The sequence below is a fragment of the Nannobrachium achirus genome, assembly GCF_963921795.1.
Source record: "Nannobrachium achirus genome assembly, chromosome: 10".
Classification (NCBI taxonomy): domain Eukaryota; kingdom Metazoa; phylum Chordata; class Actinopteri; order Myctophiformes; family Myctophidae; genus Nannobrachium; species Nannobrachium achirus.
Window position 1 is genome coordinate 36,751,936 of NC_137819.1, and position 123,886 is coordinate 36,875,821.

Consider the following 123,886-nt stretch of genomic DNA (forward strand, 5'->3'; position numbering starts at 1 on the left):
TGCTAAACTGGGACTGACTGGAACACTGGGGCAGTATATATAGTCAACAGGTAATGAGTGAAATGAGTTCAGGTGTGAGTGAGTGAGAGCAGGTGAGCGGGGGGTGGAGTCTGTCCATGATTGGCCAGGGGGGCAGGGCTGCTGTCCAATATGAACCTTTTGTACAGCCGCCCCAAATACGACAGTATTTTAATCTAAAAAAGGTCATATTGGCAAGTGTGAGTGGTACCGCCGCCCCATAGCGGCTGTGATACTTCAGGTTCTAGAGGGGGCTCTTGTGGCCTTGCTTGACTGTGGAGTGAGGACTGTGGAGCTGGAGGAGGAGACTCGGCTGCAGAAGGAGGAGGAGACTCGGCTGCAGAAGGAGGAGGAGACTCGGCTGCAGAAGGAGGAGGAGACTCGGCTGCAGAAGGAGGAGGAGACTCGGCTGCAGAAGGAGGAGGAGACTCGGCTGCAGAAGGAGGAGGAGACTCGGCTGCAGAAGGAGGAGGAGACTCGGCTGCAGAGGGAGGAGGAGACTCGGCTGCAGAGGGAGGAGGAGACTCGGCTGCAGAGGGAGGAGGAGACTCGGCTGCAGAGGGAGGAGGAGACTTGGCTGCAGAAGGAGGAGGAAACTTGGCTGCAGAAGGAGGAGGAGGAGGAGACTTGGCTGCAGAAGGAGGAGGAGGAGGAGACTTGGCTGCAGAGGGAGGAGGAGACTTGGCTGCAGAGGGAGGAGGAGACTTGGCTGCAGAAGGAGGAGGAGACTTGGCTGCAGAAGGAGGAGGAGACTTGGCTGCAGAAGGAGGAGGAGACTTGGCTGCAGAAGGAGGAGGAGACTTGGCTGCAGAAGGAGGAGGAGACTTGGCTGCAGAAGGAGGAGGAGACTTGGCTGCAGAAGGAGGAGGAGACTTCAGGAGGCCGTAGTGGTGGACATCATGCCTTCTGGGCTCCTCTCCAGCCATGGCGATGTTAAGATTCTCGGCGTCGAAGGACCATATATAAAAGGGAAGGTTGTTTGCTAGGTTTGGGGCTGGTTAGGAGTTTTAACATCACCACGGTTGCATCGGTAAGAATGCCAGTTGAAGAGGAGGTTTCCATTTTGTGTTATGGTTTATTTTCTATGAAACAATACAAAGAATACATCATTATTAATACAATTAAACAATAGAACCATTAATTAGCACTCAGGGGGGAAGGGCACTTGAGCACCAATACAACATTGAATATTATTTAGCAATAACCAAGTTACTTTACACATGCCCATCATCTCTGTATCAATAGGAACGGTAGGTTCTAACAATCACACAATCACAAATTACCAATAAAATACACAGGTAGTTCTAGCAATCACAATAACTAAATACACAGGCAACTCAGGAACTCACATCAATGACGCATAACAATGTCTAGGTGCCTCCAGGCCAGAGCTCTCAGGTAGGTGCTCTGCTTCCGCTTGCTAAACTGGGACTGACTGGAACACTGGGGCAGTATATATAGTCAACAGGTAATGAGTGAAATGAGTTCAGGTGTGAGTGAGTGAGAGCAGGTGAGCGGGGGGTGGAGTCTGTCCATGATTGGCCAGGGGGGCAGGGCTGCTGTCCAATATGAACCTTTTGTACACGAACTTTAAAGTTAGACAGTTCTATTCCTTGTACTCAATATTCATACGGTAATTAACTTTATGGAACACAACATGTAATTGGGTAGTGGGGGATTCTCTGCTCCAAGGTTTGGATGCCTGATTATAACCACAGACTAAATGCTGACTAAACACTCCCCAGACAAATGTGTTAATTTCTTGCATCTGGGGGACTGTAAAGTTGTTGTGAAGTGTTTTTGTGACACTGAGAGGTAAGATGAGGTCATGGTAAAAGCAGGGACTTTTGATAGCAGCTGCATTCTGTATAAAAACTGACCTCACTGATGCATAACCGGTCTGCTGTTCCCTGGAATCCACGTCACCACACTCGAGAGCAAAAACAAACGACCTGCCGATTCTGTGTGTGTGCTGACTCTGAGTGTGTATGTTTATTACACCCATTGTGTGTGTGTGTGTGTGTGTGTGTGTGTGTGTGTGTGTGTGTGTGTGTGTGTGTGTGTGTGTGTGTGTGTGTGCGTGTGGTGTTTACACATTCAGTGCTTTACTGCTTGCTCATCCTTTTTCTAAGGAAATAGCCTAGCCCTAGATTGAACAATTGCCAAAAGCCCAAGAAGCTTTACAGATCTCTCTCGCGCACACACGCAGGCGCGCGCGCCTGCACACACACACACACACACACACACACACACACACACACACACACACACACACACACACACACACACACACAGAGTATAGTCTAAAACCACAATGAGATAATTATGATTGCATCTGATCTGATTCACAACTGGGTGTCATGTGTCGCCTCTCCACCTCTCTCTAGTCTAATATTGTAATAAACTAGATTTGATGCAGAACACTCTGCAGTACACAAGATGCAGGTACTGTAGATATCCAGGAACAGACACGTAAAAAAAAAAAAAAAGAATATATATATATATATATATATATATATATATATATATATATATATATATATATATATATATATACACATATATATATACTAGTCTGTGCCTGACTAGTACTTTTCCATTCCTGAATTCAAACAGGTTGGCATCTCGTACTGTATCCTGTGACAATTGTACATCATCCCTCGCTCTCTCTGCCAGATGCCTTGTCTCTCGCAACCCAACACTCAGTCGAGGTGAGGAGATGATAAACTATTTTAAAATGACTGGGCAAAAATCTAGAGTAAAAGAGGCAGCTGTATCTGTATATAATATGTCTCTCTTAAACACACAGACACACACACACACACAGACACACACACACACACACACACACACACACACACACACACACACACACACACACACAGAGAGAAAGTACAGGCAGAGTTCAGATCCAGACATTTGAAGGTGGAGGTAGAGAATCAGGCTGAGGCTGAGAGCTTCTATAATTAGAGGACAGTTTGGGAGGCGCACTGCTGAGTTGTTGAATGTTTAATGTCAAGCCTGCAGGCACTACTGAGGCCAAGAGAAGCCCTCCCCGAACCCCCGACACCTACATCCATAGGGCTGTCATCACTGTGACATTTAGCATGACGATTAATTGTCACTCAAATATTTGCGATTAACGATTTAATTGTGTTTTTGTCGTTGGCAATTACAATTCTGTTTGGCTTTTAGGCTTTGAAGTTGCACGTGGCAGATATGACACATAACCTAAATATACAAAGAAAGGACTTACATATTTGACAACTTTACACTTTAAAAAGAACATTAAGGCTTAAGTATTATGAGCTTATAGATCTGCTATTTCCACTATTTTTAAAAATGTTTGAAAATCTATGAAATATATGTTTTTCAACATGGAAACGATAATGACGATTATGATAAAATAATTGTGATTATGTCAAATAATTGCGATTATACGATTATGTAATAATTGTGACAGGCCTATACATTTAACACACACACGCAGTCAAATGCAAACTATGACTGATGCTTGAACACATACTGCAGATGTGCAGAAACATGCATGAGAAGACAAGATGGAACCACACAGACTGGGCTGGTCTCTCATGGCGTCATCAAACTTTGCCAAGCTCAATGTGGATTTGATTCCTGTTGAAACTAATCTGTTACCGTATCTTCATTTGCAGTATCTTCAACATAAAAATGATCAATAAATGTCATAAATGTGGAGTAAAGTACAGTATATAGGCACATGGTTGAATGCACACACACACACACACACACACACACACACACACACACACACACACACACACACACACACACACACACACACCTGACTGAGAGACACTTGGGAAGGCTGTCAGGGGCCAAGTGATTGGTTAAACGTCTTATCCATACAAATAAACAGAGTTAATTACAGGCAGAGTCAAACCAAGAGTAGATGAATTGCACTCACATTTCAAAGAGGAAAGGGTTACAGTACAATACACGGACACAGACTGAGTAAGCCTATGCCTGACAATGGAGGGTTGAAATTCCCGGCTATTGTGTGTAAGGTGAATGCTGTATTGACATGGGAACACAAAGCTACTGTGGATGAGGTCATGGTATTGGTAACAGAAGCACATGTCAGAAGCAAGAGGAACTAAAGAGCTCATTTTCACAATGCTACATATCTGCTTTGGAGAACATTTCCTCCACATGATTTCATTTATAAAATATATGCATTACGATTCAGTTTAAGTGATTCATTTGTCAGCCATAGTGGGCTTACTGTATGTTCCACACCTATCCAAATTGTAAGGTACAGATTTTTCAAATAGTGTCCCTATCCAAGAACTGAATACTCCACTCATATAGGCTATAATGACTTTTTGCTGCTTTCAATGTCTCGCCAGTGCAGACCAACCTGGTCCATCCCACCTCAATACTATTTGACTGATTGATTACTTTATTAGAAGTTTGCATAGGAAAAGCACATGACAGTAAATCCAAGAAAGCACTAAGGCTTGTTTCCATTGGGGTGCTCTAACACTAGATTGATGTGTCTGACAATGTTACTACTACAGCAGGGAGAGAATGGAGGGAGTAAAGCTTTAGCAACAATAATTAGATACATTACTACTCCACAGGTGTAATGATGTCATTAATAATAGAACAAAACAACTCCCACAGAGGGTCAACCATTCACGTTTTGGTAGACTAAAACTCAAAATTTTACTTGAGCTAGGCTATTTGTTAAATCTTCAGACACTATCAGCCTACCCTACTTAGCCAGGTATTGTATCTATTTTTGAGTGGCGCTAACCGCCACTATATGGCTTTGTCTGTATCTATCTATGTATATCCCACACTTAGCTCATTGGCCAAGCTTCGCTGGACGCTTTCTGAAATTAACTCATACATAGCATTAGCAAATCAAATCAAAATAGCTTTAATGGCATGAGAAAACATACGTTTACATTGCCAAAGCATAGCACTGCTCATTTCACACTGGGTGTGATTTTTACTGTACTGTGTGGTGTACATTCTACAGCTATGCCAATAGCCATATACAATTACATGTGTGATCAATAGGCTCTATAGTTCATGAACAGGCGCAGCATGTAGTTATGGGTTATGTGAGCCCTATCTATGGTGGATCATTCTGTTTCAACTGTATATCATAATCGCCCATATACAGACCTACTAGCTGTAGCTAAATATTACAGCCATTGTTGTATGGTTCAGTAAATTGTCCAATGTCAACTGTCAAGTACCCTACTTCTCTTGTTTGGGTGACAATGCCATCATCCAGGACTCCAGGGCAGGTTCAATGGCATGATGATATTAATATCCCGGCCTCAATTCAACAATGCTCTCAGACCAAACACAAACATGAGGGAGTGGCGGGCAGCCAGGAACAACAGCTCAAAGAGGAAGGGTTTTATGTATGATCTAACTGTCTTAAAAGAGCTTGACACTAAGCAACAGATAGTGACGTCACGGAGACAATGCTGCTACCACATATTTATATGTAGGCCAGCCATATACATAGTCCAAGTCATGCAAGACTTCAGAAATTATAGCTTGTAGGCAAGAGCCACACTGTAATTGGTCTTCCTCTGTAAATGACATTCTGACAAAAGGACAAGGTCTATTGATTATTGTTAATAAAGCTGTTTTTAACTACTGGATACAACGGTTAATTATTTGGCAAAATGTCACACCTCTTTTGAGACGGCCCTTTCATATTTGGTCACAACAAGACATTTAAATAATTAAGAGTCTCGGAGGGGGAAAAAGATAGGTTGCATACCCAGTAGGCTATTTTAGCGGTTGACTGCTGTAGACGTCTCCGGTTTTAGGTGGGAACCAGGCGGCTTTCAGCACCGGGACTCCTCGCTACGAAGTCCAGGAGAAGGAGAGATGCGCAGTGGTCGTTTTGGGGCGGAATGGGTTCCTTCCTCTTCTCGTCTTGCTGCTGCTGTGGTCAAGTCTACAGTACAGGGCAGGCCTTGCGTTTAGTTTACACCTTCAAGAAGCGACAACAGGCAACAACACCACAGCATCTATGTCCTCGTGGCTCTGTTTGGTGATATGTTATTGTTGGGTTCAATGAATCGTTCCCTGCGCCCTGTCACCTCTCAGGACTCAGGAGCGGCGGACCAGTGAGTAGCCAGTAATAATCTGTGCTTCGCCGCTGCCGTCGCGAGGAAAGGAAAGCCCCGGCCAGTGACGTAGCAGCATAGAGAACATGGAAACCCCACCCCGGACCTCTAGGTTCATATTTGGAACCGCGCCACTCAGATGATCGCATTTACTGTAATAATTGTCTCCACCAGCCGAAGGCTGAGGGAGAGTATGTTTTCCCCTCCGTCCGTGTGTCCGTCCGTGCGTGCGTCCGTCCGTCCGTCCGTCCGTGCGTCCTCGCAGTTTGTGAGCGCCAAATCTCAGTCACCGTTGGCCCGGTCGCTGCCAAAGTGAGCACACACATTCCCTGGATGCCAATCTAGAACCTCTGCCCTAAATTTTTCAAATGGGCCTTTTCTAGCGCCAACTAGTGGCCAATGTTTGCTAAACACATTTCTGTGCACTACTCTTACAGATTTTGTCCAAAAATCCTACAAATCGGTAGGCAATATCTCGACAGTCATGTGATCGACACGGATCTGTCCGATTTTGCATATTCCATCCTGATTGGCTAAGATTGGCTTCCAAAGTTTGTGGGATTGAGCCGTTTTGAACAAAATGCCTCAAATCACAAACGCAAAGTGCAATTATCATGAAATCGCGCACACACGTTCCCACTAGGCCGAGGAAGAAATGCCACTTAATTTTTTTTTAATCAGCCTCATGGTGGCGCTATAACAGCCCGATTTGTGGTTTTACCTATAACTCCACCGATCAGTTTCAAACTTTGTAAGCGCACTCCCTAGAGGCTAAGGATAAACCTTTGCCCTGCATTTTTCACATCAGCCTTTTATAGCGCCACCTTTGGCCTGACTTATGTAAAACACATTTTTGGATATTACTCCTTGAGATTTTATCCAAAAATCATGCAAATCGGTACACAGTATCTCTATAGTCATGTGATCAAGTCCAATCCGTCTGATATTTCACATTCCATCCTGATTGGCTAATATTAGCTTCCAAAGTTTGCAGGATTGCTCCGTTTTTGAACAAAATGCCTCAAATCATCAACGCAGCTTGCGATTACCGTGACATTTGCCACACATATTCCCACTAGGTCAAGGAACAAATGCTACCTTTTTAACATTGTCCTGTTATAGCGCCACCAGCAGGTAGACTTTAGAAAAACACATTTTTGGAACACAATGCTTGAAATCATGCATGCAGCGTCCGACTGCCATGAAAGATCTAAGGTGAAGAACATATGCCACCCTTTTTACATTGGCCTATTATACAGTAGCACCACCAGGACGCACGGCCTGGTGGAGACCTGTGCTCGGAAGAGCACTGCTTCTAGTTCATCATGCATACGCCAAAAGTACCTCCCCATACATCCTAATTTTTGCATTTAAAAATAAATAAATAATAATAGACAGACAAACACACACACACACACACATATATAGTCTATAGTACATATACATATAGCCTATAACACACACACATACATATCTCAGTGGCATTTCATTTTCATTTAGTCATTATAGACAATGACAATGAGAGCAAACTGAAAGACCTTGCCCAAATATGGAGTTTATGTCATAGCCTAGGTGACTGACAAGATCATTGATTGCCACATTAAGTAGTCCCAGAAGCACAAGTGGAGCCATCTTTTAATAGAAGTCACTATAATAGCATGTTTTATTTTTAGTGATGACTGGTAGCTCTGCTAGCTCCACCTCACCTGATGTTATGTGGGGGGCAGTGGTGGAAAATAACTCGGAACATAAACAATTTTGAGGTGTCTGTACTTTACTGGAGTATTTCTAACTTTCCATAATTTTACTTCACCACTACATCCCAGAGGCAATATATTGTACTTTTACCCCACTACAATTATTTGAAAATGTACTAGTTAGCCTACTTTGTAGATTTTGATTATTACAAAACATACATTAAAGGGGAAAACCACCCATTTTCAATATTGAACCATGTCATTAATATACAGTAGAGGAGTTGTGTGGAAATAAAAAAAAGCTTCTGTGTTGCCTAGAACTGGAGGGTTGATTTAGGGGTTTGTATTGTAAAGTACACCGCGATGAGGTCATCTCAGTGCAGGCCTACTTTACAATAAAGTAAACTTTCTAGGAGATCTTAAAATGTGTGCTTTGATAGCCCCCTCCTTCTGGAGAAATCTTGCAGATTGGTGTACATTTAGCCATTTTCCCCATCTGTTGCTATGTACTTTTTCAAGAGTATCTCAAATGTATTTTAGCAATTTCTTTTTTTTGTTGCACAAATGTCAAGTATTACGTTATTTTCAATCAGTCATGAATGGAAAGGAATACTCTCTCCTTCCTCATGAAAGTTATTTACAGGGGTGCCCTGAGCCGATAAAGTTTGAGAACCTCTGCTTTAGTCCATCTCCCCTCAACAAAGGCAAATAAAGGTTGGTTATGTGATTATGTGATGAATGTGAACAGTACAACTCTCGTTGTGGAATGACACCCAGTGAGAGAAAATAGAAACAGCTTAAACGCAATGTGAAGATTGTAGAAAGCATCTTTTGAGCTTTATTATTTGGGAAAAGCAGGTTGTCATCAACAGTACATGGGATTCACTTTTTCCTGTCAGTGTAATAAAAGAAACATGATGGGCTGACATCAAGACCCACACGGCAGCAGAACAGAACAGGACATTTCCTATGATAAGTGCTATATTACAAGACATTCCGCTCCGCTTCTTTAATTCCCTCCAAACACCCAACCATCTCTCCATCTGTTCACCCATCACAATGTCTCGTCTCTCCGTAGTCAGGGTTGGAGATGCGCAGGACTCAACCAGCTGAGAAAGAGAGAAAAGAATGTGTAGGGTGAGAAAAAAGTTGTGTAAAAGGAATTCTTAAAACACCACCATTCAAATGTTTATATTGAATACCAATACAGTGCTAGCAGTACCATGTGTTGGACATGACTACTGTTCATCTTTTACCGCAAGTAGACATCCAGCCTTTCTTACCTCTGGAAAGGTTGTACAATCCAACAGTACTAGTTAGTTTGCAAAGAATTTACATGACTAGACCTACCATTTAAGGTAACATTCACATAGCTGTTTAACAGTTTCAAGTAAACAATGGCATACACATAAACCGTTTTATAAAATAAATAAAATTGAATCAAGGCATGATTAAGCAGCACATTGCTTTGTTAGGTAAATTCGGCATAAAATTGTCTCATCAAGTTAAATATAACAGTGAACACCACAGCAGGCTGGCAGAACATCTGCTTCTGTTTTTCTTCACAACAGCACTGAGAGCACAGGGAAATATTGTGTCAGCCATTCAAGGGAAAACTGCAGTTGACCGTCGGAATGCAAGGTGTTTCCAGATAAATGCAAGCAATAGGTGACTGGGGTGGGGGACAAGGCATATGGGAGGGAAACATAAGCGGAAGAGTAGGAAAAACAATCGTTAATCCTTATGGTTTTCTAAAAGGCATCCAGAGGCCAGATTGGATAGACTATTTCAAGTAAAGTTGATTATTTCAAGTAAAATCCAGCCTAAATCAACTCACGAATTGGTGAATACAGGCAATTAAGCCATGTTCAAATTAATAGAGGGAACCATAATCTGCCGTCAAGAGTGCAGGATCTCTCCTACAGTATGTCAGTGCACTTATACATGTACACAATAGAACATCAAATTGTATAATAGTGCAAGTGTTACACTAGTCAGATGACAAATTTAAGGGGTGGTGTTGCATTCATGAACCAAAAAGTATCTTAACAGTAGATGTGTGCTTAAATTATTGTACAGTACATTTCTACCAGTATATTCCTGAGTTGGTTTGCTATTCAGTAGCGAAGTGTGATGTCACTTCCGTGAAATGGCGTGAAATGTCGCCCTCTACGGGGTTCATGATGGTATTGTTTTGTATTCAAATCGCCATTGGGGAATTTGCGATCACCGCATATAAGAACTGTGTTAAAAATATAAACACACCATGCTCTCGGATTGACCCAAATGGATATGAAGCATCGACTAAGGTGGAAATGTACAGATTTACCCAAAGAGTAACACAATAAACGCTAGAAACGAGTTACAACAGGCTATATCAGATATGAATGAATATCATAAACTATGCAGAACCCCCCCGCTGACAGAAACGCGCACATGGTGTGTTTATATTTTTAACACAGTTCTTATATGCGGTGATCGCAAATTCCCCAATGGCGATTTGAATACAAAACAATACCAGCATGAACCCCCTAGAGGGCGACATTACGCACAAATGACGACATGGCTTCGTTTCTCTATTGTACTGAAATCTACACTCTTAAAACACTAGGTCAATGATTAATCTTTAAAAACATCTTTGAGAGTGCTGAGGTTCAGATAACTTGCATCTATCCCTCCTGGCCCTAGCCTAAACTCCATTGTTGGAACCTTTCCTCCTGTGACTGTCTCAATAAAAGTGTGCATGGCACTATCTTTAAAAAGTATCAATATCCTTATTTTTAAAGAAGCTAATGCGTAATCACTGTTAAGATAACAAGCCGCATCAGTTGCTTGACTTCAACATCTGCAGTCCATTCAACAAAGGTATATTCTATTGCTTTGCAGTGAAATACTAAAGTACTTAAATTAAACACAGCATTCCGTACAGCTCATCATAGTAAAGACAGATGTTAAACTAAAATCTCAATTTGTCAAGCATCAGTTAAATTGGCCAATTTAAGTTTAGTTGGGTATATTCATATAGTATAATATCCTACAATACATCATCCATTATAAACCCCTAGATAGTCCCCCCAGGAATCCGGAGAAAAAGTCTTGATTCCGCGGACATTAAAAAACAACCTAAAATGACCAGTTATCAAACTAAAAATTATATAGTTCTAATTATCAAGTAAAACCCTTCATGAAATAGCTACAGTTAATTGTAATTAGAGGTTAGAATAATCGAATATTCGAATAATCATTTTTGAGAATAAAAATATAATATTAAATCTATTCTTTTTTTTAATTGTTATTGTTTTTAATAATTACTTTCTGTTGCAAAGACTATATTGTCATCCAAACCATGCCCATAGTAACCACATTTTAGAGGATAGCCTACCTAAGTACTACCTAGTATGGGTGTAATATTTATTTATTCTCTTCTGCATTAGCATTATTGCCAGGACCATAGAGGCATAGAGAGGAACTATAGTTCAGGACACAGTTTCTGTCAGGAATGTGCGACCATCCAGCGTCAGTGCTAGCAGGAGGGAAGCTAAGCTATTCCCCCAGGCTCTGTATGAGGTGGCCACTGGCCAGACCATGTACAAATCATTTTATAATAGTAGTAATAACTACTCCCGCCGCTCTGCCGCCACTCGCGGCTGTTATTCCGCGGTCGTCCGAAAAGTCCGCGAATGGCAAAGAAATCCGCAGGTGGTCGCCAATTCCGCGATAAATTCCGTGATCGCGGATTCCTGGGGGGACTACCTAGAACAGGGGTCTTCAACAGGGGGACCAGGACCCCTAGGGGGTCCTCAGAGTTACTACAGGGGGGCCGCCAAATCTTTGTGTGATAGGATAATTCTAGATAATAATTTAGATTAACAACTTGAATCCTCGCATTCCCTATTCTGAGGAGAACTTTGGCCTAAAATAGCAGACCTACAAGCTCTCAACGAGGCGTTGAGAGCTTGTAGATCAGCTATTTTCAATCAACACAAATCCAACATTGACACAAATCCAACATCGACTGATGACAGTGCTGTCACTTTCAATCAGCAACACATTTATACAACATGTAGAGGGGGTCCCTGCTTCATCCGTCTCTCAGCTAAGGGGTCTTTGGCCTGAAAATGTTGAAGACCCCTGCCCTAGAAATTGATTTCCCTGTATTAGAGTTGGAGGAAATAATTTCACAATGCCAGCAATGCTCAGCAGGAAATACCAGGGACGGCCTCAACGGTAACCGGAACGCTCGCCCCAAAACACACTTTCCTCCACAGCAGGAGACCACTTGCTCCACTTGACGTGCAAGGCTTGCCCCCCAGTAAGGCAGAAACACTCTGCCCGCTTGGTGAGGACAGTCTACAGCCCCGAATATAAAGTTAGGAAGTAGTTAAGCAAAAAACCTTACAACATCAGAGGCGCCATCTGAAGCGGACTTGAGCCACAAAAAGGCACCGTCAAGCGAGCCATGAGGCGTGTGAGTTGCGAAGTCCGCTTCTATGAGAAACTTTCTCAAAATAATGTGTCATTATTATTTTGATAAAGTTTGATTACTTTGAGATGTATTCTTATTCTAGATATCATTTGAGTTTCTTTATTTCGAGACCAAGTCATTATTTCAAGAAATACTTTCTTCTGACCCTCTCTCCTCACACACATTTGTGCTAGTGTAAATGGACTTCCACACATACCAACTTGACTTTGTGATAATCACCTTTCTGGCACTCTTTGTAATGACTTTATCAAATAAACCGTTTGGCACTTAAGGGCTATGCATAGAGGCTTAAGGTGTACTGAACCTCTGAGTGCTTTGTCAGGCAAAAACATGACATCAGCACATTACTACTAGTGTGGGAACCTGGTCAATGCCAAAGTGAGGCAAGCAACTCAAGCTCAAGTCAGACCACTCAGTCTTTCAAACATTCTACAATCAAAAGTAATATACATAATATAATTACAATGCATTTATATCCATTAGGCATTAACATTAGCATTTATCAGTTTTAACCGGTACAGTCTCTAGTGTCCAGAAGGAGTCCACAGAGTCAACGTCACCCAGAGAGGAGCACTTGTCCAAGTGGAGGAGAGGAGGAGGCGGCAAGGATTTACACGGAGAAGAGGAAATATAGGAGAGTAGAACTATAAATAAATAAATAAAATAAAATACTCTAGGGTAAAAAAGGTCAAGGAGGCGAAGAATAATCAGTTTTGTTGTCCAGAAAGGGTTACAGGTGGGTGAAGAGTCCCAAGTGCATGAAAAGTAGAGAGCTGCGATTGATTTACATCTAGTAGTGCGCACAGAAAATAGCAAATCTACAAGCTCACAATGCATTATGAGCTTGAAGATCTGCTATTTTTGGGGCACACAACAAAGTATAATGTAAACCGGGCTTAGTGCCAAGTCAGTTTATGCACGAGTTAAGCAAACCAAATTCTTTATATCACCAGCATATGATGGAGAATTATCACCAGTACACAGTCAATATTACGAAAAGTGTATCCTTTTTTAAAGCCACATGCGATTTAAAGATTATTCCTGCTGCTGTGCTATAAACTAAGAAAAGCTACTGATTTGTTACTCAGTTTTGTTTTAGGCCGTCTCTTGATAACCTCTCTCCTTGATAGTTTCTTGGCTATGTTTTACCATGTTTGCATTGTTTATCAGCATGAAAGCAGCAACTTGTTAAAAACACTCAGACTACTAGCAAAATCACTTGCAGTGGTGTAGTCTCCAACTGTCTCACAGAAGTGATATGTGCACCTTTTCTGTATACTATATAGAGAACAGTCCAGCCGGTGTAACGTTTGCTTAACCCTAGCACATTCTCCAATCCTTGGCGAAAGAAAGATGGCAGAAAGAAGAACAATGAAGAAAAATAGTTGTGTTTGAGCTGAGGCGGAAGAAGAAGGGTCACCAGGTGAAGTGTTAACAATTCTGTTTTTTTGGGTTCGTTTTAGATGAACGAGACTTTGTCTTTACAGGCGGAGGCGCGGGCAGCAGCGCTGGTTGCGCTGGTCGCAGAGAAGGCGGCTACGATGGCGGCAAAGACAACGTTGGGTGTCTGGGCGGCGTCCACAGCTGTGTGCAGGCCCCGTTTGCTATAGTACTCCACCAGAGGCACCGTCTGCCGGTGGTATGCGTCCAGGCGCGACCGCAGTGTCGACTCATTGTCATCGCTGCGCCTCATCAGGGGTTCGCCCGTCACCTGGGAGAGCAGAGGACAAAGAGGGAGTTTAGCTTATCTTTTTTTTTTTGCATTTTTGTTGTCATTGTACTTTTGTTGTCAAAGTGACAAAGAGAGAGATAGAGACAGAGACACTGAGAAAGAGAGAGTGTACTGAAAAAGCTGTGGTGAAAGAGATGCTATTGTGACAAAACATGGGGGTACATGTGATCACTTGAATGCCGATCACACACATATATTTTGGTTGTTTCTGGGACAGGGTTCTAAGGATTATGGAGGAAGTTATGGATTATAAGATTATTATAGCGACCCCAGGATATGATATCTTGGTCTGACACCCGAAGACACAATAGGTTATGAGGACCTATATCTGTTCAAAATCTTGATACTAGCGGCTAAGAAAGAAGATAGATGAAAGTGGACCCTCCTAAGGAGGAACATTGGTTGGACATTGTCAAAGCCTAACCATGCTACAGCATCATGTAAAAAATGACTTCTTAGGACCAAAGTGGTATACGAAGATGTTGGGAGAAATGGTATCTGTATAAGAACAATTGTGTGTCCTCCCCCACTCTCTTCCTCCCTTTTCTCTGTCCATGTTCTGTTTCTGTCCACTTGGTATTTTGTCATATCCGTTTGTGGTTTGAGAAAAAAAACATGGGGTTACAGGGAAAAAGACATTGTAATAGAAGAGGTGTGAAGGTGGAGAGGGATAAAAGAGGAAATAGGATTTGAGCTGACACAGGGCAAGAGGGAAGGGTAAAAGGGGACACATAAAAGGCAGATAAAGAGGGAGAGGAGAGAATGAGCCACAGTGCTGGTCAGCTCACTCACTCTTGCCAATTGGCTCACAGTCAGTGCAGTCTGCACACACACTCTATGGGTTCCAAACAGCTACTGTACAGCTCTACACACATCACTTGTTGCTGTACTAGGAGCCCTCTTATGTTTTGCCAATGAAACAGGAGCTCAGCGCAGCTGTAGCGATACTCCTTTCAAAATTTACGGGATTGTGTGTCACTGTGAAAGGGTCTTTGTTGGCAAATGTGCCACACTGGGTTTCACACGTTACATAAAACGGGCACACACAGACACGGTCTTACCGATGCACATTCCTCCATACAGAGTTGTTACATTATTATATAAAGAAACCCTGGTACAAGGTCCCAGATAATCAATTTCGTCTAGGGACACCAGGTCAGTACAGCTCAGCTTGTGAAGACAGGTCTGAATTAATCCCTTATTAGTCCTGGCGAGAGTGCAATACACTGTGGATGCCCTGGTGAAGCGTTGATTCACTTTTTAAACACAGTATGAATGACTTATACCTTGTGTTATGAATCTACTGTACTTAAAGGACTGACAGTCAGAATCAAAAAGCCTTTAGCTACCACATGGAACTAGTTGTTAAGCTATCCCTTCACTTTACTAAAATACATTTACAGTCTTCCAAACCCACCCCCATTGTAGCCACAACCACCTCTCGTTCACTGTCATCTTTGTTAAGATAACAACAAAGAGTTGACAACATTTTGTCCATCTTTTTCCCAGCATGCAGAAGTAGTTGAATCCAGGTGCGTTGTGGGGTAATCGGATCATCTGGACGATCCAATTAGTAGCTTCAATATGTACAAGCCGTTCTGGGGGCTTGATCCACACCCCCATCCTGACTTCCATCAGTAGCACCACTAGTCACCCAGGCTCCACCACCAAGCACCTCTACCAATGTAGAACCAGTACAAAATACTCTGGTAGGGAGCTGAGGCCTGATTTGGAATCGCATGAGTTCTGGGCGGAGACGTTTGCTTTCACGCCCGTCGGCAGGTTAGTTACTCACCAGCGTTAGTTTCACTGATGTTAGGGTTAGAGTTAGGATAAGGCATAGTTTTACTGAGGTTAAGGTTAGGGTTAGGTTTAGGTGGTCGCACCTCCGCGCAGTCCAAGCGAACAAAAAGGAGCACTCCCTAGCTCCAGTTCAGCCAATCAAAAGCTTCCATGGGCGGGGTTTGCCCAGAACACATGTGCATTTCCAAATAACGCAGAGCTGAGGGTCACAGCTGCATCATGTCTAGTTATACGATGACAACTACATTTGTTTAAGACAAGATGGATGTTTTCTCTGTGTAGTGGTCCATAGTACAGTTAGTGCTCAAAATCTTTTCAGGGAGTTGGCAGTTTAACCACAGTAGTTTCATTTACAATGACGGTTATGTTACTTATATTCAGTAACTTTCTTTTGCGAGCTGGTTTAAGCAAAAACATTGCATATGTCCCCTTTGTCCAATAGAGGGCAGTACATTGTTAGTGTAAGCTTTAGACCAGTAAAGATAAGACAGGAAAGCATATTGATGGTGAAATAACTTACATCATCCTTCATGGGTTCTTTGGGAGGGTTGAACTCTTCATGATAAGAGCGTCCACTTGCCTGGTGAATTAGCCTGGAAGGGGTGGTGTTAGGAGATGTAAGAGGAGGAGGAGAGGTTAAGGGAGGGAAAGAGGAAAGGAGGGCAGTTGAATATTAGATGGTCGGGATGCGTGAATCAAAACACCATCCCAGTTCCAACAATGGACCAACTTGTTTTCAGTGGAGATGACGGAGGCGTGCCGTCTCAGGCGAACATGAGCCACGTGAGACACCGCCGAGCGGGCGAGTCGCCGCGCCGAGTGTTGCGACGGTCGCATGAGCCGACTCAGCGCCGTTACCGAGTTATGTGCCGTTATGGACAGAATAGTAAATCTTCGTCCCCCCGACTTTCGGCACCTCCATGCGGTCCAGGTGAACACAACGGAGCGCTCCCTACCTCCGGTTCAGCCAATCACAAGCTTCTACTGTTGGAAGTGGGATGGTGTTTTGATACACGCGGTCGGGACTCCCTCTTGCCCAGGTGTTTTGCCTTGATTGTGTCTAAACCCTAACATGTAACTTCACTAAATCTATGCCTAAACCTAACCTCACAGAAATAACCTCAAAACCCTGCCCACCTGGGCTAAACACCTGGGAAAAAGGTTCACCCTTCGAGGTGTGTTATTAGCAATAACACACGTGTTTCACATTGCACTATCTTGTCCCATTTTAAAAGGCTTGCGCTGCAGCCAATCACCACAGCACAAAGGAGCCCCATCTGAACCAATCAACCACAGGTGTACTCTATTCAGCTATGGGCTCAGATAATGTTGGGTGATTATGGTGAATAAAGAGAACAAAAGCGCACCAGTAATAACAAAAGATATGACAAAAAAAATAATAATAATAAATAAATAAATGTTTTAACAGAAGCTTTTTCCGAGCAGTTGTCCCTTACCGAGTTTCTGACTTTCCAAGGGGTTGTGCATTGAGTGTACAGTTGGAGCTAGAGTATGTACTGTAGGCACATAAATGCATACAGTAGTCCTCATACCCAATCCAATACTGATCTTTCGTTTTCATTTTTTACTTATTTAATCAATCAATATTAAACTGTAGGCTACTACAGTTTATGTTCATCTCATCCCCTGCTCTTATATCAGAGAATAGTGACAGGGCTGTGTTGGGAAAACAAACGTGTACTTAGTGTTCAATAGGCTATATATATTTTTTTAAATGTTTTATTTAACATGATAGATTATGACGAGACATTTGTATACCGTAGTTTCATTTTACAAATAGTTTTCAAATGTGGCTACATTTTCAGAACCCTTTGAGATTTCCCTGGGACCCATTTGAATGACCACCTGAGAACCCCAGGACCCTTACAGAGAAAACTGTTTAACATCTTTATAGCGGGGCAGGTAAATGCATTTTTGCACTAAAATACTTCACAAGTGGAAAGAAACCTAAAACTTTTCACAAGTACTCCTTAGGGGTTGTTCCTATGATAAAACACGTTAGACACTGAAAAATCAAAATGGCTGCCATGTTTCCAAGATGGCTGCCTCTGAACAGTACGCCAGCCAGTTAATGTCCGATTTTCATAATATTAGAGTTGTTTTGTAGGTTTTAAAACATCGTGAGTTCATTTATTACTCTTTTAAAGCAGCCAGAATAACTTTTCTGACTTTTGGTTGGGGTCTTTCCTCACCTGGGACCCCCCAAACAGATTGCTCCAGAGCAATGTTAAATTAGATCATAACTGAAGCATTAAAGTTGTTGTAACTGGGCAAAGCACTGAGCAAAAATGAGTAGTAGCAAATACCCAGGGGTCTTCCACAGGGGTCCCGGACCCCTAGGGGGTCCTCAGAGTTACTACAGGAGGCCTGCCGAATCTTGATGGGGAAGTTCCTTTTTTTTATATGTATATATATTTTTACATTTGAAACTGTTTTTATTAGTATTCTCAGTATTATTTATAACATGTGTGTGTTAGACAGACAGGTTCACAGGTATTGCAAGAATTAAGGTATTGCAACTTCTCACTTTGGGCGCACAGTCTAACATGTTCATTTATTGCATTGCACTAACACTGACAACACAACACACACACCTCTTTGTTATCGTCACCCCAAAACCCGCACCCTATCCTCTTAAAGAGCTCACGGTCAATTGTACCCAAAGAAATTCACTACTATACATGTCCTCCCTAATAATGTTGACAGTTTCCACTATATCATTTGCAGGGAGGAGAGTGCAAGGCAGGTTATTGTTTGAGCAGCTGCACCGTCCCTTGTAACCTGCTTTGCAAACACATTTGATGAGCTTTGCCTTTGCAGCAGGGATGGCAAGAAACCTGACTGGAACATACCCTCCACTCTCTGAATTCCATCTATTTTTTCAATTGATGGAAGCTCAGGGCAATTTGTCAGGTATGACGAAGTAGGCATCATAATACGATACCTTCATCAAGGGACATGATTTTGAGGAAGTGCAAACACATGAAGAGGCTGATACCCCGATTCCTTATCAAGTCCTTGCCTCCGGTACAAAAAAAGGAAATTGATATATTCGAGTGAGTTCAAGTTGATGTTACAAATGTCAAGGGTTCCTTTGCGTTTTTCAGGTGTTGACTGGGGAAGAACATTTGTTGGAATCACCAAAAAGACATGGGTCAATGCCTACTTGATGATGATGATGATGATGATGATGACCAAGCCACTAACCGCTTCAAGGACCTTGGCAAGGTCATTGGCCATTCCTCCTGAGCTTATAAATTGTGAGCTTCCATCAACATTGCAGTCCGAACATTTTGCATGCCATGTTTACAGTTCAAAAGGTCCAACAACCCTGGGATTACTCAGATGGGAACTATTTCTGTCAAATAACTTGGAGGGTGAGATGCTACCTCCAACTCGTGCTGCACTGCTACCACATTACCTCCGTGCCAACTCCGTCACAATGCAGGATAAATCATACCTGACAAATTTCCCTGTGCTTCCACCAATCGAAGAAAATAGATGGAATTCAGAGAGTGGAGGGTATATTCCAGGTTTCAGTTTTCTTGCTCTCCCTGCTCCAAAGGCAGTACTTGAGCCCATCAAATGTGTCTGCAAAGCAGGTTGTAAGGGACGGTGCAGCTGCTCAAATAACCTGCCTTTCACTCTATGCTATGGTGGAGACTGTGTCAACACTATTAGGTTGGACATTGAAGATGATGATGATGATGAAGACGAATATATCCTGCATGTCTGAAATTACTGTAGTGTAGTGAATCTCTTTGGGCGTAATTAACCATGGGCTCTATAAGAGGATAAGGTGAGGTGACAATAACAAAGAGGTGTGTGTGTGTGTGTGTGTGTGTGTGTGTGTGTGTGTGTGTGTGTGTGTGTGTGTGTGTGTGTGTGTGTGTGTGTGTGTGTGTGTGTGTGTGTACAAACATTCCCGTGTCATTCCATCCATGTTTCATCTCTGTGATAACTTGGAAATGTTTGCATCTTTGACAGCTAATACACCAGATGTTGTTGTGGTTGATGAAGAGTCCAGGGAAGTGTCTGTATTGGAGATGGCCTGCACCTTTGACCCTAGCCTAGAGGAAGCTTTCATGACCAAGGTCATTAAATACCAACCTCTCCTAAATACGATCTCAGAGCTGGGGTACAGGTGCAGACTATTTGTTTTCATATTTGGCAGCCTAGGACATACCCACAGGCTGGTTGTTAGAGGGTTTCAACAACTTGGAGTGCCTAAAAAAGAGGCAAAAAGGCTGGCAAAGTATTGTTCCGTCTCCGCTATAATCGGCAGCCGCCACATATGGCGGAGACGCTGTTACTTATACCCGTAGAGTACCAAGTGCCTTGCTATTGTATCATGAAGACATAATGCCATGATTTTGTAAATGTTACTCTACTGCACCTATACTATTTGTGTCCTTGTATGCATCTCCTTTGTGTGGACATAAATAAATGGTTAAAATGTGTGTGTGTGTGTGTGTGTGTGTGTGTGTGTGTGTGTGTGTGTGTGTGTGTGTGTGTGTGTGTGTGTGTGTGTGTGTGTGTGTGTGTGTTGTCAGTGTGAGTGCAGTGCAATAAATGGAAATGTTGTTCTGCACCCAAAGTGAAAAGTTGCAATACCTTCATTATTGCAATCCCTGCAGTAACAGCTGTCAACCATAACTGTTTTAACACAAAAAACATTATAAATAATACTGAGAATACTAATAAACCATCAAAGTACAATACATAAAACCAGGATACATAAAAACATTCAAAGTTTCAAATGTAAAAAAAAAAAGAAAAAAAAAAAGATCTCATCGAGATTTGGCAGGCCCCCTGTAATAGCTCTGAGGACCCCCCAGGGGTCCCGGACCCCCCGTGGAAGACCTCTGTTATTTGCTACTAGTCATTTTTTATTTCAGAGCATATTTCAGATCTAATTTAACATTGTTCTGGTGCAGGAGCAGAGCGATTACTGAAATAGGCTCAGGGGTCTGTCTGGGGGGTCCCAGGTGAGGAAAGACCCCAACCAAAAGTCAGAAAGGTTATTCTGGCTGCTTTAAAAGTGTAATAAATGAACTCAGGATGTTTTAAAACCTACAAAACAACTCTAATATTATGAAAATTCGATATTAACTGGCTGGCGTACTGTAAAACATATCCGAAAAGGCGGCCATCTTTAAAACTGGCGGACATTTTGAAAATTAAGTGTCTAATGTGATTTTTCTAAAGAATGACCCAAGAGGTACACTCTGTAAAATTGTGGTGCTTCTTTCCAGAACTGAAGTATTGTTCTCCTTAACAGCCCCGCTATTAGGAAGTCTGCATTGTGCAGTGGGTGAATACACACCGCCATCTAGTGGGCAGACAATACAGGCCATTTCAGATGCCATAGTAATCAATGATGAAAATAGGCCAACATTCAGATGGGTACAGATTGCAGAGATGAGATGTGACTACAGGTGTGCCTTGAGCACAAAGTTTAAAAGCTACTGACATATTCAATTGTTCTTTTAACACACTGATGTGTTTTACCAACCATAAAAGTTATATAATGCACAATGACTAATATAACATTTAGTGCATGAACCATCGAAGGCAGTGTTTTACATAGGTCTTAAACCAGTGAGTGCCCCCAAATCCAGGGGCATCATGGTCGCTAGTGGGATATGTGTTCACACACACACACACACACACATACATACACACACATCAAACTACTCCTACCTGCCACAGATCCTGCGGACCAGCAGCGAGTCATCAACAGCAAACTCAATCACAGAGTCCAGCTTCTCTTGTCTCTTGTCCATCAAGTCATCGAGCTGGTAGGCAGAGGGACATACACAAAACAACAAATAAACAATTGTTTTGATTATTAGAAATTGTTAGAGAACATATTAGCTTAGTTTTGTTGTCCTTATGCAATAAAAACATTCAGTAGAACCAAAGCATTACTGCACTTGGTAATCCAACTGAAAAGGTTCACATGCTACTGAGAGATCTATGCATTTTTTAATTATATCTTGGTTTAAAATGCTGCGCTCCAGTGTTGTCGTAGATATGATGTACAGACTGAGTGATATCTTCATGTAAAAGTGATGTCCACTCAAAACCTCACCATCTCTGCTTGTTTGACCGTGCGGGGGAAACCATCCAACAAGAAGCCTTTCTTGCAGGGTGGCGTGTCCAGGTTCTTCTCTATGAGTTCCACCACCATCTCGTCACTGACCTACACAAGCAAAGCGTCAGTCCATTCATTCATACGCTCATTTGCTCCGACTAGCATGACGCTTAATCGAACCATCGGGTGTTTCTGTTCTTTGATGGTGTAAAATAATCAAGTAATACATTTTCTTGTGTGGCAGTGGCACCATGTCATATATTTTCTATACAATGTACTTCACTCACCCACAAGTGTTGTTAACAAGAAACACATTAACAAGCCCTGTAAAATAAATAGACAGGTACTGTTCCTTGAGAAACAGTGAAGGCTCTTGATGTCTTAAACAGGATATTCCCTCAGAACTCTCCCAAGTTGGTGCATCAACCATGAAATACACACACAACTTAGGGAGTCACAGAACGGATGTCATAAGTGGCGTTTCCATAAAGCCACTTTTTGCGCATTAACGGCTTAGTCGCAAAATGTTTTTATGGAAACACTTCAAAATGCGAATAAACTTTCATTATCCGCAAAAGAGATTATCCGCTTGGAGGAGGATTTTGAGGCTTAATCGAATAAACTAAATACGCAAAAGTGAATGGAAACGGGTCAGACAATACATTCGAATAAAGTATGACGTTCTAGGTCCATTTCCCCTGCCGCTTTGTCCATGGTATAGCGTTAGCCCACAAAACAAAACTGTTGTTTGTTACACACGGAGTGACACGGACCATGTGTAAATTCCTCCCGTTTTAAGCCATCGGTGGCGAGCAAACCCTTCCTCATCCCACGGTGTTGCGTGCCTGAAGTGCCCAATCTACAAGCTCACAGGCACCGCAGCTCGCATCCACGTCTCCGCGCCGTTGTGAGCTTGCAGATCGGCCACCTGACCTTCCAGAGGACGCTGAAACTGCCACTGTGCAGCGACGCGGCCGCGGTTTTCCCGGTGAATCGGTAGCTTTATGTATTGAGAGGAACTCTTGCCAATTTCCTAAGAGACTCGTCGCCAATTGTAATATATTTAAAAGTTATTTGGGGCCATGATGATGACGACTGATAATCCCTTCTTCCCACTAGACAGCGACCGAGTGACAGCAGTCAGACGTGTAGACGGTGCAGTGCTCAGGTTCGGTCTGAAAAAAAAAACAGCCTGATCAACTCTTGCGACGTCGCTAATTCGAATGACACCCGCAAATGGAAACATGCTAAATTCGCTTTGTCTTAATGCGTATTTCTGATAATTCGCTTCCCTAATTCGATTAAGTTTATGGAAACGCCACTATAGTTAATAATTCTAATCGAAAGGTTTTAACGGTTATTCCCAGGATGTGTGAACGAAGCTTCCAGGTGAAAGTATGGCAGAGCTAGAACGTTCCAAAGTTTTGAGGAGGATAAAAAAATATCGATTTAATAGCAATGTCCCCTCGCCCTAAAATAATAATAACAACTACAACAATAATAAAAGTCCAGGAAATGTTACAGCATGCTTGCAAATAGACACCGACTGGTGGTGAGGAAAAGAAAGCCACAGTCGTCTTACCAGTTTTCCAGCATCCATGGTCTCTTTAAGCCTCTTGCCGAGCTCAGAGCCTGATGCCACCATGGCCCTCAGCATGTCTCCAGTGGCCAGGTGGCAAACACAGTACTGATCTGCCAGCCTCGGGGCCTGGAGTGAAAATGGGTGGGGACTGGAGGTTACGTTTGTGTTGTAGTCTGACGGAGACATTTTTCTATGAACTAGTCAGAAGAAGGCCTGTCACAATTATTACATAGTTGCAATTATTTGAGATAAATCACAATTATTTTTGCATAATGGCAATAATTTTTTCCATGTTGAAAAATGTTAAAAGTATTTTCAAACATTTTCAAAAGGTAGTGGAAATAGCAGATCTACAAGCTCACCATGCATTGCATCGGTATGCGTTGTGAGCTTCTTAGATTGTCCATTTCCACACTGTTAATGTTTATTTGAAAGTATAAAGTTATTAAATATGTCTGTCTATGTCTTTGTATATTTAGGTTGTGTTACTTGTATATTTAGGATATTTGTCATACCTGCCCTGTGAAACTTCTAAGCCTAAGAGTGATTCATATGCTCCAGTATTCAACAACAAAAACAATTAAATTGTTAATTGCAATTATGTGTGTGACAAATGAATTAACGGTCAAATACAATCAAAATGTCATAATCGTGACAGCAGTAGTAGTCAGAAGGAGAAAATGTTTACAACGTATGGTAAAGGGCTTACAAATGTAAGAGTAAAATGAAAGCACCAAAAGCAACATTTAGCCTGCAGCTGAAAAATGTGTCTTCCCTTCCTTTAGTCCTTACCAGTCAACTAAAATGTTGTTAGTAAAATGATGGTCTACTCTAAAGTCAAGTGGCAAGTTACAAAACAACTGGCTTGAGGAATTTTAACATAATTTAAGGACCACTTTGGCAGGCAGAATTCCTAACATGGTGAACACATGCTCTTGTTACACCTACAGTACAAGTCAAAGGAACTAGGGCTAGACTAAACAAACATATTTTTGCAGGCTGGGACAAGCCTGCTAGATTTAGATTAGATGTTCAGGGTCAAAAATAAATACAAGGGAACAGCTAAACCTTTTCATCAAATGCACTGCCTTCATGGTTCCAGTCATGATCAGGAGGCACAGATGAGGGCAATGATAGTAAACTGTTATCACCTCAAGCTTTGAGACAACACAGATAATGATGTGCTCGTCCCCTAATACAACATACTACACTTTAATAAACAAACTCGAACTGACTGGTCTAGTGGGGAAAGGTATACTGCAAGGACCTGCAAGAGCATTTTGAAAAATCATTAATATGCCTTCTGTCTGGCTTTCCAAGGGACATAAGGGAATACGACATAGTCAGAGTTTCCTGTAACTGTTTGTTTGTTAGACATTTGCGACACAAAGCCTTAAGGGAATTCTGCAACCTCTGGTATGCAACCAGACCACAACTAATGAGCTACTGGGAGGGGAGAGCAATACCTTCTATCCAGCACTGCCTTTGGTACATTGCACACAAACCTACATTGTTTTAAGCAGTCTACTGCAAGACTAGAGCCTGGTACACTCACACTAAGAAATCATGAAGCAATGATTTAAGTTGTATTTAGCTCTCAGATTATTGGCAACATTGCCGTAGTCAAAGTGTAAAAGAGAAAGCTCATTCACTATATGGACACTCATGTAATAACAAGGTACATAGTAATGCTCTCAGGTGTTAATTGCGACCGTCAGGGAGCAGTTTACTATGAAAACCTCCACCGTCCGTCCGTCCGTCGGTCACACGTCACACGTCACACCTTTGCCCTGCTCATATCTCCGCATCAGTATGACATCACACCACATGTGTACACAAACCTTTGTGTACGTTGCTGTGGCAACAGTCTGTTGTTGCTGGTCTGTTAGTGTACGTTAGCAACCACCTTAGCAACCATGGTTTTACCCTAGCAACCAACTGTTTACCCTAGCAACCAACTGTTTACCATAGCAACCATGTTTTTTTACCCTAGCAACCAACTGTTTACCATAGCAACCAGATACGCAGAGCAGGGATCTCCATATGTGGGCATAAACAGGTGACATTACACTGATGTCAGATACTCAGAGCAGGGATTTCTCCATAATATATGGGCATAAAAGGGATTCTGTTAGGGATCTCCATATATGGGCATAAAAGGGATTCTGTTAGGGATCTCCATATATGGGCATACAAGGGATTCTGTTAGGGATCTCCATATATGGGCATAAAAGGGATTCTGTTAGGGATCTCCATATATGGGCATAAAAGGGATTCTGTTGGGGATCTCCATATATGGGCATAAAAGGGATTCTGTTAGGGATCTCCATATATGGGCATAAAAGGGATTCTGTTAGCTGTTAGTGATCTCCATATATGGGCATAAAAGGGATGCTGTTAGGGATCTCCATTAGAGGTCTTCACGGGTCCAATTTGAACTACCCGAACCCAAAAGGACCCGGGGGAAATGGACCCGGACCCATATGGCCCCGTCTATCATTTGGAATTTGAGAACCGTTACCCGATCAGCCCCGAGACGTGATGGATCCGATCCGAACGGCCCCGCCTGTTATTAGAAAAATTGGATCCGATACCCGAGCAGAACGAGAGATCCGAGACCCGAACCTGTCGCCCCGAAATGAAAGAATGCCAACGTTATTATATTAAGAGTTGTATCAGACATATTTCTTACCTAACGTCGCCACGGTGCTGCTGTTGCTGTCAGCGGCGCTGTGCCTCTCGCCAAAAGATGATCTTTTCCCAGATCAGTAAGTCAATGCGGACAGTTTGTAAATACAAATAAATCCATGTTTTTATTCCTTCTTCTTTGGCTAGCCAATGCTAATGCTATCGTTTTCTGTCGCATGTGTTGTTCATTATATCTTTCTGCTTTGAGTGTCCATTTTGCTCTGCAGAGCATGACAACACGCAATGACAACTCCATTGTAAACCGTTAACCAAAACGTTACGTTAATATCTTTGATAATAATAACAATCCAACTGATACAGTCAGTGTTGTTGTGACTGAGTGAGTTATACTTCTCAGTTCTCACAACCAATGCAACAGATTACATGCTGCATCTTTAGTGCCATCGTGTGGCGTTATCTATTTGGTGCAGTTGTTGCGTTCGCTTTCACTTCAATCTCGGCCTGTCTCGGCTCCACTCGGGTAACAGGAGATACCCGGGGAACCGGGGCAGACGGCCCCGGCCCGCCCCGCGGTAAAAGCTCGAAAACGGCCCCGTTACCCGGCTCGGGGCGGTTCGGATCGCGGGTAATTTCGGATCTCGGGCAGGTCCGAAGACCTCTAATCTCCATATATGGGCATAAAAGGGATTCTGTTAGGGATCTCCATATATGGGCATGAAAGGGATTCTGTTAGGGATCTCCATATATGGGCATAAAAGGGATTGTATCCCAGATGATGCCCTGTTAGGAGATCCACACTAACAGAATCCATATATGGTCCTACCGACAGCTGCTATAAGCCAACCCTGGCGATAAGGTCTGAGTCGAAGAAATGCTTCTTTCCTGGCAAGAATTGCCCCTTTATACTGTAGGGCTCGTTTGTGTATTGTATGACATCACGCCACATCATCGGCTGAGGACTGTGTGATGTCATCATATCTCCATATATGGAGACGTAAGTTGCTCATGCCCAAATATGGACTGGTGAGGTCAGACTTAGTGTGACGCGTAGGTTATCTCCATATATGGAGATTCAACTTCAATGAGTAACCATGGCAAACTGTCAACTGCCCGTATGTCTTGATAATTGGTAAAACAAACTTTTGGCCTATTTGTGGAGATAAGCGACCAACGGTCGCTTATCTCCTGATTAGGGAGTCTTACTGGTTTATACATTTGTAACTTTGAGAGTGTGCAAATGTTATGTTCTGTACACATACACCTATACATGAGACTACTTTGTGAGTGAACTCTGGCATCTATTTCAGTGTCAGCGGTGTCAATACTCAATGTACACACACACACACACACACCCACAGTACAGTATAGTTATCGTAGTACAGAATATTTAATTAATTAACTTACAATCGAATGACATCAAATATTCATATGAAATAGAGTAGCAGAGGGCTCAGAGTCTCTGCCTGTGTTACAAAAGACCACACTATATTGTAGCACACACTGCAACATTTAAATACAGTATATTGTACTACCATGGCCATCTCTCTGTGGGATTTCTATACAAACTTGACCAAGAAGCCTTATATGACATGTTCCCTGTATGAATACCAGTTATTATCTTCTCATCTCTTGCCCACTCCATACAAACACATCATGCCACTTAATGCCACTTTGTTACAGTGACTTTGATCAAACTGTTTCAAGTAGTATCCAGTATCCACAGCACAAGCCACTACATTAAAATTACCACGTAAGCCTTATTCTGTACGTCATTGCACAATAGTGTCACGCTGTGAAAATAACCATCCACAAGCCTGTAGATCTGCTCCAAAAATGACATGCCTCAAAGTGGGATGCCAGCCAGGTGACATGACAGGAGCTTAGACCCGCTTAGACCCCTGGCTACGCGAGGCTACATAGCCTGTGTGGACTTCACCCCCCATCGCTGTGATTAGCTGAGACGTACCCAGCCCCCTTTTCATTAGGAAATACGTCACGATTATGGTCACGAATATACACATTTTCAACTGGTCTTCAAAGTTAAAGTGACTGATAGCCTGCGGTGCTGTGCAGCAACTAGTGCCACTCAACAAAAAGTTCCTAGCTTGCAAACAGTCTTTGCGCACCAGAGATGCTACTGATCTGTTAACTTGTGATGAGAATTCGTGACAAATAAAGCCGTCAGCTCAGCTTAGCCCACACTGGTGTCTAGACTGTCTACTCTGTCGGCCATGCGCTTTCCATTGCTAAGGTTAAGGCTAGCAGCTAGCTAGCTCGACTGAAACAAGAGTCTCTCACCTGCGTCCCTTTGCCGGCCCCGGGCGGTCCGAGCAAAATCGCCCGAATCCCCTTTTGCACGTCGGCCACGGCCTCTTTCAGCTGTGTACTGGGGGCCATTGTCTGTACAGTTAGGGGGGAAACACGGCGACACGACACTAACTTTGACGTCCGTGTGGCACTTTGGGCTGTGAGAGTGAGAGAGGAAGTTCCTCCTCCTCTTTTTCAAAATAAATGATTGAAACCCGCCCCCCGCGAGGTGAGGACACGCATATTTCATTGGCTATCAGAGGGCTCAATCAGTTCGCCAACTCCACGCCGTTTTCCTAACCTCGCCTACCAGGCTTTCTTTACCCGTGTCCTTAGGCTTAAAATAACTAACTTCCTCGGGAGAATTTTATTAAAATGTGAGAGCATCAAAATATAATTTAAAGTAGGCCTAACATAATTTATACCTCATAATTTCGACTCCACAAGAAGACATGTCAATGAAGCGAGCGGGCGCAGGGGGGTGTAGGCCAAAATGAGAATGGGAAGGAGACAATGGTTTAGTAGGATACACTATAGGCCTATATAATATTTATAATATTTTTCTTTAATATAATTCTATAATATTTAATGGACTTTTCGCCCTCCAAATGTTCACACATTTCAAAATGAGCAGGCATGCAGTTCTGTCCTAATATTCTCTTACACAGGCCTATGGATTTTGATTGATTGAATAATATATTAGAAGTTTGCATTGAAAATAGTTAAAAGTAGGCCAGTTCTGCAGTTCACTGGTACAACTTACAAGGTCAACTAAAAGCACAAAGCTCAAGTAAGCCTAGCCTACTAGTAGCCTACTATTATGAAAAAGAAAAACAGTTGTAAAAACACGAGCAAAAATAAATGGTAGGCCTATAATAGAAAGGTGGTTAGGTTAGGTTTACTGTTACCATTACAAGTAGCAGCCTGTAAGTGGCTTTTCAGAGCAGTACGTTAGACTAAGTTTACTTAGTCTAACGTTTGGGTCCCTTTGTTTGGGTTGAACGTGAGCTAGGTAATTAGTTTGCTTTGGGCTGTTTGGAGCCTTGTTTTAGGGCCTTTTAGCGATACCATATGTAGACTCCATAGTCATAGAGGGGCTAGTCTCGCGTGGCCAGACTGTTGCCTCCGCGATTTGGCCAAATCATTCTGAGATTGTGGAATAGTTGTCTGGCTACGCGAGAATATAGAGGGGCAAAATGAGAGCACTCGCTAGGCTAGAGTCTTCCGTGTATTATTATTGACCATCGGGCGATTCTCTGTAAAAAAAAAAACAATTTGTTGTTTGATTTTTTTTTTATTACCGTGACATTCTTTCACTGGAAAGATTTGCCAACCTAAGTAGGTAATTTCGTTTTTTCATGTTATTACATTGTCACCCACATTGTGGAGATATCGACCTTGCTAAGGTTATTATTTGATCTAAAGAGGATGGGTTCGGTTTTACGCAGGTTGCAATCACAAGCAGATGCCATGTCGTTTACATAATATATTAGGAACAATAGAGACCCTTCCTTGAGGAACGCCACAGCTAACTGGGAGGGGGGGGGACAGGGTTCCGTTCACCTGTTCTCTCCCCACCAGGTAAGATTGCATCCAGTTCACTGCTGCGCTGTCAAGACCGATAGCTTTCAATTTATCAATCAGATTCAGAATAGAGTGATTTACGGTGTCAAATGCCTTCTGGTCCAACATGACCATGGCACAATATTGGTGAAGTCCACTTCAATTTTGATGTGGTCGTTCAAATAGATGAGGCAAGTGTCAGGGGAATTCTCTGAAGACAGATTAGAACTCATAAATCAGTTTCCATAACTTTTGAGATGGAACTAAGAATTGAGATGGGGCGGTAGTTGCCAGGGTCTAGTTTGCTGCCTTTTTTGTGCAGGGGGTTACTTTAGCTAGTTTGAAGTCCTGGGGGACATGACCCTGTTCGATTGATAGGTTTATTATGAGGGTAATGATTGGAGCTATGGAGGCGGTTGAGTCTCTGAAAAAATTGAGGTGAATTTTGTTATGGCCAGCGGCCTTGTGTTGATGTAGGGTGATCCTTGTTAGTTGTCAGTATGGCGAGTTTAAAATGATCTTTGCTTACCCCTAGATTTCTGTAGTACTTATTTTTGTGCTCTTCACCATACTGCCCAGATAGGGCGGACAGTCTTTTGACCAGTGATGTGGCTATCCCGCTATGGTGGTAAAGTTGATGTTAAAACATTTAGCCCCCCCATATCCAAACAAGGGATGCACAATTGACATTTTGGCGCATATACTGACTAATAGCATGGTCAAATCAATAGGATACAGACGGATACCAATATATTTTGCTATACAAGTTTCCAGTAGGCTACCTGTTATACAGTAACTGTGATTCTGGGTACAGACGCATTCTTGTACTTCCCCTTAAAACACTGATGGAATATGCACCCTTCATCATCACAAAGGCCTTTTCAGCTTCACAGTCAATAAAATAAAATAGGGCTAAAGCCTATTTTGGGGGTCTTTGGCACGAAAATGTTTGGGAACAACTGATTTAGAAGGCATTTGTCAAATCTGCCTCAGGTCCAAATGGGTTCAAAAAAAGGCATTGGCCAGTTTTCAAACTGGCCAACGCCTTTTTAGTCTTCAAAATCTTTTAACAGAATACAAACTTCTTGCTGTCTGAAAAAAGGAAGTGATTAAAAAAAAAGAAAATGGAAAAAGAGAAGGGGACGTGTTTTGGGGAACAATCATTTTGCACTGACTGCACACACTATTTAGTGGGAGTGAATTTACTGTAATCATCAGTCAGCTCAATGGTTCTGATGTTCACACAACTCCTCCACTATGTCTGACGTGCTTTATTCTGATGTTCAGTTCAAGAACCCCAATAGGATTAACGCAAAAGCTGATGGTGAGTTTGTAAATGTATTGATTGATTGAAGGATTAATCTGAGTGTGGCCTGTTTCATTAGGATGGATTGTTAATGGATCTAGATAAATATAATATAAATTAGGAAATAAGAAAGGAGGAATGAACAAATGTATGAGTGTTGTATCTTAAATGTCCTTAGAGTTTGAGTGAGCATGAACAACATTGTTTCATGAATACAAGCTGTCAAAGTTTAGTTTATTTTGGTCCCATATCATACAACTAATGCAGTACATACAGTAATTTTGCAACACTTTAAAGCTAATATCTAATAAATAGTTTTGTATTACAATACATGATACATGATCCTCTTGGCCGACCAAAGATGACAGAGCTTTAATCAAATGTCAGTATTTCATAATGAATGGGTTGATATAGGGAGATGGAAAATAAAATGTTCAACTCATGATATTAAATGAAAGCTGTGTACATCGATGTTTTTTGTTCCTGTATCAGCTTCAACATCAGATGACACCACATATTCTGAAGTCAGATTTTCCAGAGCTCAGGGCAACACTCCTTCCCAAGATGCCACTGGTAGGTGACAGCCACATGTGTGTATTCTTACTGTTTACTGCTGTGGGCCAAAACTGATATAGGCTAAAGAAGCCCTTACTCTGAGTCTAAGATAATCCTTTTTGCCTTTAGTAAACCGCTGTTTTGTTGTGTAAAAATAATAGTGAGGATAATGGTGAAAGATAAAGTATGTCTGGAAACATTATCTTTTTTTTTTTTTTTTACAAAATGTGGATATCGAATGAAATGCTGAAATGTCGGGACAAGGAAGTAGGCTACAAAAGAGGAAGTGTCCTTCAAATATGTCCTTAAGAGACATTAAAACCACAAAGTCAGAAAGTCAAACTGTATGGCCTATCCATGTTGTCCAGTAAAGGACAGAAACTGCAATGTGGTTTGAGGAAACACTGAAAAGAATCCAATACTCAACACATTGAATCATTTAGTGCTGCCAGAGATGGAATAGTAGCTAATTTACTTTGTCGCACAACAACGACAAAGTACAAACAAAAGTACCCTTTTCAGTTGGAAATAATCTGTATTACAAAGTAGAAAACAACAACTGCCCCAAACCACTCAAATGAATTATCTAATTAGGCTATTTCATCACATTCTGTGTGTTCAACAGGTAATTCTGCGTCCCAGCCAGTGGGGTCAAAGGGAGGCTCAGAGGTTGCCTCGGGAAGGTGCGATGCAGTGAAAGTGGTACTGGGTCTCCTCTGTGCCCTCCTGTTGACTGCATTCATTGCTGTAACTGTTCTATGTGAGTATATACGGTATACTACACACCGGGTCTCTCGTCTAATTTATTATAATTGTTAAGAGAATATCTGATGAATGTTTCTTTTTTCTTCAGATATGCAAACCAAAGACCAAAATGCGAAAGGTAGGATCAGATATGAGTTTGAATTAAATGTTATGACAAATTAAATATCTGTTTGAACTTTAAGAAGGGTTTTTTCGTACAGGTATACGAGAGAATGAAGACCTACGAAAGAATCTCACAGGTAAGTGCAAAAGGACTTGTGAGGTTGAGTAAATTTTTTTAAAACAATTGAGTAAAAAAGAAAAAAATAGCAGCTGAATTTATTTATTCTTCATCAAAATATTAAACATTTAGACTTGTGTGAGTGGTGGATTTGAATAACGGATGGAAAACATTTATTACCATAACCCATTAAGACCGATTCTACAAATGCCTTCTAAATCAGTAGTAAAATCCTTAAAAAATGTTAAAAATAGCTGATGTTGTAATATGGAGGTGCAATCTTTAATAAAGACAAAGTTATTAAAAACAATTGCTGACGTACAAGCTTGCAGCGTGGCATGAATAATAACACATCTGTTGCACATCTGACATTTTCTTTTTTTCCCCTTCAGATATGCATACCAAAGGTAGGATCACATATGAGTTTGAATGATATGTTGTGAAAATGTTCATATCTGACAAAACATTATTATTATTTTTTGTTTTTTGTTATACACATACAGATAAACAAATCAAAGAAAGCCTACGACAGAATATCACAGGTAAGAGCAAAGGGCATATGAAGTTGAGTTAATTTAATTTGTTAAATCGTTTAGTTTAAAAAAAACTTTGACCAGAAGAATGTATTTATTCTTCATCAAAATGTTAAACATTAATCAGATAGCACAATGATATCAAATATCACTGGTCTGATACAGCCCAGCCCTGAGACATATTAATTGTACTTACCTTAAATTAGGAGATCATGTATTACATGGAGAACAGTAAATACAGTATTTTATTGTTTTCCACAATATTAAAACTAAAATTAACAAGAAAATATCCAAATCATTATAGTCAAGAACAATGTCAACAATACCTTTCAGCTAAATTATATAGCAACAGACAATGTTGGTTAAAGATTTTTGTTTTGCTTTTTTTTAACAGAGAGTATTAATAAACTGATGTCCTGCCAAGCAAAAATGTTTTCTTGCCCAACAACCCCACCGTGTATTCTACCATCAAAGGGTAAATAATGGATTTTCATACACATTTATATAATTGATAAAGTGATGCTCTCAATTTCAATGATGACATGACATAACAAAATGCTATAAGATTGCTTAATCAAGCACATTCCAGGTCATAACTGTGACAGTTTGTGTGAAGTATGTGAGAGACAAGTAAAAATTTGCAGATTTTTGTGTATAGTAAAAAAAAGAAAAAAGTCCCAAATCCAAAGAAATTATAATACAATTTCAGATTTTTAATCCTGTGATGTTTGTAACTCATTTTTCACCCAGTGTCAATTTTATAATGTAATCCTGGTTACTACACTCCCTCTGCCAACCCGGGGAGAGCAACGGACTGATCTCATTCTTCCTTCAAGTTTTGTTTTATTTTATTATTATTATTTTATTATTAAGTGTTATACCTTTCCCTCTAAATCTCTCTAAAGGACAAACATGTACCAAACCATGTGCAGGCTCAGGCTGGGAGTCTCATGGAGGAAAGTGTTACTGGTTCTCCTCTGACAAACTCACTTGGCAGGAGAGCAGGGATTACTGCACAAATGAAGGAGCACACCTGGTTAAAATAGACAGTGAAGCTGAACAGGTAAAATGGGATCAATGATTTAGAGCTGTAGCCTACGTACATTATAATCTTGCCCTATACGTGTTACATCCTTTCTCTTTCTTTTGTGTGTTTGATGTGTTTTAGCAGTAGTAATGGTACAGTGGTATAATGCAGAATTCATTTCCAGCATTCTAATTTAATCACAATTTGATATTCAGACATTCCTACAAGGAATATTGAGGATCAAAATGACAGAAGGTGAAGACAAGTTCTGGATTGGACTGACTGATTCAATTGAAGAGGGCAAATGGGTTTGGGTAGATGGCTCCCTACTGACTCAAAGTAAAAGGTTTGACTGTTTTTCACACATTTCAGGTCCCTTAACATTGTTGTAAAATGTACTCTCATATCGTTAAAATTAACAAAATTAACTTTTGTGATGTTATGTAATAATTTACAAATCACTGTTATAGTTTCTGGAGTCCTGGAGAACCTGATAACTGGCAAGGAAACCAAAACACTGGGGAACGTCCTGGTGGTGAAGACTGTGCAAGAGTTGGGGAGAAGAGTGCTCTAGTATCTAAGTGGTTTGACGCATTCTGTGACAAACCACACAAATACATTTGTGAGAAACAACCAGGTACAGGCATGATGACAATGACATGTGTCTAATGCACAGCTCATTTGAGTACTTTAACACATTGTATATACTGTATCATCACCATTTAATAATGATTAAATAAAACACAACATTTAACATACAAGTAGGTCGTTAATTGAAAGAATATTTTCTGTCCTGTTTTATAGATTACACAAAATTAATAATTCTTCATATCTTCAACCTCTCCATCACAATTATTATACATTATTTATTATTATGTTATTGTAGTTTTCGGTATGTTTTTTTTAACTCAAGACATTATTTGTAAATATATTTTTTGTGTTTTTTATGTGTCTTGTATGACTTTGTACAGTGTCAATAGGAAACCAATACCTTTTACCTGACATTATAATTTGTTATGTTCTGATGGTTATCATAGACCGGGCCATAGACTATAGAAACAATATTTATGATACAATCCGTAATTGTATCTTGAGTCAACTCCCTACACAAACTCAAAACAAACCTAATAGTTTAACATCTTGGTAATAGCATACTCGGTCCTCCACCCCTCCTTTCTCTGTAAATATACCTTTTGTTTTGACATGATATTTTTTGTATTTTATCATAAACGATGTATTACTGATGAATTGAGTACAATGGACAATGATGGAGACATGCCCCTGGGCTTTTTGTAGCCTATTACTGTACCTGTACTGTTAACAAATGTGTTAATAAAGTCAATCAACAGAGAAAATATTGTTTTATCCTTATTTTGGTGTGGCATTTTGCAGGCAAGTATCAGCCATGCTCACACATTCTATGGCTGCCATTACATCAGCCTAATTCTGAATTCAAGGTCACTACTTTGCCATAAACATAAAAAACAAGGACAAAAGTGTAGTATAAAATCCATGAAGTATGTTTTCACATTCATACATTTGAAAGAAAGCTAAAAAAGAAAGGAACATGTTTTGAGGAACAGTCGCAGTGGACACTCAGTTGAGTCAGTAATGTGGTTTGCGTGTGATGATGAGCTGATATATTTGTTATTTGTCATTTATGTTGTGACTTCAAATGTGCTGAACAAAGAAGTACAAAAAGCAGAAGTTCCATGGAAGAAGGTGGTTGCCTAAAAGCATAAAGAAATGGAAATTCTAATTTGATGGTCTGTCGTGTCCCTTGTTTACTGTGTCTGTTGATGTCAGTTTAAAACTCCAGGGTGGTTACATGAATACAATATCTAACACGATTGTAAAATTGAGAAGCATGCTGTGTCTAAAATCGTAAAATGTAATGTCTAAATCGATTAGTCTGATTAACCACTTGAGCTGTGTACAGCAGTGTCACTCATAATTACGAGCTCACAACTCATCATGTCCCAATTCCAAATGCATTGTTAACTTGTAGAAGTAGCTACATGTATTCATTATTTTATTAAAGGAAATTAAAAGAGAAAAAGTTATATTTAAAATCGATTACTGTACATTTTTTTATATTCGATTAAATCGATTAATTTGATTAACTGGTAGACCTACCTGCAACAAAATATTTTAAGATAGGGTCGGTGACCAAATACATAGCGTACAAATGGAACCATTTGTACACTCTCAGAATTAAATTAACATTGATGACATTGATACTTACTGTGTAGATTGTGGTCCCAGAAATAAAAATGAGGGTCCATGGCCTAATGTATGATGAAGTGGGCATCCTTGAAATTAAAATGGTTGAGTCACTGCTGTATAACTGTGACCATCTGTGAACCTGATTACTGGAAAGGAAACCAAAACACTGGGGTACGTCCTGGTGGTGAAGACTGTGTAAGTAAAGAGTTGGGGAGAAGATTGCTCTAGTATCTACTTGGCGTGACGCATTCTGTGACAAACCACACAAATACATTTGTGAGAAACAACCAGGTACTGGCATGATGACATGTGTCTAATGCAGGGGTTCCCAAACTTTTTTTTGTCTCAGGGCACCCCATTAACATTTTTTTTAATCCGAGGCACCCCTACATTATAATTTTCACTCCCAGCACCTTATATTTATAGCATATCGTCGTTGTCAGGTGGAAACCTTGAATGTCCAAAACCGTTCGTTTTGTATTCATCATCTATAAAATGTACTAAACTAGTGAAAACAGCAGATCTACAAGCACACAACGCCACGAGATACGAGGTTTCTGCCCCACAGTGGTGATATTTTAGTGATTATGTTGAGAGGAAAACGTTGAGATAATAGCCATTTTGGTTAGAACTGACTGAAAATAACGTTGTACTTCAATACTAAATATTTTTTCAAGTGTCCAAATAAATTCCAAATATCATCAAATTATCTCGCGGCACCCCTGGACTGCCATCACGGCACCCCAGGGTGCCCCGTCACCCACTTTGAAAACCCCTGGTCTAATGCACAGCTCATTTGAGTACTTTAACACATTGTTTATACTGTATCCTCACCGTTGCATAATATTAAATCAACACAACATTTAACATAGACTACAAGTAGGTTAATGGATAGAATATTTTCTGTCCTAGATAGTTATGTTATTGTATTTTTCTGTGAATATATATTGTATTTTTCTGTGAATATATATATTTTTATCACAAGAAAAAAAGATTTCTGGTACATGTTATTTTCACATGTAATTATAATGGAAGTCAATGGGTCGGATCAGGCTGAAAACCTAGATTATAATATGGGGTTTTCTGTAAATACATAAATATTTTTTATTTTCATATTGGGTTTTTTATTTTGTTTTTATTGTTTTTGTCTTTTATCTGTCTTATATATGAAGCAAATTACATAGGTACTTTCTGCAGTGTCAATAAGAAACCAATACTTTTTACCTTCTCAAACGTTTCAGGTCTAGACCTACCCAAAAGACAGATTAGACGTTTGCCTGGGACCCAAACTAGAGAAAATAGCAGATCTACAAGCACACTGTCATTTCATGCCACGTTGCGAGCCTTTAGACCGGCTATTTTCATTACTTCCTAATTATTGCGACCGTTGGGGAGCAGTTTACTACCAAAACCTCCACCGGCCGTCCGTCCGTCACACGTCACACCTTTGTTTGTGTACGGTGTGATGTCATATATCTTCAGTATGACATCACACCACATGTGTACACAAACCTTTGTGTACGTTGCTGTGGCAACAGTCTGTTGTTGCTGGTCTGTTAGTGTACGTTAGCAACCACCTTAGCAACCATGGTTTTACCCTAGCAACCAACTGTTTACCCTAGCAACCAACTGTTTACCATAGCAACCATGTTTTTTTACCCTAGCAACCAACTGGGCATAAAAGGGATTCTGTTAGGGATCTCCATAAATGGGCATAAAAGGGATTCTGTTAGGGATCTCCATATATGGGCATAAAAGGGATTCTGTTAGGGATCTCCATATATGGGCATAAAAGGGATTCTGTTAGCTGTTAGTGATCTCCATATATGGGCATAAAAGGGATGCTGTTAGGGATCTCCATATATGGGCATAAAAGGGATTCTGTTAGGGATCTCCATATATGGGCATGAAAGGGATTATGTTAGGGATCTCCATATATGGGCATAAAAGGGATTGTATCCCAGATGATGCCCTGTTAGGAGATCCACACTAACAGAATCCATATATGGTCCTACCGACAGCTGCTATAAGCCAACCCTGGCGATAAGGTCTGAGTCGAAGAAATGCTTCTTTCCTGGCAAGAATTGCCCCTTTATACTGTAGGGCTCGTTTGTGTATTGTATGACATCACGCCACATCATCGGCTGAGGACTGTGTGATGTCATCATATCTCCATATATGGAGACATAAGTTGCTCATGCCCAAATATGGGCTGGTGAGGTCAGACTTAGTGTGATGCGTAGGTTATCTCCATATGGAGATTCAACTTCAATGAGTAACCATGGCAAACTGTCAACTGCCCGTATGTCTTGATAATTGGTAAAACAAACTTTTGGCCTATTTGTGGAGATAAGCGACCAACGGTCGCTTATCTCCCGATTAGGGAGTCTTACTGGTTATTATTATATTATTGATGGAATTTCTTACATTTGTTTGCGTGTTATATATATATATATATATATATATATATATATATATATATATATATATATATTATATATATATATATATATGGTCCCTGAGAGAGTACAAATGGAACCAAATGGAACCTTACAGGTCCATTTGGTTCCAGTTGTACTCTCTCAGAGTTAAATTAAGTACTGTGTAGATTGGGGTCCCAGAGATCAAAAAATGGCCTAATGCATGATAAAGTGGGCATACTTGAAATGGTTGAGTCACTGCTGTTTAACTGTAAAAATCTTCTCTTATGGGGTATCTTTTCAAATGGGGGTCCTTGGCCAAATATATATCAATTTGGGAGTCCTTGGCACGAAAAGGTTTGAGAACCACTGACCTTGACTCAATTATTCACTCCACTTATTCACTCACTCACTCACTCACTCACTCACTCACTCACTCACTCACTCACACAGCTCACACAGCTGCCACACCTCACACTGACTGCACAGGAGCACCTCACACAAGGACAAAGAGGGTTATGACTTACATACACATTTATGCCATACATGAAGACCCTAGGGTCACTTTAAATTAAATTATTTAACGTCAATTACAGCCCAGAATGGAACATGACATTTTGTAATTGAATTAATGCTTATGATCAAGAAAGAAAAGGAACATGTTTTGAGGAACAGTCCGTTATCGCACGGTGTATAGACACTCAACTGACTGACTCAGGAATATATATGTGGTGACTTCAAATGTGCTAAACCAAGAGGTACAAAAAGAGGAAGTTCCTTGGTTGTGAAAGAGGCCTAAAAGCATAAAGTAATGGAAATTCTAATTTGATGGTCTGTTGTGTCCCTTGTTTACTGTGTCCGTTGATGTCAGTTTAAAACTTGTTGGCAGCCTGCATATTCCACTTGAGTGTAGAATAATGCATGTCACTAGAACCTCCAGGGTGGTTAGATGAATACAATATTCAACATGATTGTAAAATTGAGAAGCATGTTGTTTGTTCATTACTTTTATTGTTTTATATCTACATCGATTAGTCTAATTAATCACTTAAGCCCTGATCTATAATTAGCCGTACGTGTCACACAAAATTACGAGCTCACAGCTCATCATGTCCCAATGCATTGTTAACTTGTATAGCAACATGTATTTTTATAATTCTTTTAAGACACTTAAAAGAGAAAAAGTTACGTTTAAAATCGAGTATTGTACATTTTTTATATTCGATTGAATCGATTAATTCGATTAACTGAATATACAAAATATTTTGAGATGGGGTCGGTGACCAAATACATAATTTTGGGGGTTTGAGCACCACTGCAAAATACGGTAGCAACAGGTTTTTCAGAAAACTGTCATATATAATAGGTTACATTTTGAAAGTAGCTTCCTCCCCAACACTTTTGTCTTTATACCACATGACCAGTGTCATTGTAAATGTATGTGCTGCCTGACACTCACAGTCATCCTCTCCAGACTGCAGTGATGTTCATGCAACTCTGAAGGAAGCATGGCAGACTCCGTTTATGCCAACAGCCCTGGAAGAGATGATGGTAAGTCTGCAATATCAGTGATTGGAATTTTAAAAGAGCAATAGCGAAAACTATCCTTAGCTAAATCTAAACACCAGTTTTGAAATTGATACAGTATTATAAGATGTATTTATCACTGTCAATATGTTATGTTAGTATGTCAAAATATTCTACTACCATGGGCCAATCAAACTACCACACAAAGGTGATAGGAAAATCGTCATGTAAAATCTGTCCTCCACAAATATCAAGTCGAGTTAGTGTTTTGAAGATTAGGAAGATCAACATTTAATATTAAGAGTAATGGTAATTGTAATGGTAACTGTTTGGACTATGCACATTTGAAAGTGTTGTGTGTGACAAAACATGTTAAAACCTAAAAACCACACCAATGCAACTTGTTACAATTTTGCAACAAAACAGTTTTAAGTTCAGACCACACCAATGCAAGGAGTTGCATTGGGCAACTGCCAGTGGGGATAATGGTTGCAAGTAGTTGCATGTTGCAAGGAGTTGCAAGGATGCGGTCTGGCCTTTTAGGTTTTAACATAATGTTGTTGTTGTGTGACAGTGACCTTTTTATGTGTGGACATCAAATGTGCAGAGAAGTGCGAGCAAATGTGTTAACTAGGACGTTCATTGAAGAAGGTGGCTTTGTAAGAGACCTAAAAGCATAAAAGTGACAGACTTTCAAATGTGATTGTCTGTCATCAACATTAGTCTGTTGATGATAGTTTTAAACTAGTTTTAATGGCAGATTTGTCTGGTTTCCAGGCTAAGTAAGGGCACGGTCACACCGCACATTTATATGTGCGGTGGATTCTGCCAATACATTTCAATGGGAATGGAGCGTTTTTCTTCTTTTTCTTTTTGCTGAGGCAGCAAACTGCTCCATTCCCATTGAAATGCATTGGCAGAATCTGCCCTGACAGGTCGAATAAATTAGTACCTGAGACCGACGAATAACAGTCTGTATTTTACCAGATTGTAAACCGCAAACTAGAAGTTTTTAATCTGTTAAATTCTTCATATATAGGCTATTAGGAAATATAAGACATAATACTTATGGAAAATGGAAAAACAGTATATCTGCAACAGTTTGTGGAACAACAGTATACCGGTAAGTCCGTACAAGCAATATTCAGCAGACAAAGGGAGCAGATAACATTAAAACAGACCATTAAACAAAATTAGGGGGGAGTGCATTAACAATTTAAAGGTGTATTCAGTGATAATGAAAGTGGCCGGGGGTCATCTTGTCCCTTACTGGCCTTACAGCGTGGAAATGTTTAGTTTTATAGATTTTTTACACCATTGTAATGTTCTCGTTTTGATCATTAGACCCAATCTCTGAATATCGGTAGCGTCTCCAGCTTCAGGATATGTATGATACTGATTTCCTACGAGACTGTAGCATTTTATGTGTTCAGTAGTTTATAATCTAGGCATTTAGCAGACGTTCTTAATTCAGAGCGACTGTGGTTCTCAAAACGATTATATTGACCATCATAACTAAACATCATAACATAACTACGGCCATACTCTAGTACGCAGATTGGTCAAGGACTGGCTGGCCACCTCTGAAAACCAAATCTAGCTATCAACCCAACTACTCATTGCAATGAACAAATTGCATCGAAACAGCAATGAACAAAATACAATGAAATGGCTGTCATGAACAAGGGTGGTTCATAACAAAAAGAGGGAGCCAACACACAAGTCAACATTTTAAGTTATATTTATTACTCTAAATTAAAGTCAATGAAATCAATGATCAAACAAACTAAAGGTATGAGGTGTGAACAAGTCAGTAATCAGTCATGTCTGCAGTGTATGGATGTGTGCTGTGTGCGTGTTGTATAGAGGTGCACAAGTAGAGAACCTGCTTCCAGGAGTAGTGACAGCTAATGAGAGTTGGAAGGAGAGCTCCCTTTATACTCTCCAAACCACACCCCCCATCAGGTGTGCCCAATTGGCCTGACGGCCTGCTACACTCTGCTCTGAGCTGCCGGCTAGCCTGCAGAGAGGGGCAGGGCCGTCACACCCCCTCCCATAAAGAAATGGGATTCCACCACATTATCTAAAGAAAACAAAAGACAAATTAGCATCCAACCATATACCAAACAATATACCAAACAACATTTACACACTTTAAGTCAATAGCCACCTTAAAATAGTTTCTTCAACCTTTATCCAATCCAAGTCCCTACAGCCCCCAAAATTCAAATTTCCCCAACCCAAACGTTTCCTTGCACACTATACCTACAATACTCATATCCCCACTTTGCCACACCATCCTGCCTCCAGCCTCAGCAACCTCGTGCACAGGAGCACTTTAAGAGAGCCGAAGACAGGACAGTCTATAATGGAGAAGAATGAAAAAGTTAGGACAGCAGTAAACAAATGGCCTTTACGCCATAATAGGGCTGCAAAACATCAAATTTAAAATCTACAAATATCAGAATTTGATCTGTGTAAAAGCAGTGGAGTAACCAAGAACTCACATACATACCCAAAAGTGTTGCCAAGCCAATAGTGCCAAAACATGTTCAATAAAATGGTCAAGACTGAATATTCATGAAAGAATCCACCACACTCACCATACCACCTGCCTGCAAAAAGACAGCACCAGCCCCCATTTGAAACCTCTTCCACCTGAAGAGGACTCCTCCTCTTCAAAAGGACTGCTCCAAACTGGGAGTGGCCAGTACCTGAGTCGGTGCAAATACTTTCCATGACATAACCATCTGATAATATCTCAACCACAGAATAATGTTCGGCTGGCGTAACCGCTTCTTAGCACATTACTCAAATCACACAGTGCCATGACTAGACACTGGTCCTTGGTACACAGTTCTCCACTGACAGAACTCTTAAAAACTTGGACAAAACTCATGTGGGCAGAATATACTGTACTAGTCAAAAAACCTCAAGTGATACCAGAATTGTTAACCATCTACTTCCACGCAGTCAGTGTATAATTTCAAATAATCCCAAACACAGGCCAACTCCCATGCCAAACAAGGGACCATACAAGCCAAGCACTACAGACTGTCAATTGACAAGTTGTAGGCAAACCTGATTTAAATGATTTACAAATGTTCAAGACACCAAGTATGCAGACTTACAACGGTATACAGGAATCCAAATGAAATTTTGAATGAACATAACCTAACCAAACTATGGAAAACCAAATGAACTTATCCCCTCAAAGCCATCATTGTAGACTTATTTTTAGGGGATGCACAAGTCCTCCTTGCCCTCAGCAGGACAACAAAGGAGGCACCAAACCAACAAGTGTTCCATTTAACCCAAGGTAACACAACTGACAAGTGACGACCCACAACACATACAAACAGAAAAGTACTGTTTGGGCCATTTGTCACCCGTTCCCAAACCGGAATTCTGCATATAGGCTTACCGGGTCATGGCTTTAACAGATCAAAATGCATACACTGACGAACCTACACTTACTAAGTAACTCCACTTAAAGATTTAAGAAAATTCACTAATGAACTAATTTTTCACAATACAAAAACTAGCCAACCGCAAGTATGTTGGGGCTGTAAAATACAAGGAGCAGTTTTTTTTACTTTAACAAAATTGAAACAAATCCCACCCTATATATCTCATATTGTTAACTACCTACCTTGACCTACGGTCGACACCCGGGCATGGGGAATGGTCCCCTACATCACGTATTGTGAAACCCAAGATCTGTCGCTAACAAAATCACCACTAAGGGGAAATAAAAACTTAGGAAAACAACCAGTACCCTACCGGCACTGGCGACTGAGGGACTTGTTCCACAAAAAACCTACTACTCCCCTGTATTAACAATCCCAACACCTACCTGAAGAACTGCACAAACTGCTCTGAGGCACAATGCTCCCAATTCCTGTTTCAAAAAACCAAACTTGTGTGAAGACTCCCCAAAACAAATACCAACCAAATTTCAACTGACCAAACTAAATTTCAATTAACCAAAACCAACAAAACTATACAAAACTAAACGGTTTGACGAGCCCCCATTTTGTCATGAACAAGGGTGGTTCATAACAAAAAGAGGGAGCCAACACACAAGTCAACATTTTAAGTTATATTTATTACTCTAAATTAAAGTCAATGAAATCAATGATCAAACAAACTAAAGGTATGAGGTGTGAACAAGTCAGTAATCAGTCATGTCTGCAGTGTATGGATGTGTGCTGTGTGCGTGTTGTATAGAGGTGCACAAGTAGAGAACCTGCTTCCAGGAGTAGTGACAGCTAATGAGAGTTGGAAGGAGAGCTCCCTTTATACTCTCCAAACCACACCCCCCATCAGGTGTGCCCAATTGGCCTGACGGCCTGCTACACTCTGCTCTGAGCTGCCGGCTAGCCTGCAGAGAGGGGCAGGGCCGTCACATGGCCTATAGTAACACTAATTATTCTCATCCTCTGTGTTCAAGATGATAACCCTGTATCTCAACAACCAGCAAAGGCTACGTCTGGTGGCTGTGATCCAATAAGAATGGTCCTGGGCTTTCTCTGTGTGCTTCTGTTGGCCGTGGTCATTGTTGTACGGGTTCAGTGTGAGTATATGGACTGATTGTGTGTACTATATGCAATACATCTACATGAAGATGAGGTTGAATGTGTACATAAGCAACTTAATATTAATCAGTGATTCACCAAGCCTTTTTAACCTTTAGTTTATATTTGTAAGACAAGTTTGAGAATCTCTAATCCACGCTGATGGACATTTGTCTTACCAGTATAAAACCCATTAATAATTTTGTAACATTGATATAGTAACTGAACATGACTTTTAAATTGTTGAAAAGCTGTCTGATCTTCAACAAGGCCTGTTTGTTCAACAGATTTGACAGATGTGCAGAATCTCACAATAAGATCAAAGGGCGTATGCGTTTGCAACTTAATATTAATCAGTGATTCACCACGCCTTTTTAACTTTTGGTTTATATTTGTAATCAGACAAGTTTGAGAATCTTCTAATCTAGGCTGTTGGATATTTGTCTTACCAGTCAGTATAAAACAACCATTAGTCCCTCAGTATTAATAATTTAGAATGTTGATATAATTTACAAGTAACTCAACATGACTTGTTGTTTAAAAGAAGGCCTTTTTGTTAAACAGATTTTACAGACGTGCAAACCAAAGAAAAGCTGCAAATGATGATAAGTGAGAACAATGCGCTTAAGAAGAATCTAACAGGTAAGATCAAAGGAGCATATGAGTTTGAATTGAATTAGTCAAATAGCTGATCAAATTTGACATCAGAATGTCTTAATTCTTCACAAGAGTAAACATTTAGACACTGAAGAAAAATTCCCAAAAGGTGACAGAGGAACAAAATGACCTCAAGAATATCACCAGTTTTTACCTTAAATTAGGAGATCATGTATTACATGGAGAACCGTAAATACAATACTTTATTGTTTTCCACAATATTAAAACTAAAATTAACAAGAAAATACCCAAATCATTATAGTCAAGAACAATGCTATCAACAATACCTTTCAGCTAAATGATATAGCAACAGACAATGTTGTTAAAGATTTTTGTTTTGCTTTTTTTTTTAAACAGAGAGTATTAATAAACTGATGTCCTGCCAAGCAAAAATGTTTTCTTGCCCAACAACGCCACCGTGTATTCTACCATCAAATGGTAAATAATGGATTCTCATACACATTTATATAATTGATAAAGTGATGCTCTCAATTTCAATGATGACATGAAATAACAAAATGTTATAAGATTGCTTAATCAAGCACATTTCAGGTCATAACTGTAACAGTTTGTGTGAAGTATGTGAGAGACAAGTAAAAATTTGTGTATAGTAAAAAAAAAAAAGTCCCAAATCCAAAGAAATTATAATACAATTTCAGAGTTTTAATCCTGTGATGTTTGTAACTCATCTTTTCACCCAGTGTCAATTTTATAATGTAATCCTGGGTACTACACTCCCTCTGCCAACCCGGGGAGAGCAACGGACTGATCTCATTCTTCCTTCAGGTTTTGTTTTATTTTATCATTATTATTTTATTATTAAGTGTTAAACCTTTCCCTCTAAATCTCTCTAAAGGACAAACATGTACCAAACCATGTGCACCAGGCTGGGAGTCTCATGGAGGAAAGTGTTACTGGTTCTCCTCTGACAAACTCATTTGGCAGCAGAGCAGGGATGACTGCACAAATAAAGGAGCACACCTGGTTAAAATAGACAGTGAAGCTGAACAGGTAAGATGGGATGAATGATTTAGAGCTGTAGCCTACATACAGTAGTACATTATAATCCTTCCCTATACGTGTTACATCCTTTCTCTTTCTTTTGTGTGTTTGATGTGTTTTAGCAGTAGTAATGGTACAGTGGTCTAATACAGAATTCATTTCCAGCATTCTAATTTAATCACAATTTGATATTCAGATATTCCTACAAAGAATATTGATGAACACAATGGCAGAAGGTGAAGACAAGTTCTGGATTGGACTGACCGATTCAATAGAAGAGGGCAAATGGGTTTGGGTAGATCGCTCTCCACTGACTCTAAGGTTTGACTGTTTTTCACACATTTCAGGTCCCTTAACATTGTTGTAAAATGTACTCTCATATCGTTAAAATTAACAAAATTAACTTTTGTGATATTATGTAATAATTTACAAATCACTGTTATAGTTTCTGGAGTCCTGGAGAACCTGATAACTGGCATGGAAACCAAAACACTGGGGAACGTCCTGGTGGTGAAGACTGCGTACGTGTTGGGCAGAAGAGTGCTCTAGTATCTACTTGGTTTGACGCATTCTGTGACAAACCACACAGATACATTTGTGAGAAACAACCAGGTACAGGCATGATGACATTATCATGTGTCTAATGCACAGCTCATTTGAGTACTTTAACACATTGTATATACTGTATCATCACCATTTAATAATGATTAAATAAAACACAACATTTAACATACAAGTAGGTCGTTAATTGAAAGAATATTTTCTGTCCTGTTTTATAGATTACACAAAATTAATTAATAATTCTTCATATCTTCAACCTCTCCATCACAATTATTATACATTATTTATTATTATGCTATTGTAGTTTTCGGTATGTTTTTTTTTTACTCAAGACATTATTTGTAAATATATTTTGTGTTTTTTATGTGTCTTGTATGACTTTGTACGGTGTCAATAGGAAACCAATACCTTTTACCTGACATTATCATTTTTGATGTTCTGATGGTTATCATAGACCATGAACCGGGCCATAGACTATAGAAGCAATATTTATGATACAATCCATAATTGTATCTTGAGTCAACTCCCTACACAAACTCAAAACAAACCTAATAGTTTAACATCTTGGTAATAGCATACTCGGCCCTCCACCCCTCCTTTCTCTGTAAATATACCTTTTGATGCTATTGAGTTGTTTTGACATGATATTTTTTGTATTTTATCATAAATGATGTATTACTGATGAATTGAGTACAATGGACAATGATGGAGAGTTGGAGACATGCCCCTGGGCTTTTTGTAGCCTATTACTGTACCTGTACTGTTAACAAATGTGTTAATAAAGTCAATCAACAGAGAAAATGTTGTTTTATCCTTATTTTGGTGTGGCATTTTGCAGGCAAGTATCAGCCATGCTCACACATTCTATGGCTGCCATTACATCAACCTAATTCTGAATTCAAGGTCACTACTTTGCCATAAACATAAAAAACAAGGACAAAAGTGTAGTCTAAAATCCATGAAGTATGTTTTCACATTCATACATTTGAAAGAAAGCTAAAAAAGAAAGGAACGTGTTTTGAGGAACAGTCGCAGTGTACAGACACTCAGTTGAGTCAGTAATGTGGTTTGCGTGTGATGATGAGCTGATGCATTTGTTATTTGTCATTTATGTTGTGACTTCAAATGTGCTGAACCAAGAAGTACAAAAAGCAGAAGTTCCATGGAAGAAGGTGGTTGCGAAAGAGGCCTAAAAGCATAAAGAAATGGAAATTCTAATTTGATGGTCTGTTGTGTCCCTTGTTTACTGTGCCTGTTGATGTCAGTTTAAAACTTTTTGGGAGCCTGCATATTCCACTTGAGTGTAGATTAATGCATGTAACCACCTCCAGGGTGGTTAGATGAATACAATATCTAACACGATTGTAAAATTGAGAAGCATGTTGTCTTTGATATAAAAAAAATGTAATGTCTAAATCGATTAGTCTAATTAACCACTTAAGCCCTGTGTACAGCAGTGTCACACATAATTACGAGCTCACGACTCATAATGTCCCAACTCCAAATGCATTGTTAACTTGTAGATATAGCTACATGTATTCATTATTTTATCAAAGGAAATTAAAGGAGAAAAAGTTATATTTAAAATCGATTACTGTACATTTTTTATATTCGATTAAATTGATTAATTTGATTAACTGGTACCTGCAACAAAATATTTTGATATAGGGTCGGTGACCAAATACACAAATATACACAAAAACACTCTCAGAATTAAATTAACATTGATGACATTGATACTTATTGTGTAGATTGTGGTCCTAGAAAAAAAAAATGGGGGTCCATGGCCTAATGTATGATGAAGTGGGCATCCTTGAAATTAAAATGGTTGAGTCACTGCTGTATAACTGTGACCATCTGAGAACCTGATAACTGGAAAGGAAACCAAAACACTGGGGTACGTCCTGGTGGTGAAGACTGTGTAAGAGTTGGGGAGAAGATTGCTCTAGACGCATTCTGTGACAAACCACACAAATACATTTGTGAGAAACAACCAGGTACTGGCATGATGACATGTGTCTAATGCAGGGGTTCCCAAACTTTTTTGTCTCAGGGCACCCCATAAATATTTTTTTTAATCCGATGCACCCCTACATTATAATTTTCACTCCCAGCACCTTATATTTATAGCATATCGTCGTTGTCAGGTGTAAACCTTGTATGTCCAAAACCGTTCGTTTTGTATTCATCATCTATAAAATGTACTAAACTAGTGAAAACAGCAGATCTACAAGCACACAACGCCACGCGATGCGAGGCGTTGTGTGCTTGTAGATCGGCTAGTTTTGTGCGACAGTCTTGTATGATGAAGCAGGGCTTTGCTTTACCAAAAGACATACACATTTGAAACTTGGAGATACGAGGTTTCTGCCCGACAGTGACGATATTTTAGTGATTATGTTGCGAGGTTTTGGTTAGAACTGACTGAAAATAACTTTGTACTTCAATACTAAATATTTTTTCAAGTGTCCAAATAAATTCCAAATATTATCAAATTATCTCGCGGCACCCCTGGACTGCCGTCACGGCACCCCAGGGTGCCCTGTCTCCCACTTTGAAAACCCCTGGTCTAATGCACAGCTCATTTGAGTACTTTAACACATTGTTTACTGTATCCTCACCATTGCATAATATTAAATCAACACAACATTAACATACAAGTAGGTTAATGGATAGAATATTTTCTGTCCTAGATAGTTATTGTATTTTTCTGTGAATATTATTGTATTTTTCTGTGAATATATATATTTTTATCACAAGAAAAAAAGATTTCTGGTACATGTTATTTTCACATGTAATTATAATGGAAGTCAATGGGTCGGATCAGGCTGAAAACCTTGCCTAGATTATAATATGGGGTTTTCTGTAAATAGATAAATATTTTTTATTTTCATATTGTTTTTTTTGTTTTTTGTTTTTTTCTTTGTTTTTTTGTCTTTTATCTGTCTTATATATGAAGCAAATGACAGAGGTACTTTCTGCAGTGTCAATAAGAAACCAATACTTTTTACCTTCTCAGACGTTTCAGGTCTAGACCAACCCAAAAGACAGATTAGACGTTTGCCTGGGACCCAAACTAGAGAAAATAGCAGATCTACAAGCACACTGTCATTTCATGCCACGTTGCGAGCCTTTAGACCGGCTATTTTCATTACTTCCTAATTATTATTATTATATTATTGATGGAATTTCTTACATTTGTTTGCGTGTTCTATTCTAAAATGTATAAAATTCTCTGTTTGGGAACCAGTGACTTAAACTAAGGACACTACCATTCATGATGTGCTGATGGTTAGATTAGACTATAGAAACAATATTATATCTATCAATCTATCAATATCTATAATAGTATCTCAAATCGTCTCCCTACCTAAACTCAGAACTAACCTAAAAGAATGGCTGACCTTAAAATACAATTGTGCATAGTTAAACACCTTTGAACACATTGGTAATAGCATTGTCTGCCTCCCCCCCCACCCTCTGTTTTCTGTAAATATACATTAATGCTGAGGTTTTTTTACCGACATGTATTTTATGTATCATGTATTACTGATGAATTGAGTACAATGGACCACGATGGAACAATCCCCCAGGGCTTTTTATTGCGACCGTAAGGTCGCAGTTTAGTATGAAAACCTCCACCGGCCGTCCGTCCGTCCGTCTGTCCGTCCGTCACACACGTCACACCTTTGCCCTGCTCAATGTATACGTGTAACGCCTGATACTGAGGTGATGTGTCACTGTGACATCACAGATACTGAGGTGATGTGTCACTGTGACATCACAGGTGAGATCGCAGTGATGTCAGATACTCAGAGCAGGGATCTCCATATTTAGGCATAAACAGGTGACATCACAGTGATGTCAGATACTCAGAGCAGGTATCTCCATATATGGGCATAAAATGGATTCTGTTAGGGATCTCCATACTGTATATGGGCATAAAAGGGATTAGTGATGTCAGATACTCAGAGCAGGGATCTCCATATATGGGCATAAAAGGGATTAGTGATGTCAGATACTCAGAGCAGGGATCTCCATATATGGGCATAAAAGGGATTCAGATGGAGATTCAACTTCAATGAGTAACAATGGCAAACTGTCAACTGCCCGTATGTCTTGATAATTGGTAAAACAAACTTTTGGCCTATTTGTGGCTTATCATCACATCCAACCATCTTAAGATACTCAGCTAGTGGGGAATGCTCTCTTCCCTGGTGAGAATTGCCCCTTTATATAGGGCTTGTTTGTGTATTGTATGACATCACGCCACATCATCAGCTGTGGACTCTGTGATGTCATCGTATCTCCATATATGGCCATCTCCGTATATGGAGATATAAGTCGTCCATGCCCAGGTATGGGCTGGTGAGGTCAGACTTTGTGTGATGGGTAGGTTATCTCCATATATGGAGATTCAACATTCCAGGTGTAACTATGGCTGCCCGTATGACGTGAGAGGTGGAGGCTGTGATATTTGTGGAGATAAGCGACCAACGGTCGCTTATCTCCCGATTAGGGAGTCTTACTGGTGTTATCATTTTAGTATAACCTTTGACTGTACTAACTGTAAGCTACTGTTAACAAATATGTTAATAAAGTATTCAATCAACCAATTGACAGGGGAAACGTGTGTTATCCGTTCTCTGTGTTCCCACAATTCCCTTGATGCATTTTGCAGGCTTACATTAAAACAAAATTTACTTTTGCCATTTGCAAATCAACATGATTCATAATTTCTGAATTCAAGGTTCAAAGCCACGACCCCCATAAGAGCAGTGGCTAAAGATCATGAAGAATGGGTTGTAGCAAGTCTTTACATTCATAGATTTGACCCCACTCACTGGAGTAAACCTTTCAGCACAACTATGATAGCCTTTCATAGATGCACAGACAGCACAGTTTTATGGCTGGATATGGAATATTAGCCCTACAATAAATATATAGAGATACAACTGTCATGGTGTCAAATCTTCATAGGCCAATAGTACTTTTTCATCTAATGATTTCATCTTAATGATTAGTCAAACAATGACAAAACAGTGGTTCCCAAACTGGCCCCAACATGTATTTGTCCGTGACCCCCATCTGAAAAGGTTTTGTGCTAGCGATCAGCAGAAGATTTATGTAAAAAGAAAGAAAAAATCACACCCAATTTTAAGTGAGCGGTGGTTGTGCATAACATCTTCAGACTAGGATTTAAGTCTAGGATGTACAGGCCATGCTACACACACACATTTTGCTATGGCAAAACGCTGAGGAAAAAGGCTACAGACACACGCACAGCCACTCTATGGAGTGGCCATGCTACACACACACATTTTGCTATGGCAAAACGCTGAGGAAAAAGGCTACAGACACACGCACAGCCACTCTATGGAGCGGTTTACCACCGCTCAAAAAATCCAAAATGTTCAAACATTTCTGAAAAGAAGAAAATGATATTCAAAAATTATATTTGCTATTCTGAATAGCCAACATCTAAATGGAAGTGGTTTAAATTATTATTGCAGAGCCATGAGGCCTATAGGGAAGGAGCCTATCTCCTGTTTCTGTAGCGTGAGGCAGCTTGATGTACAAGTGCACCCCCTGGACATGACACTAGTATGTCGCAGGGACTTACACCCAATCCAACCCTTGGCACTCAGCACTCTTTATCTTTTAAGAAAATACTTAGACTTGAATTGGCGAAATCGTTCTCCTCCTGCCAGCGAGTGTTGAGACAGAGAGAGAAACGGGGAGGCGGGGCGGAGGGCAATCTGCTCAACCTAGGCGGTATTCACCTACACGCGGGAGGCACTGGGTCCCATTTTTCTTTGGTATGACCGGATGGGGATCGAACCCCCGAACCTCCAAGTCAGGGCGGACAATCTAACCACAAGGCCACTGAGCTGGTTTAAAACTATTATGATGCTATATTAATTATTTTTGCTGGGGAACCCATGGTACCTCCCAAGGACCCCAGACACAACTTTAAGAACCAATGCAGTAGAAAATAACATTTTGCGATTTAGTTAACGCCTATAAGCAAGCTAACAGGGGAACTTGTTTTGAGGAACAAGCCATTTTTGCACATACACAATGTTCTTGAATCGGTTGTTGTTTGCCTGTGTTGATGAGCTGTTGTATGCATTTTACTTGGGTGTGGACATCATATGTACTGAGAAGTGACAGCAAAAGTGTGAACTAAAAAGAAAGAGGAAGGTGGCTGTGAAAGAGGCCTGAAAGCATAAAGTCATAGAAATTCAAATGATGGCATGTTGTGTCCCTCCCTAGTGCATGCATATGCCATAAAACCTGGTGTATGTAACCTGATGCTTGAAGGTCAATGTGGACTCATGCCCTGTTCATCCTCATAAGGCAATGAAGGCATAAACAAATCTTCCTACATGCTCCACCACTAAGATACCCATGTACCTGACAAAATAATTCCAAAACGTCAAGGATGTTCACAATTACACCAGAGGCAGTGCCAAAGATCATGTTTAACCCAGATTCGGCTCAAACAATTAGTTCTCCTGCTATACCACTAAAATGTGGAACGCCCTACCGAAGGCCTTAAAGGAGTGCAAATCCCTAACCTCCTTTAAAACCAACCTGAAAAGCCACTTACAGGATGCTGCTACTCAAAACTGGAACAGTAAACTTAGCCTAACCTTACCTCCCCGACCTTTCTATTGTAAATACCATTTATTTTTGCATGGTGTTTTCTACGACAGTTTTTTCTGCATAGTACTGTGCTGTCTGTCATTCGTCTGTTATACAGTATGTGTTAAAAAAGGATCTCAATGTAAATAAGCAAGGTGCTTTCCTGAGCTTATCCTTTTAGTTGCCAGTCATGAAACTAACATTTCCTATGCAAACTTCTAAAATTCTTCAATCAAAAAACTCGTACTTACAGCAGGCTACAGTATTCAGTCTGCCTAGACCTTACGTTCACATTCATATTCTTTTAATTACATTTTACCAATGTGAGCGATGTCAGTAGTATGTCAGTTATGTGGCTTTTCTATCTTTGGGACCTAATTCGCCTCTTGGCCAGTAAGTGAACTACGTTCCAAAAAAGAAGGGGGGGGGGGGGGGGAGAGATTATAATTATTACTTTGGACAATTTGCACTTTTAGTTTGTACGCCAGCACAATTGTTTGTAATGGATGTTTAAATCTCACAATATAACAAAAGGTCAGTAGGGTTGTTTATTTACAGTAGACTGTTCTATAACAAATATTAAAGCTAAGTATCTAATTCGCTGTGGGAAAACAAATTATGGTCTTAAAAACAATTGTTTACTTTAACATGATTTTATTTTTATTTAAAAAGTATTATCCAATACAAAATTCTACTCGGACAACAGTCAGTCTCTGGCAACAGAAGGATATACAGTACAGATACATTGATGAACCAGTAGTGGGCAGCACTTCCAAACATTTTCAAAGTTTAACTATTAGAAATGAGCCCAGGAGTTCAAATATGCAAGAGATTCCTGGGTTCAGGAAATTAACAAGGAAGTCTATGATTAACATTCGTTAAATCATGACTCATCATCCTCTAACGTCTTCAATGGCACAAAGAGGGATCAACGAAAAAGAAAAACATTGAACCCACTTTTTATGAGCAGCTCTCATGTTCACAATTAACATGCTTTACATTTCTTCCTCATTAGTAAACCAAATTGTTTTTGGTTTAAATTTGATGAAACTCCCAATAGCCTAACAACTATTTAACTATTCGTTTCAGTCTGAACACATGTACCGCAGGAACCGAGAGATACAATGTAAATTAGAAATCTTCACATGAAAAAAGTCAGTCTGAATTTTTATCAGAATATTTATTTATTTATGTTTACCCCCCAGACAACTACTGCAGACAAAACGCAATGGGACAAATGCAGTTTGCGACACTCCAGGTTTTATGTGTGTGTGTGTGTGTGCGCGCGTGTGTGTTAAGGTTATGTCTGTGTGTTAAACAGGTTTCTACATTAGATACACAGGAAAGTGGCAGCTTGGGGGAAGAGAGCGCCAACCTTGAACAAGTGTGGAAAACGACCAGCCCTACGAAAAAACAAAACAAAAAACGAATGCAATAAAAAAAGAATCACGGCGATAATCTCTCAGTTCATTCTGAATCCTCCTCATCCTCGGGGATAAAGGGCGGGTCCTCTGGGTCTTTGGGGCTCTGGGGCGGACCCACCTCGGCCGCCTCGGGCTCCCCGGAGGAGAGACGGAGCATCTCGCGCACGGTTAGGATGCGCGTGAGCATGGCCTCCATGGTGGTGTCGTCCAGGGGGGTGGTGGAGAACCACAGGGGGCTGGTGGGCACGCAGCTGCGCTCCGGGAGGAGGTAGAACATGTTGGCGCGCTGCTTCACCGACTCCGAGCTGGAGGAGGAGGGGGGAAAGTGGAGAAAAAGGCGTTAGGGTTTGGAGGGGGTCGCTGTGGCGTCGGTCCGCACGCCATGGGATGGACGTGGTTACAGAGGGTTTCACTCCTTTCTTTTGTGGTCCTCTCTGGGTGATTTTGGTCATTCATTAAAAAAAAGTCTTCAGGCATAGTGTAAAAACCTTCATGCACGCTATGGTCCATGGCACATAACTGGACAACATTGGTTTACTTTTCTGGATAGAATTACAATGGCTTTCTTGGATCCCGCATCAGGTATCAACAGCTATGTGTCCTGTATCAAAGCACACCACTGTATACCTTCATGTTCACTCATCTGCTCTGGACGAAGTTTAGCAGCTATATTGGTTGAAAATCTTCAGTGCCAACTACCATCTTCTATCTTGTGGGTAATTTTTTTCCAAATGGGTTGGTTTCACAATGAAGGTACTTTTTTAAGGCAAATCTTATTTAATTCACAGCAGGACAGATGGGTTCACATGTTGACACAGGCAAGGTACTGGCTCAGAATCTATGATGTTGCGGACACGGCGGTTGAAACAGTTAACCCATTTAGTGCTCCAGACATGAATGGGTTAAATGTCTAGCGTGCCGCTCACAGGCTACTATACGCATCCATTGTCTTATTTTGAAGGCCAGAAGTCCATTGCGTAAACACTTCCGGGTTGACGTCATGACGTCATTCAACGGGAGCGGTCGGCATCCCATAACGATCCTAAAATGGCCGATCGATGCCTTTGTTATTATGTTTTTGTAGCGAGAATCTAATGCCATCCTTGGCTTTAAAAGTGTTGTTTGGAGATAATGGACATTAAAGATGAGATCGGCCGTCGGCCTTCATGTTATGGGATTACTATTTTGTGCACGTGGATCTGTGATGATGAATCGGCGAGGCCGATCGTGCCCAGACCTTCCGCCGGTTTATAGGGTAAGAACGCCAGCGTTACTCTATATACAGTATTTTTTGCGAGTATACTCGGGATCGGCACTCTAAATACTTGAGTATTTTTCACGAGTATACTCGGGATCGGCTAGAAATGAGTTAACATAGCAACTCAGGGTTTTTAAATGGAGGTCAGTGTGTGTGTGTGTCTCTGCCAGTTGTCATGTGTCCTGTCACAGCATCCTTTCCATTAGACTCTTATCTGCAACTCTCCTGTGTTTCATTCTTACTGTTGCTACGACAGCCGAATTTCCCTCCAGGGATCAATAACGTTTTAGCTTATCTAAAGCAACACATGGAACCCTAGTACCTGCTTCACTCATTGCCAAATCCCTATTTGGTAAGTGTCAAATAAACGCTATAGTTTCTATAGCGTACGAAACAAAAATGCTTTATGGTTAATGTATTCAAGAGAAGTTCTAATGCACATGACCGATGGAGAGGGAAGAGCAGACATACCACTTGGAGAGGTAGAACTCGTAGAGTCGGACTGGACAGCGGAGAGGGTTAGTCCTGTTCTCTGCCATCTCCAGGGTGACTTCATTGCCGCCCCCCTCCTCCTCCTTACGCTTCTTAGCAGCCGGGCCTTCTTCGTCTGGAGAAAGCACAGGGACGCACTTTACCAACAAGAACACAAAGCCAGTCCAAAATATGCAAAGACACACACACACACACACACACACACACACACACACACACACACACACACACACACACACACACACACACACACACACACACACACACACACACACACACACACACACACACACACACACACACACACACACACACACACACACAATAATATTTTTCCCTGAAGGTTTCAAACAACCAATTCCATGCCAATAGTTTGCAGAAGAAGTCCTGTTTGGAACCGGACTGGGACGGACTGACATAACTTGCCATCCACTGAGCCTCGTTGCTAGTGAAATGAATGCCTGACATATACTTGGTTGCACATTGTGTCACTCACGACCCGAACACAGGCGATCTACAAGCTCACAACGTATGCAGTATTAGTTATTTTCTGTATAAGTCAGGTTTACAAAACCCGACGTCTCGCCGCAGTGCTGGGTTTGAGGTTGTGATGAATACCTTCTGCGGTGGTGGAAGGCGACTCTACCAGCTCGGCGGCGAGCGGCGGGTAGAAGCGCAGCAGGCTGGTGGCCGTGTTCTTGGCGTCGGTCCTGGTGCAGCGCATGAGGTGGGCGAAGGACAGCTGGCGGTTGGCCTCCACCGTTCGGAAGCCAAAGTGCTTGCAGCAGAAGAACAGCAAGGTGTTGAGGAGGACCGTGGGCGAGTAAGCACCCAGCTGCTTGCACTCCCAGAGGTACTCCTCCTCCACCCGGGAATGGATGTAGCCTGGGAAGAGAAGGGGACGCAATGTAGAACAGTGGTTCTTAACACATTAAGACGTGAGGCTGGTTCTATAAATGTTGTTAGTTGAGTAGTTGCCATTTTATTTCAATTAATCATTCATTGAATAATTATAATCACATTCTAATCTAAAGAGATCCAACACTTTCAGCAGTATTTAGAATTTATCGTTTTGTACAAGTCGCTAACTTTCAATAGTGAAGATTTTTCAAGACTGATCGGTCAAAGTCCTATGACTATTTATTCAGTAGAGGACCGTACTATGAATGAATAAGAATATAAGAAGAAAAGTAAATGAGCAAGTGGATGACAAAGGTAACCAACATGGGAGATGAACAGTGAGCATGAACCAGGGTTAAGAAGACAACAGAAGATATGTAGATGATTTCTTACCACTAGCGGTTACTGTGGGCGTGAAATCTTTCAGCAACTTTGAGATCTCCATGGCAAACTTGCTGTACACCATGTCAGTGAATATATTCTCGACACGGCCATTCTCAAAGAGGTGCTGGACAAAGACAAAATAATTCAGTCAGACAATAGTAATTAATAGCAACAGATAAAACAGTAACAAGTACAATGTGTGTACATGTTTGTACACACCACAGTCACCATCTGACTTTAACCACTTGAACCCTTGAAGCAAAGAGATTTGGTGGGAGAAAAAGAGTAGACCGAGTACAGAGACAACCACAGTACAGTTTACCAAGTATAGAGAGTTTAAGTGGTTAAGAGATCTGTATAATTTAGAGTGTACATGTTTGTTTTCTGTATGCTATGTGTCTGTGTGTGCATGATTGCATATCATATCAGTGAAGTTTTTCTGTATACAACCAAACTGACCATATTTACATGATGGTGCTTTTCATAAGCACCATGGTCAAAGTACTAATTGAGATACACTCTTTTATTATTTATTTTACCGTCAACACTACAAAATGTCCGTCTAGTGATTATTGCCAGTTGAGCAGGACCATCTTACGTGCTGTATGCAGAGACAGAGGTAGTAGAGGCTGTCAGGTGAGTAGCGTTCTCCATTAGGTCGCCTCACTTCGGAGACAAAGTGGCAGAGACCGAAGGCGAGCTCAACCGTGGTGCAGCGAAGAATGTCGTCCTTCGGCTCAATATTAAAGGCTGAGATTGAGAGGGAAAAAGATTCTGTTTAGTACTGGGTCCTGCAGGGGGGAAAAGGAGCCCACAAACTATCCCTAGTGATTATTGCAATTATTGGAAGGGGTCCTTGGTGCCAAACTGGTTGGGGACCCCTGGTCTAACATACGACAATTTATTCATAAAACTCACATCTGCCGCGGGGCCTTTCTGGTTTAGACGGTTTCTCCCGCCGCTCGATCCAATTCTTCCAGGCATCGACACCATATCTGCTTTCCAGTTTGGGCGGTTCCGGGGCAGCATTCTGTGATGCCTCTTCTTCATCGGTCAACCGCCGCGACTTACGAGCCTGATAAAGAGCAGCACAGAGTCGAGGACAGGAGGGGTTACATGTTAATCTTTAGTTATATAAAGTGGTAATTAAATCAGGAACTGAAACACTGATGGTCACAAATGCATGGATTTATGCTGTTTGCCACGAATGCTGCTTTCTTGGTGAAATGTTGGACTTTTGACGTATAACACTAAGACTGCTGACTAAGACTGACTAAAAATGTTTGTAGACTATCTTTACTGACAAAAACACATTAAAAACTGATGATGACTAAAACTAAGACTAATTTAGCCAACAATAAAAACTAGACTAAAATGTCTACAAGCTTGTACAAGCAGACTTTTCTCTAGAGCCCAGATATCAAAAATAGGATCTAAGAGTTGTTTGCGGCTAGGGATACAGTGTGTGTAGTTCCATTGTTTCATGGCGGACACCTCAGTTACCTTGGCTTTGTTTCTGGCACGCCTGGGAGCCCCGCGTCTAGTGGGGGCAGTACTGGGGGTCTCCTGCACCTGCTGCTCTCTCAACTGTGCTATCATCTCCAGGGTTTCTAGGAAAGACAACAGTTCTACCATTAGCCACAGTTTTTCCAATCGCAGACACCGGCACAGAAACTACTGTACTGTAATGCAAATCACTTTGCTTTCAAGCTGCTCTTTCTCAGACAAAAACATCTTCATTTCTATCAATTACACACCCCATGAAGCCTAATTCATTGAGATGTTTGTTGTTGTCGCATTCCTAAGCCAATAATTTGATAGAGATTGCAGAGATTCAATTGTGTAAACAAACTTGAAAATAAGTAATGAGTTGCTGATGTCACTCCAATAAAATTACTGGATTCTCAAATCTTTCATACATCAGGTTATCTATGAGAACCACGACTTGAGTCCATAGATCAGATCGTGCTCTTTAATTTTAAACAGCCACTAATAGTTGTGGTTCCATAAAGAAAAGAAATAAGACATTATTTGAGTGGCTATATACAATTTCAATTCATCACAAGGTGGCAAAATAAGTGCAGCAATAATGTACACCAGATGATAGAACGTACAACTATAATACAAACAGACTAAAGTAGACAAAATACTACTATGAACTTCCATGCTGCACAAGAATAATGGTCCTAAAATACATTATTTATTGTTTCAACACAAACCAAGCAAATTCAACATGTAAACTGCATGGATTATAGGCTTTGCAACAATTTTGTAACTCAAACTCTATTAACTCAAAATGTATACAATAATCCACAATAAGTGTGTGGAAAAAGAAGCAGAAATACTGTCTGTAGTTTAATCTGTACAGATGAACATTAACCAATTAGAAAGTTCTACCACAGTGCAAGGAAACTAAAAGGCATAATTGTTGCAAGAGGTGAATGACACAACATTACAGCCGAAACACTGCATAATACATCCAACATTAAACAACATGAAACTTCTTACTTTAGATGCACACACACACTAAACAGGAAACAGGACACACTGACAAACTGAACTCACATGCTCTGCTTTAGTCAACAGGTGAACCGAGTTACATCAAAGATCCTACCAAGATAGCCAATCACAGGAACACAGGAAGTCAAGTAACGCTTGGGAGCCAGTAGGAAATGGTATACATTTCCGGTCTCTTAAGTGGGTGTGGTTTGACTTCCTATGTGAATGTGCTATGATCACTGTCGCTAGATACAGACAGGTCTCGAACCAACAATTGCAGCTGTACTGAAAGTTTGAATTATTCTTTCTATCTCCAAATGTTTGTTTTATAAAAACCCACCGTAGACATGTTATGAGCTACTTTCTAATTGTTGGAGTTTGGAAGCGCTCGTTTGACGTCCCGCTGCCTCCCGCATTATGTGCAATTTCGAAACAGGTGGTACACAGGACCTTTGAGTGAGTTCCAAAGAGCACTTCCAAACTCCAACACTTACAAATAAAATAAAATAAAAAAATAATCACCTGCTCAGAATATGATGATTGCTTGATGATTGCTTATAATGAAGCTGAACTCATTGCAGTCAGATTGAATCAGAGACGTCTACTTGAATGCAAATTAAACACCCTCAGTTTCTCACCAGCTGTGAAGTCAGCCTCTACATCCAGGACAGGAGGTGGGGTGGGCGGTGGGGGTGAAGGTTCTGGTTCATTGGGGTTCATATGGACGTCTGTGCTCCTCTCCTGGCCACGGGTCCGATTAGACGCCCCCATGTTGGGCTCCTCCCACATGTTGAGCAGGTTTTCCAGGTCATCAGTGTCCAAATCGTCACTGTAGTTACCGGCGTCATCTGCAAAACAAAACCACAAAGCTATGGATCGATTCTTTCTGAAAAAGCACGCACAACTCAACGTCCTTTCAGGAACTGGAAACGAGAAAGATAATAATAATGTTTATTGTCCCGGAATGGATATGTCTTCACAAGTCTGATCAAAAACAACAAGAACAAAACAAGAACAAAACAAGCCATCACCAAGACAATACATGAGGTCCCCACGCTACACAGAAAACCATCCTATTACTGACAGGGGCAGTTTGTTTAATGCTAAATGGCTGAGGGCACAAAACTCATACCTAAAACTAACCTTTTCCCACTTCAAGGTTCAGTATCTTCACCCAGATAGCATGAGTTTGAAGCAGTGATACAGCCAGGGGATGATCAGTGTAATTTGTTATTGATAGCGAGAGAAGAGAAAGACAGGACCACTAGTCGATGACAACTAGAGCTTCAACTATTGATTATCTTCTTAGCCGATGGGTTACTTTGGTGGATTAAAACGAATAATCAGAAAAGAACGATTAGTTCAACTAGGCCTGTCACAATTATTACATAATTGTCTAATCGCAATTATTTTGTCATAATCGACATGTTGAATTCTTTTTCAAAAATAGTGGAAATATCAGATCTAAAAGTTCACAACGCGTCGTTGTGAGCTTGTAGATCGTCTATTTCCACTATCAATGTTTTTTTTTTAGTATAAAGTTGTATAAATATGTCAGTCATTTATTTGTATAGTTAGGTTATGTGTCATATCTGCCATGTGCAACTTCAAGGCCTAAGCCAAACAGAAATGTAATTGTCAACGACAACAAAACAATTAAATCGTCAATCGCAATTATTTCAGTGACAATTAATCGTCATGTAAAATGTCATAATCGTGACAGCCCCTAAGTTCAACTGCTCCCCTAAATCAGTGGTTCTCAATCTTAACAATATTTGAACTGGGGGACGCCCCACCCTGATGAGCATGGGTTGAGGCATTACATTTTGTATAACACGGTTCTATTGTGAAAATAGCAGATCTGCATGATCACAATGTAGATCGTCTTTTTTCACAATTTCTGTCTCTAATATTTGACAATTTGGGCAATGTTTAATAGGTATTAAAAAGTCCTTAAATTGTCACTTTAGAAACCTGCAGATAGCCTCTATACACTTAAACCTTATGTTGGTTTGTTTACTGTTGAGTGAGAAAACAATGTTGCACATTAAGTTAATCATCATCAAAAAAAAAAAAAAAAAAAAAAAAAAAAAATATATATATATATATTATATATAATAATAATTTGGAGACCCACAGGTTAAAACCACTGCCCTAAATGACAACACTGTGGATACGGTGTCATTTCTTCTCACCGTCAGGGACATAGGCGCTGCTGCTGCTAGGCTGCTTCTTCTTCTCCTTGTCTTCCTTGCCTCCCTCCTGCTCGGCCACCATCTCAGCCATGAGGATGAGGTCTGCCTCCAGGGGGTCCGAGGGGATCTTGTCCTTGATCTCTTTTATGGTCTTGACCAGGCGCTCAGCGTTGGCATGGGCAACGGGGAGGAACATGGGCACGGGTACCTGGGAGTGACCATCACAAGACATTGGCCATTTTGTTTGTGCACTATTCTCAAACTTTAACATTTCAAGGTCTCCCCTTAACTCTGAGAGTGTACAAATGGAACCAAATGAATCTTAGGGTTCATTTGGCTCCATTTGTACACGGTCAGAGTTACAGACTTGTATGGGTAAATTTCGACCCCCCCAAAAAGGAACCCACTGGAACCACTGCTTTGGAATTCCCTGGAATCCACTTTGAAAACTCTAGAGATGCCACTGTTTCCCCAAACACTCGGTCTGGACCCATATGTAGGTTGAACACATTTTTATGGGTCCTACCTTTAGTTTTCAAATATATATATATTTTTTCTCTCTAAATTTTTATTCCATGATTTTGTAACCCATTTTTTTCACCCAGTGCCAATTGCCTAAGTAATCCTGGACTCTCTTTGCTCTCCCTCTGCCGCGCCTGGCGAGACAACGGACGGACGGACGTCATGCTTCCTTCTATGCATGAGTAGTCCAAGCTGCTTCTTTTCACCTGACAGGGGGCATTTCCCCGTAGCGCGTGGAAGGAACACGTTATTCCAACCAGTTCCTTTCCCCTCCATCAGGCACCCCGGCTGGCCAGGGGGAGGCATTATAGAGACCAGGATTACTGCATGTTTTTGGGAGGGTATCTACCCTAGGAGACATGCAAACTCCACATAGAAAGGCCCTTTCGTCAACCCCACCTAGGGTGTGGGCGCTGATGACGCGGGGGAGGGAACACGCCCCCAGCACCCATAGCATCCCCCCGCGGGAATCGAACCCAGGACCTTCTAGCTGTGAGGCGACAGCGCCACCAACTACACCACCGTGCCCCCAAATATTATTTTAACACATTTTCAATGAATTAGAAAACAAATGTTTAAGTAGTGAAAATAGCTGATCTACAAGCTCACAACGCTGCTAAATGTATATGTCTTCAAGTATTTCTCTCTACAGCAGACCTCGTCACCGAAAATTTACAATCTACAAGCTCACATAACGAAAGACCTTGTAACGCATTGTGATCTTATAGATCAGCTATTTTCACATAATGTTTGCCCCCAGAATAGGGTCACATGTGGTTAACCACATTCATTTTGTGGACATGCATTTTTAGGTGGAAGAATACAAATATAGTGACTTTAGTGGTAAAATATTTACTTAACATCATTTGATATGTTTTTAATTCACAAAAATGTAATCTTGTTGACATACTGGCAGAGGAAGACCCATGGGTAGTGGGGCGTACTGGCTGTACAGGTTCATAGGCACAGGAAGGAACACAGGCACCGGAACTGGCACGATCAACACCTTGGGGTAAGTGTCATCTGGGCAAAATGGACAGAAAAAGCTCATGTTAAGGACATTGTCTTGCACCTATGGGTGCTTGGGTAGCCTTGGGTAGACTGATTAGCCTAGCTTGTAGATCTGCTATTTTTGAAAAGTAAATATCTTCTGTGCGTATTACCTGTCTGTGCCTCAGCATCAACAGTATTTACTTTACAGGTGATTCCTTTATTCTGGACCATGGGTCTACACAGGAGGGCTTTGTTCTTCAGTATTTTGGCGCCAGGGACGGGAGGGGGCTTCACCGGGTCTGTCTGACAACTTCTCTGAGGACAGAGAGAAGGACAAGGGACAATATTATATATCATTTGTATGCTTTATTCATATTGAGACAGTAAAAAGAAGGCAAAGTGAGTGGAGATATATAGCCACATTCACACCGTGGCCATCGTGTTGGGATCAAAACGTTCTTCAAGTACAAAAAGTAAAGTACAAAACGTTTGAAAATATCTACAAGCTCACAACGCAGTTTGCTTGTAGATCGGCAATTTTAAAATACGGTAGCCTAGGTATAAAATAGGGCTAAAGTGGTAAATGTACGTTTTATAATACTACTAGTAACTTAACTTTTCAAATAACTGTGGCAGAGTAAAAGTACAATATTTGTTTTTGAGATGTAGTGGAGTGGAAGTAAACAAATTGGAAATAATCAAGTAAATTACAAATACCTTAAAACCCATTTAGGCCTAAGTCCGATTTGAATAAAGCCTTAATAAAGACCTAAGTCCAATTTGAATAAAGCCTTAATAAAGACCTAAGTCCGATTTGAATAAAGCCTTAATAAAGACCTAAGTCCGATTTGAAAATTACCCAATGTTTTTCTGGAAAACTTATTACTCAGCCTCAATAGCAGTTAGAAACAAAATTCCCAAACTATTTAATAGCTTACACCTTTGGCTTTCATAGAAGAAAATCTGAAAAACATAAAATAATTTTTCAGAAATGACTGTACTACATACTGTACATACTGTAATACACTAAAAAGTGTTCCCGGCCTGAGGGGGTAATACACTTTAATGTGTAAGAAGAATTGACCCCTCAGGCGCAATCCATCGTCATCACTGACGGACGGATGCCTATGATGTCACCACTGCTCACAATGGGCATTATGATCAGTGCTGCACCACCAGGCACCCCTATAGCAGAAACTTAAATGTTGCATCAAGCCAACTAGCTCAACCAAAGGAACGCAGTTTAACAATTGAATATATGCATGCCAACTAAATGTGAATTATAATAAATGATTTCAATACACTACATTAACATTAGTCATGAGAGGGTTGCAGTGAACTGCACTTTTTTTCTAGCACATGACTTTATTTCTCAAACTTACAGCGTATGTTCTAGTTGGCCTTGCTTCTCTGAGGGCTTGACCGATGGTTTGACTGAGGGATTGAGGGACAGGGCCTGTAGAGATAACGACAGAGCAGGAAAGATCAGCAAAGTGTAAAACTACACCATCCTTTATACAAGCAGTCAAGGTGGGACGGGATGTTCCAAACAAAACAACATTGTTTAACTGATCATCAATGATGGTATCAAAACATTTTCTCATAAAATCATAGATGAGCTTCGCTCCAAAACTTCTGGCGCATGTAAAAAGAATAATAAAAGAAAACAGCAACAGCTTGATAAAGATACGCACAAGCAGAAAAACTCAGGACTAGTTTATGACACTAGGGGGTTTAAAGGGATATTTCACTTTGAAAAAACCTTTGGTCATTTTATCGTCTAATCAAGCTTCTATGAACACCCTGAACAGTTTTTAATTTGCTTGATTCAATATTTAGTTGATTCAGCCCATATCTATGCGGCTGGTTCAGACAGGGATCTCCATGTATGGGCATAAAAGGGATGTACTATATACAATACATGCCATGGATCTCCATATATGGGTAACTGGTCTGATATACATCACTGGCCAGATGGCCAAGAAGGGCGAGGTTGCATGTCGCCCTGAGGCATCTTACTAGTATATTTAGGTTATGTGCAACTTCAAACCCATAAGCCAAACAGAAATGTAACTGTCAACGACAAACACAATTAAATCATTAATCAGCATTATTTAAGCGACAATTAATCGTCATGTAAAATGTCATAGGCTAATCGTGACAGCACTTTACATCACCTTTGAGGGAATCTACCAATCCCTCCTGGGAGCCATAGCAGTGTGAGGTACATCAACAAATAAAAAAAAAAAGGATCAGTTACAAATTCAAGGAGAAAACAAAACATACCTGTGAGTCGCATCCCGCTCTGAGTCTGCATGACATTGAGACAGTGCTGTAGCATACACTGCAGGTCACAGAAGTACCTCACCTCCCCTAAAATGTTCAGGTGCTCGATCATCTTCCCCTGGCGAGTGCAATATTGGCACTTGGCAACCTGAGGCAAGACACAGTTCATCAGCTATGTTCACCATTGTATTACTCGACCAATCGATCTTTAAGTACATAAGCAGATAGAAGAACATTATATAGGCTACTGTAGATGAAAAGATGGACATATTGATACACTGATGAGTATTTCGGCCTCTTTACCTGATAGAACAGCATGACATATTGAGACCTGCATTCCTCAGAGCAGAACTCCTCAGGTCTGCCTCCGTACGAGGATGTCATCACATTCTTAGTGGTGGACATGCAGTAGGCACAGCAGCGGCAGTGTACCCCCCATTGCTTGGCCAGGTCATGGTTATAGAGCAGCTTACAGCCTGGGAGTTATGATAAGCGGGGACAGAATCAGACAAACTGAGAGATACCGTGTACCGCTGCAAGAGTATATCTCTTGCGGTGTGTACTAGTCCTTAGTGCGGTTCCAGTGAGAGGGCATTTATCGTGAAATCGTCCTCCGTCATGCACTGGGATGAATTCACTTTCTATGTGGTATGCGCCTGGACTGGTAGGCCACCTTTTATTTGCCGAGCTGCATAACCGGTACTACTTAAACCCGGAAACGGACCTGGAAATAACATACTTTCCCCCACTCTACCAAATCTCTTTGCCCAAAAATAGCCGATCTACAAGATCACAACTCGTACATCTGCTATTTTTTGGCAAATGTTCTGCCCCAGGATAATGGATGGTGGGGATATTTAGATTATCGCGAGAATATTGTAAATCGCAATTTCTTTGGTCACAATAATCGTGACATGAGATTTTCATATCGTCCCATCCCTAGAGGGCATTACACCAGTAAGACTCCCTAATCGGAAGATAAGCGACCGTCAGGTCGCATGTAAAAATCGGCTTGATGGTGGCGCGCTAAATGGGACAGATCCATGTTGATGACATGAGTGTAGACTGTACTGTGTACCGATTTGTGTGATTTTAGGTCAAAATGTGTAGGAGCAGTGTCCAAAAATGTGTTTTGCAAGAATCTGCCTGGTGCTAGAAGAGGGCCATGTGAGAAATAAGGGAGTGTGTGTGCAAAGTTTGGCATGGATAGCGGCAACGGTGGCCGAGATATGAGTAGGGCAAAAGTGTGACAGACAGACAGACAGACAGACAGACAGACAGACAGGGGCATTACATTATCTATGGGCACTTCTCAAACCAAGGTTCCCTCTTCGTACCTTCACTGCAGAAGTGGCAGTCCTTATTGTTGATCCTCTTCACCTCTCTGACGGCCTTAGGGATCTTGCAATATTCACACAGGCTCGCCACACATTTGATCCTCTGATACTCCAGAGAACACGACATGCTGCACAAAAACACCACGTTTTCCTGCGGATGATAACATACATGAATGCATAAATTGTAAACTGCATACATACATTTACAGTACATACATACATACATACAGTATACTGGACACCCATGTTTAGACGGGTGCATTTTTGCATGACTGTATTTTACATGAACATGAATTCAAGTCATTGTGTTCACTGGGTAGAACATTCATGTCAAAGAAATATCACAGGCATTTTACATTAATGTTTCACTATAAAAACATTAAAATCTTACTCGTTTGGCTGACGATTTTCCAGCCTAGAGAATGAACTCTCGACACACCGAATATTGGCAAGTCAAATGTCCTCATTACGACACAGGGATAGGACCCAAGCTGATTATCTGTTGTTACTCTCCAATTTAAATGTGTTTTTTTTATCCCGGGGATACTTTTGCTGGACATTTGTGCAGCTCTATAGCCCTCGTCCACCATGACTGGGACACCATTGATGTACGATAACAATTAGTCATGCAAGGTTACCTTGAAGTAGAGGAGCGTAGGTTTTTTGGTGATTTGCTTGTGACACTGGGCACACGGCATTTTCTGTGCTTGGAAGCGAGTAGGGATCACATTCGGCTGGGGAGAGGGAACGTTTGTAGGCTGGGTAAGGGTAGAGGGGGCAGCCTTAGCCGAAGGGGCACTATTAGCCTTAGCCGAATTGGTGTATACTTTCATAGGCTGGATAGGGGTAGAGGGGTTTGCTGCGGAGACCATCCTAGTCCCTCCATTTCCCACATTCTTGACCTTATTGAATTTGTCCTATGGGAGAGAGAAGAAGATAAATTAAACAAACATTTTTCAATCCGTACTATCTACAGCAGAGGTTTTCTAACTATTTTGACTCAGGGCATACACGGCACCCCTGAATTACGCTGTTAATTCTTAGATGCAACGTAAATATGCACATCTTTCCACCTGAGATACGGTATGCTATGTCAGAAATATCCGTTTCCATCTGAACTGATTGGAAATAACTTTATACTTTACATTTAACCACTTGAACCCCAGCATCTCTATTCTGGGGGGAAGGATCACCAAAGATAGCCGATCTACAAGCCCACAACGTGCCACGTTGTGACGCGTTGTGAGCTTGTAGATCGTCTATTTTTGGTGAAAGAGTTGGCCGTAGATGGAAAAATCAAGTACAGTGTAAATCGGGTCTGTTTTACTAAGCATAGTGAAGTGATATTGATGAACATGTCAAATTATGCTGCGGCACCCCTGGACTGGCATCACGGTGCCGTGGCACCCACTTTGGGAAACCCTGCTCTGTAGGGCTCGTAGAGGTTCAAAGGTCACATTTATATAAATCATATCTTACCTGGTAGGTCATGACACAGCTTAGAGTGCAGAAGTTTCTGATGGACGCATCGGACATGGCCAGGTGATAGGTTGGCGTTGTGACCTTACTACAGTTGTCACATGGATATTGAACACCTGTTGTGAGAAAAAAGGTTATTATGGACTTCATTTTACCATTAACTCTTTCACTGCCAAATCTAGGCTTAGACTTTGTAGGCAGAATAAACTGGCCAACCCATTTAGCGGAAGCCCAATTTCCTGGGGTGCACAGGTATTTGGGCTATATAACTTCAAACAGCCTGCTGGGCTCCAATTTATGAATTTGAGCACACCGAGCACAGAGTTCAAACTTGCATCCCACCTTGTACAATAGGAGAGGCACGCACGCATACCTGATGTACTAACAACCTTGATCTTGTAGGCCATTACACAATTGCCATTGCAGAAGAGGGCCGGCCGGCCCTCGCTGTCGTCCCCGTCAACCATGTCTGACATCGGCCGGAATGAATTGCACATGATGCATGCACAGAGTGTCTTGACTCTCTAATGGAAAAAAAAAAGAAAATCGAGAACTAGAACACACAGAACAAGATGAAGACCACACAGCAACCCTAATATAAGGCTCTTTTCAACGCCATGCCATTTGCGTTTGACCACAGTTAAGACTGAATTTAAGTTAGGGTTACTCGTTTTTATAAAAAAAAAAAAAAAAAAACGAATTTGCAGAGGGAGATGAAGTGGCTTGTCACTGTAATTTCCTCCATTTATGGTAAGTGACTGGAACTTTAGTTTGGCACAGACTTCTTCATTACCTTTTTGAAAGTAGCCAGGCATTCAGCCTTGCAGAGTGTTTTGGGGCCGTCCTCCAACTTCAGAGTAATGGGGTTGTTTAAGCAGAAGCTGCCGCAGTTCACGCAGTTGGCCAGGTTCAGGTTGTTGAGTACACGGAAGCGGATGAAACAGACGTCCGTGCATATCTTGTTGGTAATGCCGTTATGCAATACCTCGTGTTTACACTGCAGAGGAGACATAAAGAACAAATGTGTTGGGAATACCTTATCTAACGTAAATATAACTGTAGCAGTGAAATAAACAATGGGGAAAGGGAGAAAAAGATGCAGCAGGCAGGAGGGTTGGGATCCTTTAGGATTTTAACAATTCCGATTCCTTAACAATTTCCTCTTAGCGGTCCAATTCCTTAACGGTTCCAAATGGACCCTCAACAGGTCTGTAACTCAGAGTGTACAGATGAGATGGAACAATGTACACTCTCAGAGTTAAGATGGACCTTTTGAGAACCACTGCTATTGTAATCATACCAGCCAGCTCTGACAGTGTGATTAAAGAAAACGGTTCCAGATGTGTAGGAGCTAGGGCATGCACTAAATATTTGAATATCAAAGTCACAATTTAGCGTTGTTCACCTAAGTCGAATATTCGCTTTTTTTTTTTTATTGTTTTCTCTTTAAAAAATATATACTTTATAAAACTTGGCTAGATAGGAAGTCATAAGAATGAGCTGCCAATGCCACTGCATGGTGGATGAATTTGTTAATGCTCTATACCAGGGCTTCTCAAACCTTTTTAGGTTGTGACCCCCAAAATAAACATATTTGAACTGGGGACCCCCACCCTGACAAGCACTTGGAATTGTAGGTATTACATTTAATGTGACTTGGTTCCACACATAAATATTGTGAAAATAGCAGATCTACATGCTCACAACGCCTCGCAACACATCAGCTATTTTCACAATGTTCGCCTCTTGCTTACTTAATATTTGACAGTTTGGCCAGTCCTGTCGAATATTCGACTATTCGAATGCTCTGAGGTCGAATAATTCGAATACTAAAAATCACTATTTGTGAATGCCCTAGTAGGAGCCGATTCTGGTTAATCAACGTTGGATCCGGTTCCTTTGTTTCCTGATCCCAACCCATCACAAAAATATAACTATTATTTAAAAGATTCCTTACAATGCAGTAACTCTTGCACACGCTGCACTGGGCGGACTGTCCTACTGCTGTGGCCTGTGGGGTAATTAAATTACCACCGACAAAGTTTTTGTTGATCATCATCCTGTTGAAGGTGGAAAGGCAAGCGTCGCTGCAGAACTCCTTGGTAGTGCCCTTTTCATCCACGGGAGAAAGGATCACATCCTGAGGGCGCTCTATGACCCTGAGAGAACAGTGGAGGAAGGGATCATGGGTTAGCAAAAGTCAACACTGAATGAGATGTGCTCATTCAAGTTTAACTTTATACGCGTGTGAATAGATATACTGTTGTACACATAGGGCTGGGTACGGTAACCGCCGTACTGCGGTATACCACGGCCTACCGCGGTGTCAGGTTCCTTACCTTATGTTTAACATTTTGGGCAGATGCTAGATATATAGATACAGGGGTGCGGTAATTACTGCAATACCGTCGGTAATGGGAAGACGATAACCTCGATAACGAAATGTCGATACCGCCCCAGGCCTATGTACACAAACCATTTACCATTCTGGCTCGCACCTTACATACAATAAATACGAGGAAACGTGTTAAATACAAACACTGAGGGAAAGAAACACAAAAACTGCCACTGGAATCTTTAGTTGTGACTTCAAATCAAAATCGGGGGCGGCATAGCTCAGGGGTAGAGAAATCACATTAGAGCACGAAGGGTTCCCAGTTCGAATCCGGGCTCCACCAGAGTTACTGTCGAAGAGTCCTTGAGCAAGACTCTGAACCCCTAGTTGCTCCCGATGATCAGGTTGGTGCCTTGCATGTGTGAACGGGTGAATGTAATGCGAAATCTCTGTAAAGCGCCTTGGATAAAAGCGCTATATAAATGCACCATTTACCATTTAAAAGTAACAAAAATAGAAAACAAAAAAGAAAAGTCCAATACAATCTGTGATATTTGTGAATGGTCTACGAGGAAGTGCCAACATCATTTATGCTTATTCGTTTTCTTTTTGATAGGCCATTACTTTTCCTTTGGCCAGCAGCACCTTTAGGAGAAACTCAATCAACACACTGTACTCACTTAAAGCAGCAGTGGCAGCGAGCAGCGAGCAGGTTCTTATTTGGCCCAGTGTTTGCAGAGAGACAGGTAGTGGAGCAGAAGAGATCCGGGCAGCCTTTCCTCTGATACGCCGTCTGCCCTTTCATCAGAGTCTTCTTGCAGTGGGAGCATGTGACGCGGTAGACATCCGGGAGGGCCGGGGACTGGCCGCCGCTCTGGGACACAACCTTGGGAGCTGTAGCTGTGGAGCCTGGCTTGGCGGTGGTTCCACCCACAGAGAAAACTGAGCTGATCTTCAATTCCTTTTGATGACAGAAAAGATTCAAAGACAGCAGATGAATGTTTGCTCTCCTGTGAGCAAACATTCATTGCATGAAGACGTAAAGTCGAAATGTTGCAGTTGCCTATAATAAAAGTACGTTTTTTGGAGCATATAAACAGTGTGCGGGCGTTCTTCACCATCCATGCTCTCCTGTGAGCTCATATATTTCACATTTAATCAATCTATTCCTCATGCATTTATTCTACTCTCTCTGTTAAACACATTTAGGCCTAGGATTATTTAATGCTTTAACTATTGAAAAATAGCAGATCTACAATCTCACAGCGTGGCACCGAGTGCCGCGCTGAAAAGGTATCTTTAACTTGGAAGATAATATCCAACTATAATCGGAAATGCCAAACGTTAAGGAACAATATAAGCTACAAAACAGAAAGAACATATCATCAAACATATAATTTTCCGAATGTCTGTCTGAGTGAGTGTCTGTCTGTCCGAGTGTTTCTCCTCAGTGGCTGGAGCAATTGATCTGAATCCGCATCAACATTAGCATATGAACAGACCTGACATAACTGTGGAGGCCGTTTGTCACTTTCACAAATCGTATGCTGTATATTAGAATTTTTATGGTTTATCTATTCTGCATCTAGCATGAGGCAACATTTTTAACCAAAACACACATCTTTTTGGGGTTACTTGACATGACAAAGTTGGAACCACTGATAGCATATGTTTTTCAGACAACTGTTTTACTTATTTACTTTGTTGACTCAAGAATGCTGTGTTTGCTGGGAGGAGTGTGTGTGTGTGTGTGTGTGTGTGTGTGTGTGTGTGTGTGTGTGGGAGGAGTGTGTGTGTGTGTGTGTGTGTGTGTGTGTTTGTGTGTGTGTGGCGGGGGGGGGTGGAAGAGTGTCTGAGTGTCTGGCCCTGTTACAGCGCCACCAGGATGCTGTAACGGGTATTTCTTACATTGGTGCTCCCTCCTATACATATTATCATGCAAGCACCAGTTAAAGTTACTTTCCATCCCTCATATACTGTCACTGTGTGCACAGTGCTTCGAACGGGTAAGGACTAGTTTGATACTATTCAATAACACACAGTCTGTATGCCCACCTCTGCAGCATCAGGCTCATCCTTGACTGCCGTGGATGTAGAAGACAGAGCACGGTCGTACTCTTCATCCATGGGCTCATCCTTCACCTTCACTTGTAACGGTGACATGGGTGCCTTGACTTTATCAGAGTCTAATGGTTGCTGGGCTGTATCACGACTCTCCTGAGAAAGAAAAGGCCAGTCAAGTCTGTCAAAAATGTTTACTTTCAACAATCAGGGAGCATTGGCATATATTAAATATAACTGCCTGGTTATGTCGTTCAACATGTAACCCAGCAAGTGAACATCCGGATGACTCAAGTTGGATGACTGGCATCTACTTTGTTTCTATAATTGCTATACTGTACATCTAATTTCCATGGCATTGGTTTGCTGTTTGCTGTTTGGGATTTCATTTTTAATCAATCCCTTAAAGTAGTGGTAAGTAACAGGCGGTCTACAAGCAATAATATCTGGCCTGGAAAATTATTTACAATCTTTGGATTTTTAGATGAAAAAAAAAAAGTGTCACAGACAGTGCCTGCACACAATCATTTCTGTATGCACTGGGAACATTTGATTACCAAACACACACAAATCTTTAATTTCCAATGGGAGCGTGAACGTGAACACAGCTTCTGTTCTGAACCATTATTCAGACCTGCGGTTCTCAAACTTGGGGTAGGGATCCCAAGTGGGGTCCCCAAATTATTTTTTCCCCTCACTCAATGGTAAACAAACTGTCAAATATTAAGTAAGCAAGAGGCGAACATTGTGAAAATAGCCGATCTACATGCTAGATCTGCTATTTTCACAATATTTATCGTGGAAACCGAGTCACATTAAATGTAAGACCTACAATTCCAAGTGCTTGTCAGGGTGGGGGTCCCCAGTTCAAATATGTTTATTTTGGGGGTCACGGCCTAAAAAGGTTCGAGAACCCCTGCTTTAGAACCATGGTCATTTAACTAAATATTATCGACCCACTTAGGAGACCATTTGTAGGATTTGTGTACCATCTGGCCTCTAGTGGCTCCAATTGAGATTGCATATCTTCCTATATTAAAAACCTTTTCAGAAGGTGGCATAAACATTTCCTGTTCCGGGTCAGTTTACCATAGCTTCATTTGATTGGCTCAGCAGCACATTTGAACTGGACACCACAGGTTCAAATCTTGCCAATCAAATGAAGCCGTGATAAAACAGCCCCAGAACAGCAGTTGTGTATTCCACCTTCTGGAAAAGGGAACACAGTCTTTGGCCCGAGGCCAAACGTATACTCACATCTTCACATTTTGTGTCCGCCGGTTTACTGACCACTTTCATTCCACTTAAAGATTTGCCATCGCCTCCTGCAGGAAAAAGAGTAACATGCAATCAAATGAACATACAAAAAAATGAAAGATGGCTGCAGAGTGAATATGGCACCAAAATGTAAGTATTATTGTTACCCTGAGGTCTTAGGGACATTATATCATGAATATGTTCTATGTGCTGTAACTTCTTGTCTTCCTGTGTAGGGTTGGATGCTCGTCTGAGTGTGATGTGCCGCAGGTGTGTGCTAATAGGAGAGTGTCTTTGTGAGTGAGTGCAGGTGGTACCCAAGAGCTGATTGGTTCCAGCCTACCAGTGGAGGGAACAAAGAGATATAAATACGCTAACGACTCATTGGCAACTGGGCCGCACATCAACACCACCCCCCATAGAGTAGTTTCTTCACTTTCACAATATTATGTTCATAGTCTTGTACCTTCGCCTTTTTTCCCCTCCATTTTCTAATTCTTTTCATAAACGTAATCAAATGGTCAACTCATGATTCATCAGGTCGCTGGTTGACTTGATTCGGGTCTTAAAATAAGGGTGTTCTGAAATATCAATGGAGTAAAGGACTGTGAGATTCTCTTTTGACACCAGTGCTGGTCAGAAAGCGGGTGGTCGGTCACTGTTGAACTCTCTGTGCTTCTCTCCTCTCCCAACCAGACTGCCAGCAACCACACAACATTTTCTGATACTTGTTGAAGTTATCGAGTGACTTTTACAGCCTGGTTTTCTCCTGTTTGTGATTAGGAGTTATGTTAATTGTTTGTTAAATATTATTTTTGGCACAGGTTAAATTAAGTACGTAAGACTTACCGAGCCATGAGGCCCATTGGGTCGAACACGACCTCCCAGTCTCAGGACGGACCGTAACCACAAGGCCACTGAGCTGGCACAGGTAAGTTAGAGCAGATTTTATTGCTTGGCTTCCTGGTTTCTGGTAATTTTGGGGAGCTAAAGAGGAGTTCCGTACTTTCATGTTACACCTCGGTTCCCCTAGGGCTAGGCTGAGGCTCCGACGTTATCTTACTAGTCTAACATAACTACAGTAACAACACCTCCACTATGACTTTGTGCCCACTTACCAGATGTGGTTGTGCCTTCGTCAGAAAGTGGTGAGCCAGGTTTCACCGTCGCTTTGTCATCCTCTGACTGGTCCGTAGTGTCCGTAGTGGGTGCTGAAATTATGGGTTTCTCCTCCTCATCAGGTGATGTGTTGTCAAGACCTGAAACTGAATAGGAAATGTGTGGAAAACTATTCAAGGGATTGCATCTTTATGTTCATTTTTACAAGTTATAATTTCCTTCTTGATCTCGAGATTATCAAACGACCCTCTGATTGCCCTGAAGAATCACATTGGTAAACCAAACCTTTTACAATAGGTGTCAAGTTCATATTTTTATTACCTGTATTCATGATGATCAACCCTGGGGATTTGCGGCTGTCCGGTTCTTCTACCAACATCTGAGCCTCTTGTTCCACCTCATCCACTGTCCCCATGTCCATCATCTCATCCAGGTCATTAGCAGTCTCCACATTGCCCGAGTCACTGGCAGAGGCATCAGTCTGCATTTTACTGCCAATAGATTCCACGCTGGCAATGGCGACTTTGGGGCCCATCTCGTTTTTCTCCTCCTCACCCTTTGTCTCGTCATTATCAACTGCCATCGCAGTTATTGAACTGCTCTTTGAGTCATTGTCACCTTCCTTTTCAACAGTCATTGAACTGCTCTTTGAGTCATTGTCACCCTCCTTTTCAACAGTCATTGAACTGCTCTTTGAGTCATTGTCACCCTCCTTTTCAACAGTCATTGAACTGCTCTTTGGGTCATTGTCACCCTCCTTTTCAACAGGAGTGTCCTCCTCCATGTCTGCGTTAGCCTCCCTGGGTGTCTCCCGGAGGTCATCACCCTCTTTGTCGTTTTCCAATTCGTCAATATGCTCTCTTGTACCCTTTAATTCTTTTGCGTCCTCTATTCTATGCTCATCGGGGCAAGCTGGCGCATCCTTGCACGAGGATTCGAGCATGCTGCTCGTCTCCATCCTAACCAAAGAGTCCTCCGAAGTAGCAGAAGTGAAAGAATCTATGGTTTCAGATTGTTTACCAACTCTTCCATCTTCACTCATTACTTTGCTGAATAATATGTCAGTTGCTGGAGCAACCGAGTTTGTGTCATTATCCGAATCGCTAGAACCGACTGTTTCAGATTGTTTACCAACTCTTCCATCTTCACTCATTACTTTGCTGGATAATATGTCAGTTGCTGGAGCAGCTGTGTTTGTGTCATCATCCGAATCGCTAGAACTGTAGTCTGCTAGTGCAGCCAAACTTTTACGAGCACGTGAAGCTGTGTCCTCTCCACTGTCTGTTCCCCGTTTTGTTTCTTTTAGATGCAGAGGTTCAACAGAAGAGCCAGCATCTGCAACCGTGTCATGTCTCCCTCCATTTTTGCCATCTGAATACGCGGACGAATGTCCAGGGTGTTCGGACACTGACGTGCCAGTCTTCTGAGAGCTTTCCACAGGTTCTGCTCCTGGCTCCTCCTCTGCCTGCATATCACAAAACATGACATCAATGGCTATTAGCATTATTACCCAATTAGATCATTATTATTGTTATAACTTTTCCACTCTGTAATAAATGTAATCAGTTAAGTAAGCCTTGCCGAGCCATGAGGCCCATAGATTTACAGTACTTAAGTACTGTACCTGAACCCTGTGTAAAGCACTATGTATTCTGTTTGTCATACCACAGCATGTTTTATTTATTGAACAAACCAGACACATTTTAATTATATAGACTTATTATATATTTAAAAAAAAAATGTTTTAAAAATTAGGTTTAACTGCATATAAAGATGAAGATGATAACGCAGCATCTCTGGCAAGCCAACCTGGTTGGTTGCCATTCCATTTACTAAAGGCTAACATCCGGTCTAGAGCCCGCCTACTCAAACTGTATCCGGCACATTTGCCCGCACACATACATGGACGTGCACATCATTGTGCACACAGAGCCAGTGGCAGCGGAAGATGCATGCGGGCTGGGGCTTGGCACGGGGGTTTTCAATAAGAATCTTGGAACTTTGCACATCCGCAAAATGGGGTGAACGAACATTATATAAGGATAAACATGCATGCCTCTTACAGCCAACCCACTCACAATATGCTGTAAATATATAGTACAGTAGACTTTAACTTGCTACAAAGTTGCAAACGCATCGGGCAGGTAGTGTTATTAAAAACGTATGGTCCTCAATCCCCAATCCATATATTATAAATAATAACTAGATGATGGTCCCCTTATATGATGTGTTCTTGAACTAAACGTCAACCCCAATCCCTCTCAGATGTTTGTGTCTGACTCTGAAATGAATCGGTTGTTTTACTTGCCAGTCAATAACACCACAACAACAATGATGCTAACAGCTAGCTACACTCTGGCTCCACTTGAATGTAAACACCGCACTGATGCTGCAAGGCTGCACATTATTAGCGCTGAGTGAAAACAATACACTGGGCGTGTGTTTACCTCTATTCGCGCATCAGCCGTCGCTTCAGTCATGATTTGACCTCCAGAGCTAATATGATGATATATGTTATTATATAATAACTCCCAAGTACTGGTTGACTGTATAAAATCGCGTTAGCTCTCGCTATGCTAACATTTAGCACTCTTCCGCACGCCCGATCTTCTTCTGTTGTTCTGACTGTAATAACACTAGCAGCTGTATATATGCAAAAAATAGCAGATAATCTTTTGATTATCCGTTCACAGCCTTGATCGAATGATGATAATCCAATCAGGGCTTTATATTAAAGAGCCCCCAGTGAAATGAACGCATGCATGCCTAAGATTCTCGCGCCAGTAAAAGAGTCAGCCATGGAGCCATTGGTGGAAGCAGATTGTTGACCATTTCCTGTCGGGAGTAGCGGTCGTTGCTTTGCGCCACAAAGGGAGAGAAGTGTCTTCGTTCTGCAAGGTGGCAGCGGCACGACTAGTACGGAGGGCCAAAAAATCATTAAAATAATTATTATTTAAAAATAAATATGCACAAAGTCCCAAATTCCACATGCATCCTGGCAGTAATACCTTTCAAAGTTCAACCCTACCCTCCCCTCCCCTCCCTGCCCCTTCCTTCCCCTCCCTGCCCCTTCCTTGTATATACTGTACATACTGATTGTTTAGACTTACTGTTACCTGCCCCTTCCTTGTATATATTGTATATACTGTACTTACTGATTGTATAGACCTACTGTTTTCTTTTTCTTTCTTTTTTTCTTTACATGTCTACTGCATAGTACTGTGTTCTATTTGTCTGTCATTCAATGTTATATGAGATACTTAAATGGTTTCCTGTTGAAATAAGCTTAGTCTTTTCATGGATCTCCTTTTAGTAGACCTTGTACCAGTGAACTGTACCGTCATGAATCTGTACATTTTCCTATGCAAACTTCTAATAAAGCCTTCAATCAATCAATCAATCAATCAAGGTCTCCCCGGCCTTAACTCTGACAGTGTACAAATTACACCAAAACGGGTTCATTTGGTTCCATCCATCTATGTTAAAGGGATCCCTGGCTAATACGACAAATATGCCTTAACACATTTATAATTATCCTCTATAACTACAATGTAAAATTAAAAACACCTTAAATATTTTATTTATTCTAGAAATAGCTAATCTTTCACTCAATAGGGGAAATGCCTGTTGCAAGTTGATGATGTCATAAATGTAATTTGTGATCTATCCCTATGGAATTTATGGCATGCATGTGCAAATAAAACTAGACCAGGTCAACCTGGTTGTGCCAGACCCCCTGTCTGTCATCATCATTTATGACATCATGCCTTTTGTAGGCATGTCATCATCATGTCATCATCATATATACCCTTTATATAGAAAACCCGGACAGACAGACCGACATTTGCTTATGTAGGCCTACCCATTTCATGGGTCTGGCAAACAAACTTAATACTTCCTATGGTTAATATGAGCATCAAATCAATATTTCAAATGTGTTTGTGTTTTTTTTTGCACATGCATGCCATAAAAATGACACATGACATTTATGACATCATCAACTTGCGACAGGCATTTCCCCTATTGAGTGAAAGATTAGCTATTTCTAGAAGAAATACAATATTTGAGGTGTTTTTAATTTTACATAGTTATAGAGGACAATTATAATGTATTAAGGCATATTTGTCGTATTAGCCAGGGATCCTTTTAACTCCATTGATACATACAAAACAGAAAAAGTGCAAAACTATGGCACCACCTCTTTCATTCCATTCCATCTAACTGCCAAATTTCCTGAATACAACTTGACTGAGGGCAGGGGTTTTAAGCCTGATTATTATGAGTCTATCATGAATCGAGTACAAAAGGACCCCAATGTAAACAAGCCTTTTGCTTTTGGGGTCTATCAAAACCTCCACCGGCTGTCAGTCAGTCCATCTGACTCTGTCCGTAACGTCACACTTTTGCTCTACTCATATCTCTGCCACCATTGCCCACTTGTCCCTATCCATGCCAAACTTTGCACACACACACTCCTTGGCTCGTTGGCTGCCAAACCACAACCTCCACCCCTCATTTCTCACATGGCCCTCTTCTAGCGCCACCACGAGGGCGATTCTTGCAAAACACATTTTTGGACTCTGCTCCTACAAATTCTGCCTGAAAATCACACAAATCGGTCTACACTCATGTCATCAACATGGATCTGTCCCATTTAGCGCCACCATCAGGTAGATTTTTGAAAACATTTGGGGATCCATCTGTCCACCTTTTTGTCCAAGAAAATATATATATATTTACCCCCATTGATTCTGTATGGAGACTCAAATGCATTCGGGTCCCCATCCAGAATCAATGGGGGTAAATTTGTTCTAATCAAATTGTCTTTGGAATGCGACAACACTGGTCATACTTGCAAAATATCTCTGTATCTGTCCAGTCCTTGTCCCTATTTGAGTGGCGCTAACCATTCCGTCCTTGTCCCTTTTATGCCTGTAGGCATATATGGAGATCCCTGATGTCATCAATATTAAACCCATATCTGGGAATGCCCATATATGGACATACTGTGTCAGTCTCATGTGTTCTGATGTCAGACATCTATGATGTAAGTCATCTCCATATCTATCTATTAATTTACCGAATGTCTGTCCGCATGCTGAAACAATGCCCGACATCATTGACTGACATCACAGAACACCATATATGGGCATAAACGGTTGAAACAGTCTGCCTGCTGACATCACTGATATTAAACGGTGTTGTCACCATGGTAACAGCTACATGCTGAAACAATGCCCAAACAATGTCTGTCTGACTTGAAACAAGTGACCAAATTTGGAGATGACCGACATCACTACAGTGCCCAAATTTGGAGATGACATCACAGAGTCTGACACGGAACACCATATATGGGCATAAAAGGCCAGACCGAGATATAAGATCTCCATATAATGTATGGGCATGAAAGGGGCAGAGACAGACAGACGGATACAACGGCTATTGCACAACTGGACGTCAATGGTGACTAATACTGACTATTCTGCCAAACGGGCACCGGTCTAATGTTCTCCAACATTACTTCTGAGACTCCTGTGTCCAAACAGTGCACACAGAAATTAACAGCACACAGCGGCTTAACACAGTTTAATCACTTTATTAAATGAGTCCATATCATACACACAGAACAGACAGTGGTGTTTTTCTCTTCTCTCTCTATCCCTCCATCACCCCTAACATCTCCAGTCAGGTCAGAATGACACCAGAGGAACAGCATTGGAATGGAAAGCAAAAACTAACAAAAACAGAAATACATGACTGTTAAAAAGGTACAATGTTCTCCCTGGAGAGACTTGACATAGAATATAGGTGTATAAACACACATTCTTTAAAACAATTCAAACGCAAAGACAATGGTAAAGATGAGATGTAAGTTGACATCAGTAAATCGCATGTGCACAAGTTCCATACATTTGCGCACACACATACAGGAGGTCAACAGGTGGCTCTTACTGCAGTCGCTACATCAATGTCCAAGTCTGCCATCTTGTGGCAATTATAAGCACTAACCACAGCGTTGTATGTATCACCACCATGTATTGTAATACAAAAATGCCCAGGTGAAAATGGTTGGAATTGGATATACTGTATAAAAAACTAATCTGGGATTTTCAGTTCAACCCCATACTTGCTGTGAGTGGAGTTAAAGACAGATAATGTGCACTTTCTTTGAAAATGCCCCATGTGTACTCCGATCAAGGTCCAAGCAGTGCACACAGTACTGTACAATGCATTCTTTCACAACACACAAATGAAGAGCTTTGTTCCAAATGGAGTCGAAGACCATTAGGACAAAATAAGACTAAAAAAATAAAATAAAATAAAAAATTCACAAAACATTGCTTCTGAACCACTGAAACCCTATATAACTCATTGACCAGGGTCCTCCAGGGGTGTGTACTTTGACCCCCCCTTTTAATTCCTCTAAACCAAATCCCTGTGGCAGAAAATGACAATATACAAGCTCAGACCACGATCCACGCGGACAATGTTTACCTATTTTGCCAAAGGTTTGCCTACTACGGCATGCCAAGAATAGGGAGGGACACCAGAGTTTATTTGGTAAGCCACTTAAGCCCTTGATCTAAACGCTCAGTTTGTAGATTGGCTATTATTATTATTGCATTTCTTTTGAAAATGTTCAAAATGTTTTGAAATTGTTAAGTTTATAGGTTGACATCACACTTCTGAAGACTGTAAAGTACACAGTATAGTGTATAACAGACATATGTGATTTTGGAACAGAACTCTTCAAATGTCCATGAAACATTCAAGAAGAACATGGCACAACTAATAAGACAAAGGAGATCGTAATAGGAGGTTGAGAAAAGAAACATTATAGGACTATTACAATCCACACACAGGCTACTGGAGTGGTCACCACCAGAGAGAGACAGAGAGAAAGGGACAAAGATGTATCATCAGAAAACATGGGAAGAAAGCCAAAGGTTGAATCTTTTTTTCCTTTTCTAATTATCTTTTTTTTCCCCCTCTTTGCTATTTACATCTTGGATCATAGGAACACTGAAACAAAAGCTGTATTTACAAAAAACAAACAAGAATGACCAAAGCAAACAAAATGAGGAACTACGTACATTGTTGACAAACTGAAAAGAAAAGAAAAAACAGATATAAACACTGTAATAAAAAGTAAAAAGAGAATTCATAAATCAGTGATATTTACACATGTGCAATAAGAAAAGGGGAGGATTCGACAGGGAGAAAATAAGATGGCTTCTGACTTTGAGGAAGAGGAAAATGTTTGACTTCTTTCACATGATAGAACAGCGGAGTGGGGTTCACAGCTTTTCATAGCAAAGTGAAATCGCTCTGAGTGCAAATCCCTGTCTCGTCAGCACACCATGTGAATCAAATCAAACATTCTCTGGTTGGATTCTATACATCGAAAAGAAAGCAGAAAAAAAGACTAGGGCTGCAGATAGAACAGTAGGTGTAACAGGAAGGGTGAAAAAGTATAAAATGCTTAATCTAGAAGCTTTCAAGTGGTCAGTATTGTCAACTGATATCAATCTAGAACACTGGCAGTTCAGACTGTGCAGTTTGGATTATTTATAACATGGAGACACATACACACACTATTCTCAGTGGGAGAAAACAGGGTTATCATGAGGAATCTCATTGACTCTGTCCAGTTTGACACACACACACACACACACACACACACACACACACACACACACACACACACACACACACACACACACACACACACACACACACACACACACACACACACACACACACACACACACACACACACACACACACACACACACACACACACACACACACACACACACACACACACACACACACACACTTAATGTGTGTTAAATACTATTCCATGTGGCTGCGGCCACAGAGGTAACAGAACTATGAGTGATTACTATTGAACATAGGTGTGCAAACATTCAAAACCGCCGCACACAAACTAGAATACTTATTTTCTTAACTATGGGAATTTCCCTCATTCTTTAAATGACTCTGGTCTCCTACTTCAAAACTTTCTTTACTTCAGCCCATAACGTCAATCAACACTGATCAAATGTCTACATTTCCCACCTTTCTTTAACCCGATATATTTTGTTGACTGCTGTCCCACTCTTTTTAACCCCAAATCTCCCGTCTACAAGCTCACTTGTGAGCTTATAGTCTAATTTGGCAGAACATTTGCCTGTTAAGACATGCCTAGAAAGGGGATGCTAGGGTTTAAGTTGTTAAAAATACATTACGGTATTGCCTTTACATTGTTCTGTGTACATAGCACCTGTTTTCTAATGCCACAGGTCTACCTCCTACTGCCGGTTTACTGTAGTGTCTAATCTAAACCTTGAAATCAATCTTTCATTCCAATGTGATGTGAGGTCTATGCTTTGTGTTAAGATCCATTTGATATCACACATGGATTTGAAACTTGTGAATGGTTTTCTAAAGAAGTCTGAAATGTAAAGTAAAATTACTTTTTAGATTTTAGTTTGATTTAGTTTCTCTCAAAACAGGTGTGCTCTTAATATAAACCTTCACAAGTGTACATCCGTGCGCAGGTGGTGGGTATTTATGCACCAAAGTGTAGTGAGTGTCTATTATGTTTGTTGCTTTATCATATATTATTGGTATTGTTTTGGCGTATGACCATTAAGAATCTCCTCACTGACTGAAGCAAAACTAGTGTTGACTATTTATAACCGAGATTGTGGCACAAACATTAATTTACTGTTTGGATAACATGTAATGTAATTGTCAGTTCATTACAATTTGGACTTGAGTCTAGCAATGTGTCAGCTTCATTCCTTCACATCTCCCCTACAGGGGCAGAACACCAGCAGCGGAGATTACCCAGCACAGTAACTTGACAATTAATGTATCCGTAGGAGATGCCTTATAAAGGAGTGCTTGTTTTCGGTGGATACGACGGACTTGATCCACGTGAGACACCACCAAGCGAGCTAAAGCGAGCGAGTCGCCATGTCGAGCGTTGCGAATTCTGCTTGAGCCGACTCAGCACCGTCTGAGTTATGTCACGATAGGGACAGAATCGTAAATCTTAGCCTCATACTGAACACAGCAGAGCGCTCCCCACCTCCGGTTCAGCCAATCACAAGCCGCAGCCAGCAAGGCATCTCCTACGGACACCATAATCGCGCACAGTGCATTAAGCTCTCCACACACAGACTCACAGTATGCATTGGGAAGCAGATTTTCACATCCTCCACAACATGACGATAGGATTCAGGTTTAAATATCAGCGTGGTTGCCGTTTCATTCGATGGCAGAATAAAGAAACAGTAGCAGTTGCCTGGGTCCCCAGAAGCACAGCTGGATACCACCCAACCACCACTCGTCTAATGGATAGATACAGGCAGGTGACGAATGAAAGGAAAAACCTGAATAAATGAGGAAACAAATACAGATCCATACAGAGTTTACTGTATTATACAAATAAACAATTAACATCCCCATCATACTTTGTGGCGTGTATACAAATCCTAAGCAGGCTCAGTTGACCTTGATCGAAACAAGGTAACAAGAGAAGACCTATGGGACTATGAAAGAGGGTTTGTTATTGGGGCACAGATGGCAGGAGCTTCAATCACAAAAACCTCTCAACTGGCTAGTGTTTCAATAGGAACAGTGACATTTCCATTTCGATCTATGGAAAACACATCATCAAATAGGGTTGGAAATTGTGGTCAAAACTCAAGAGTGCATTCAATCAATGACTGTGATGCTCGTGCATGAGATTAGTGCAATAAGTAGGGAAAAACAGAATAGCAACTCTTCCTCAAGTGAACAGAGTGTCAACTCTTCCTCAGGTGAACTGAGAGTGTCAATGTAAGACAATGACAGCAAAAACAGTCTGTTGACAACTAGATAAGGATGTTATAGTAGGGTTGCAGTGCATAACACCACCCTCATTACAAAGACATGGTGCAAAAACCATACACTGTTCAACAGAGATGAGGACGAGTACGCCCAGAGAACGGCATAAGCTTGAATGTTCGACTCATACAGCTAGGGTGGCTGTCATGCTGTAGGGACAGCCGCCTGGCGTAGTTTCCGCCCCACCTTTCCCCTTAGACTAGAGGGAGGAGTCACTGCAAACCAATACAAAGTTATTCTGAGTAATCATCTGTATCCTGTGATGAACACTTGTATTCTGATAGCATCCACAGGGCACGAGGGGTCACTGAATAGTTTGATGTGAATCATATGCTATGGCCTTGGCAGTCACCAGATCACAATCCAATTTAACACCTACTGTATGGGAGATTATACAGTATGGACCCAAATCACTACCATCAAAAACAAATAAGGCAATATATTTTGTTAGAATGGTGTTCTATCCCACCAGTAGAGTTCCAGAGACCTGTACAATCTACACCAGGGATTCTCCATTTTCTTTTGTCAAGGAGGCCCATTTTGATCAGATTTTTATATCTGAGAACCAAATCCACACTGTACAATCCTCTGTGTAATTTAAATTCCAATTTGGTTCTATTGGTACCGTCTAGGAGTTACAGACCTGTTTGTTAACTCCTCAAGGACCCCTGGGGGTCCTCGGACACCATGTTGAGAACCACTGATCTATACAAACTTGGTGCATTGATGCAGTTTCGTGGCCCGTGTTGTGGCCTGACAACAAGACACGAGACATTGTTTTTTCTTTTAATTTGTCACCCGTCTGTATAATGCTCTTCTATACATGGTCTTCAAACTTATTTCCACTGATACGTCATACGAGACTGGCAATAATGCCATATGAGAAACCTTTTCCATTTCCCCACACCCTCCCTCCGAATCAATATTCATAGCTCCTTCTGCAAAGATAAGACAATAAATACATTTACATTACATTAGCAAAAAAAAAGAAAAAAAAAAGCAGCTGACATTTTCCATCGTCATAACTTAAAGTGTTTGTGTATGTACTGTATATATATATATATATATATATATATATATATATATATATATATATATATATATATATATGCCCTGCTACTGTATACTGATTCAAAAGGAGCAACACACTATTTAGCCCAGGGTCCACTTCTCTAAAGAGCTCTGCAGCACAAAGATAATCTCTGTACGATGACTTTCTAAATGGCTGAAGGTGATATTTGTGCTGGGGTTGGGGCTGTTTCACCGTGTTAAAACCCCTAAAAGAACTGGTCCCCAAAAAACGCCAAAATGTCCTAAAATTGTCACTTTATATTTTTGTATTGAGAGTTCATAACTCTCCACCAACTCAAAACGGTATATCTTTTGCCTCTGTAAGATGATAACCTAAAAATACATTTTGTTTAAGTTTCCCTTAGGAAACATGGACCTCGGTAACCATCTGTTACTGTCCTGCTTTGATCAGCCAGGGTCTGCACAAACTGTGAATATCACGGGTCAAACAAGGACACTGTGATTATGCCAGATTACTCCTATGCCTTTATAGATGGAGATTAGTTATATTGCATATGCAGTGAAAGGTCCCCCACTTATCACTACTTTTGTTACAGCAACAAAGGGAGTTATTTTAGGGAAGAAAGCTTTAATTTTGTTCCTCTTCTTAGCTGTCAAGAGGGAAATGTATAAGTCCCAGCAGCCACTTGTGTTAAAACACACCTACTGTAGTCTGTTTTTCCTTTGCATCTCAGTCAGAAAAATGAATTAAAAAAATAAAAATAGCCTGCAATATTTCCTCTAGAACACAGGCATTATGACAACCCTCTACAATGTCTACCGCGGTACTCTTTAAATCCAGCCTTCTCTGCTATTACAGTACTATCATGGGATCAAACTAGCAATTAATCTTAGACGAGGGCACCTGTGTGGGCTCCGTTTCATTTGTGTAATATTATTTACAGTCGGAATATTATTTGTAGCCCAAGCATCAAAACTTACCAAGAAAACTCCTACTCTCTCCATTTCAGCACCACTTTCTACTAACATTTAACAGAGATGAAATTACTGAAACAGCACAACGCCATTTAACTTGGACGTTTCTGAACAGGGCAAAATGCTGTATTATTTCCAACATATCACAGCACGTATGCCAGTTGGATGCATGACTATCAGTATAAAAAAGAAAAAGAAGAAAAAAAAGAAAGTGAACATGATACTTGGCCGACATTCCTCTCCTCTTAGAACAATTAACATTCTATGTGTATGTAACATTTCTCAACTCGATCAGTTAGATCAATAAAAGATCAATACAGATCTTATCTTAACTCCTTTCTCTCATTAAAAGTATAATAGTAGAGGTTCTGGTGCAACTCTAACCCCTATCAAGGCTACATGAGGGGAAAAAGAAAACATTGTCTTCAACAGGGTCAAGGCCATTTTTTAAAAATAACATAATACTGTTGTTCTCAACAGTACTGCAAGAGTTGCTAAAGAAATAATAATAAAAAATCCCCTCTCTTTAAAGGTATGATTTATGATAGATTTATTTTACCTTGATCAGTTCTTGTGATACAGTCTAATGGGTCCTAAATCTGGTCAAAGTCAGGCAGTGTGCAGCCCACCCACATAAATACTGGAATTAAAACGCACACGCGCGCGCCACACACACACACACACACACACACACACACACACACACACACACACACACACACACACACACACACACACACACACACACACACACACACACACACACACACACACACACACACACACACACACACACACACACACACACACACACACACACCCCCCCCCCCCCCCCCTCAGGACAAATAAAACAAAAGTCTAAACAAAATGTTGCATGGTCACCATTGTCATTTTTTCAGTTAAGTCAAATAAATAATCAATAATCAATAAAAAGCTAAACAAAAAACAAAACAAAAAAACAATGTTGATTTAAAAACAGCTTACATAATAGGGAACCGGCCCCCTCTACTGCACCTTCATATGCCCCTGCAACAGCACCAAGAGCACTGAAAACGTTGCTACTGTGCATGTGTGTGTGACGGTGGACGTTAGCGCGAAAGCACGTGCACGGTAAAATCCTCAACTGTTCATTTGACAGTCGAGGATTTACCCTCTCGGCATTAAACCAACACAGAGGGTTTCACCGTGTGCAAGTCTCATCGCAGCGACGTACTCCCGAGCTTCTACAGAATGTGACACAACAGTCCTGGTTAGCTAAGATGAACAAAATGGTTTGGTTTTTTTCCGACATTATGTACAGTACAAAAAGAGATGGGGTGTTAACGTAATGTCTAATTTATACTCCTTCGGATGGTGTCGCGTGCAGAAAATAGCTCATCTAATAAGCTTGTAGATCAGCTATTTCTATGACACTGGTAGACAAAGAAGTATAAATCAGGCTTCAGACATGTCAAAGCAGCATGGAGGGAAGCGGTACTGAGTGAGAGTGAGTATATGTGTGTGTGTGTGTGTGTGTGTAGCGTATTGTATGTGTGTGCGTGTATGTATGTGTATGTGTGACAGACAGAAAAGGGCTGGGCCGGCAGACAGACAAACAGGTGGAGCGCTGCTTCAGATACTGCTGAGAGATCCTGGTACTGAACTGTGTTGCGACGAGTCGGAACCGGTACCATCTGGAGAAGACAGGGGAGCAGAGAAGAGCATGTTGACTTGTGTACCAATGGATCAGATGCATTGCAAGATACAGTGTTCAGTTGTACAATCAGTAAGATTTACTTGCTATTTTGATCTCCACGCGAGGGGCCCCGAAATGTCTACTGCTGCGCTAAGACGGAAGTGCTTTGAGCTTCATGCAATACCACTTGTAAACCATAAGTGGTCCTACCCGAATACAGTCTAAATGTGTCATTTTGTCATTAGAAGAGTAGTAGTAGAGAGACCGCCCATACAGCAAAGTTGTTAGTTTTATTGAATACTATTTTGCATACTCTATCATACTGATTGATACGCATACTGATGCGTCTTGCGGTGACAAGCTCCCTAGTTTTTCTTCTTCTCTGAGCTGCTTTTTTTTTTAGTTTTTTCGCACTGATTTTTGACTTTGCACTATTAGGTTGTGTTGGTAGTTTCTGAGTATTCTGCTTTGTTTAACAATGTCAGTGAGATACTTGTTGCACTAATTAGCATTGACTGTTACGGTCTCTTTTTGTAAGTCACTTTATGTATATATACTTATCTATCTTTTGTCTTACTTCTCTGTAACTTTGTAAATACTGTATACGGCTATGCTACAACTGGACAACTGAATTTCCCCCTTGGGATAATAAAGGTATCTCTCTATCTATCTGATTGGTCAAAACAATGTTTTATTCCCTAAAACATTTATCGTCACAAAATGGGATGAATTGACTATTGAGCGGCAAACTCAGTACCACTTAAACCTAATACTTGAACTGTAAAGAGGACCTCTAAAGAGTTAATTTGGTACGCTCTTATTTCACTCGCCAAAAATAGCAGATTTATATGCTCACAACACATTGCCAGAATAGGGATCCTGGGGGTTCAAGAGTTTAACAAAAGTGGCATTATAAGTTTTAAGGATATTTTGATTAGCATGACAATATTGTTAATCACAATTATCTTTGCCACAATAATCGTGACATGTATGTAATTTTCATATCGTCCCATCACTATGTGCAGCATAACAGTCTTCCATCTCCACCATGGATTAACAACTGTGGTTTGGGTGACATCACCTTAGGCAAGATAACCTTTCTTGGGGACTGAATCTTCACTGGCATCTGAAGCCACCTTTTTTGTCCGCCGTTTGTGTTTTGTATATACATGCACCAAACACTGATAGGTGCTAGCGCTCCAGGGTTAAAAATGGTGCAACAGAGAGACAGGAGATGATTTCACCATATATAGTAATAGAAAAAGTCCAAAATGTTCACTTAATCCTTCAAGTGGTTCATAAATGTATAGTTATCATTACCCAGGGAAATGGATATATTGCAATGTTTCTGAATGGAGATGTGTAACCGAAGAACAGGTTAAGTGTGTACCATGGGAAGAAGCAGTTTACTACTAATGCTACTCCTATGAAGAAGGTGAAGGGTGTACCATGGGAAGAAGCAGTTTACTACTAATGCTACTCCTATGAAGAAGGTGTAGTGTGTACCATGGGAAGAAGCAGTTTACTACTAATGCTACTCCTATGAAGAAGGTGTAGTGTGTACCATGGGAAGAAGCAGTTTACTACTAATGCTACTCCTATGAAGAAGGTGAAGTGTGTACCATGGGAAGAAGCAGTTTACTACTAATGCTACTCCTATGAAGAAGGTGTAGTGTGTACCATGGGAAGAAGCAGTTTACTACTAATGCTACTCCTATGAAGAAGGTGAAGTGTGTACCATGGGAAGAAGCAGTTTACTACTAATGCTACTCCTATGAAGAAGGTGAAGTGTGTACCATGGGAAGAAGCAGTTTACTACTAATGCTACTCCTATGAAGAAGGTGAAGTGTGTACCATGGGAAGAAGCAGTTTACTACTAATGCTACTCCTATGAAGAAGGTGTAGTGTGTACCATGGGAAGAAGCAGTTTACTACTAATGCTACTCCTATGAAGAAGGTGTAGTGTGTACCATGGGAAGAAGCAGTGGTCTGAGCACGGGCATGTGGAGGAATGAGGGTGGAGTTGAGCTGGGGCTGGATTGATAGCTCTGTAGAGAGAGAGAGAGAGAGAGAGAGAGAGAGAGAGAGAGAGAGAGAGAGAGAGCAAAGGTCACCATTAAAACCATTAAGACCTGAAGACCCCATTCTACAAATGTCTTCTAAATCCTTCTCAAAATATGTTGTTCCAGGGACCCCCAGAAGCAAAGATTTGAGTTACATATGTTCACTTTAAAAAATATATACATTCAAAGATTTGCACAAATGTTCATGATCTTTCAAAAAATTGCTGATCTACAAGCTCATAGATCATAGACTTGGAACAGCGCTATAAGCTTTTAGATCTGCTATTTTCAAAAGACATTTATACATTTGAAAACTTGAAATGGGACATTCTGCATAATACGTTCGTTTTTTTGTTTGTTTTGGTACTTTAAGTACATTTTGATGCCAATACTTTTGTGCTTTTACTCAAGTACATTTTGAATTCCGTACTTGTAACAGAGTACTTCTACATTGCAGTATTGATACTTTTAATTAAGTAAAGTAAATGCGAGTACTTTTCCACGGATAGGGGTCGGGCGGGTCTAACCTGTGGTGCTGAAGTTGAACAGCATGGGCAGGTCGCGGCCGCTGGGCAGCCGCGCGTTGGGCTGGCGCAGCTCGTCGAAGAAGGCGTGGGAGCAGGCCTCCAGGGGGGAGAGGCGCGTGGCGGGGGTGTACTCCAGCAGCCGGGAGCACAGGGCGATGGCCTCCGGAGGGGTGCGGGGCTTGAACACCTGGACAGGAACATCCATGGAAGTGAAGGGGCGATCATGGAGTAAAGCGAAATGTAATCTCACGACAATTATGGTCCATTTGGTTACCAACTCCCCATCATTTAGCTGGGGACCACCTGGAATCCCCTCAAGGACCACTGGTGGTCCCCGGTACTAGGGCAGTCGCGATTATTACATAATCGCCTATTTCGCGATTATTTTTCATATTCGCAATTATCCATTTTAATAAAAAATAAAAAATCTGTGAAACGTAATTTAATTCTGTTCTATCATATATTTTTATATGGATATGGGGGAATCACAAATAAAATAAACTTGACCCTTGGTTGAAATCAACTGAAATGTAATTATATCAAAGTATATCCACAAAGTTTTATGTTTTACTCGCTCTGAATATGAGTCTGACGCATCGCGTTGCAAGCTGCGAGGCACACACAGCTGCACGCACACGAAGCAGCAGGCAGCTGCCACACTGTTAATATTTTCCTAGTGTCGACTCTTCAGGTTTTCTTGGTCAGATGCGCTAGCATAGGCTAGGATAACTAGTTTGTGTCATGGAGGATGAAAGTTTGTTTCCAAAGCCACGTCCCACCGCACCACTGGTACGTGAGGTTTTAATCCCAACGATAAAGGAGAGCCCAATAACGTGGAGGAAGCGATCTGTACACTTTGCCATAAAAAGGTGCCAGTCAGATGTGCTGCTAATACAACAAATCTACAGATCCACCGCCCACAACAATACGCCGAACTGGGAAATTAAAGTTCTGAGCTTGTAGATCTGCTATTTTCAGAGCGCAACACCAGAGCGCAACCAAACATAAAATGACTTGTCTTTTAGTTTTACTGGGTCCATCTCTTTGCCACTAGTCCCTTCCTAAGATTTGAGTCTTTCTTGGTGTTCAAAAAGCAATTAAATTGCTCTTTTTCTTCATTAAGGAGTAGGCTACAGTATATTGATTATCAAAGCTCATACTATCATAGTCGTATACATATAACGAAATGTGGAAAATAGACAATATATTCGTCAATCATTATTTTGTACAACAATTAATCGTCTCCAGAAATTCCTAATCGCGACAGCCCTACCCGGTACCACTGGTTGAAAACCACTGGTATACAGGATGAGGATACAGGTCAGTATTTACCTTGGTCCATGGATGGGCTTTGATCTGAGGGAACTTGAACTCTGTATAGTTGGGGTTCATTTCCCGGATCTGTTCCCTTGTTGGGGTTCCTAGCACCTGACGAGTGAAAGAGAAAGTAGAATTATTAGTATAGGTTAAAGTTGAAACCAAACAAACAAACCAGGTCAGTGAAAAACAGGTTAGTGCAAACATTCTATTACCTTACAACTCATTTCACCACAGAGAGCATTCTCTTACCTTAATAATCTCCACTAGTTGGTCTACTCCGCTGTCTCCAGGGAATATGGGCTGCCCCAGCAGCAGCTCAGCCAGTACGCAGCCCGCTGACCAGATATCTATGTTAGCTGTGTAGTCAGTGGCCCCGAAAATTAGTTCTGGGGCACGGTAGTATCGCGAGCAGATGTACGACACGTTGGGCTCACCACGCACCAACTGCTTTGCACTGAGGGGGAGGAGACAAGAGGAATGGGTTATGGTTGTGCTTGGCAACCTATTTTGGAGACTTGCTCTGGAAAAGCCCGAAATCATTCTAAGACCATTCATTGAGGAGGTCGGAGAGGCTTATTGTGGGCATCAGCCGAAAAAGCGGGAGTCAGTTTCAATGCGCTAGACTCTTGGGAGATGGATTGTCGAGGTGGAGCGTAACACATGGAGCTACACGACTTACCACACCCAAGCCATGCTACTCATATGCCGGGTTGGCAGTGCCTGGGATCATGCGGTCCAAAGACCAAACAAACACCAAAAGGTCAAGATATAAAACAATAGTACTAGTACCCATTTTTGGAGTTTGTTTTTACGACCCAGTGTTCAGACTTTGTGAGGGACCATGCTTACCTGCCAAAGTCACAGAGTTTGAGGATGGCCGTCTCTGGGTCGACTAGCAGATTCTGTGGTTTGATGTCTCTGTGACACACGCCCTGGGAATGGATATAGGCCAGACTACGAAACAACTGGTACATGTATACCTGACGCAGAGATGGGGGGAAATGAGAGAATGTCACCATTAAGAAATAATAATGTTGAAGTAATGTTCATTTAGAGGGACGATTATGTTGTTTGGATCATTGAAACCCCACTATTTTCAGGGACCAAAAAGTAAAACAAAACTCAAAAAATGAATATCAGACAAATGTATTAAGAGGAGGAATTAGTAGTTAGTGACTACCTTGACATAAATGATAGGAATGATGCTCTTGGCCTTGTTGAAATGTCTGGCAACCCTGTAGACCGTCTCAGGGACAAAGTCCAGCACCAGGTTGAGGTACACCTCATCTTTCTGGAAAGGGCAGAAAGCATGGATTAAAGCAAAATAAAATCACACAACTGAAAATGTTTGTAGGACCAAGCCCTAATGAACAATTTGTGAAACAGTGTCAAAAGTTATTATTATTATTATTTTTTACCTCAACTACTGAACAACATGTTGCAAGTACAGTATCATTGCAAAGTATTCAGTGTACCTTTTCTCCACTGGAGTAGAAGAAGTATCGTAGTCTGACAATGTTACAATGGTCCAGCTTCCTCATTATCTGTAGCTCTCGATTCTAAAAGACACATAAACAACCAAGGATTACAGCCAGTAGTAACAAAATATAAACCCTACTCATCATGAATCATGCAGGCCTCTCAGGTCATCTGTCCCCCGAGTCAAAACTACATGTGGAGAAGCAGCGTGCAGATTTTATGCACCACATATCTGGAACGAAATCCCAGAAAACTGCAGGTCTGTACTCCGCAGCAACGACGTGAGGCCGATTCAACAAATGTCTTCTAAATCCTTTTCTGAAAAACATATGTTGCTATATGAGTGGTTCTGAAAAGAGATTCATGTCAAGGAATCCCCCCCCCCAATCTTAAAATATTTTCCCTCAGAATTCTTTTTTTTTTTTTATAATATATATTCAAAGATTTGCAAGAAATGCACTAATTATGCTTTTTAGCGCAAATCTGAAATTACAGATACTTTCCCCGTTTTAATAGGATGAAATGCAAAGCTGTTTGGTGACAGGCTTTTGGGGGGGGGCTTTTATGTCTTTATTGATGGGACAGTAGACTTACAGGAAACGGGGGGAGAGATGGGGAATGACACGCGGCAAAGGTTGCCCGGATCGGGAATCGAACCGACGATGCCGCCAGGCATCCATGCCTATGTGGCAATGCCTAAGTGGTCCTGGACCAGTAGGCCAGCAGGCGCCCCTGGTGACAGGCTTTAGAGAACAAGTGACAGATAACAGATTTGTATAGACAGAATAAGCTAGACATCTTTACCTTGAACCTCTTGTCTTGCAGGACTTTCTTGATGGCCACCATCTCCTGGCTGTCAATGAGACGGGCCTGGTATACAACACCAAATGACCCATTGCCAATTACCTAGAAGGTATTCAGAAAAGGAAATAATTGTCATGTTTTGTATGTCATTTCTGGCCTCCAGCACTAATAACAGTGGTACAAATAATACTTTTAAACTAATAATTACACTAGTAGAAACCGTAGTGGTAGTCGTAATAGCAATGGTCATGGTACTCGTAGCAGTACTGATTGTTGGTAGCAACAGTAGAACTAGCTCTGGTCCATAGCGTTAGAAGTCGTTTTCCTTAACGCTATGGGACCGATAAGCCCTTACGCTCACACCAGCAGTAGTCCAGGCTGCATAGCCTATCATATTTAGTAAAAGACGATACTCACCAAAACAAAGAGGGGAAAGCCTACTTTCCTTAGTGGGAACACTCAGAGCCCACCACACCTAATTTTTAAAATACCCATTTTCTTTTTATTACTCCACTGCGCCATCTACAGATCTTGTCAATAGACCAGATTTTGCCTTCTGGAAATATTTTCTTTTCTGGCCAAAAGGTAGGTGGGGGGCTCAGTGTTCCCAATAGGGAAAGTAGGCTTTCAACTCCCTAAAACCCTCTTTGTTTTGGTGACTGGTGAGTAGCGAAAGTGAACTTTTTATTTTTACTATTTTAGACTATTGTCTTTATCGTCTGCACCAGAGCTACGGCAAAACCACCAGTAAAACTATTAAAATGAGCTACACAAATGATGTTTGACTTGTATTATCATCATCATCCTTCGACTGTCGTCGAGATCCTAGATGCCACGTCTTTCCATCGGGTCCTGTCGGCCATTGCTGCTCCCAGTTCTTGGAATGCAAGTCCTGTGTCCCTGGAGATGGTGGCAGGATATGTATGAGGCCTGGTTCCTCTGGCCTATTGGGGGAGCCGCCATAGCAGGATATCTGATATTACTTGATCCTTGGAGCGGTAGCAGTGACCAGCAAAGATTGCTCTCCGACGTGCTACGGTTGTTGTTATTGGCGGCAGTTCACCATAGATCTGCTTTTTGTTTGGATGAGTTTTCCAGGAGATGTTTTTAACACACATGAGGAGTCTTGTATATGTGCCATCAAGCTGGTCTTGTAGTTCTTTCTTCATAGTCCATGTTTCAGCACCGTATAGCAGGATGTTTTCAACACAGGCCCTGAAGAAAGAGACCTTGGTGGAGGTTGAAATGCTGGACTGCCAGACTCTAAGGAGTTTGTTGCAGGCATTCCAAGCTTGTCCCTTTCTGGCAAGAAAGTCCTTTCTGCTGTCAGCCACATATGAACCAAGATATTTAAAGTCCTCAACTTCCTTAACACATCGAGTGCCCGGATGTATGACGTGTGTGTGTTGCTGGTGCCCATGGCAACGCGTCATTCTACCTACCGGCGAGAGTACTGGCGAGAAAAGTAATCCGAGTAAATGTAATCGGAGTATGTCCTGTTTATTTCGCGAAAATCTTTTCTTTCAGTCAGGACCGTTTTTTATCATTTCTAAGCCACATTGTTTGTGTTATGGCAGGTAGAAGAGGCTGCCGTTTTGAAATGAAAGTGATTTAAAAGCTAGATTAGGAGAAAACCATGTTTTTGTGCAGCCGTTAGACAGGAAGTCAACGAGACACACAGCGCGTCCGGATGACGTAATTGCGCGCTGCATGTTGGGAAATGGAGTTTGTTTCATCACCGCGGCAGCCAAGTGCAGTAGCTACAGTACAGTATAGTTTACTGTAAAACGCGCCAAACGCGTCGTGGGCCTCCAGCGACATCAAAGAGATTGACTTGTAGACACCACGTGGGCAGCCGATGTGTTAATGTGTGCTCCATCCATTGATGTAATACATGGGTGGGTAGGATCCTCATTCATAAGCATGCATTCTGTTTTCTTGGTGTTTAACTTCAGTCCTACTTTGGAGGCGGCTTCTTCAAATGAGACTTGTATTAGCTCAAGGTAGTACTTTATTCAGGCAACACCAGTTGCACACTGCCATTAACACATTGGCTGCTAAAAAATCCAAAAATAGCCAAAAAGTCGTCTGGAAACGTCTTAACATCAATTGTGGCACTCCTGGCGTTTCTACCAATAAATAATAATCAACCCTATGAAGGCATCCTATGTGTTAATAGCAGACACACAAGCTCACAGTGCGTCACAGTCATGGCGTGTTGTGAGCTTGTAGATCTGCTATTCACTGAGCACGACACCGGCACCCAACCAAGTATAAATCAGTCCAGACTCCAGCGGTCACCCGTGTTCATTCATGCCTCACCTTGATATCTGTGTAGGAGACTTCCTGGGGGCGGTCCGGTCCCTGCCCGGGCGTGGCCACAACCGTCGTCACCTTCCCACTGTCTCCTAAGCAACACACACAAACAAAGCAAAGTCAGCTAGGAGTGATAGTAAAAATATGTTATTGTTGTTTAACATGGTATAGATATCATTCTCAGTGTTAAAAGTCAATGCCATGATGTTTTGATCTGATAACTAATGCACGAGACGAGAATCTGCCCCACTCCAGGGACAGAAAGATTGACCAGAAATGTCAAAGTGTCCAGGACACGGGATAATAAAAACGCCAAAACATTCTACATCCTTGGCTTCTGAGTCCATGAGACTCAGTCACAACAACATCCCATCCATGTTATGTTTAATTGTCCAATCATAATGTGACTAATGTATTTTATGCTGTACACATTCAACTATATATGTGAAATCATTATGCTTTGTACTCAGAGAGCTTACGATGGGTGAAAATGCTCTATACTGTACTTATACAGTACCTACAATTTGAACTCTGACTAAACTTCAACACAAAAACGCATATTCCCTGGTGTGGTCTCATTCATTGTGTGGAGTATTTTATTATGATTGGGGAAAACTGTTTATCCATATGGAATATGATCCAAAATTCCATCAAATGGCCCATTCGATTGCCGGATTAGCTCCGAGGAGATATTGGGGACTCAACATTGTTGGACTCATTTTGTCTTCTCCGCTGCTAGAACCAGTTACGGATTTCTACTGATTTGACGTTTATGGATTCGATACAGCTGGACAGTTTGTTTTGGAATCCCACTTCGTTCATCTCTGCTAGTAACAACCAGCCGAGGATATTATCAGACGTTTCCCCTGACTCCCACGGAGTAACACTGAAAGGACTCCCTCCACGTTTTTTCCTCCTGAGCGCGGCACAGGAAGGCAGAAAACACCTGCCGAAATCTAAACAACCTTTTTACAAACGGAACAACACCTTTGAATTGAAGCGTCTCTCCAAAGCTTGGAGAATGAACTGATAACAGCCGTAACGGCTAAGATAGACGATGAGGAAATGAAACAGTTGTTTCTAGGTGCCCCACAATTGCACCATTTTTGCCCATATGGAGAAAGGAATTCGGATATGATGACTCTCTCCCACATCAACATATCGATAAAACCTCACAACGGTCTGAAGAAAGCCGAAATGGAGGCGGCCAGGTTTGGCTCTGGCACAACGTTCCACACCAGGAGCCGTTCACGGACGGTCTCTCTCCCCTCATCTCTCCGCACAAGAGACTTGAGAGGCGGGCTCCATTCTCACACGCTAAGTCCTAATTCACCACAATCCGGGGTTCAGACGTTTGTACCTGCTAAGTTAGAGACTAGCTATCTTTAGCCCAAGCTGCGTTTTTATTGTTTAATGTTTTGTAGTCTATTGTTTTTGTCGCTTTTTGTTACATGTTTTGAGGACATAGCAGCCGTTTGGCCACGGAGATTGCTTGTCTAAGGTTGGGTTTGTATCAGTACGAGACTTCAATATAGATTTCATTTTATGCTCTAGAACGGCTGTTTCAAGAAGTTCTGAGACGAAATCTTTTTATTTGGGGCCAGAACATATTTTGTTCTGAAGGAATGTCTCTTCGGCCAGTACGATAACCCAATACGGCTGATTAGAGCCACTTAATCACATAAGAAATAGCGTGGTTATTTTAATTAGGAGATTTCACTTTATGCTCTAGAACCGAACGTTCTGACGGAAATCTTCATGCTTTAAGCTTACATGTCTTCGTTTTCGTCTTATCTTATTTTATTTTTAATTTCCGTCTCAGGCCACTCTGAGATGTTGAATACAGGAGCTTTTTATCTCAGCGCTCCCAAGAACATTTTTAAGAAACATGACCATTCAAGCTAAAAAAAAAACCCTGCTCCGAGAAGCAGTGTTTTTATCGTGTAAATCCTGGACACACACGGATGAGATGTTACAATCTAAACCTAGAACCTTTTTTTTAACCCGGACCTCACATCACTCTGGAAGATCATCGGGAACTCCCATTTACCAGCAATACCTAAAACCTTTCCTGGAACATTTCAATGGATATGGGCGAAGCTGCGGAGACATTATTGCCACTGGATGTGTTGCTGGATACCACGCAAACCTCATTAGGAAGGAACCGAGAACGCAAACAGTGTTTTCAGATGCTGACGGGCTTGACAAGGCCCCCCCCAGCCGAACCTGGCTGGCACTGCCTTCCACTCACAACGCGATGGGACGCGTTGTGAGCTTGTCGATCTGCTACGTGACTTTCATGGATTACAATGTCCTGAAAAGAACAAACACTCTTGACCCTTGGGACGCCCCGAGATAATGGTACTATATATTTTGTTTACTTTTGACTAAGAACGACTTCTGAAAAGAAAAAAAAAGAAAAATCAAGTTCTGACTGACAAACCTGTGTGTTAAATGTTTTTGATAATCTATGTCTGTCTAATCCTCTCTAATCCCATTTTCCTCCCGTGGTTACATTTTGGCCTGTCTATTATGAAAGCAGGAAAATCAAACCAAGTATAAAGTGAGCGGTGCTACTTCTGTGTACAATAAGGTACAATATGTGCTTGGCTTATGCTGCTTGCTTGCTCAATGCCTGCTGCTTGCGTGAGCTGCTTACGCTGCTTATAGGCTGGCACGGCCTATGTGTTATTTTATTGTTTTATTTTGAAAAAAACTATGAGGGGATTGCTGGAATTGTTTTTTATTTCATTTTTCTTATTTTTACCTTGAGAGGCCACGAGCCGTTTCAGTTTCTGTGTGACCTTGCTCTCTCTTTCTCTCTCAAAAATGGGTTTCATTCGCTCTTGTTCTGTATAATCTACTGTTTACATTCTAATACAGGGCTTGATAACAATGTGCTGGGGTTATATTTGAATCTGTCTTATTTGAATCTGTCTTGGGTTTTTCTCCCTCTGTTTGTGTTCTAACTCACTTGCCTGGTTTGCAAAACTAGGAATTATTTACACATATGACTGTCTCTCTCTCTCTCTATAAAAAGGGATCTCATTCACTCTTGGTATGACTACACTCGTACTGATAACAACCAACGCTTGGGTTTATTTGAATGTTTATATATGATGCCCCTAACGTCTTAATAATTTTTTTTTTCCCATCAATGACAGGTGGGCTTTATTTTATTTTAGGGGACAGGACGGACTAATGACATGGCAGAACAGGTATAGTGGAACTAACTCCACTAACTCGCTACCAACTTAACTGACTGAACTTAACTGACAACTATCAGTGACTGACTGACTGACTGTTTTATTTCAATTTTATTTTAACCAGTTTTCTCCTGTCCTCCTGTTTTGTCGTGAAAAACACTATTTCCTGTGTAACAACTGAACGTTGTTCTTTCAAACCACATCTTAGGGACATGTACCAAAAACATTTACTTTTACCATTCTTAACACATAAACTGCAGTATGGGTTAAGGATGGAAGAGGCCTAGCCCTGCTTTACTCAACCTTTAATTTCTCATGTTGGTTTATTTTTGGTAATACTTTATCCTCTTTACTTGAGTAAAAGCAGGCTGAGACGGTTCCAAAAACAATTTAGATGGCTGGGCTCATTCAAACCTTTTCAGTCAAATTCCACAATTATTACAACCCTACTGGGCTTATACGGGATTACACATTATGGAAAAAAAAATGACATTATGATTATGTTATGTATTTTTATTATTATTATTTTACTTCTTTAAAGTCTCTCTCTCTGGGACACTTTCAGTAGAGAGCCTTTCAGCAGGCCTCGCTAACTATTGTTTTGGGAAAACCTTATCTTGTTATGATACACTTCCCCCCTCACAGGCCTGGAAGCTCACTCTAACTCTGACAGTGAGCAGAGTCATTGTCCTTTACTGTACCTCGGTACCCTACTGTACCTCGGTACCATCTGTTTCTCATTTAACCATATTTTAACAAATTATCCTCCAAACAAAACAATTTTTGTCACACCCAATATTTTTGGCTGTGGCAAACGGGAGGGAATGTGTTTGGAGAATTTCATTTTTTGAATTCATATTTTATTTTCTGAATTCATATTTCATTTTCTGATTTCATATTTACATATTTCATTTTGTTTTCATCTCATTTTATTTCAGAATATATATATATTTCACTTTGCTTAACCATGTTTAAATCTGTTTACCCCTAACAGAACAAACTTAATACAATTTGACACAAATGGTGTCCCGTGGTGATGTATATCTAAAACAAATCAAACCTTTCTATACATAAATACACACAATGGTCTTAACTTCCATGTAATTCTGATGTTTATTCTATTTTTCAGACTTATCTATTTGATAGACGGTCCATATCTCTTCCCATGATCTGTGAGGAAGGATCATTTTTCGTGAGTACGAGGATTCAAGTCACCTGAGTTCCTATATCATTTTTGTTAATATTTACAGTTGTCTTGTCCCAAAATGCAACTCTCTTCTTTTGATAAGATCTCATAGTCTCGTCCTGGAAATGTTAAATACTGTCATATTAAGAAATGATGAGGACAGAGGTCCTATACCTTACTGTTGTGGAGTCAAAAAAGGTCCACCCTGGCTGGGACATATCGCGAAGGTCATAGGTCAAGCAAGGGAATGGACCATGACGCTCCACCACACTAATCAAATTTTCAAAATTCTACATTCGTCACTCTCAGGTGATGACTTCACCAAATAAATCTAAACTTCAAAAGAAAAAAGATATATCCTTCTCTTTCATTAAATGCACTCTTTATAAGTGCACCCCACCCAAATCCAGAGTGAGGCTGCGAAGAAACTTTGGAAAGATTCTAAATTTAGTGATAAAGTTTGTCATGGTGCGACAGGACAATGTTTGTTATTGATGGATCAAAGGTTTCCTTTTCCTATCAATACATTTTAAGGAACGTGTGATTTTCTCCTCTCTCTCATAAAAATATTCGAACTCATGTTATCTAAACTTAAACAGGCCCCAAATTAAACAGGCCTTATTTGAGAAAATATCCTTGGTTTAATCTCAGACTGCCCTTTGACGCACTCCCCCTAATGATTCCAAAATATACAGTTCTTTTGACTCTCCTCTTTAAAAAACTTAAAGCTATCGAAATGTTTTGACTTAAATTGTTCAATTATTATGTTCTGTTTCAAATACCTTAAAAAAAAAGTTTAACCCATGTTTTCTTCCCTTGTTGTTTATGCTGCCTTGACATTTAACACTTCAAATGCTATCTCAGGAGGGAATTGATAGTAAAATATGTTATTGTTGTTTAACATGGTATAGATATCATTCTCAGTGTTAAAAGTCAATGCCATGATGTTTTGATCTGATAACTAATGCACGAGACGAGAATCTGCCCCACTCCAGGGACAGAAAGATTGACCAGAAATGTCAAAGTGTCCAGGACACGGGATAATAAAAACGCCAAAACATTCTACATCCTTGGCTTCTGAGTCCATGAGACTCAGTCACAACAACATCCCATCCATGTTATGTTTAATTGTCCAATCATAATGTGACTAATGTATTTTATGCTGTACACATTCAACTATATATGTGAAATCATTATGCTTTGTACTCAGAGAGAGCTTACGATGGGTGAAAATGCTCTATACTGTACTTATACAGTACCTACAATTTGAACTCTGACTAAACTTCAACACAAAAACGCATATTCCCTGGTGTGGTCTCATTCATTGTGTGGAGTATTTTATTATGATTGGGGAAAACTGTTTATCCATATGGAATATGATCCAAAATTCCATCAAGGAGGTCAGGTATCGGAGGAGAGAGAGCTAGACAAAGTCAGTTCAAAGGTGTGGAGAAAACAGGAGGGGAAGTTTATGATTGTTTAAATCCTTAAAAATAAATCAGCTGTTCAATAGATGTCTGAGATGTTGAAAACAATGGATCCTGCATCTCCGACGCAAATTATAAAGAAAAGACACTCGATCAATACATCCATGGCATGTAACTTTATCCTACGTTATTGTTAGGGGTCCCGCCTGTGACCCCAGGTGTATGGCACCCTGTCTTTTGGAACCCTGTGCACTGTGTCTGCTGAGTGGAGAGAGAGAGGCATCCAGCTCCAAGATGGCCTTGGACTGGAGATGACTCATCAAATGCAGCTGGCCACGCTAACGAGCTGTTATCTTTTCTCTGTCTGGGAACACAAATCTTGGACTGAGGTGCCAGCCCGTGCTGGGAGATTCCCTAGCATTTGGTCCGTGTTGTTATCTCCTATCCGTCAACATGAGATAAGACATCCTGGGAAGAGCGTGTTTCCCAGAAGACTTCTGATGCAAGAGCGGACACTCCCCAATCTCGCATGAATAGGGGAGTCCTAGCCTGACCTTGACTGTCTGATTTTGCAAAGATGTGCGTGTTAGTGCATGTACGTGCGCACGCGCGTGCCATTGTGTGTGTGCTAAACTGAAGTTCTGTGTGTGTATTCCTATTGAGATGATGCAGCGCAACGCCCTATAAAAGAGCGTGTCTCAGTGCCTCAGAGCTCCACTTGTTTGTTGTCTGTCTTTTTGTAGAGTTGAGTTGTTGCAGCTATCCCCGGCCCGTTAGGGGTCGGGGATGGACCTTTTTGTACTTAGTGCAATTTCTGCACCACTTGTTCCTGTACTTAGAGAGACTTTGACTCTGTTAGATTCTCTGTTTTTAGTCAAGTACTTATATTGTACTTCTTCATTATTTCATTGCCAATTACTGTATTGGTGGTTTTATATTTTGTAACTGTTTTTACCAGTAAAGCTTTTTATTATTCACTTTTATCTGGTGTCTGTCTGAACTAATTTTTTAAGAGTTTACAACTTTTTAAGGTCTGACTTTCTCTCCTTCCCTACGGGGAAGGCTGCACTTATGGGAGGAAGGTTTTGAACACCTTCAGGCACTCGAATCATCTCCTGGCTGTGGGACTGAGTGAGGCTTTTGGTAAGAATCAACAAGAGTGTTTTCTTAGGTAAAAGTCTTTTCACCTTCTCAGAAGCCAACTCAGCGCGTGCTGAGTTGGTGGGCGAGCTTGGCAGAATATAAGTACAAATCTCCAAACCCCTTAAACCGGATGAACTGATGTTCACACTGGACGGTTTGTACTAATAAGTCAAGCGGCGTCGCTCCCGAGCCCCTGGTGAGAGCTAGGTGTCAGACTCATACTTTACATGGTCTTTGTGGTTTGCATTCTCCATTCAGACCTAAGGTCTACATTTCTAAAGTAAGGTGCATAGCCTGGTCTCTAAAATAAATAGTCGCTGTAGAAAGTAATAATATTCACCAGTTAAAGAGGGTCTCATTGATAGCTCAGCTTTCATTCAGAGAAGCGTATTTATGTTAGTGTTGAATAAGTATATGTAATGTAAATATGTAAATATGTATATGTATATGTGTAATAGTAGGTTTATGCAAATGAGAAAGGTTATAACACCTGTTTGTGTTAACTTAAAGGTATAGTGTAGTGTTAGTGATAGTGTTTTGTTAAAAAAGATCTGGTAACTTCTTGGGCTTAGGACCTGAGGAGGGTTCCGGACGGCGTCGGGGGGTCCCCTAATAGGTGAAGGGGTATCTAGTAACTCGGAGCTCATTACATGGCGTCCCTGGGTGGATATTGATTGATTATTGATTATTGATTAGTAATTAATTTATTATAGGCATAATATTATTGATTAGTAATTGATTAATTATAGGCATAATATTATTGATTAGTAATTGATTAATTATAGGCATAATTGATTGATTAAATTCGTGTCCACTGCCACATAAAGAATAGCCGAGAGACCCTTGGAGTATAGTTATTTACTACAGAAGTAAAGGATAGTTAATATTATCAAGGCTTAAGTGTTTTTTATTCACAAAACTCCCCAGAGCGTCGGAGATTTTGAACATAGTGAAGTGGAGGTCGTTGTGTACAGCCGACGGCCAGTTCGGTAAAAACATCTCCATCAGGAACTAGATAAAATAGCAGTTGAGAACATCTAATAATATTTTAACGACTTTGCGACCAACCTAAGTTATATGGGCGTGGACTCGCCAATCCCACCGCCGCAAATAACTACCTCAATAACTACCTCTTAGATAATGCTACCTCAGGGAGCGGTCGGCAGGGCGAGCCCACATCGGCTCAGCTTAGGTTGGAGAACTCGGTAATAGTACAGTAATAGTAATTGACCAAGTTCGCAAGACCAGGTGAGCACTGAGAAATGGCCGAAGCTTCGGGTTGTAAACCCCTAGTTAGGAATGGAGAGGTTGCGCCAGGCATGGGGCAGGTAACTGTTGGTTCTCGTAAGGAGATGCCCTTTGCCTTGGAGTGTGCCAGACATGAAGTGTTGATCTGTGTAGCGCCAGGACAGTCCCCGCCCCCTGGGGACAGTGGAGTTGGAAAGAGTGCCAGAGTGCCTTTGGGCCCAAGGGGGGACCCAGGGGATGTCGAGCATTGGTTTGCCCGGGGTGCTACGTCCTGTATGGACTGTGCATCGTCCTGGCAGCCTATCCTGTTATGACCGCTGAAGCTGTGGTCAGATGTTCTTGCTCATGGTTGGGCATTGCCCTGGCCGAATGCAAATGCCAGAGGGGGTGTTAGGGGTCCTGACTGTGACCCCAATAATATGGCCTCCTGTCCTTTTAAACCATATGCACTGTGTGTACTGCATAGAGGAGAAACACGACCAGATCATTTGCCGGGGGGCCATGGAAGATGACGTCCTTTTCGGTACGGACCCTGCGGAGCCTGGCTTGCTCGCTGAGGACCCGCCGGTGGAGAACCGGAGTGGCTCTGTCACTCCGGCACCTATGGATGAGCCTGTTGAGCTTCCTGGACCCTCTGATGGGGTCTGGGAGTTAGCAATCATGCCTGCATTAGAGTCTCTGTCTGACGATGAGGACTCTAATATGCCAAGACTGCAGTTTATGGCACCAATGGCCATAAACTCAGAGATGATGATCTTAAGTTCCCCCAGAATTGGGAGGAGATCGTGGGTATCCGAAGAGGACACCTGCCCCGGAGGGAGCCGTTCATGATGCCCCCCTGGGATGACTACTGGGTGATGAAAGCCGCTTCCATCAAGAGATCTGTGATCCTCACACGCCTGGTCGGAGACAACTGGCGCTCCATCAACCCCGCCTGTGTGTCCATCTTTAAAGTCACGGAGGAACAGGTGCGTTCCCAGCACGGCATGGTGTGGGCTACCGTCGAGACACAGGCGGCTGGCCAGAACCGTTTCGGCTGTCCGGGGGCTGTCTTAGGACCCCGGATGATCTGAGGGAAGTTGGAGGAGCCCCAACTTGGGATTCGGAAGATCGCCCGAGACACTTCACTCTACCCACCTGACTCCGTGGTGGCTGCGGATGAGAGGATCCAGGGTGCCAGAGGGGGTGTTAGGGGTCCCGCCTGTGACCCCAGGTGTATGGCACCCTGTCTTTTGGAACCCTGTGCACTGTGTCTGCTGAGTGGAGAGAGAGAGGCATCCAGCTCCAAGATGGCCTTGGACTGGAGATGACTCATCAAATGCAGCTGGCCACGCTAACGAGCTGTTATCTTTTCTCTGTCTGGGAACACAAATCTTGGACTGAGGTGCCAGCCCGTGCTGGGAGATTCCCTAGCATTTGGTCCGTGTTGTTATCTCCTATCCGTCAACATGAGATAAGACATCCTGGGAAGAGCGTGTTTCCCAGAAGACTTCTGATGCAAGAGCGGACACTCCCCAATCTCGCATGAATAGGGGAGTCCTAGCCTGACCTTGACTGTCTGATTTTGCAAAGATGTGCGTGTTAGTGCATGTACGTGCGCACGCGCGTGCCATTGTGTGTGTGCTAAACTGAAGTTCTGTGTGTGTATTCCTATTGAGATGATGCAGCGCAACGCCCTATAAAAGAGCGTGTCTCAGTGCCTCAGAGCTCCACTTGTTTGTTGTCTGTCTTTTTGTAGAGTTGAGTTGTTGCAGCTATCCCCGGCCCGTTAGGGGTCGGGGATGGACCTTTTTGTACTTAGTGCAATTTCTGCACCACTTGTTCCTGTACTTAGAGAGACTTTGACTCTGTTAGATTCTCTGTTTTTAGTCAAGTACTTATATTGTACTTCTTCATTATTTCATTGCCAATTACTGTATTGGTGGTTTTATATTTTGTAACTGTTTTTACCAGTAAAGCTTTTTATTATTCACTTTTATCTGGTGTCTGTCTGAACTCATTCTTTAAGAGTTTACAACTTTTTAAGGTCTGACTTTCTCTCCTTCCCTACGGGGAAGGCTGCACTTATGGGAGGAAGGTTTTGAACACCTTCAGGCACTCGAATCATCTCCTGGCTGTGGGACTGAGTGAGGCTTTTGGTAAGAATCAACAAGTAGTGTTTTCTTAGGTAAAAGTCTTTTCACCTTCTCAGAAGCCAACTCAGCGCGTGCTGAGTTGGTGGGCGAGCTTGGCAGAATATAAGTACAAATCTCCAAACCCCTTAAACCGGATGAACTGATGTTCACACTGGACGGTTTGTACTAATAAGTCAAGCGGCGTCGCTCCCGAGCCCCTGGTGAGAGCTAGGTGTCAGACTCATACTTTACATGGTCTTTGTGGTTTGCATTCTCCATTCAGACCTAAGGTCTACATTTCTAAAGTAAGGTGCATAGCCTGGTCTCTAAAATAAATAGTTGCTGCAGAAAGTAATAATATTCACCAGTTAAAGAGGGTCTCATTGATAGCTCAGCTTTCATTCAGAGAAGTGTATTTATGTTAGTGTTGAATAAGTATATGTAATGTAAATATGTATATGTATATGTGTAATAGTAGGTTTATGCAAATGAGAAAGGTTATAACACCTGTTTGTGTTAACTTAAAGGTATAGTGTAGTGTTAGTGATAGTGTTTTGTTAAAAAAGATCTGGTAACTTCTTGGGCTTAGGACCTGAGGAGGGTTCCGGACGGCGTCGGGGGGTCCCCTAATAGGTGAAGGGGTATCTAGTAACTCGGAGCTCATTACAGTTATCAAAAATAAAATCTGTGTAGGCTATTAATCTTAGAAAAACTATAGAAACATTATAACACAAGTATTTCCAGACACGCTATTTTGCATGGACAGATCATTTTGCCCATGGATTTCTTTTTTGGCATTATGCCTATCGAGGTTCCAATCAAGCTGAAGCGATACCAATGATCAGAGCTAGAGAATCATCACTAATGTCACCATCTCACCAACAAACTGCATGAAAGCTCTTGAATACTGTTAAACTTGTACATGTGAAATGAAACAATATTGGGCAACTGCAATGAATAAGCAGGTTCTTGCCTAAAATGTTATCAGTAACTGTTTTTGTTGGACCTGTGAAATAGACAGTCGCTCTGGTTGTTTTTTAGCGCTGTTCTATCTACAGTACAGAGAGGGTTACTTGGACATCTCTGTTCTACGACATCAGCCCCTTGACATCCAACCTGGTCACTCAGCAGCAGACCTTAACATCTGGGTCATCTCTGCTCTGTCCATGTGAATAATTAGGTTAATGGTGGCATGGTGAATCAATGTCAGGCAAACCAAACCTCCAAGGAGGAAGAACAACGCAGGGCCTCCTCAGTTCATAGTAAAGACACAGGAATTAATTAAAACAGGAACGGACAAAAAATATAGGCCAGGTCCTTTCTCTGAAATCAATGTACTGGTGATGTGATCTGATGACAGGCCTAATACACAGGGTTCATTCTGAATTAGTGGCATACAAATGTAGGCTATATTATAAACAATTTAAGAAATAACAGTTAAAAATAGCTGCGTTGATTAAATATGCATGCAAGTACAATATAATAATTTTGTTTTGCAGTTACTTAGTATTAATGGAGATCAACGACTAGCATTACAGTAAGCTGTGTACTGTAGTTAAATAACCAGGCTTACTTTAGCCATAATCATGCAGCCTTATTCTGAACTATTCACGCATACCCAGCAGACGGCTTATGATGAGGCAAATGAGTTGGCTCTTCAGAGTGCTGTACTGTACTACCAGCACATACACACAAGCAAACACCCAATGATGACACTAGAAGGCAGGAAACCTTTTACCACACACCAGATCACAACATGCTTTTATATAACAGCATCGCATTACTCGCCAAGCGCAATAAATGTACAGGGATTTGTCACAACAAAGCTACATATTACATGCTGTTCAGCACAAGTCTATCTCACCATTAGTATCCTATATAATAATATTGCACAACTCAGCACTCAACATTACTCCTCTAGGTTATGTTTCGTATATAATCCTTTGCACTTAATTTGCAGAGCAGTGAGAGAGAAACGGGGGAAGAATGGATGCAACAAAGTTTCATTATTGAACCCGTAATGTTATCAAGTCTGTGAATTATACCAACTTGTTACATTATAATCTAAATGTTTCAATAAAAGACCAATGAGTCCCTTAAGCAGCTTACAGAGAATAATCAGGCAGCAGTTATTTAACTTTGACTGTCACCAATTAGCCACCAATTAAATACCTGCGAGCCTGCATTCAGGCTAAAAACAAACAAACACAAACAGTGAATAGTATATGGCGGTATGGTATCCAGTACAGGAACTACACGGTCTAAGGGTCATGTTACAGTGAGCCACTATCCAGCTGCCTTCATATGTACTGTCCTCATTACAGGTTTGGGGTCAACACAAGGTGTTAACCATGTAAGGGTAAACACCTTGATAAGAAATATATAGCATTTTTTGGAAGATGATCGGAATCTTAACTGTGGCCACATGAGTAGAGTCACTGGAAATAGCTATTGGTACAACGCAGTGATAATCAGCTCAGTGGCCTTGTGGTTAGAGGGTCTGCCCTGAGACTGGGAGGTCAGAGTTCGATCCCCGGCCGGGTCAAACAAAGACTCTAAAAATGGTACCCATTGCTTCGCTGCTTAGTTGGTACTTGGATTGGGGGTAAGTCCCTGTGACATACTAGCGTCATGTCCAGGGGGTGAACTTGTACATCAAGGCTGCTGCCTGAGCCTGCCTCACGCTACAGAAACAGGAGATGGGCTCCTGACCTATGGGCCACATGGCTCGGCAAGGCTTACTGCGCAATGCTACAGAAGCGTACATCATGTGTAGTGGACGTCGTCTGGACGACACACTCACAGGACATGTAGATACAAACAACAGCACCTCACTAGTCTCTACACAAACCTACACCGTCACTGTCGTTGGTTGCGGCAAACACAAGTTGATGTTTCTAAACAGTAGTGTTCTGTTAAACGTATGACCAATGCTGAGCCTTCATTTCAATGCTTAATTGCTCATATATAAAGATTAAATAAACATCTGTCCATTTCTAGGATGCTGAATGGGAAATGAACTCAGCCTGGACGGTAGCTTTTCTGCTGTTCCGAGTAGAGGTCAGGACTTGTGGTTTGAGTCAGACTTTACAAGGAATGATGGCAAATTGAAAATATTCTGCTAAAAGCATTGTCATTGTGTCATAATAATACAAACACCACCATCTTCATGAAGGCAACTAACTACAAGTAAACACATAAATTAGTCAAGCAAGACTTTTAAATAAACAAAAAATGTCAGTTATTGATTATTCTTCATATCCATAGAGCATCATATCCAAAGATTGAGTGCTTGCATCCACACACGAAGAGGCACACACTCACTCACACTGTAAATTGTCCTGAGAAACAAAAGTGCTGTGGTCATTCAATGCGTGCTGGTGATATCCGTTACCGGTGTACCATGTTGAAACAGTAAGGCCTGCTGTCTGACCGGGGTCACAGGGCTTTCAGGCAGAGACAACTGAGTGGGGTTCATGCTAGGGATGGCCATTAGGAATTCTATATGCAACGGTTAACCAAAACTCATTAACGGTCAATTAACCATTAAGATTGAAATGTAATTATAATTATTTAGAATGGACTAACAGTAACGAGAAACTAACCTGTAAGACCTGATGCCAAGGCCAGTGCAACACCAACACCGAACGCGTTAATCGATTTAAGTTAAACATCGTGATTATGGTTCTTTCTGTGTTCCAGCTCTCAGCATGGCTGTAAAACGGCTAAATGGTTAAGTGCAGCATTTGTTAATAGATTAAACCCAACTTCTCCCAAGCGGGTGTGTCACAGTTGCACACTGATTGGACAGTATTTAGACGACATGTCGCCTAAAGGGTGAGTCATCTATAACAGGGTCGGTCCGTACCCTGTTCAAAGAAATGCATTTTGGTGTCCTTGTGTCTGTCCATCTGTGTCCATCTCACAAACTATTGTACTACACCCATCAGCGATGGAACATGCCCCCCACTAAAGCTCTGCACAGGCCCAAAACTCTGAAGTAGCCCGGTCTGGCCTGGCCCCAAACCGACCAGGGTCTGCAATTTATTAGCCAGAGCCCTACCCAAGGCAACATCAAATGAATTTAATCTCTCTCTGATGTGCGTTTTCTCTGATTGTAAAAAGCACGGGACACACAAATGCATGTTCACTTGCGCCCTCCTGATACATGCAAACGTAACTTGTCGTTTTATTAAACACAACTACAAGTGCCCCTGATAAAAATGCTGACATATCAATAGGAAACCGTGTCCCAAATGACTGTCCATATAGAGACACATAATGCTATCATGCTGCGCCTGCAGCAGAGAATAAAGTTACATGATCCAGTAGCAAATCAAATATACCACCTCCAACAATGCTCACAAATATTAATAGCAACTTAATAAATTGTACTATATCTAAAGCCAGCTAAGTGGCCTTGTGGTTAGAGTGTCCGTCTGAGATTGGGAGGTCGGGGTTCAATTCATTGCATTGTCAAATTTATCGATATAATTTGCAATACAAGATTAGTAAGGTTTAGCTTAACCTATTATACAGTAACTTTGATTATGGGTGCAGATGTGGCGGAGAGAGTCGCAGCCCCAGCCTGAAGCCTCAAAAGTCTAGTATCTCAGGGTTTCCTGCAGCACTTTACAGGCCAGGCGCCCCGCCCGGCCAGAAAAACCCCCCGCCCCCCCAAAGGTATTAAAAAAAAAAAAAAACCTCCAACAATGTACTAGGCATGATCGCGATCGCGAAATTGCATGTTTAACCCCCATACCAACCCTATCTTTCAAACATGGCAGCCATGTTTGTTTACATTTGAAGAAAACATAAGGGCTGGTATCTCCTGAATGCCTGAACGGATTTCCAAGCGGATTTTTTTGTTTGAAAGCTGTGAAAATCGTGTACATGCATAGTGCATCATCTGTGCACGAATTCGTACACCAGCGTGCACACTATTTTTTTAACCCTTTGGTGGTGAACCGGCAATATAAGAGGTCCCACTTTACATATGGCACCGAAGAAGTTAAAGAACAACTTATTTTTTTTATGTATGTTAATGTATTAATGTATGTTTTATAGTATAAACATTTATATCTCCAATGTAACAAGTTAACTTTGTAAGAGTAGAAGTAAAATATTTGGATCCCAGATGTAGTGGAGTAAATAAGTACTGAAAACAGGAAATACTCAAGTAAAGTACAAATACCTGAAAATCTCCTTTGTACAGTATAAGTACAGTACTTAAGTAAATCTACTTAGTTACTTTACACCAATGTTTTTTTTTTTACTGTGCTGTAGACTTCTATTTATATGGCACGAGTGCTGGTTGATTAACCTTGGGGAAAAAAACAAGTTACACTGTCCTGTGAAAAAAGTAGTTATTCAATTGAATAAATGTGGATGATAGCATGTAGTTGTGTTTTCCGTCATCATGGGCACATTCATGTGTTTTTTATAGGGCAAAAATAAGAATTAATATTATAAATTAAGTGAATTAATTACTCGAATTAATTAATTAATTATCAAAAAATTTCGGCGCACGCGCGAAGATCCCCCCCTGGTCAAGACTTTTTCCTGCAGGAAACCCTGTATCTGCTCTCGTTCCATAGGGATATCCCTTTGGAGTGATGGTTAAGATATTGGACTTTCACGCGGGAGACCCGGGTTCGAAACCGGGTGGGGTGGTTCGGATCACCTTCGTTACATTGGTGCCGTGACCCGGCCGGATCCGGGCTTCCCCGTAGGAGGAGGTCAAAGGGGGGTGAGTGTGGCGGAGAGAGTCGCAGCCCCAGCCTGAAGCCTCAAAAGTCTAGTATCTGCTCTCGTTCCATAGGGATATCCCTTTGGAGTAATGGTTAAGATATTGGACTTTCACGCGGGAGACCCAGGTTCGAAACCGGGTGGGGAGGTTCGGTTCACCTCCGTTACACAGATACAGAATACAAAAATAACTGTGCGTCTTATTACCTGATAGGTCTACTGATGAACACTATTCTCTGCTTCCAACCGTCTGTTTTCAGTAATGAAAGCAGACAACTTTAATGTAGTAAAGATGCAACATAGATTGTTCCTTCATATTTTTCTTAACTTTTTTGCGTTACATTTTTCCACAGGTAGCCCCTTCGGAAAGCTTCCCTCGAAAACACTGACTGAATCTGCTGCCTGCAAACCATCACAAAAGGCTATTTCAGCTTCACATTCAAACATAAATATCATAAAATCAAATATTGGCTAAAGATATGAGGATTATTTTGAATATTGCATTTTTGAGTAAATATCAGCCGATACTGATATGATGAACTACATATTATATCATGCATCCCTAATTGCATGCACGTGCATGTGCCCAAAATTTCACGTAGTAACGAACGCTGTAGACATACAGAGAGTGTATACATTAATACAGATTGGTGACACTGTACTATTCCTGATAGATGCATGAAGACATGTCTAGACTTGTTGTCAGTGAAGAATACCAAGGTGGAAGCAAACATATCATCATCCAGAAAATAGGGCTGTCACGATTATGATATTTTACATGACGATTAATTGACACTCAAATAATTGCGATTAATGATTTAATTGTGTTTTTGTTGTTGACAATTACATTTCTGTTTGGCTTTTACACTTTGAAGTTGCACATGGTAGATACATATCCTAAATACACAAAGCAATTACTGACATATTTGAGAACTTTATACTTAAAAAATAACATTGATAGTGGAAATAACCGATCTACAAGCTCACAACGCGTTCCTGTTTTTTCCAACATTTTCACGATTCACGATTATGACAATTATGAAATAACTGTGACAGCCCTACCAGAAACTAGAGATGTTACCGATCAATCGGCAATGGATCGGATCGGGCCGATCAAAGCGTGATCGGCGATAATCGGTGGTTTAGATCAAAAGGTAAATTCACCGATCCGATCGGATAGGTGCATCTGATCAACCAGCCGTTCAGTATGCCCACTTGAGGCCATTTTGGGGTATTGATTTCCACAGTGCTGAAGGAATAATTAGTTACTGCTATGATAATAAATACATAGTAATGCTGGTAAATAACTATAAGGCAAATATATAAATGAATTCATGAGTGAATGAATGAATTAAAGTTAAAACATTAACATTTAGAAAATATAAATTATAACTTGATCGGATCGGTGATTGATCGGTATCGGGTGATCAAACTTTTGTGATCGGTGCTCGGTGATCGGTTCCAAAAAACCTGATCGGACCATCCCTACAGGCAGAAACCAAATGCAAGTACATTTTGGCTGGTCAATTTTGTTAAGTTGATATCAGAATTCTCCGTAGGTGAGGTAAGATGAACGGAATTCATAAGTACACTAGTCACAAAAAAGTATTATAACTTTCTACAGGCTTGTAATCTGCAGCATCAGTGTGTACAACCAGAGAAACATCAATAATTGACATCAAGACATGGGTAGAAAACAACTTCAGTGGCAAACTAAGAGTTCTGGCTGTGTATTAAATTAATACTATTGAAAAAGACTGGTGTTCTGGCAGTAAAAGGAAAGTAAAAACAGCACATTATAGGTAAGCACAAAGAGTGCTCTTATTTTCCACAGACCAGAAGACAGAGCGCACTGGCCACGTTCAGGTGTTTAGACAGATATCTGGTGTTGTGTTTATAGACAGGTGCGCCCCCTCTCAAATGAGCACTTGCCTAGTCGGGCAACCTGAAAGCAAAATCCACCTGCCCCAAAGTTTTATTTACCAGGTGGGCAAACCTTAAGTGTCAATGCCTGCACACACACACACACACACACACACACACACACACACACACACACACACACACACACACACACACACACACACACACACACACACACACACACACACACACACACACACACACACACACACACACACACACACACACACACACACACACACACACACACACACACACACACACACACACACACACACACAGTGATGTTACTAGGTTTTCAATGTAATGGGTCCCAGGACCCACAGGTGGTCATTCAAATGGGTCCCAGAAAAGTTTTATGAGTCCTCAATACAATGTTTTCGAGCGCTGTGAGCTTGTAGATCGGCTATTTTCAAAATGTTTGCCTATTTCTCATATTTATTTTACAATTTGGCTAATGTTTGAACTTAGAACTACTAAAACTACTAAAACATGTGCCCCTAATGAATTCGGGCGCGCAAAATGGTGTCGGACGTCGGTGGAATCAAAACATTGACATTTCTATCGCCTGTTTAAGACTTTCTACGTGGATTTTATTTGTGTTAACGTAGGGTAAAGTAGGATGCTTTCACCCATGAACAATGGTGGTGTCTGTGGAATTTTAAAATGTTTTTCTTTTACCACGACCCGGTAAATTATTTTAACATGGACTCCAATGGAGGCGCATCCCCGGGACCCCAGGACCATGACATGAATGAGTCCCTGGGCGACTTGAATGAGTTTTTGATGCGGGATGCGCACGTAATGACATCACTGCACACACACACACACCTTTCTAAGTCATCAACATTCTACCCATACATGCCTATAGTAGGGCAGGAGAGAGGGGTCTACCAGCACCCCAATGACATGTTTTCGAAACCTGTTTTTTTTGGACCGTTATGATGTCTAGTTATGATTTCTGCTTGTTGCCGTCGCCAACTAATACCCCATGGGGTTCTTTTTTAACCTTTTCTCACAACTATTCCCGATCTGAACCATACAATGGTCATAACAGAAAATGCCATAACGCTTGATGTAAACAACCTACAGGGACAAATGAACACACTTTTCTATATGATTTTGACCCAGGGAATTCATTAAAGTGGTTATTTTTTACATTTAAGCACATCTTGACCCTATTTCAGGACAGAAACGGCGAAGAATAACCCAAAAATGTTCAAAACACGTCTATACTTCTCTTTGTACAGATGAATTAAGGTGTATTCTTTTGATAACACAGGTTTTTTAGGACCCTTATGATGTCTAATTATGATTTCTGCTTGTTGCCGTGGTCAACTAATGTCCCATGGGGTTAATTTTTAACCTTTTCTCACATATCCCCAATTAGTGTGGGGATTTAGGGGAGCAAATGCTAAATTCGTGCAATTTTGACTTAAAGCGCGAAATTTTGCACAGATGTAGCCCAGGGCTTGCTCTAATGGATTTAGCTAGGGCGCCCGAGTCTGCGACCTTCGGGGTCTCCACAGCGGTCAAATCAAGTTGGGCTTCCATTGACTTTCTATACAGGAGGAAAATACCCAGAAAAAGATTTTTTTTCTGGGTATTTAAGGAGGATCTGAGGGGTCTAACTAGGGGTTTGTCATGATGCTGAATCCATTGCAGGCATTTGTTTTGCACAAAAAACATTCAGTGGGCTAGAAATGGCCTTAGAAAACAATACACGTATGGGTGAGTATTCATGTTAGTCGGAGGCCTTAGGGTTTTTTTTTCTCGTGCTAATCAGTCTAAAAGTTCAAGATTTTGCACAGATGTAGCTCAGGGCATGCTCTAATGATTTAACTAGGGCGCCCGAGTCTGCGTCATTCGGGATTGCCACAGCGGCCAAATCAAGTTGGGCTCCCATCGACTTTAGTGATGAAAAGTGATGAGTCATCACTTTTCAGAGTTGTGTGGGTGCTGTGGCGACCCCGAAGGTCGCAGACTCGGGCGCCCTAGCTAAATCATTAGAACATGCCCTGAGCTACATCTGTGCAAAATTTTTAACTTTTAGACTGATTAGCACAAGAAAAAAAAAACCTAAGGCCTCCGACTAACATGAATACTCACCCATACGTGTATTGTTTTCTAAGGCCATTTCTAGCCCACTGAATGTTTTTTGTGCAAAACAAATGCCTGCAATGGATTCAGCATCATGACAAACCCCTAGTTAGACCCCTCAGATCCTCCTTAAATACCCAGAAAAAAAATCTTTTTCTGGGTATTTTCCTCCTGTATAGAAAGTCAATGGAAGCCCAACTTGATTTGACCGCTGTGGAGACCCCGAAGGTCGCAGACTCGGGCGCCCTAGCTAAATCATTAGAGCAAGCCCTGGGCTACATCTGTGCAAAATGTCACGCTTTAAGTCAAAATTGCACGAATTTAGCATTTGCTCCCCTAAATCCCCACACTAATTGGGGATATGTGAGAAAAGGTTAAAAATTAACCCCATGGGACATTAGTTGACCACGGTAACAAGCAGAAATCATAATTAGACATCATAAGGGTCCTAAAAAACCTGTGGTATCAAAAGAATACACCTTAATTCATCTGTACAAAGAGAAGTATAGACGTGTTTTGAACATCTTTGGGTTATTCTTCGCCGTTTCTGTCCTGAAATAGGGTCAAGATGTGCTTAAATGTAAAAAATAACCACTTTAATGAATTCCCTGGGTCAAAATCATACAGAAAAGTGTGTTCATTTGTCCCTGTAGGTTGTTTACATCAAGCGTTATGGCATTTTCTGTTATGACCATTGTATGGTTCAGATCGGGAATAGTTGTGAGAAAAGGTTAAAAAAGAACCCCATGGGGTATTAGTTGGCGACGGCAACAAGCAGAAATCATAACTAGACATCATAACGGTCCAAAAAAAACAGGTTTCGAAAACATGTCATTGGGGTGCTGGTAGACCCCTCTCTCCTGCCCTACTACTACATGTGCAGAAGAATGATCAGTTTCCAATAAAGCACAATATCTGACCAAAACATTAAGATCTGAAAGGCCTCCAGTCAGGCTGCTGCAATTGATTGAGAAAGGGGAAAGAGAAGCAACACAAGCTTTGAACTGATGATGACACCCACACACCCCCCCCCCCCCCCCATATGAGCTCTAATATCAAAGTCACACACACCGCTGCCAGCTAATGAGATGATAAGGTCAATATCACCCCCCCCCCCCCCTTTGCTGTACAATGACACGTCTTACAGCTGTCACCATGGTGATATAACAGACATGGTACCATTTGAGACCATAGATGACAGAGACCCCCCCCCCCCCCAAACACACACACACACACACAGCACACACACACACACACACACACACACACACACACACACACACACACACACACACACACACACACACACAGTGTCTCTAACAGACAGCCAAAAGCCCATCTCTTCTTGCGCATCCATCACTTGCAGCATCCCAAATTAAAGCATGAGCCACCTGCTGCTGATCCCTGTCCTGCTCTGTCTTTCTTGACCTTGTAAAAAGAGAAGTTTGTGTCTCCATCTCTGGCCAAGCTGGTCAGGTTGACATGGTTCTTGGCTGAACTTTGACGTTACACTCAAATGAACCGCGTTGGCATTGGCAAAGTGATTTTGACTAGTAAACGCCAGCGACAAGGTTCAAGTAGTGCATCGATCCATCCAGCAGCACCCTCAATAACAGCTCAAGCACAAAGTGACCCTTTAAAAAACTGGCGTTATCTGGTAAAAACATCATATGAACGGCCTCGAACTCCCGCAAACTGGCAGTCAGAGACCGAGCCGCTCAGCCACGTTATTTTAACGTTACTTGAGTTAAAAGTGTCCAAAACATACTAAACAAGTGGCTAACGCTAGCTGCCTAGCATGCTACCGTTAGCATCGTTTATCCTATGGGTGGCGATGCAACTTTCCTCACGTAGGCTTTTTAAAACAGATTAAACAGTGGTCTTCAACCTTTTTCACATCAAAGACCATTATTTATTGAGCATTTGAGCCACGGACCACCATTTCATTTGATTGAGCCTCTCAGACAAAAGACTTGGAATATTTTGTTATCGTTGGATAACATTTTGCACACAATTCCATGCTGTACTGATGTTGGTACCATAGGAGAGATAACGGGCAAACGTTGACCAAAATAACACATTTTCTACATTCTCTAATATTGTGTAGCCTTCTTTTAAATTAAGTAATGCAAATTCACGGGTCCATTAGGGTTCATTCTACACTCACTCTCTCAAGAGTTAAAGATCCATTTGGTTGCCAACTCTCCATCATTTAGCTGGGGACCACCTGGAACCCCCTCAAGGACCACTGGTGGTCCCCGGACCACTGGTAAGCTCCCTCCCAGCAGCCAGAAACGCTGTGTGTGGCTAAAAAAAACGAGGACTTACTAGCCAGCTTTAGGTTGGAACATCCCGACGAGCTGCTCCCCGAGGCCTGCTGCGGGACCCCGGACTTTCCTGTGCTGCTCCCCACGGCAGCGGCTGATCCGCCGGCGGACGCTGCCGCGGCTCCTCCTGGAACACCTGGCGGCTCAGCGAACGAGCTGGTTCTCTGCCGCCCGCTGCCGCTCATATCTCTGTGCAGGGGTCGCGCGGGGCGGCGGGGGATTGGGATGCACGGTTCCTCGGCCAAATGCTTTTCTATTATATGGGTATCTCTGACATGAAATAACGTTGGGGAAAAGAGGAAAAAGACCGACGGACACCTCCTGTTTCAGTCCTCCTCCCGAACGCTGCTCGGCTAGCCTGTCTGGGCTAACGAGACACCCTAGAAACTGGCCGCATCGCAATGTCACCTGGGAGATGGAGTTCCAATTAGCCGTCGCTCGGGCCCGCCGCCCAGGCCCTCGCAAATCAAAACAACTACAATTCTAAAATGACATAACAGACAGTACAATGTAGGCCAGTCACATAAATTATTGCAGCACAGTTAATGGGTTAATAGTCTAGGCTGTCTAATTCCAATAGCATGTACCAGTAAAGCATAATGTCTTTATCATTGTGTAATTTAATTTCAGACAGAGGCAACTTGCAAGTTACCTTTTTATGACAGCACATACTAAAAATGTATTGCATTATCAATATTTAAAAATCATTTTATAATAATTAATAAAAAACGAACTGAAAAGTCTGTTAGCATTGTCTTGTTCATAAGTAGATCTTCTAAAAGGTGTGATTATGTTTAAACCCTCAGCTGGCTTGGCTAAAGGTAAAGGATTTGCCATGCAGTAGGCAGCGGTTTGAGGTCAGTGATGTGCCCTGCTTGGGGAAAACAAAGTACTTAAGGAGCACAGGCTATGCAGGCTTATAAAGGATTTTAGAAGTGGGCAGGCAGTACTGCCAGACACATCTAGTGTTTGTTGATATTTGGGGAGTCACTGACCAGGTCCTTGGGCCCTTCTTATGCACCTTAAGACACCTTTCACCCAATGTGACAGACAAAAGTTAGGAAAACTGCCTCTAATCCAGTTAAATACTCCTGCAGTGAATGACCTACACTGGCATGAAGACACAAATGCACCTTCCCATTATGACCTGAGGCCTATATTCTACAAATGTCTTCTACCGTAAATCAGTTATTCTCAAACGTTTTTGTGGCAAGGACGCCCATAATAATATGTATCTGGCCGCGGACCACCCATCTGAAAATGTGTTGTGCCTGAGAGCCCCAGAAGAGAAGATTTGTGTTGGAAAGACAAATCTAAATTATAATACAAAATATATCAAACACTTTCCAGGATTCTTTTTTTTTTAAATAGCAGATGTATACAGTATATATATACACACACAGTAGCCTATATAGGACAGATACATTCTAATAAGGTTCTGGTCTTGTGGGTAAACTTGGTTGCATTTCTACATCTGCTCATTAATTCACATTGAAATGCTTTCTGGATAATTGTGCATAATTGTATAGGCTGAACCTTTAATTTCCCACCGTTTCCTGAAAAGTGGGAGGAACTGTAGATCAACTGTCTGTAACTTCCTTTTCAACAGCAGTTAACAAAATATAAACCATTCGGTGGATGCTTTGATCCCAAATCCCTTAAATATCGGAATTAGTGTATTTGCTTGACATCAGTATAATACATAAAAAGAAGATATGTACCTAGTTAAAGCATTATTTCCAGCTAATAAAAAAGCAATTACAAGGCTATATGGTACAAAGCAGATCCTCCAATTCGTGGAGGAGATATTTGTATTGAAGAAACTAACTCATAACTTGAGATTCCAAGAGACTCTATCCCTCGAGAAATGGACTGAATATAGAACGTAACAAGACAACGCCACTAACAATCATGGACATTCTTGGACTGTAATATGATGTTAACCCATGCACTGTGACTATAACTGAATGAAAAATTACATTAGAAAAACTATATATCTGCATCAGTGTGTGTGCATACAATTCCACAATAAGTTGCATTAAGGACAAACAAAAACCTAACGCTCTCTGTTGCAGTGTTTCGGTCGTCCTGTCCATTGCACTGATAATAATTCCAAATGGATGACAAGCCAATCGACAGGAAAGAGTATTAGACAAAAGCAGAATAATTCCATCACGTCTTACAAGTTCTGAAATAACTTCAATAGAAGCCACGATGAACAGAAAAGAAAGCAAACATTTTGACACATAAAAGTACAGTGTGGCACAGTGTTTTAGTGCAATGGTTCTCAACCTGTGGGTCGGGACCCCCACATTATTTTGGGGGTCCCCAGATGATTAACTTATTGTCGACATTGTTTTCTCACTCAATAGTAAAAAGACCAACTTACAGTATAAGTGTATACAGGGTGTCTGCACATTTCTAAAGTGACATTTGAAGGACTTTAAAGACCTTCTTAGTACCTAATATTATAAGAGGCAGAGGCAGAAATTGTGAAAATAGCAGATCTACATGCTCACAACGCCTCTCGAATAGATCAAGTCAAACTAAATGTAACGAGAACTCCTACAATTTCAAGTGCTCGTCAGGGTGGGGGGGGGGTCCCCAGTTAAAATATGATTTTTGGGGGTCTCAGCCTGAAAAGGTTGAGAACCACTGTTTTAGTGTAATTCAGAAATCTAAAATAAACCCAAGGACCAAAGACATTGTGTTAGGT

General features: G+C 41.2%; 4 protein-coding genes across 5 annotated transcripts; 1 reads left to right on the top strand and 3 right to left on the bottom strand.

Moving 5' to 3' along the window:
* Positions 1-8,661: 8,661 nt before the first annotated feature.
* On the bottom strand, positions 8,662-28,686 carry ak2 (adenylate kinase 2). Of its 2 annotated transcripts, XM_080734867.1 has the most exons (7): positions 28,521-28,686; positions 23,574-23,699; positions 21,989-22,099; positions 21,598-21,692; positions 16,394-16,466; positions 13,824-14,049; positions 8,662-8,961 (listed from the first exon to the last, which is right to left on the bottom strand). In XM_080734867.1, exons 1-7 carry the CDS (start codon positions 28,617-28,619, stop codon positions 8,954-8,956), a joined length of 738 nt encoding a protein of 245 aa, XP_080590993.1. In that variant the 5' UTR covers positions 28,620-28,686; the 3' UTR covers positions 8,662-8,953. The 2 variants fall into 2 exon arrangements, with proteins under 2 accessions (XP_080590993.1, XP_080590992.1); XM_080734866.1 differs by lacking the exon at positions 8,662-8,961 and having other exon boundaries at positions 13,783-14,049.
* A 2,649-nt stretch (positions 28,687-31,335) lies between these two features.
* Positions 31,336-35,072, top strand: LOC308293017 (C-type lectin domain family 12 member B-like; the record flags this gene model as incomplete). The annotated part of the gene is made up of 11 exons (XM_080735447.1): positions 31,336-31,416; positions 31,891-31,971; positions 32,579-32,713; positions 32,807-32,836; positions 32,919-32,957; positions 33,331-33,345; positions 33,442-33,480; positions 33,866-33,946; positions 34,377-34,534; positions 34,714-34,837; positions 34,969-35,072. The coding sequence occupies exons 1-11, from the start codon at positions 31,350-31,352 to the stop codon at positions 35,070-35,072; spliced, it is 873 nt and encodes a 290-aa protein (XP_080591573.1). The 5' UTR covers positions 31,336-31,349.
* Positions 35,073-54,821: 19,749 nt separating this feature from the next.
* Positions 54,822-79,431, bottom strand: LOC308292510 (zinc finger MYM-type protein 4-like). Its single transcript, XM_080734861.1, has 26 exons — positions 79,105-79,431; positions 76,979-78,122; positions 76,657-76,803; positions 75,539-75,606; positions 74,276-74,437; positions 72,901-73,181; positions 71,843-72,044; positions 70,679-70,882; positions 70,259-70,409; positions 69,886-70,001; positions 69,045-69,323; positions 68,407-68,557; positions 67,373-67,545; positions 67,070-67,217; positions 66,166-66,239; positions 64,954-65,098; positions 64,701-64,813; positions 63,269-63,476; positions 61,712-61,921; positions 60,078-60,184; positions 59,493-59,649; positions 59,173-59,324; positions 58,584-58,698; positions 57,909-58,175; positions 57,270-57,405; positions 54,822-55,845 (listed from the first exon to the last, which is right to left on the bottom strand). Exons 1-26 carry the CDS (start codon positions 79,135-79,137, stop codon positions 55,584-55,586), a joined length of 5,205 nt encoding a protein of 1,734 aa, XP_080590987.1. The 5' UTR covers positions 79,138-79,431; the 3' UTR covers positions 54,822-55,583.
* A 10,105-nt stretch (positions 79,432-89,536) lies between these two features.
* On the bottom strand, positions 89,537-121,512 carry LOC308292513 (glycogen synthase kinase-3 beta-like). The gene is made up of 11 exons (XM_080734864.1): positions 121,172-121,512; positions 98,755-98,840; positions 96,433-96,534; positions 95,625-95,708; positions 95,330-95,440; positions 94,999-95,129; positions 94,399-94,603; positions 94,162-94,257; positions 92,830-93,016; positions 92,210-92,287; positions 89,537-90,237 (listed from the first exon to the last, which is right to left on the bottom strand). The coding sequence occupies exons 1-11, from the start codon at positions 121,353-121,355 to the stop codon at positions 90,176-90,178; spliced, it is 1,326 nt and encodes a 441-aa protein (XP_080590990.1). The 5' UTR covers positions 121,356-121,512; the 3' UTR covers positions 89,537-90,175.
* Positions 121,513-123,886: the final 2,374 nt, after the last annotated feature.

Coding starts and splice junctions, on each gene's coding strand:
- LOC308292510 (XM_080734861.1), bottom strand. CDS start 79,137: ATGACTGAAGCGACGGCTGATGCGCGAATAGAG. Junction 75,607..76,656: donor CGAAGGCACAACCACATCTG/GTAAGTGGGCAC, acceptor TTTTTCCTGCAG/GAGGCGATGGCAAATCTTTA. Junction 70,410..70,678: donor GCCTGGCTACTTTCAAAAAG/GTAATGAAGAAG, acceptor TTTTTCCATTAG/AGAGTCAAGACACTCTGTGC.
- ak2 (XM_080734866.1), bottom strand. CDS start 28,619: ATGGCCCCCAGTACACAGCTGAAAGAGGCCGTGGCCGACGTGCAAAAG. Junction 23,700..28,520: donor GGGCCGGCAAAGGGACGCAG/GTGAGAGACTCT, acceptor TTTTCACTCCAG/GCCCCGAGGCTGGCAGATCA. Junction 21,693..21,988: donor CGGTCAAACAAGCAGAGATG/GTGAGGTTTTGA, acceptor TCTGCCTACCAG/CTCGATGACTTGATGGACAA.
- LOC308292513 (XM_080734864.1), bottom strand. CDS start 121,355: ATGAGCGGCAGCGGGCGGCAGAGAACCAGCTCGTTCGCTGAGCCGCCA. Junction 96,535..98,754: donor TCTCCTACACAGATATCAAG/GTGAGGCATGAA, acceptor AATACCTTCTAG/GTAATTGGCAATGGGTCATT. Junction 90,238..92,209: donor GACCACTGCTTCTTCCCATG/GTACACACTACA, acceptor TGTCTTCTCCAG/ATGGTACCGGTTCCGACTCG.